General features: G+C 43.1%; 8 protein-coding genes and 1 pseudogene across 12 annotated transcripts; 3 read left to right on the top strand and 6 right to left on the bottom strand.

The window, feature by feature from the left end:
• Positions 1-12,720: 12,720 nt before the first annotated feature.
• On the top strand, positions 12,721-16,708 carry LOC4348562 (probable methionine--tRNA ligase). Its single transcript, NM_001403964.1, has 13 exons — positions 12,721-13,198; positions 13,614-13,767; positions 13,901-14,056; positions 14,143-14,373; positions 14,468-14,611; positions 14,756-14,846; positions 15,038-15,144; positions 15,254-15,368; positions 15,553-15,671; positions 15,779-15,844; positions 15,941-16,069; positions 16,159-16,302; positions 16,384-16,708. The coding sequence occupies exons 1-13, from the start codon at positions 12,942-12,944 to the stop codon at positions 16,486-16,488; spliced, it is 1,818 nt and encodes a 605-aa protein (NP_001390893.1). The 5' UTR covers positions 12,721-12,941; the 3' UTR covers positions 16,489-16,708.
• A 466-nt stretch (positions 16,709-17,174) lies between these two features.
• LOC4348563 (glutelin type-A 2-like) lies at positions 17,175-19,338 on the bottom strand. Its single transcript, NM_001403966.1, has 4 exons — positions 18,975-19,338; positions 18,611-18,885; positions 18,028-18,507; positions 17,175-17,944 (listed from the first exon to the last, which is right to left on the bottom strand). Exons 1-4 carry the CDS (start codon positions 19,303-19,305, stop codon positions 17,531-17,533), a joined length of 1,500 nt encoding a protein of 499 aa, NP_001390895.1. The 5' UTR covers positions 19,306-19,338; the 3' UTR covers positions 17,175-17,530.
• Positions 19,339-20,970: 1,632 nt separating this feature from the next.
• Positions 20,971-23,816, bottom strand: LOC9272050 (pentatricopeptide repeat-containing protein At2g22410, mitochondrial). Its single transcript, XM_026020606.2, has 2 exons — positions 21,503-23,816; positions 20,971-21,111 (listed from the first exon to the last, which is right to left on the bottom strand). Exon 1 carries the CDS (start codon positions 23,740-23,742, stop codon positions 21,787-21,789), a length of 1,956 nt encoding a protein of 651 aa, XP_025876391.1. The 5' UTR covers positions 23,743-23,816; the 3' UTR covers positions 20,971-21,111; positions 21,503-21,786.
• Positions 23,817-43,646: 19,830 nt separating this feature from the next.
• Positions 43,647-45,922, bottom strand: LOC4348564 (tyrosine decarboxylase 1). The gene is made up of 2 exons (XM_015758328.3): positions 44,358-45,922; positions 43,647-44,118 (listed from the first exon to the last, which is right to left on the bottom strand). The coding sequence occupies exons 1-2, from the start codon at positions 45,860-45,862 to the stop codon at positions 44,076-44,078; spliced, it is 1,548 nt and encodes a 515-aa protein (XP_015613814.1). The 5' UTR covers positions 45,863-45,922; the 3' UTR covers positions 43,647-44,075.
• An 11,651-nt stretch (positions 45,923-57,573) lies between these two features.
• On the bottom strand, positions 57,574-62,464 carry LOC4348566 (phenylalanine--tRNA ligase alpha subunit, cytoplasmic). Its single transcript, XM_015757237.3, has 18 exons — positions 62,145-62,464; positions 61,932-62,054; positions 61,730-61,828; positions 61,411-61,467; positions 61,059-61,114; positions 60,869-60,961; positions 60,451-60,541; positions 60,334-60,371; positions 60,221-60,259; positions 60,012-60,088; positions 59,860-59,944; positions 59,695-59,794; positions 59,437-59,533; positions 59,256-59,327; positions 58,607-58,673; positions 58,383-58,508; positions 58,114-58,168; positions 57,574-58,034 (listed from the first exon to the last, which is right to left on the bottom strand). The coding sequence occupies exons 1-18, from the start codon at positions 62,295-62,297 to the stop codon at positions 57,981-57,983; spliced, it is 1,482 nt and encodes a 493-aa protein (XP_015612723.1). The 5' UTR covers positions 62,298-62,464; the 3' UTR covers positions 57,574-57,980.
• Positions 62,465-63,463: 999 nt separating this feature from the next.
• Positions 63,464-71,884, top strand: LOC107275261 (uncharacterized). 5 transcript variants are annotated; one of them, XM_026020775.2, is made up of 15 exons: positions 63,464-63,737; positions 64,406-64,507; positions 65,540-65,624; positions 66,211-66,359; positions 66,441-66,700; positions 67,146-67,299; positions 67,880-67,989; positions 68,069-68,156; positions 68,764-69,075; positions 69,155-69,229; positions 69,351-69,892; positions 70,269-70,377; positions 70,798-70,845; positions 71,046-71,225; positions 71,576-71,884. In XM_026020775.2, the coding sequence occupies exons 4-15, from the start codon at positions 66,219-66,221 to the stop codon at positions 71,735-71,737; spliced, it is 2,181 nt and encodes a 726-aa protein (XP_025876560.1). In that variant the 5' UTR covers positions 63,464-63,737; positions 64,406-64,507; positions 65,540-65,624; positions 66,211-66,218; the 3' UTR covers positions 71,738-71,884. The 5 variants fall into 5 exon arrangements, with proteins under 5 accessions (XP_025876560.1, XP_015614486.1, XP_025876561.1 ...); XM_015759000.3 differs by lacking the exon at positions 70,798-70,845; XM_026020776.2 differs by lacking the exon at positions 64,406-64,507.
• A 1,037-nt stretch (positions 71,885-72,921) lies between these two features.
• Positions 72,922-73,390, bottom strand: LOC4348568 (uncharacterized). Its single transcript, XM_015757916.3, has one exon. It carries the CDS (start codon positions 73,330-73,332, stop codon positions 73,090-73,092), a length of 243 nt encoding a protein of 80 aa, XP_015613402.1. The 5' UTR covers positions 73,333-73,390; the 3' UTR covers positions 72,922-73,089.
• Positions 73,391-78,695: 5,305 nt separating this feature from the next.
• LOC4348569 (uncharacterized) lies at positions 78,696-81,552 on the top strand (annotated as a pseudogene).
• A 20,508-nt stretch (positions 81,553-102,060) lies between these two features.
• On the bottom strand, positions 102,061-103,568 carry LOC136353540 (uncharacterized). Its single transcript, XM_066304547.1, has 5 exons — positions 103,458-103,568; positions 103,046-103,381; positions 102,728-102,841; positions 102,491-102,646; positions 102,061-102,405 (listed from the first exon to the last, which is right to left on the bottom strand). The coding sequence occupies exons 1-5, from the start codon at positions 103,566-103,568 to the stop codon at positions 102,061-102,063; spliced, it is 1,062 nt and encodes a 353-aa protein (XP_066160644.1).
• Positions 103,569-104,534: the final 966 nt, after the last annotated feature.

Genomic DNA, 104,534 nt, shown 5'->3' on the forward strand with positions numbered 1-104,534 from the left:
TAAACCAACCCTGCTGTTATATTGATGTAACCATATCCAATGCATGTATATACTACACCCTACTTAAAAAAATTGCATTATTGGTAATACTTCACATTGTCTGTTGGAAGTCATTTTCTAAAAAAAGCCTGGCGCTGTGTCTTAGACTTTGGTTTTTAAGCTACAGTGCATTGTGCCCTATGTGTTCTCAAGTGTTCCTAAGTCTACGTGGCACCTGAGGCCAGCAAATTTTGTGACGCATTGCTAATGCCCAGGTGTATCTTCGTCTATACGGTGACTACCGACTGTGACTAAGTATCGATATGTATATGCATGTGGCTGCAATAATATAGTGCATAAATTAATGCTCCACTCATACAAAAGGAAAATGACCAGGACTTGACCCCACAAAAGCCACATGTTTACACACCAGCTAGCTCATCCTACTGCTCCTACTATCTCAAAATATAAAAATCAACATTTAAAACTTTAACTAATAATTAATCTAAAAATATTATGTTTTTAGTATCATGCTTGTAATATCATTAGAGTTTTCTTTAAAGAATTTTATATGATGTTGATTTTATAGTTCTGGATAACATTAGAAAGTTAATAGTTAAATTAGGGGTTAGCTAAAAAGCTTTTACAAGTTTTTTTTAAAAAAAAACTTTCAAATCTAACTATAGTATATAATTTCATTAGAATTACACTATAATAATATTAATAACTTGTATATATGTATAAAATAATATATTTAACTTTATATCTAATTTATATAGAGATAGCAAGTGGTTATAGTGTAGTTACACTATAGTTCCAATAGTTACAATGTAGTTATAGTTATAGTTATAGTTATAACTATAGTATAACTAAAATGTTAGCATATAAGTAGGATGTAACTGAATAAATCTGTCTTAAACATGTGTGATGGTGGAACTAGCTTGGGAAAAGAGGGTTTAGATCTGATAGGAAAATATCTCGGCACAAATCTTAACGTGGAATCAACGGCTAAAAAATTGAAAACTGTCGACAGCTGGCTAACAAAACCGTATATATAATATGAAACAGATTTACCCTTTCGCGGTTCTGTAAAACAAACTAACCCTTTCGATTACTGGATGGTTAAGGCAGACAAAAATAATGAAAAAAAAAAGACATGTCGCAGATGCATGAACCTATATATCTGGCCGCATCTATCTTGGACTATGCACGTATCTGTTAATTAGATTTTTTAATAAGGTCCCGCTTGTGTTGCTAGGAAGTCAAGTCATATAGTATATACAAGTATACTGCAGTTTTGTACAAAGCATCGATCAGCATTGGTTAATTATATGGTTCACCGGCCGGCCTTGTAATTAATAATTAAAACTCAATCAATCATACGTTAATATACCACCTCGTTTTGCGTAAAAAAACTTAATCTTCATCTTCATCTTTATCTTCAGAAGAAAAAGAACACCACCGATTTAGTTTTATTACATTTTGCTATAAACTTAGTCAAACTTAGATAAGTTTGACTATGAAAAAAGTTAAATTGTAGGATCGAATCACAAGAACTAAGCCAACCAGAGGGGAGGGGGGTGAATGGTTGATATACCCAAAAACCGAAAACTTTTAGCGGAAATAAAAGTTACCCTCGAAATCGACGGAAGTCGGTCTGACCGAGATTAATCTGCCGGTCTGACCGAAGCGTAGCTGCCGGCCTGACCAGTGTTGATCTTCCGGTTGGACCGCCCTGGAAGCCCTGCCGCGCCTGTTGTCGCCGCAGGTCTAACCGCAGGTCACCCGCCGGTCTGACCGCCGCAATGCCGCTGGTCTGACCGCCGGTGTGTCGCCGGTTAGACCGCCTAAACTCGGTGAAACACAAATCGAAGAACTCTTAAAGTGGATGACGACTTTATTGATTCTCTCTGTGTTTACAAAGTGCACCAACAGCACTCCTTACAAAAATTTCGACTAAACTCGAAACCCTAACTCAAAACTCAACTCAATTGCTCTCAAAAGCGATACCGGGAAGCCTCACGCTCCCCCTCTTTTTATACCCGAGGTAGGCAGCCTAAAGACACGGACCAAACTCATACTAGGAGTCCTAAACACCTTAGGAAACCCTCTAGTACAAGAAAGAAACTTTACATAACCAATCGTACCAAATTTGAACTCCTTCCAAATTCGACTCCGCATCCCATATGCACACAATAACTCCATCGTATGCCATATGGAATCTCCATCAACCACGTGCATCAACTCTAGCCTAAGTATCCCACATGATCTTTGACCACTACGGACGTCGTCTTATCCCCAAGTCGACTCCCGGTCCATCACCGCAAATACTCTCCCGAGGCATCGAGTCACCTACACATGAAATAAACAAAGAAACCATATTCCGAGACCAAGCTATCTCCAACTTGACTCATTAGTAGCAAACAACAGTATTACATACGTATAGTATTCATCTAGAAGTCATAATCATGAAATAATCACGGATATCCAAACAAACAACCCGAAACCGAAACCGACACAGTGTCGGTTTGTCAGACCGCGGGCTGGACGGTCCGACCGCTCGATCACCGCCAGTCTGACCGGCTACCAGAGCCCGGTCTGACCGGTCACATGAAATAATGAATCCTGCAATCACCTGTAAATCCAATCATCTCCAAAACCAATTTGTGAATAAATTCCAAATAACAAAACCAGTAATTTCCAATGCCCAATTGTTCTTCACAGAATAATAATCAAAAAACAGCTTTGATTTACAATCTCCCCCTTGATGAACACATTGGCAAACCCATCAGAAATGTTTTGGTGTTTGGAAAAATAAAAACAAAAGTGGTAAAAAGCACACTTCGTTCAAACGTACACATCGTGCTCAAAAATCTAAAAGAAAACTTCTCCCCCTTTTTAAAAGAAAGAAATTCCCAATTGAACCAAAAACATGCTCTTCTCAACAACTCTCCAAAAATTCACCTTGCTTCTCCAAAAATCCAAAATTTTTCACATTACTTCTCCCCTTTTTGACAATGATTTCATCAAGCATAGGAATTATGTTCATTAATGTTCAAGAGCTTAGCATACATATAGCATATCATGTCATGTGTTGCAATAACAAGAAGATAAACCCATCTATAATATAACAAGCATGCATTAAAGTATAACCATGAACCAAAGATTTTACAATTAAGCTTGAATCAACAATCAAAATTCATGAGTTCATACGATTTATAATGCAACATCTTAACAAGCACATAGGTTGAAGAATAAACACTAAACACATATACATATTGCATTTATCACTCTTTCTCAAATAACCTTTAGCACAAAATAACCAAGAGAATTTTTTCAATTTTTTCTTTTCTTGAGCCTTTTTGCTCATATTTTTCTCTTTTATTCCGAGTACGTCCCTGTCGTCGAGACTATTTCCAGGGATTCGGCACCCATTATTTTGCTCACATCGAATACATTCTTGTCGTCAAGACTGTTTCCAAAGATTCGGTATTCAATTTTTTCATATTTTGTATTCTCTTTTTCACAATGAGCAATTAAAGCTATTGGAGGAATAACAATTCAATAAAGCATATATATAGAGCATTTATAAATCAAAGCATATGCTAGCATCAACATTACATATTTTCTTAATTCAAGTATAGAATTTAAGTATCATGCATCATCTCCCTTAAAAGCAAAATCTAAATCTCATGGAAAGACTAGAATAGATACAAGCTATGCTAGAGACAAATAAACCTTTAAAGTATTGCTAGCATGCACAAGAAAATACCATATGCATAAACAAAGCTCTCTTTTATCAATTTTTTCATTGTCATATTATTACTTGATAAAACCATGAGGTACAAACTCCCCCTCAAACCATGCCAAACGGATGAATTATGCCCAATTCACCACGAAGAAAAGCAAATCGATTAGAATCCAAAAGTTTAGTGAAAATATCAGCAATTTGCAACTTTGTGTCCAAAAACTGCAATTCAACATCTCCCTTCTCAACATGATCTCTCAAAAAGTGAAAATGAATATCAATGTGCTTTGTGCGTGAGTGTTGAACAGGATTTTTAGCAATGTTAATAGCACTAGTATTATCACAAGAGAGGTACTTTCTCAAAAGTAAGACCATAATCTTTCAAAGTAGATAAAAGCCAAAGAATCTGTGAACAACAACTAGCAGCAGCACCATATTCAGATTCAGCAGTTGATTGAGCAACACTAGATTGTTTCCTAGAAGACCATGCAATCAATGATGTACTAAGAAAATGACATGTTCCACTAGTACTCTTCCTATCAATTCTACAACCACCAAAATCAGCATCGGAATATCCACTTAAGCATATAGAAGATGAAGTAGAATACCAAATTCCAAACTCAAGTGTATGATTCAAATACCTCATTATTCGCTTGACCGCTTGACGATGTGAAGCACGAGGAGAAGCTTGAAAACGTGCACACAAACATACAACAAATTGTATGTCTGGCCTAGAAGCATATTCCTTTTGATCAACAGCTTCACCATCTTCATCAGGATCCAACACAGCTGTAGAACCAATTGGTGTTGAAATTGGCTTGCAATTCTCCATCTTGAACCGTTCCAAAAGATCCTTCGTATACTTGGTTTGATGCACAAAAGTACCTTGAGGTGTTTGCTTAATTTGCAATCCCAAAAAGTATGATAACTCACCCATCATGCTCATCTCAAATTCCCTGCGCATATTCTCAGCAAAATCTACAACCAAAGCGTGAGTCGAATAACCAAAGATGATATCATCCACATAAATCTGAACGAAAAGTTGATTATCACCATGCTTAAGAACAAAAAGTGTTTTGTCAACCTTTCCCATTGTAAAACCTTTCGCAAGCAAAAAGTTCTTAAGCCTATCATACCATGCCATAGGAGCTTGTTTCAAACCATACAAAGCTTTAGACAATTTAAAAACATGGTTGGGAAAATCAGAATTTTCAAATCCTGGTGGTTGTTTGACATAAACTTCCTCATGTATAAAACCATTTAGAAAAGCACTTTTCACATCCATTTGATACAATTTAAAACCTTTTGAAGCAGCAAAAGCCAACAAAAGTCTAATTGCCTCAATTCTAGCAACAGGAGCAAAAGTTTCATCAAAATACAAACCCTCAACTTGAGTAAAACCTTGAGCAACAAGTCTAGCTTTATTTCTCACAATCAAACCATCCTCATTTTGTTTATTTTTGAAAACCCACTTGGTTCCAATAATATTATGTCCAGAAGGTGGTTCAACTAAAGTCCAATCTTTGTTTCTCTCAAAATTTTCAAGTTCTTCATGCATGGCGTTAATCCACGATTCATCAGTTAATGCATGTGACACATCTTTGGGTTCAAAAAGAAGCAACAAATGCAGAATTTGCATAAACATCATGAGTCGTTACCTTAGACTTTGTAGTCCGCTCACCTATATTACCAATGATTTGTTCCGGTGAATGTCGTCGTTGAATGTGCAAAGGAGCCGCGACTTCTGAAGTTGATCCACGTTATGTATCATTACTAGTCGAAGTTGTAGTTTCCGGAGGACCATCTCGAACAGCATCAACAGAACCCTTAGCCGACGACCCTGGCCGATCTGACCGTACGTCCTGCGCCGGTCTGACCGGCCTGCCGCCCAGTCTAACCGGCCGAGCCGACCTCGTCGTCGTCGTTGTCGTCACTCTCCTCTTCAAAAATACGACCATCCTCCCCCTGAACCTGTGACAGTGTACCTGCAATATCGGGTCTAGTACCTGGACTAGCCTCATCAAAGGAAACTTCACAAGTCTCAACGATTTTGTTAGTCTCCAAAATAAGTACACGATAGCCACGAGTATGTGCGGGGTAACCAAGAAACAATCCATCGGTAGAACGTGCCTCAAACTTATCCAAATTTCCAGATTTCAAGACAAAGCACTTGCAACCAAAAACACGCAAATGTGAAACTTTAGGTTGATGTCCAAATCGAAGTTCATAAGAAGTTTTTCCAAGTTTTGATCTCAAGAAAACCCGATTTGAAATATAACAAGCAGTGTTAATAGCCTCAGCCCAAAATTTTCTAGGAGTTTTATATTCATCCAACATCGTTCTAGCCATCTCAACCAAAACATGATTTTTCCTTTCAACAACACCGTTTTGTTGAGGAACACGAGGAGAAGAAAATTCATGTTCAAGACCTCTTTCATTGCAAAATTGTTCAAATGAAGTATTTTTAAATTCACCACCATTATCACTTCAAATTCTTTTCAAAGAACCAGGAAATTCAACCTCCAATTGAAGAAACAAACCACGAAAGTGTTGAAAAGCTTCGTCCTTAGTTGCCATAAAAAAAACCCAAGAATATCGAGAAAAATCGTCAACAATAACCAACACATACCACTTTCCTCCAACAGATTGCACTCTAGCTGGACCAACAATGTCCATATGTAATAGCTGTCCCGGTGCATCCGTCATCACAGAAACAATAGGAGTATGTGAAGAAGCAACCATCTTAGCATGACGACACGGTGTACAAATCAAATCAAGATCTTTCTTAAGTTTAGGCAAACCACGAACAAGATCCAAACCACTTAGCCTAGTGAGATGATCAAAACCAACATGTCCAAGTCTACGATGCCAAAACATCACATCATTATAAAATTTAGCAACCAAACATGTTATCACAGGTGAAACATGATTTTCAAAATCAGCTTTAAACACTCTTCCATAACGAGAAATATTCAACATAGAATCACCACAAGAATCAAAAACTTTACTTCCAGTTTTCTTAAAGTGAACCTCAAAATTTTCATCAACAATTTGTAAAACTGAAAGCAAATTGTACTTTAAATCCTCAACCAAAGCTACATTCTTCAATTCAAATTTTTCATTTACCTTAACCAAACTTGTAGCGAGAACAGCACTTGTAGAAGCATCACCAAAGATAATCGATTCAGTCTTGGACGCCTTTTTTAGTGAGGAGAACCAATTTTTATCACCGGTCATATGCCGCGAACAACCGGAATCCACGATCCACACGTTCTCCTTCCTTGCCACCAAAGCCTACACACAAGCAGAAGTCGAAGCCTCAGTAATTAGTTAGATGATAATAAAAATTTAGGAATCCAGTACTGAGACACACGACCAGATCCAATAGTCATATATCCACGTGCAAAATCAATTTTAGAATTTTCAGAAAAATTCCTCTGAGGCCGGTTTGACCGAGGTACAGTGGCCGATCTGACCGGGGGCCGGTCTGACCGCCTCTGTACCGCCGGTCTGACCGGTGCCCGGTCTGATCGCCGCTTAGTAGCCGGTCTGACCGGTCGCCGGTCTGACCGCGGGACCCACTGCGGTCTGACCGGTTTCCTCGAGGGAAAACCCGATTTTTGCCACTTTGATTTTGCAAAAGCAATCTCTCTCTCCTTTTTCTGTTTATAAGCTAATCTGAAACAAAAACCAACAATATGTCCATCTTTGCCACAAAAAGAACAAATATATTTTTCATAATGATTAGACACATTGGTAGAATTAGAAGATTTAGCAATACAAGCAACACCAAGAGATTTTACATGCACAACATTGGATTTTGAAGAAGATGCACTCATAGTAGACATGATACCAGCAGATTTAAACACAGTTTTGTTAGTATCAGGTTTAACCAAAATCTCACCCCTTCTAGCACCAACACCTAACACAACAGGAGGATGTCTAGAATTATGAGCATAAGGATTAAAACCTAAACCACGATTATGTGTGCTAACCTTTGATTGATCCAAAATCATGTTGAGGTTCTTTTTACCATCAGAAAATCTTAGCAAAGAATTTTTCAAATAAGAAACCTCTTTTTTCAAATTAGCACAATTTTCACAATCTACCATCACACTTTTGCTTTTACGACATTTAGTGCAAGAAAGCACTTCATTGTTTTTTTACAACATCTTCCATGTACTCAACACAACCTAAAGCATCTTTCAATTTCAACTTATTCAAATTACATGTTGAGCAATCCAAAACATCATGAGGTTGTTTTAACTTTTTAGCAGAAATCATATTAAACATCAAACTAGCATGAAAAGCAATTTGATATTTTTGCAACAACTTTTTAGTTAAAAACAACTCATCCAAAGTGCGTGTGTGCAAAGCAAAACTACAAGCAAGAGAAGATCTATTTTTCAAATCATATGCAGCATTAATATCTCTAATTTTTGAAATCTCATTCATTAAAACCTCACAATTTTTGCAATTATCATCATTAGGAATAAGAGATTTTAATCTAGCAATTTCAGATTTAAGAGATTCATCGATAAATTCCTCTTTTCTATACATCTTCTCACACTTCTTATTCTTTTCACTCAAAATATTAATAGCTTCCTCAAAAGCACTTACCTCATTATCTTCATACTCTGTGTCAGATTCACCACGCGCCATGAAGCAAACATCGGAGATGTTCTTTCCCTTATCATCATCTCCACTCTCACCATCTACATCACTTAGTGGCTCGAAGGCGGCGCAAACTTGTTGAAAAGCCTTCCTGAGATTCTCCATCTTCCTCCCTTGGTATGAACCCTTCGGCTTGTTGTTGTTGTTCTTCTCACCATCTTTGTCTTCTCTTTTGCCTCTCCCAAGCTTAGGACAATGCGAACGAAGATGATCGATTGAACCACATTCAAAGCAACGATTTGGACCACCTCTTTTCCTGTTCCTGGCATTATTCATAGCTCGAGCAATTCTGTTAGCAACCAAAGCCAAATCCTCCTCCTCGATTTGTTCGAGTTGATCATCGGATGTGGCATTAAAAACAGCAAGAAACGAAGGCTTAGATGAAGAAGCATCAACATCTAAAGAAGAAGAAGAAGAAACCAAAGCACTCGACTTAGAATCAACTTTTCGAGAAAGAACATTCATCTCATGTGTTTTCAATTTTGTATAAAGTGAATCCAAAGTCAAAGTAGACATGTTAACATACTCCTGAATAAATGTAACTTTCATTTCCCAAATAGACATATCAAGACCATTCAAAAAGTGACGAGAAATCTCAGATTGTGGATAATTAGCATCATAAGACAGATCTAAGATCACTCAAAATTTTATTAAACCGAGAAAGATAGTCATCCAAAGCTTCTCCAGGTTTCATCTCAAATTTAATATACTCCTTTTTGAAGAGATCACGACGAAGTTCTTTAATGTTATTTGTTCCCTGATGAAAATTACTCAAAGCAATCCAAATCTCATGGGTAGTTTGAAGATGAGCAACACGATCATAATCCGAATGAGAAATCCCACTCAAAAGAATATTGCGAGCTTTGCAATTTTGTTCAAACTCTATTTTTAAAGCAGCAGTATTAATAACTTCAGGAATCACATAAGGATGAGAGACTTTTCTCCAAATATCATAATCTTCAGCCATAATATAAGATTGCATCCTACTACACCGATGAGGAAAATCCGTTCCATCGAAAACATGAGGCTTAGTTGAAAACCTAGCGGGAGTAGCCATGGCAAAAACTCTAAATCAATAAAAATCCAAAGAAGAAAACAAGGCTCTGATACCACTTGTAGGATCGAATCACAAGAACTAAGCCAACCAGAGGGGGTGAATGATTGATATACCCAAAAACCGAAAACTTTTAGCGGAAATAGAAGTTACCCTCGAAATCGACGGAAGTCGGTCTGACCGAGATTAATCTGCCGGTCTGACCGAAGCGTAGCCGCCGGTCTGACCGGTGTTGATCTTCTGGTTGGACTGCCCTGGAATCCCTGCCGCGCCTATTGTCGCCGCCGGTCTGACCGCAGGTCACCCGCCGGTCTGACCGCCGCAATGCCACCGGTCTGACCGCCGGTGTGTTGCCGGTTAGACCGCCTAAACTCGGTGAAATACAAATCGAAGAACTCTTAAAGTGGATGACGACTTTATTGATTCTCTCTGTGTTTACAAAGTGCACCAACAGCACTCCTTACAAAAATTTCAACTAAACTCGAAACCCTAACTCAAAACTCAACTCAATTGCTCTCAAAAGGGATACCGGAAAACCTCACGCTCCCCCTCTATTTATACCCGAGGTAGACAGCCTAAAGCCACGAACCAAACTCATACTAGGAGTCCTAAACACCTTAGGAAACCCTCTAGTACAAGAAAGAAACTTTACATAACCAATCGTACCAAATTTGAACTCCTTCCAAATTCGACTCCGCATCCCATACGCACACAATAACTCCATCGTATGCCATATGGAATCTCCATCAACCACGTGCATCAACTCTAGCCTAAGTATCCCGCATGATCTCTGACCACCACGGACATCGTCTTATCCCCAAGCCGACTCCCGATCCATCACCGCAAATACTCTCCCGAGGCATCGAGTCACCTACACATGAAATAAACAAAGAAACCATATTCCGAGACCAAGCTATCTCCAACTTGACTCATTAGTAGCAAACAATAGTATTACATACGTATAGTATTCATCTAGAAGTCATAATCATGAAATAATCACAGATATCCAAACAAACAACCCGAAACCGAAACCGACACAGTGTCGGCCGGTCAGACCGCGTTCTGGCCGGTCCGACTGCTCGATCACCGCCGGTCTGACCGGCTACCAGAGCCCGGTCTGACCGGTCACATGAAATAATGAATCCTGCAATCACCTGTAAATCCAATCATCTCCAAAACCACTTCGTAAATAAATTCCAAATAACAAAACCAGTAATCTCCAATGCCCAATTGTTCATCACAGAATAATAATAAAAAAACACCTTTGATTTTACATAAACGACTTAGGCCCTGTTTAGTTCCCAAACAAAAATTTTTCACCCTATCACATTAAATATTTGGACATATTCATGGAGTATTAATATAGACAAAAAAACTAATTACACAGATTCCATGTAAATTGCGAGTCGAATCTTTTAAGCCTAATTGCGTCATGATTTGACAATGTGGTGCTACAGTAAACATTTGTTAATGATGGATCAATTAGGCTTAACAAATTCACGTTGCAGTTTCCAGGTGTAATCTGTAATTTGTTTTGTTATTAATCTATGTTTAATACTTTAAATGTGTGTCCGTATATCCGATGTGATACGGTTAAAATTTTCGTTTGCGAACTAAACAGGCCCTTATAATATGAAACAGAGGGAGTACATATAAAGCCATTTGGATGGGCGTAGATTCTTATTGCTTACTTCCTTTATTCCTAAATTCTTCTATCACCAGACGCTATTTATATTTAAAACTTGACCAAATGAATTTTTATAAAATATACTTCCTCTGTCATTTTATGTTTAACGTTAGTTAGTTCAAACCGTCAAATATTTGTGGAAGAAGGTAGAATATATATAAAAAGTTAAAAGAAATTGTATTATCAAAGTGTGTTTTCACCCTAAACAGCATTAAACTTTTATCAAAGTGTGTTGCATCCTAAACATAAGCATTATGCTTTTATTCATTGTAGTCTAACCATTTAAAATGCTTTATATTAGTAGTCAAAGTTGAAACAACATCGATCGATAGTGATAGTATTTGGAACAGATGGAGTATGATCTCTGAAGCCCAAACCATCGTATCGGGTGACTTAATAGTGACAAATATTTTGGCTAGGCCGGCGTAAGGTAAGCCCAACGCAAACTAACAGCCTGAGCTTGTTAAGATGTCAAAGAGGAATAAGTTTGCTTTAGGTCCCTCGTCTTTGACGCCAAGTATGAATTCTGTGCTTGAACCGCAATATCAAATATAACGTCTCTTAACTTGCAATACCAGAGTGCGCCCAAGATCGCAGGGCGTGCCTGGTTTCGACTAATGTGGTGTTGAGTCAACGTGGGATCCACGTGGGCCCTGACCAGCTTGTTCCTTCTATCTCCTACTAACCCATCTTACCCTCGCATCACCAACTCTCCCCAACGTCTCTATCTCAGTCCCACACTCCCACATCTCTCCAGTGCAGCGGCTGATGGGGATCGGAGAAGGTCAGCGTCTGGTGGGAGAGGAGTTAGGTAGTGTGAGCAGTTTGGCGCAGGCCACGGGAGTGGGGAGCTAGTGCGATACAAGAAGGACGTCGTGCCGTACCGCGGAGCCTAACGGTAGCATGGAAGCACCGCGTGGGCTAGCTGTGAGGAGTCTGCGCCGTCATTTGAGCAACACTACCTCCGCCCAAGCCGCACGCAGCTATACGGGGTACTAAGCTCCAAGCTCCACTATCCGGCTGCTGTCATTGGCTTCTCGGCTCCAAGCTCTACTGCCGCCGCCCGGTTGAGCCAACGTCGCGAGGCCCCTCCATCTTCGCTTGCCACCACTTAGGTGAGAGTGGAATAAAAAAGGCAGAGAAAATAAAGATAAACAGAGAGGAAGGAGAAGAGAGATGAGGGATGTGCCAACATGTGGGATCTGCCAATGTTTAAATTTACATTTTTAACTGAAATGCCTTATAGGCGGTCACTTAGGACGAAACTACCATCAAAATCACATAGGGATTTAAATTGGTCCTGTTTAAATAGTTTGAGGTACTCCATATAACACGGTTCAATGACGGAATCTCGACTCGTTGTCAAGAAGATAGACCTAAAGTGAACTTTATTTCTCAAACAAGAAGGTGCGAATAAAGGCCCCCCATCTTTTAGCCCAATAACAACGGGGTCATCTTTTTTCTTAATGGGCCGTGCAAAGTTTCAGCCCATGATGCCCGTGGGCCCGGTAAACTCCCGTTTCCGTGCATGCCAAGAAGCCTCTCCCCCTATAAAAAAAAAACGCCCCCGACAAAGAGGGGGACCCAAACGAGTCACCTCTCGCACCACCACCGCGTCAGTATACAAACGGCGGCGACCAACCAAATTCCGGCGAGTCGTCGTCGTCGTCGCCGTCGTCGAGAGAGAGTCAAACCCCCCACACGCAAAGAGAGCGAAACCCCACCCCCCTCCTCTTCCTCATCCACCCCACGCACGCCTCGTCGCGGCCGCGCGAGGTGAGCTGGAGCGAACGGCGGCGATGGCGGCGGCGAAGGAGGCGGTGGTGCCGGTGGAGGGGCGGAGGAACGTGCTGGTGACGAGCGCGCTGCCGTACGTGAACAACGTGCCGCACCTGGGGAACATCATCGGCTGCGTGCTCTCCGCCGACGCCTTCGCGCGCTACTGCCGCCTCCGGGGGCACAACGTGCTCTACGTCTGCGGCACCGACGAGTACGGCACCGCCACCGAGACCAAGGCCATGGAGGAAGGCTGCTCCCCCAGGGAGATCTGCGACAAGTCAGCCTCTCTCTCTCTCCTGCTTGTTCTTGTTGAGGTTTTGGTTGCTCTTCTTCTTTTCAAGTGAACCACTCTGCTCCGATTATTTGATCGATTGAGCAAAATTGTGGCATGGCATGAATTTTCCCCTAAATTTTGAGGCGATTTCATATCGAATATTAGGAACAGACGAGTTGTGTAATTTTGTAATGGGGATCCAGTTCGGGTTAGGAACGAAGGGAATTGTCAGCTTCAGCTGTCTTATCCTTTTGGAAGCAAATTGTCAAATTGCGCAACTCTCAATTGGTCCAAGTCCCCAACGAAACAAAAATCTTCCTGTCCCACTAGTTAATCCTTTTTTAAAAAAATTTGGATTAGCGCTTACTAGTACAGCTTTAACAACTGAGTCCTCTCTCATGCCATGTGCGTAATGAAGGTACCATGCCATCCACAAGGAAGTGTACGAGTGGTTCGACATCAGCTTCGACATCTTCGGTAGAACATCGTCGCCGCAACAGACCGAGGTCTGCCAAGACATCTTCCTCAAGCTACTGGACAACAATTGGCTGTCAGAGAACACAATGCAGCAGGTAAAGTTATAGTGTCAGTGCAGGGATTATTACTTTATTGGCATCTTGTTTCAATAGAAGTTTTAATTTCCATTGTTTCTTCTGTGATGTTTTTTTGCTAACAAATGGTGATGGCTGTGCTTACCTGCTGCAGCTTTACTGCAATTCATGCCAAAGGTTCTTGGCTGACAGGCTTGTGGAGGGCTACTGCCCCACAGAGGGATGCAACTATGACTCTGCCAGGGGTGACCAATGCGAGAAGTGTGGAAAATTGCTGAATTCAACTGAGCTGGTTAATCCCAAGTGCAAGGCATGTCATGTCTGTTAACCTTTTTTCACTGCTACTACCCACAATGCATTTCTTTGATGTGCTGTGAATTTCTGAACTTTCTTCAGGTTTGCGGGAGCACGCCTTGTGTCCGCGACACGGATCACTTGTTCTTGGAGCTCCCTCTGCTGAGGGAGAAACTTGAGAAGTATATCGACGAGACTTCTTTGACTGGATCATGGAGCCAAAACGCTATTCATGCAACAAATGCTTGGTTGAAGGAAGGGTTGAAGCCTCGCTGCATTACCAGGGATCTGAAATGGGGTGTGCCTGTCCCACATGAGAAGTACAAAGACAAGGTTTGTCATCATTTGTTTGTGTTGGTGAATACGAAAAATTCTAAACTGTATATTGTTCAAGATCGTGTCAGTGATACTTGTGAATTGGTTTCAGGTGTTCTATGTCTGGTTTGATGCACCAATCGGGTACATCTCCATTACGGCGTGCTACACGCCTGAGTGGGAGAAATGGTGGAAGAATCCAGAAAATGTTGAATTGTATCAGTTCATGGGTAAAGACAATGTCCCATTCCATACGGTAAGAGTACATATTCTTTTGGCAACTTGAGCTTCCAAAGTGTCATTCAGTTTTTATTAGATTCTGTATGTCCAAATACACGGGCTTCATCAGGCCTTCTCTTTTCATGGAGATCATATTTCATGCATGTAACAAAATATTTAGGTCATGTTCCCCTCCACACTACTTGGAACTGGAGAAAATTGGACTCTGATGAAGACGATTAGTGTGACAGAGTATCTCAATTATGAATCAGGTAAGACGACTGTTTTTGTGGTTTACATTCCAAATAGGTTGTTTCTTACCTTTTCAGATTGGGTGCCTTGAATACTAAATTACTACGTATGTATTTTCAGTGAGCCTATGTGGACGTCTTCTTTATGTTAGGATTCTTTTTTTTCATGAACAGGAATTTGAGTACTAAATTATGTTTTTTTTCATGAACAGGAAAGTTCTCCAAAACAAAGGGCATTGGAGTGTTTGGGAATGATGCAAAATCCACAAATATTCCTCCTGAAGTGTGGCGATACTACTTGCTTACCAATCGTCCCGAGGCTAGTTTTTCAGAAAAAAAAAATCATAATATTTCGGTTATGCCTTTATGTAGGCATCTACATAACTACAATAAGAAATTTGTTTTGAACTGTTTTCTGTTAATTCCAGGCATCAGATACATTGTTCACTTGGACAGATTTGCAAGCCAAGTGTAACAACGAGCTGCTGAACAATTTAGGGAACTTCATCAATCGAGTACTAAGCTTTATCGCGAAACCAGAGGGTTAGTAAAACGAGGAAAATCTTAGTTCTGAACATGATACCTCTGTTTTAGTGCTCTGTTTCCTTAAGATTTCTCTAGTAGCATCCGCATTCACTTGTCCATTTTATTCTGATTAGCTCCTGCATGATCTGTCTAACAAGATGTTAAGAAATAAGAAGTTAAGATAGTTCAACTGCTGTTGCAGGAACTGGATATGGTTCTGTTGTACCTGATTCTCCTGATGTGGATTCCCATGCTCTGACTCAGTCATTGGCTGAGACTGTTGGTAAATTGATTGATCAGTACATCGATGCAATGGACAAGGTAATGCATTGATTTTAAGTTGTATTAACTGTACTACTCAATAAATCTGAATTTGAATTGCCTCTACGGATCTGAAGAATCGTGCTAACAACCATTTCCATTAACAGGTCAAAATAAAACAAGGGCTGAAGATTGCAATGGCCATTTCTAGCGAAGGAAATGCATACCTACAAGTAAGTCTTTATTCTTCTTTTCTTCCCTTATGCTCCTAATTGTACACTAAATATACTTTCGAGTGGAACTGTCTAAAATTTTCCATTAATATGCAGGAGAGTCAGTTTTGGAAGCTTTACAAACAAGATCCAGCCAGTTGCGCAACTGTGATGAAAACCTCAGTTGGAATTGTGTACCTCCTGGCATGTTTGCTGGAGCCTTTCATGCCAACATTCTCAAAAGATGTATGTCTCTTGCTTCGCCGTACAAGTTACTCGCATATTTGCACATATCTTTAATGAGAATCTAATATGTTCGTTGTTCTCTCACGCAGGTTCTGCAGCAGCTAAATCTAAGTCCAGAAGAGCACCTATCATTTTGTGATGAAAAAGGAGAGGTTGAGAAGGCCAAAAGACCTTGGGATCTCATACCATCAGGCCACAGGATAGGGAAACCTGCACCTTTGTTCAAGGGATTGGTGAGCTTATATGCATATTTGGGGACCATCTTTATCTGTTTTACTAACCTTCCTTTGCTTCATGCCTCCCACTATGTGCAGGAAAACGAAGCGGTGAAGGGCTTGAGAGAAAAATTTGCAGGCAGCCAAGCTGAAAGAAAATTGAGGACTCAAGTCGCCGCACAATTGGAAGCCACAAGCATATAGAAAATCTAACACTATTTCCCTTCAACTACTAGATGTTAAAACCGGGCTTAACAAAAGGAGCGTTTGTTTTCTTTATTTTGCCTTGAATAATAATTGTACAGTGTAGTGACTTGAGATTAATGATAATACATATTACTTGTAATTCCAAAACTCAAATGCTCAATTGATTTTAGTTTATTGTTGATTAATTATTGAGGCTTGCACATATGCCACTGTTCTGAAAATCTGTACTTGATGTTGTTTTTTGTCTACCGTTCTCTCCAATATCTTCAGAATTACTCGCCCACTTCAATAGATATTGTGAAATTACGCCAGAATTCGGAAGCTCACTTACAAGCCATATGCTGTAAAAAAGAAGTAAAGAACATACAAGCCATATGCTGGGACACCCAGTTCGTGGAATACCTATTCCATCTGACAAATTTGATCACTGGTGATTTTTGTAACCCTGCTTAGTTGACTGCCCTGAACTCTGAACCTTAATCTTCTAAGTACTCTGGTGCAAGCCTGAGACTTGACTGGTAGGGCACCTTCCTCGTATCCAGAAAATACTTTAATCGTGTCTAGAATTATATAAATTACTCAAAGTTTCTGATACATATCAGCTGCTATCAGTAGAATAAGAAAATTTGTGGAGCTGATGACAATGTATGATAAGAAACTTAGATGCCCATATTCTTCAAGATGGGGGGCCACGGCAAAGGAACTTTATGCCATTTGCTTGAGCAAGCTTCTTTTATTCATTCCTATCAAAATGTAGTAGAATAATATCAACAGAATCCAATTCTGGCAGGTGAGAACCTTTTTTTTCCATAAGATAAGGGAGGGTTGTCCATTCTCTGTTTTCTCATATTGATGAATCTCCAAGAGGATACCAACAGTACATTGGAACGGGAACACAAAAATAGAAAGACCATCTTGAGGGATGTCCTTAGCATTCAGAACTGATATTATAAGAAACTTTTACAGTACATAGCAGCAACGCAATTGCTTGCAATTTATTTATTTATTTATTTAGTTATTCTTTATCCGCATTGCCAACTTAAGAGGATTCCGCCACATTATAAACGTCTTGGTAGCTCTTGTATTGGAGGGGAGTGAATGCACCGAACTCATCTCCTCTGTTATGCTTGAGCCTCTGAGCCTCTTCTCTTGAGATGCGATATGCATTTGCTAGAACATCAGTTGGGAGAGCACGGAAGATGGAACTCTTTCCTGCAATGTGGCTTACCATAGAGTTAGGGTTTGTCTTGAATGCAATGTAAGCACATCCTTCTCTTTGTGCCTTCTTTACAACTACATAGTGTTGTGGTACAATAAGTAGCTGTCCACGACGAAGCTCTCCGTTGAACACCGTCTTTCCATTGTTGTTGACAACTTGAACCTGGGCTCGGCCTTGAGTAATATACACGATGCTGTGAGCGTTGATGTTCCAGAACGGTGAAAGGAGTGCATTCTGCAATAGAACAGATACACATCATTAAGCATATTGTGTGCATTAAAGCTTTTGCCAAGAAAAAAAATGTGCTGTTCATTTACCTGGTATAGATTTACTTTAACGGCGCTCATCTGTACAAGATTAAGAATGGGGAAATTCTGGCTGTTGAGATTTGTAACCCTTCCAGCTCTTGGGTTGTATGTATCAGCACGGTTAGGATTATCGATGTTTTGCCTTACCCTCATGGTGCAAAAGGTCTCATCCAAACCGTTAGGGCAGCCACTCCCATATTGACTTTGCTGATATCCTCCTTCTTGATAATGCTCTCTTGATTGCATTTGTCCTTGTTCCTGCTCTTGCAATGATGCATATGGTTGCAGCAAACTGAGCCCGCGTTCAACGCGGACAATTTCTCCTCTTTGGTCATTTTGACACTGGAGCTGCCTTGCAACTTGGTTGCTTATGCCAAAAGCCTCGCTAAGCAGTTCAGTGCTAAAGCCACTAAATATGTTTTGTGACCACTCCTCAACTTCACGCCTGTATGCTTGAGGGTTTCTCTTATTTCCAGCTAACAAGAAATCCTAACAATTGATTACGAGGTTAAATCATTGTCTAAGAAAAGTGGAATAAAAAGGTCAAAATAATAGTAAAATGTTTAGTTTTGGATAAGTTTTGCTTAATTACCCTCTGTCGAGGGTCAAGTTGATTAGCACCGTTGTTGATATCAGTGACATATATGGCAACAACCGGCACTTCACCATCATTGTAGCACCAATGAGCTACACCAGCAGGCAACGCGATAACATCTCCTTGTCTGAAACGGTGAATCTTTTGATGTTCATCCTTGAACTTATGGCTTTGGCTTTGACTTTCGGTCAATTGGGCTTGCCCTGATTGTTGGAACTGCTGCTGGTAGGTCTCAGGACAGCCTGGGAAAGTCGGCCCTGTTATACCTCTCCCTGAAAGTATGGCATGCATGTTAATTACAAGCAATGTAAATATCGCAGCCAATCATTAATTCATTATGCACTTAAATTGTTACACAAACCTTGGATGATATATACTAGAGATGCACCATTAGTGTAATGGGGTAGTAGTAGGCCTCTAGGTTCAATAACTCGGCGGACAACAGATACTCCGGTACATTGAAACAACTCATTAGAGACATCGAAGAACTCAGTTGTGCCAGCTTGAGACCTCACACTCCGAATTGGCTCAAATGCTTGCAACCTATCAAATCTACATCCTCTCGGACTTCCACGACGAGAACTCTGCCATTGACTAGTGCTCTGGCCTAATAGCTGCTGGGCTAGGGAGCCATCGCACAAGAGGAACAAGCAAACTGTGAAGAAAACTATGGGGCGATTTATGGATGCCATGTTGTTGTAGGACTAATGAACTGAATGCTTTTTGTGAGAAACAATGAGAAATCATCGTGCATTTATAGTGAGATAAAGGCTCTTGCATCTAAATGTTAAGATAGAGTTTGTTAATGTCCAGACATGAAGTGACTCATGATATATGAAGTGTGGTACACGAAAGGTGGATGAATAATGATGGACATACAGATATGTATAATTGACGCAGCATTGTGTTGTTCTTTCTCTCTTTCTTTTGCAATATGACATGGATAATGTAAAGCCCTCCTCTTTTTGACACGAAAGGCAAATGAATTTTTGTGAGTCATGCCTTGTCTTATAAGCTCTCCTCTTTTTGCAATATGACATATAGCTCTGGAGTTTTATGTACACATCATTTTGCTTTATCTTGCTTGAGTCTGTGATTTGTCATGTGTCACGCCTAATACTCATCAAACGTGACTTATGGGTTTATGTTCTAACATTTAGCTGAAGATACTTATGTAGATGAGTAGGAATGAATAGGTTGAGAGAGGCATGATATGATGCATGAGTTGCTATGTCATCGATGATATCTTATTTTGCATTATGTCAGTGGAGAATGCAAACTTTGCACATTGCTTAAGGGTTTCTTATCCGGGGTGAGAGAACTTTTGAGGCTCATCGAGGATACACGACTCATCAAAATGTTCTTTTTATTTCGTGGTCCCATAATGCTCACACATTACTCATGATATTGTTTCCTTTTCTAACACCACATCTTCTTTCATTACTTTTAGTTTTGTCTGTACTACAGAATACAACAAACTGCCTTGTGCATATTTTGGTGTTTTATTTGGGTTGCCTACACCATGATTAACTTCTTATTGCTGTGAGCAAAAACCAACACCCTACTGCTAACTAATTGTTTGAACTGCACGGCACCTTTCCAAAAGCTCCCTCTCCCTATGACCTTGTCAGTTGTTTTCCTGAACAGGTTGCTGTCATCTTAGCTTTTCCATGCAACAAATGCTTTACAAGAGGTGTGGACTGGTAGGTTGTAGCATTATTTGGCTGGGTTAAGGCTGTGTTCTTGAGTGCTGGTTCAAAACAATCTCTCTAGTACGAAAAACAGAGTGACTTATTAGCGCATGATTAATTAAGTATTAGCTATAACTTAAAAAATGGATTGATATGATTTTTTAAAAGCAACTTTCCTATACATTTTTTTTTGGCAAAAAACACAGAGTTTAACAGTTTGGGAAGCGTGCTCATGGAAATCAAGAGAGTAAACGAATGCAGCCTAAATATCATTGCAACACTATTGCTCATGATTGTTACTTAAAGGTAGCAGTGTAAGTCCAAAAAGTCTACATTATCCTGTATCTACAATTACTTCAATGGCCTTTGTACATAGAAAATATATACTTCTTTAGGAAAACATGCTCTTAAAAATTCACTATATATCAATTTCTCACTGTACAATATTTTTTTCAAATGATTTATAGGGCAAGTTATATAATCTGTTTTTTTCACACTCATCTGAGGCTACTAATAGAAAAGAAGGAAGTACAACACAAATGGAACATGTATACAATTCTACAGTTAATTCAAGTTCAACATATCAAATGACTTTCCATGGCATAAGCAATCAGGAAAAAACCAACCCAAGCAACCATAGTGGGTAAAATAACGTAAACAGGGAAGACTTTTACCTTATGCTGAAGAGGAGCATCGATAATGGTGAGTGGTGACCCAGAAGCAACTCTCATCAAACTCAAATCCAAGGCACTGAACACGCCACCACATTCACATCCAATACGACAACATCATGTATGATTTATAGGCCTGGACACAAACAACCTAGATAAATGTTTCCAAATATTGAGGGTGAAAAACAAAACAGAGGAATTCGGCCTGTGAAGACATAAACACAGGCAAGATTGGCTGCTCAGCAAAGGCCTCATAAGCATTTCATGTTGTTGATGGTTAGCACAGAGTCTCCATTCATATTGCAGCAGATTGGAAATCACATACATCATGATCCGAAATGCAGGCCAAAAACCAGAACAAAATGTAGAAGGGGATGAAGCAAGTAGTAGGACAGCATGGAATACCAAGGAGAGTACAGCAAGGACTACAGAGAGCTAATGGAGAAAACCTGAGGAGGGGGATGTGACTTTAAATGCAACGGAGGAGAAATGGAGGAGGCAAAACAGAGCATGAGAACCACACTTACCCAGGAAGTGCTCCGCACGTGAGGGTTGAGTAAAGAGCATACAAGAACTTTGCAATATGTAGTGGAACATATTGTTTCCATTGACATCAAGCTGCAAAAGAACGACCAGAAAATTCTCGGGGAATGCCTCAGATAGTAATCAACATGAAGTATACCCTTCTCAGAACATGGCCTGGCAAACCAGCACAAATCAGCATGATCGAGTTCCTGCATCTGTGAATTGTGCATCACAACTGCACATATCATCTTGCACAGCTCAGCCAGCTGTTCCAGCCAACAGAACACTACACCGCACCAGCCGCAGAAATGCTAAGCAAATCTGCAGTATGCTTTATTTGTAGGGTGATCTCATGCAAGCAGTCATAAATAGCATGACTATCCATATGTGACTTGTCCTTCACGATAAATTCATGAACCACACCATTCAACTCAATGCAGCTACACCCAGGAACTTTCTCCACTCCCAAATGTCTCATCATAGCCCTGACTTTGTCAGCCTTCTTCCTCATGTTCGCTTCTGCATACATATTAGCCAGTAGCACATAGATTCCACTATCACTAGGATCAATTTCTACCAATTTCATTGCTGCCTTTTCTCCAAGAGAGATATTACCTTGCATCCTACAAGCAAAGAAGATAGCACCCCAAACTACTGCATCAGGTTCCATAGGCATAGTGTTTACTAGCTGCTCTGCTTCGTCTAAATGGCCTGCCCTGCCTAGTAAGTCTATCATACATGAATAATGTTTCATTTTCCTCTCAAGATGATATTTTGTCTCCATCAGAGAGAAAAATTCCCGACCTTCTTTCACCAAACCAGCATGACAGCATGCTGAAAGAACACCTATAAACGTAATCTCATCTGGCTTCTGTCCAAGCTCTATCATTGTCCGGAAGTGCTCTATGGCCTCATTGGCATGTCCATGATTTGCTAGACCACATATCATTGCTGTCCATGTGAGTGCATTTTTCTCGGGAATTTCTTTGAAAATGTGGATAGCTTTCTCAATGTTTCCACACTTAGCGTACATGTCAATGAGAGATGTGCCAAGCGCAACACTAAATACAAGGCGATGTTTCTCAATGTACCGGTGAACCCACATCCCCATTTCTAATGCTCCGAGCTGCGAACAAGCAGTTAGAAGATTGACCATTGTGATCTCATCAGGCACCACACTTGCTTCCTGCATCTCATGAAACAAGGAAAGGGCCTCCTTGCACTGCTTACACTGCACATAACCGGTCATGAGTGCATTCCATGGGAACACATCCCTTTCAGGCATCTCATCAAACACTTTACGTGCATCGTCCATCAATCCGAACTTGGCAAACCCCACGATCATCGTCGTCCAAGAGACAACTGTCCTGTGCTCGATCCTCTCGAACACAGACTTTGCCATCTCTAAACTGCCACACTTGATGTACATATCCATCAGCGCATTCATCAGCCTCACAGTGCAACTCACTCCGTCACTATCCACGAACCCATGAAGCCGCCTCCCAAGCTCCAGGTCACGCATCTGCCCACACCCCGACACAGCCGCGATCATCGTGACCTCATCAGGCCTCACCACTGCATCCTCTGCCACCATCCTCCAGAACAGCTCCAGCGCCTCCGCTGGGTTCCCCCGCCGCACGTACCCTCCGATCAGCGTGTTCCACGACACCAAGTCCCTCACAGGACTTCGGTCGAACAGCCTGCGTGCGTCCTCCATGGGCCCGCGGATCGATAGGAAGTGCGTGGCCGCGTTCACCACGAAGACGTCGGAGTCGAGGCCGAGGCGGAGGACGTGCGCGAGGGCCGCGTCGCCGTATCCCCACTCCCGCAGGCGCGCGCAGGCCTTGAGCAGGAACGGGAACGTGAGGTGGTCGGGGCGCGCGGTCCCGGAGCGGAGGAGGGCGCGGTAGAGCGGGAGGCAGCGGCGGACGACGCCGTGGCCATGGCGGTCGCCGTCGTCGGAGAGGGAGAGTGCTCGGATGGCGGCGTTGTAGGCGGAGGCCGGGAGCGAGGAGAGGAGCGCGAGCGCGTGGCGGAGCGGGGAGGGCGGCGAGGTGCGGGCGTCCGTGGCGGTGGCGGTGGTGGAGAGCGCGTAGGCGGCGGCGAGGAGGGAGGAGAAGTCTTGAAGGAGGCCGGCGGCGAGGAGGTGGGCGTGGATCTGGAGGAGGCGGCGGAGCGGGGGCGGCGGGCGGCGCGCGGAGAGGAGGGCGAGGAGACGGGAAGACGGAGGCGGAGGCGGCATCGTTTGGGGAGGCGGGAGGAAGCGGAGGCGCGGGTGAGAGGTGAAACTGTGCAAGGCTTTGGAATGGCCCGCATGTCAGTGCCAGGTTGGGAATGGGCTGAATGTTTGGGCCTCCACACAGGGCGGAAGGAAAAAGTACACCGCAGGTCGCTCAATTTGTCATCGAGTTACAAAATCGTCCATCAACCACAAAACCGGATACATGACATCCCTCAATTTACAAAACTGTTCACTTTAGGTCATTCGGTAGCTTTGATCCCGGTTTTATCCGACGTGGCGGCTGAGTCAGCGTGGAACCCACGTGAACCCTACATATCAGTAATCCATGTCATCACCTCCCTCTTTCCCCTCATCTCCCTTCCTCCTCTCTTTCTCTCACTTTTATCCTCTTGGGCAGGCTGGCCAGTGATTGCAGGGGCAAGAAGCCGCCGCCGTGGAGCTTGGAGTGAAGCGAGGGGTACCAACCCTGGTGGTGCTAGCGGCGGAGACGAAGGGTGGTCTCTACTACCTCTCCAACCTCGACCAGAACATCGCCATCGTTGTGCAGACCGTCTACTACTTCACGGCAGCCGACGACGATGCCGCCACCGGTGATGCACTGAGGGAGCCGCTCCTGCATAGGTCGTTCCGGTTCACGTCCGAGCCCATCGTCCATGTCAAGGCGCTCGTCGCGGTCGACGGCGGTGGCAGTGGGCGCGCGCCCACGATGTTCGAGGCGCTCGCCGGGTTCGTGTGGAGTGTTGACGGTCGTTATAGACAAATTTCGACCACCAATATAACTAAAATAATGTCGGTGGTTGGGGCAGGCGGCGGCGGTTGCTGACCGGCTAAAGGAGGAAGAAGGGGCCAATAGGTGGGCCCCACCTATCGATGACCCGGAGAGAGGAGGGAGGGGGCGGGCCGGCCTAGCAAGGGGGCGGCGCGGGAGGCGAGTTGGGCTGATGTCCCAACAAAGGAAAAGGGGAAAAAGAAAAGAGGAAAAAGGAAAAATAATTTCCTGGGATTTATATATTGCAGTTTATTGCTTTTAATTAGTTAAAATTATTTCCATGGCTTTGAAAATTCCGTTAAAAATCTTGTTAATGCATTAGAGCATGGGGAACTCAAGAAAAATACTACCACACCGATTCCAATTATTAATTATGATTCAACTCTAGGTTAAATTAAACAATTTCTTCAAGCAATTTATTAAACGAATTTAAAGCTAGAAGGGGAAAACTTCAGGGCGTGACAGGCGTGGCGGTGGGATTCATACCGGTGGGCACTGGTGCCGCCGCCCTCTCCTTCTCCCACGTCGCCACCGCCGCATCGCCGGTCGTCGGACCTCCTCTCCCGCCTCACCCCAGCGACCTCCCCACCCGTCGGCTCGCCTGCCTAGAGGAGAAAAAGTGAGTGAGTGAGTGAGAGAAAGAGAGAGAGAGGGGGGAGGAGGAGGAGGAAGGGAGAGGAGGGGAAAGAGAGAGGTGATGACATGGCGTACTGACATGTGAGGCCCACGTGGGTCCCACGCTGACTCAGCCGCCACGTCATACAAAACCGCAGTCAAAACCACCGAAGGACCTAAAGTGAACGGTTTTGTAAGTTGAGGGATCCGGTTTTGTGGTTGGGGGACAATTTTGTAACTCGATGACAAGTTGAGAGACCTTTGGTGTACTTTTTTCCAAGGCGGAAAGGGCATCACTCGTGTGTATATAGATGATAAATGGGTTTGTGGGTCATCTAAAGTGATGTATATCCTATGTGGCAACCTAGTTGGCAATGTAATTGGCCCATCCTTCATTCCCTATATGGCTATATCCCTATTGTTACTCTTCAATACACATCCCCTTCTCTTCCCCAAATTAGATTGTCCATGTCTTCTGCTCAAGTGCCATCTCCATGATATGCCTAGAACCATAGCCTATGTCTCCTTTGCCTCCCAATGATCCCGTCTTCCAAACATGTAATTTCATTGGTGTTGCCTTGCTATCATGGTTGCTCCGCTACACCCCCTCCTTCACCTCCTTCATTGGTCATCTGTGCCTCTTGCTATAGCTTCCTTTGCTAACACCATCTTACCAACTAAGGAGGATTACGTGTCAAGGAGAGAGAGAGAGAGAGCGCGCGAAGAGGAGGACACTACTTCTAAGGGAGAGGAGAGTGAAAGACAGGTCACCAATATCAAGGAAGGAGGGTGAACATAGAAGATGAACTAAAAATAAGGTTAAAAGACACTAACGCCTGACGAAGCCATGCACCAAATCATACCTTCCTATAAAGTTGATACTCACTAACTCCTAAAGCTCAACATGCAAGTGTGTTACATCATCACACACTAGCAATTATTATCTACAGTATTTTAAATATCATGCAAAAATGACATATCATTTACAATGTTATATTTTTACTTTTTAGAATTCAATGTGTAAGCAATGTTAAATCATTGTCTCTACATTATTTTTATATTATTTAAACATATACATCTACTATTTTTATAAAGTATAACATGCATTTATTCACATATCCCGCAGTAAAACGTAGGGTATCAACTGGTTAAAGAATGATGAGAGCATACAAATTAAAATGGAGGGCGTAGAGAGCCAATTGACAGTTGGGCCACCACTACATAGGACTAAATCCGGATTTGTTTATTACCATGTTAGTTGGTTGATGGTATGTAGGATAACTAAACCAGTATAAAACCTACTCATTTAACAAAATTATTGTCTGGTTTGAAGATTTGATGGTGTAAAATATCTCTGTTACTAGTTAAGAGGGTAAATCAGACCAACTTCAGAAAGAGAGAGAGAGGGTAAATTGGACCACGACAATACTAGATCTAACTTTTTACTATGTAGAAAGCTAGATGTTCATTTGTTGACTTTGGCCTATATAAAAAGCAACTCTGTGCCTCGCTACAAGGCTACAACTGCAAATTAATGTGTTGATACTTTCTTAGCTTTTTCTTAGATACTCCATCCGTCTATAAATATAAATAAGCATTCTTTTTTTTATAGAGGTTAAGTTACAAGAAAATTGCAGTAATCTTAGGTTTTTTTTACAATAATGCCACTCACTAAATACGCTAAAGGAAGTTGAACCATCGAACTAGGAAGAGAGAGGAACTAGGAAGAGAGAGGTCCACAGTTAATGAGAGGTGGAAAGGTAAAAACAGTAAAAGTTAACGAAGCTTGTTAGAGCAAGTTTAACAGTATAGCCCACTACTAGCTCTAATTCATCTATAGCTGATCTAATAGCCAATTTATATAATAGTTGTTTACTATACTATGAATATATGGTCCCACCTGTCATACACACATTATGTCTTGGAGTCCGTGCTGCAGTTGGCTATAGATCTATAGCCCGCTGCTCTTCTCTCTCATCTTTTATCTCATTAAAATATGTTTATATCTGGCTAATAGTCTTCTATTGTACCTGCTCTAAGACATTTTTTCCCCTTGTCCACTTGTTGTGCAATTATTAAATAATTAAAGCGACGCCTGTCACTAATAATAAATCTATAATTCATCGTCTTGCAAACTGATAAACCCTGAGCTCCACTTGATACGCTCACGGTTCTAATTGGTCCATTCTTTCGGTGAGTTGATGATAATTAACTACGATTTGAGAGAAACGTTGACGATCCGACATCAACCATACAAAACGTTATTGTATTGCGCCTTAGCAATTGATACACCTCTCCGTGAATTACTGATCTTGCAAATGCAAATCAACCTTATTCCTGCAAGCAAATCAAAAAAACAAGCAAGAACAAGATAAAATCAATCCGATTTTGCAAATATGAATTGAATACAAATGATAAGTTGGGGTTCCAAAGACAAACAGACGAGTGATCACTAGAACGGGATCGCTTATCTGTGACGGGCTGAAAGCATCATCACTATCGGGTAAGGCCCCCGTCACTGGGCAAAGGTCACTGATGTGAGGAAAAATCTCAATCGGGCAAAAGCCTGTCACGGATGGATGTTATCTCAATCGGGCCGAAAACAAAGCCCGTCACAGATGAGTATGACCAGTCAAACCAGCGTAATAAGGAGCCCGTCACGGATAACTAATCTCAATCGGGCACACCACTAAGCCCGTCACGGATGAGTAGTCATCTCCATCGGGCATTTAGCCAGAGCCCGTCACCGATAGGTTTGACCCCACGTGTTGAGTCAAACTAGTCCCGGTTCGGACGACTTATCTCTATCGGGTGTATTCTAAAAGCCCGTCAGGGATGACTAATCTCTAACGGGCAGGACTCTATAGCCCGTCACGGATGAGTTATCTCTTTCGGGCATTAGCTAAATGCCCGTCAGGGATGAATTTAGAACCAAAAAAAATAAAATTTGTCTTTTTGGCTAGCCTCAGGCCTTTGCTAGCCATGCCCGCTGCAAAAATGACAGAAGCATATATATACATAGTCCCATTCCCAGCATCAATTCACATATTCCATCATAGCCATTTCATATAGACCCATTCCCAGCATCACATCAGTCAATTCACATTCATATTCCATCACAGCACAGCCAATTCACAAAATCAAACACATATACATTCACATCCACAACCCATTCACATATATGTCATTCACATCCATTTTTCTCTCCAAACCGCCGACATGCATCAAAACCTGCAAAAATAAGTTATAAATTGGAACAATTTTATATGTAACTAGAAATGCAAGTATATACAGAGACGAGCTACCTAGGACTTTACTCTAAAGAATATAATTGTATTACAAAGAATATTTACAAAAATCAAATGTTTGTCGCATATGCATTGCGAATGTTCTGCCATTACGAGACGAGCTACCTAGGACTTCACTCTAAACATCCCTTTCGGTGACAAGATATCATCTAGTATGAATTGTGCTATCTCCTCTCTAATGATTTCGAAGTTGATTTCCGGAATCCTTGAAATAAATTCCTGCATGTTCGGCACCAAGTTAGTCTACATACTTGTAAATTTGTCGTCCTATGTGTGTATAAACAATTGAATTACACACCTCAGGGTCGAGCAAAGTCACCTTTTCTGCGAAGCTCCTCATGTTATGGTAGACATGGAACCCACACTGGTCGCCAACTTGTTGACGTATTGGGAAGTCTTTCTTGTGACCGAGTTTGGGATGCCTATCCTTATGCTTCCCATCTCTTGCCACGTATTGGTCCCAAGCCTCGTTCAAGGCAGATTCGATGGCCGACCAATCGTATATTTCTGGCTTGATATTGGAGTTAAGGTAGTGTACCAAACTCCACTTCGGCGTTATTACCAGAAGAATCCAATGTCGCCTGCGAAATTATTAAATTGCCAGTTACATACTACAATTGTACGCGTTGAGTATTTGAGTATAAGTACGGTACACGCTTACTGTTGATTGTAGGCGCACATAATGAAGTCCTTGTCTTGACGGGCAAATAAGCAGTCCTTGATATATGCCACCATGTTTGCTCGATCGTTTTTCAGCGTTGTCTCGTTGACGACAGCTGGATCGAGTAAGGCAACATGGGGTGCTTTACAATGGACATGCTTCCAGGTTAACCTACGAGCAAGACAAGAGTCAGGGTAAGTGTAATTTATGGACAATCACTACCATATCGCATACCAAGAAATACTTACAAGAAGTAGCACTTAAGGAGGTTGGTGTCGATCGCTCGCACCCTGTAGAGGTCCCATAGATCTTTGAAGTCTACGGCGATGAAGGCAGTAGGCCCGAGGAACAGCTGACCCTCGTGCTGGCCCAACATGGAGGTCTCTCTATTCTTCCTCCTTGCGTTGGACTTCTCCATGTAGTACCCGTGCAACTCCTTGCATGCAGGGCCCATCTTGAATAAGGCATCGTCTCCGACCAATGGCATGCCCAATGTGAATTTTGCTGGAGGCTTTGGAGGAGCTACTGGCGCCTTGCCAAGATCAAGCTTCTTTGGGGCTAATGGCACCTTTATTTTTCCTCTCCCCGTTCCAGCAGCTTTTCTGCGTGTGTCAAGCTTGGGTGGAGAAGATTTCGCCCTCTTGCTCCTTTTGGCAGGAGGGGGGAGGTGAGGCCTGCTGTCAACCTCCATACCATCGTCCCCAAAATCAGTATCATACTGTAATTGGAGATCTTCATCTCTTTGTTCAACGGCAGGAGGGAGAGATACAACAGTTTGATGGGGACGCGTCAGTGGCGGACGAGAACTTGGCGCTGGCCTTGGAGTTATATTGATCTCAATGCTATGCTTGGGCCATTGAATAAAGGTCCCACGTGCAGCCCCAAGGGTCAGAATCTCGTCATTAGGTGGGTGTGGGATAGTGTAGCCAACCCAATCGGGCTTCACTAAGTCCACCTGAACTTTGGCATTGCCGGCTTGCAGCTGCGCCCCATGCACTCGGGTCTCCTGGGTAGGCTTGAATGCTTGACCCTCTGCGGCAGGAATTGCAAATCCTGGTGTCACCCTAACGACTAGGGTACACGATGTGGGTTCCTGCTATTGATTCATTAGTGTCCTTAGTATATGTTGCAATGTATTGTGGTGCTAATATAATATATGCGTTATTAAGTTGTTTTTACCGTTATGTGGTTCACCGCGGCGGGGCCTTCAGGCTGTTCTGCCGGAGCCTCAGTTGATGCGCAGCTGTTACGCCTCCTCTGCGTGGGGCTCACTTGTACTACGGGACCGGGAGTGGCATCGGTCGACCTATCCCTGATGCGTGCCTCCATCCGAGCCTCCATACCTAACAGCTCGGCAGTGAGCTCTTCTCTAAGCTCTTCTTTAAGCTCCTCCCGAAGTTGGGTCTTAATGCATGTAGCTTTCTGCGCCTTGGAAAGCTTGTGCTTCTTGTACTGCCACGCATATTGGGGAAACCCAAACTTCCATGGAACATTGGAGCCAATGCCCCTTGTTCATCCACGCTGTTCTTCGTTTCCTAACGCTTTCGTGAGGATGTCATCCTCGCGTTTTTGTGAGCAGACCTCTTGGGAGGCCTTTCTCTCAGCATTCAGTTCAACCTGGGGTACAGTTAGGACGCGTTAGACAAAGAACAAGATACAACATAATGAAACTTATTCTATGTGTTCAACTTACGATTTTCTGGTACATCGCTTGATCTTCGGGATTTGGGAACGAAAGAGTTCCGTCACTATTCTTCTTCACCCTTGCCCTTGCCCAGTTCCTTGCCCGTTGGACCGGGATATCAGCAAGCACTTGCGGGGTGTTAGATTCCACTGCAGCTTCATCCTCCTTGTCCCATTCTACCTGTTTCCCCGCGTAGCCTCCGGTGCCAAGCCGGTGCGGGTGAAGGTTCCTTGCCTGCAGATCACGGTAGGTCTGGCTTTTTTCCTGAGACTCTTTCGTTGATTTGGCAGCATGGAACTCATCCCACACGGGTTGGGTGATGAATGGGTATTTCCCAAATGGTTCTGGCTGGGCGGGGTTGAGGACGTACTCCGTGACCAGCGTTGTCTTGAAATTTTTCCAACAATTCCCCATCTTGCAGATAGCCTACCGCTTCAGTCCTGCCTCGGCCTCTGTAGGGTATCGGAAGCTTTCCTTGAACTGCCTCCAGGCCTCTTCTCTTTCTTCTTGAGGGACCAGATCGATGTGGTCCTTCAGAATAGTGAAGTTCCGCCTCCCTAGGACTCCGCATATCGTAGGGAACTTTTTGACAGCTTTCGTCGGAGCCGTCGGATATCCAACATCGTCCACCTCTGTTATGGTGTAGACTTTCTTAGGAATCTTATTCTGGGTCCTAGGATTCCGGCTCGATGTAGTCCCAGTAGTGGTCGTCGACATCGGTTCGCCTTGCTGCGACATGTCCTATGTCACTGTTGTACGGGGAGAAAGTACTTTTTAAACACAAAATTGCATCTACACACATTCTCTTATGGTTTGATATACCTCTATCTCCTACCTGCGTTCGCCTCGTCGACGGAACCATAGCATCCATGCTCAATAGGGCCGGAGCAGCCGGGAACTCGACCTCGACATCAGTATCCCACTCGAACTTGCTATCAATGTCACTAACATAAGATAGTGGCAACGGTAGCAAGTTATAGTGGGATATGGATGTCGAGGTCGAGATCCCGTCTGCTCCGGCCCTAAGAAATATGGATGCTACATATCTGCTGACGAGGCGGATGCAGATAGAACACACAGGCAACCAAAACCCTTCCTATCCAAGATCCCTAACGTTATCATCAGCAAACTCCTAGATTTGTATAAATGTTGTATTTGAACGATATGTTCTGTTTACCAATTTGTCTTGGTCGGTACCGTGCAGGCAGTAACCCGACCAAACCAGATTTGGCAACCAGGACAGTTCGTATTCTCCTAAATGCCATAATTTCAGTAACTTCATTTAATAACAGATTTCTATGCATATACATCCCATTTCCCTCAAAATGACCCAAAACAGCCCATACTACACAAGTCACATACTCCCTCTGTCCCAAAAAAAAGACAAACCCTGGTTTCCGTGCCCAACGTTTGACCGTCCGTCTTATTTGAAAAAAATTAAAAAGACAAGTCACGCATAAAATATTAATCATGTTTTATCATCTAACAACAATGAAAATACGAATTATAAAAAAATTTCACATAAGATGGACAGTCAAAGTTGGACACGGAAACCCAGGGTTTGCCTTTTTTTAGGACGGAGGGAGTATATATTATTTTTTTACCTAAAAAAACACAAGTCATGACATATAATAAGTTTGGCCTCAGTTTTGCTCAGAAATTATGCTTCAATTATCATCATTTGCAACTGCCCCCACCCCCAAAAGAAATTAAGAACAAGTGTAGAGGGTCTGTCCTTATGCAAAAAAGAAACAGCCATATAAAAACAGCCATAATACTTCAATCATCACAACCCACGTCAATTCATCCATCCCATTGGACCAAAAATATCCCAAAAATTTTGCAAAGAACCATATAAGAACAAGTCTAGAGGGTCTGTCCTTATGCAAAAAAAAAACAGCCATATAAAATGATCCCATACTGCCACTCCCCCCCCCCCCCAAATAAAATGAACAAGTGTAGATGGTCTGTTCTTATTGAAAAAACCCAAAAATCACAAGTGTATATGGTCTGTTCTTATGCATTAAAAACCCACATTTAAACCTAAACAAGAACAAGAGTGAGGCCGGCCCAAAAATGCATCCATTTTGCAAAACATCCCATACTGCCACTACCCCCCAAATAAAATGAACAAGTGTACATACAAAACAGCCATAAAAAACATAACAAAACTCACATTTCCTCCAAAATAATTCAACCATCACAGCCCACATCAATTCATCCATCCCATTGGACCCAAAATATCCCAAAAATTTTGCAAACAACTATATAAGAACAACTGTAGAGGGTCTGTCCTTATGCAGTAAAAAAACAGCCATAGAAAAACAGCCATAAAAAACATACCAAAACTCACATTTCCCCCAAAATAATTCAACCATCACAGCCCGCATCAATTCATCCATCCCATTGGACCCAAAATATCCCAAAAATGGTATGTTCTTGAGCAATCATCACTGGCCATTCATCCATCATAGCCCACAATATTTCATCATCACAGCCCACATCTAAACAATTTTCATCACATCCCATTCTCCCCCAAATTCACAAATTCATCCATCACAGCCATATAAAAATTTATCAGTAGCTAACACATATAGAAATGCACAAGTCATCACAGCCATATAAAAATGCACAAGTCATCACAGCCATATAAAAATTCATCACTAGCTAACACATATAAAAATGCACAAGTCATCACTAGCTAACACAAAAATTCATCACTAGCACAAGTCATCATATGTAGACATTAGCATCTAAACATTGAATCAACAAATAATCGCACTATCACATTATCGAATTTAAACATTATCATTGAATCATAGAATCATCACATATAACATGTACACAGCAAATCATCACATTATGCATCATCATCGGTGAGGAGTACCTACCTTGCACGGTGGCGAGCTCGGTGAGGAGGTTGACGTGGGCTCGGGGACGGCGGTCTTGGGCGGCACCGGGCTCGGGGACGGCATGGAGGAAGGTGCCGGGCTCGGGGACGGTGGTCTTGGGCGGCGCCGGGCTCGGGGACGGCGTGGAGGGAGGCGGTGGCCGTCGGGGAGGCTGGATCTTGAGCGGCCCCGGAGGAGGTAGCGGCGTGGAGGAGGTCGATGCGGCGGCTAGGACGAGGTCGACGGCTGCCGGGCGTAGATCTGGAGAGGAGGATGTGAGGTGGCCGTGGTCGGTGAGGCCGGATCTTCGAGGGAGGAGGAGGCGACAGCGTTGAGGATGAGGAGGCGGCGGCGGTCGGTGAAACGGCCGCGGCGTCGGTCTTGAGGACTAGGCGGAGAGGAAGCCGGCGGTGGCGGTCTTGGGCATGGAGGACACGGACTTGGAGAGGAGGCCGGCTGCGGCGACGGTCTTGGGCACGGAGAAGGCAGTGGATCTGAGAGAGTGAGAGTGTGAGAGAGTGAGAGGTGGCGTCGGCAGTGGATAAGGACCCGTGGATGAGGATTGACTAAGTAAACCCTAGTCAATCATCATCTCTATCGGGCAGACTACTATGCCCCATGCAGATGACACTCATCCGTGACGGGCGTTAGTACTCTACCCGATACGGATGATACCTATCCGTGACGGGCATTAGAACTAAGCCCAATAGAGATGGAATAATCTCTATCGGGCATAGTACTAAAGCCCGTCACAGATGACTTATTAAAATATCTTTAAGTTATAAAAATCATTTATAATTATCTTCTACCCGATTTAAAATTGCTATTACATTTGATTTATCACATATAATTAACAAATGTCTTATTTACATAGTTTAAAATTCCTATTAATTTTTTAAATTCATATAATTGACAATTGCCTTTCTCACATATAGTTTAAAATTCATATTACTTTTTTTAAATTCATATAATTAACAATTGGCTATCTCACATATAGTTTAAAATAACAAGTATAATTTTTTAAAACCACATAATTAACAAATCCATTTCTTCAAAGAGTTTTAACTGGAATGGCATGAAACATATGCAATTCATTCATTAAGGCTCCAATACAAATTAAATACATCATTCACGGTGATATGCCTTCCGAATGGTCTGAACGAACGTAAGCCACTTCGTCTTCAGGATCATCGTCAAGGTCGATCTGAGGTCTGACATGAAGATTCTTGTTGTATTCTTCTTCATCTACGACGTTGTCCACCCCCACAATTTTTCGCTTGCCATCCCTAACAACGTGCATCTTCTTGTTTGCGGGGTCTTTTATGTAGAAAATCTGTTCGACCTGCTTCGCTAGTACGAATGGTTCGTCTGCGTATCCAACCTTGGCCAGGTCCACTAATGTGAAGCCTTCCTTGTCGACCTTGACACTTGTGCGGATATTCACCCAACTGCAACGAAACAAAGGGACTTTGAAGTTCAGATAGTTCAGCTCCCATATCTGCTCTATGCGGCCATAGTATGTGCTCGATCCTGCCTGATCCTGATATGCATCTATACGGACTCTACTGTTTTGCACTATGCTTTTCTCATCTAGTGTGACGGTGTAAAATGTGTATCCATTGATATCGTACCCTTGCCATGTGTCAACATCCCAAGATGGACCCCTTGCCAACCTTTGTAATATCTCACTTGGGCCATCGGTCAACCGTGCTACACGATTCTTGAACCATTTGTTGAAGCGAGCACCATGTTCTCTGTTGATCCAAATATCTGATCGACCAATATTGTCATGTCGGACCTTCGCTAAATGCTCCTCAAAGTATGGGGTTACTTCAGCCATATGTTGCAGCACTGCGAAATGAGCCTGCGCGTAGGAAGCTTGATCGGGAACAATTCTTTTTCTGGCAGTTGTGCCGACACCTGCCAACCTTCCTTCGTGGCGAGATGTAGGAACTCCGATAGGATCAGTCTCGGCCATGTAATCGATACAAAACTCAATGGCTTCCTCGGTCGTGTAACCTTCAATGATGCTCCCCTCTGGTTTTGCTCTGTTCCGAACGTAGGACTTCAGAATTCCCATGTACCTCTCGAATGGCCACATTTCTCTCATAAAAGCTGGCCCACATATTTTTGTTTGCTTCACTAGGTGAACAGTGAGATGAACCATGATATCGAAGAAAGCTAGTGGAAAATATCCAAGTGACACAGGGTACTGACAATATCGGCCTACAACCCATCTAGGTCTTCTGGATCTATAATCTTCTGACCGATTTGATTGAAGAAGGCACAAAGCCGTTGGATCGTGTGACGGACTTGTGGTGGTAGAATGCCTCTTATAGCAACTGGCAAGATCTGTGTGATTAGCACGTGGCAATCGTGAGACTTCATTCCAACCAGCTTAAGATCCTCCAATTTAACGTACTTACTTATTCTCGCGCAATAGCCCGAAGGAACTTTAATATCTGCCAGACATGATAGCATTGCGATCTTCTCATCCTTCGACAATGTGTGGCAAGCTGGTGGGAGGTACACTCTTCCTGTCTTCTCATATGTAACAGGCTGAAGTTAACTGCGAATGTTCATCTCCTGTAGATCGAGACGCGCATTCAACCCGTCCTTTGTCTTGCCAGGCATATTCAACAATAGCCCCAGCAAGCTATCGCACACATTCTTCTCTACATGCATCAGATCAATGCAATGACGGACCTCAAGATCTTCCCAATAAGGTAGCCGCCAAAATATGGATTTTTTCTTCCACATCCTCTTCTTGTCCTCCTTGCTACGTTTTCTTTTCTTCCCAAACTCATTAGTAATGTCCTTCACCATGTTGTGTACCTGATCTCCGGACAAATCCGCAGGGGCAGACCCAAGTTCTTTCTTACCATTGAAAATTTTCTTCTTTCTTCTAAAGGCATGCCGTAGGGGGAGCCATCTCCTATGACCCATGTAAACCATCTTTTTTTATTTCTTCAGCCACCTACTACGTGTATGTTCCATACAGTCAGAGCATGCCTTCTTTCCTTTCACGGTTTGTCCAGAAAGATTACCCAGCGCGGGATAATCATTAATGGTGCAGAATAATAGAACTCGTAGTGTGAAGTTCTCCTGACCATATGCATCCCAAGTTTCCACACCCTCTTTCCACAGAATCTCAAGGTCATCAATAACAGGCTCCAAGAACACATCGATGTCATTGACGGGTTGTCTCGAACCTTGGATTAACAAGCACAACATAATATATTTCCTTTTGAAGCACAACCATGGTGGGAGGTTAAAGTTCGCAATGAGAACTGGCCAAGTGCTGTGAGAACTGCTCATGTCTCCGAAAGGATTCATGCCATCCGTACACAAACATATCCTCATGTTTCTGGGGTTGGCAGCAAAGTCTTTGTGCTTTCGATCGATATTCCTCCATTGAATCGAATCCGCAGGGTGTCTTAGCAAACCGTCATTCCTTCTCTCTGTGGCATGCCAACGTACTAACTTTGCTTCATTGGGGTTGGCAAATATTCTCTTGAAACGATCAATGATTGGTAGATACCACACAACCTTCGCCGGACCACCCCGCTTTGACTTCTTTCCCTCGCCCACGCTCTTCTTTCGCTTGTATCGAGAAGCCTTGCAGACAGGACAAGCATCTAAGTCCGCGTATTGCTTGTGGTACAATATGCAATCGTTTGGACACGTGTGAATTCTCCGGACCTCTAACCCTAGGGGACACAGAACCTGTTTTGCTTCATATGTCGTCTCGGGAAATGTGTTCTCCTGAGGAAGCATGTCCTTCAGTATTCCCAAAAGTTCTGTAAAACTCTTGTCTGACCATCCACTACTAGCCTTCAACTTCATTAGGTCTAATGTTGCTGATAATTTGGTGTGCTTTGGCTTGCATCCTGCGTATAGAGGAGTCTCCTAGTCACTAACCAACTTGCTGAACTTCATGGAATCTCTCTCGTTCATAGCTAGGTCATCAACGTCACGTAACATGTCTTGCAGCATATCAGGGTCCACATCAACCATTTCACTACCCAATGGAGATGGGACAAACATGTCATGCTCTTCTTCATCTCCTTCATCATGATTGTCTGCACCACTTCCGTCTGCAGTTGCACCATCAATACCCAGATCTTGCTCTCCATGCATCACCCAACATGTGTATCTCTCCATGAATCCCCAGCGTATCAAGTGAGCGTGTACTTCCTTTTCATCTTCCCACAAAATCTCATTCCTGCAATCGCTACATGGACAACACATGTACTTGTCGTTTCTTCTTATCCTATCCTCCTCTGCGGCTTTCATAAAACTTAATACGCCATCTCTATACTCCTTGTACTAACGCCTCAAGCCAGTCGTGTACATCCAACTTCGATCCATCGCTGAACAATGAACAAAATATTAGTTAACATCTCATAACATAAGTACTACTAAATTAATAGGAAATGTTTAGTGCCCTTTTACTTACTTTTATGATTTTCCTGTTTTTGTTTGCAAAAAAATTACAAAAATTCGCCCCCTTCAACCTCCCACCAAAATAGTGAACAGTGGGATAAACTACAGACAATGGACTGCTGGAGTATATATAGTGTGCAAAGTATATCTCAATCGGGCCAAAAAAATATCATCTCTAACGGACGCACACTAATCTCTAACGGGCACAAATAGAAGCCCGACACCTATAAGAGTCATCGGTGATGGGCATTAAGGCCATCTCAATCGGGCCTTCTTTGGAGCCCGTCACCTATGACACTCATCTGTGACGGGCTCAGTATTTAGGCCTGATTGAGATAGTGGAGGTCATCTCAATCGGGCCTAACTTCGAGCCCGTCACAGATGAATGTCATCGGTGACGGGCTATAGGAATATGCACCCCGACGAGTACATCTACAACGGCAAAAATTTAGGCCTGATTGAGATGACTTCGTTCTGACGGCCCACGTTGTCCAGGCATGTGATGGGCCATCACAGATGAGAGGATCTGTACTAGTGGATCTAACCGACACGCGTGCTACAAGCAAGTTGCGATGGCTAAACTTTAATCTAAACAAAACCCTAGAAACCCTAAAGGGGTACCTAGCTATTTAAGGAGGTGGGAGGACGACCGAGGGGTCTCAGGGTCATGCTCCACCAGGTTGGGGCACACCCCACATCGGTCCAGTTGGGCCGTGGTTCCAAACGAAGTTACAAGCCCAAAGGCTTATGATAGGTAGCACAACACCTTGTTTTTTTAATTACGGATGACTAACATGGAATTTGGTGATGAGACTGGATCCGTTGGAAAGAGGAATTTGAGAGCTTTTTATCAAGTACCCATGGACCGGAAACAAAGATCGTATGCACATTTGGTGGCCGTTTGAAGTAAACACGGCTGCAGATAGCCGAATTGGATTCCAGAACTTATGTGGCTTGTCTCACGATTTTGCTATGATGTGAGCAACGGTTCTATCTATAGCAGCTACGATCACATCACAAACCAAGAGTACCCAAAACCATTTGTTGAACTTAAATATATATATAGTGTGTGCGACAGTGCGAGTGAGTTGCTCAACAGTAAGTCAAGCATTTCTTTACCTCTTCCTATAAACCGAATAAACTAGCTAGTCCTATATACTACCTCTGTTTTTTAATAGATGACGCCGTTGACTTTTTCTCACATGTTTGACCATTCGTCTTATTCAAAAAAATTACGTAATTATAATTTATTTTGTTATGAGTTGTTTTATCACTCATAGTACTTTGAGTGTGATTTATATCTTATACATTTGCATAAAATTTTTGAATAAGACGAATTGTCAAACACGTAAGAAAAAGTCAACGGCGTCATCTATTAAAAAACGGAGGGAGTATATATGTTGCCACTTGCAAATTAAGGTTGACTTCTATCACACGAATATATAGATTATAAATAAACATATATAGGGGGAGCAATAGAACTACATGAGATGACAGTTTCACCATCCATCGGAATTCGGCCTGATCAAAGCTTTTACACACCTGACGAAGCTAAGGGCATGTACAACGGTCTTCATTAGTGGTCTCTCTCTATTGCCATGCAAGTAAATTTAATGACATGAAAGAAAGAGAAAGAAGTATGGTTGTTATGCATGACAATGGTTTAGAGTCGACTCTTAGCATTTATTAGAGCAAATTTTGTTGCATTGTAGTGAAAAAAAAGGAAAGAATAGTAAGAAAAAGTATTTGGATACATTAATGATTAGAGACCATATCATCTCTAACTATTGTAGGATGCTAGTCTCTAAATAATATAGAGCTCATATCTGACTCTATCTTTGTACATACCCTAATCGGAATTCGGGAAAAAAAAAACCAAACCTGATCGAGCCGACATGGCCGCCAGCCACCTCACCTGCGCGCGACAGCTAGCTCCGCCGCAGCTAGCGTACGTCGCGCCGCGCCGCCCTACACGTGTACTGGCCAGTTGACCGCCGGAGTGCTACTACGTTCGCATGCATCAATATTCGCGCTCCATCATCGTTATTCCGCGCGCGTGTAGGCCTCCCGCCGCAGCAAAACCTACGAACTTCGCGAGCGCGGCGGATTAACTAACTTCGCTCTCCCAGCTGTCCGTACACGTGGCCGAGCGCGGAGAGACGAGATCGAGCTCACCAATCTCCACGCACGCGCGTACTACGTACTCCTATATTACGTCGTCCACCTCGATCCTTGGCCATGCATGATGCATCAACCAGATGCTCGCGCGCGTCGAGAGATGCATCCATGGAAGCTTCCTACTTTTGGCAAACCCTAGCTGAAGTAGCTAGACCTTCCATACGAAACGAATTTAGAATTAGATGTGACACATCCTATTACAGTGAATATAGATAAAAATATGTTCAAATTCATTGTATTAGAATATGTCACATCTAATATATAAGGTTGGTTTTTTTTTTATGAAACGGCTCGAGTAGATGCTTCAGCTGCTGATCGCCAGCAGCAGCTAGCTAGCCGGCTATATATACATAGAGGATGTGTCTCATGCCCTACCACCCCACAGTTGAAATCATAGCTAGCTAGCTCGAGTTAATTAGCCATTAACAACAGCTTACACCGTTGTTAATCCTAACTAGCTAGAGCTAGCAAGCACAAATCGATCTGTGCTAATTACTGTGTACACATAATTATACATTTATACTTATCGATCGATCATGAAGCAGTCATCATCAGGGCTTGCCGCCATGGTCGTCACCCTCGCCGCTGTCACGGCGCTGCTGGTGGCACCGGCGGTGGTGGCGGCGACGGCGACGCCGCCGGCGGGGTACACGACGGCGGAGGACGTGAGCAGCGACTTCATCAAGCAGGTGGGGAAGTTCGCGGTGACGGTGTATAAGCTCGCCAGGGGGGTGTCCCTGTACTACGTCAGCACGTCGCAGTGCTGGTCCAAGCCCGCCGGCGGCGGCGCCGACGACTACTGGATGGTGCTCACGGCGACCAACGGCGCCGGCGCCGCCGGCAGCTACGTCGCCACCATCTGGGGCATCCCCGGGTCCGAGTCCAAGACGTGGAAGCTCCTCAGCTTCAACGCCACCTCCTGATCGATCTGATCGACGATCAATTAATAAACTTATTATTAGTTCCAAATTTGATTTTAATTTGGAGGTTGGGTAGTGACAGGGATCGATCAGCAGTGTCGCGTCGAAATTTCAGATATGTGCGTGTGGTACTGGATAATTAATTTGCAGGTTTGTGATGTTTAGCACTCCCTCCATCCTATAATATAAGAGATTTTGGGTGGATGTGACACATCCTAGTGCAATGAATTTAGACAAATCGTCTATCCAAATTCATTCTAGCATGTGTCACATCCACCCAAAGTCACTTATATTATGGGACAGTGGGAGTATTTAATTTTTATTGCTGTATTGCGGTTTTGTATCTCTAAATTGTTTCGACAAATAAGTATTTATATTAGTATTATTATCAATGAATAAATGAGACATCACCTTCTGTAGTTAACTATGGAATCCTATGTCATTTTACACAGCGCATGATGCCGGCATAATGTCATCTTCTGTAAATACTTCTAAGTATTTACAGTTGTTACTACATATAAAAGAAAATCAAATTTGATTTTTTTTAAGTTTGAGTAATAGGGGACTGTGTTGCATGCATCGTATCAAAATTTAGGCTTCGGACCACGTGAGCTCTTTCCCATTATTACAAGCATATTCTTTTTTTCCGCATGTAGAAATAAAATCCCAAGGCCTATAAAAATCACTTTTTATAGTTATTCACGGAATGAATTTTAATTTCTCAAGTGGATATCCTCTCATTTACCTTTTTCTTTCAAGTTCAATGCAAATATTTAGTTGTGAAAAATTCTGGGAAAAAAATGTACTTCTATTAAAATTTATTGGTCCACCAAAAATCAAGCTAGGTTAAATTCGACCTATATATTAGGGAAAAAATAAATTCAGGTATAAACATTACACAATTATTCATACGTTGAATTTGACATTTTGTTATCTCGATGTATGAGTTGATCAGTTTGGATATAAGCTCTATAAATGTGTTGGATGAGTGTTGTCAAAGTTTTTTAGAATTTCATAACCGTTTGAACAGTTTTAAAACGTACAAACGGACATCCCTCAAGTGAATCAAAATAGTTTTCCAGTTATCCACATGATTGCACGATTGTGCTAACACATGCCTCACTTGCTCGATCCAATTATCCTCACTGTACGTACTAGTGGGCAACCTGCTAGTCCGTATAAATTAAAAGCCCACATGCTATGCTCACTATACTAGTAGAAGAATACATAAGTATAGCTAAACAACTGTGATTAAACAGGCTTTAAAACCTAGTAGCTTGTACCACAATGTACTGCTGATACATTATAATATTTTGCATGCTTTCCATGTGCCTTTAATTTGCAATTTCGTGCCAACCATATATATATATGGCCGTTCCAGGCTTCCAGCGACGGTCCTCCTAGGATTATGGGTTCTTTGAAATTATGTCACCGTCGTCGCTTCTCAAAGAATTATCACAGCAAATCAAGTAATATAAACCACATGGTATGAGGTGATGAGGTGGAAGATAGAAGTTAAGAGAGAATGATCCACCCCTCGTGCAAGGGGGATCGATGAGGATCCGGCCTATACCATAATAATGACACTACCAATACAATCACTAATATATGGGTCTTATCATATGTCCTATTGCCCCACGTGTCAGTACCTATAATGATAGTATAATTATGGTATAGGATGTGAATTCATGTAGGGCAACATCCACACAATCTCCAAGAAAAATGAAGATGGTGTGGGAGTGAACTAATATTTGAGTTTGTGTATTGCATATGATATATTGTACTTTTTATCTCTTAATTAATTTTTAGATGACATGCATGGTTTTAAATTAGAGGTGGCATTCACCTTCACTATAAAACTTGCTCTCAGATAAGTTGGCATGAGTCGCATGACATAAGCAGCAGGTGTGCAGCAAATTAACTCCAATAACTTACTATCGATCTCAGAAAAGTAGAATATGGTTACTTTGTGATATCTCAGAAAAGTTCCCATTTTTTTCACAAATATTTATGTTTTTTAAAAAATGTTTCTTTCAGTTTCTTTCAATAACTATAAAAAATTTCCAACATTTTCTCAAAAATTTCTTTCAATATATAATCCAATAATCATCTCTTTAATTTTTTTAAGGACCGCATGAAAAAACAGGGACCTATATTTATGACATCACATTTTTAACCAAAGGACTTACATTCAAATCGATTTTACACGACAAATTTCAAAACATGCACTATAATTATATTGTAAGTTTCAATGTAATATTTTTATAATACACAATGTGTGTATGCAATTAGCACTAAAAGTAATTAATTTTTTTACATGAACTAGAAGTAATTAATTGTCCACTTAAAAGAGGAGATCAGAGAGATACAAATATACTTACATATATAGGAGAGAGGGCAATCACATAGAGTAAGAAAAAAAATAAATGAAATTAGGTAAACAACTTGGCACCATATTTTTAGCGAACCTGAAAATTGTACAGTACCCAAATAATTAAGAAGCCAGATTAATTACTTCAGTTATTACTACTACTACTTCCTCCGTCGCATAATACTTGTCTTTTTGGCATTCAAAATTTATCCCAAAATAATTGACACTTGCAAATAGTACTTGTCTCATCAACCACTTCCAATTCAAATTTCTTCCCATCATACCTCCAACCACCATTCTACTTCTAACTATATAATATTGTATTAAGGGTATTATAGTTTTTTCTTCTAATCTTAGCATATGCTAAACAACCTAGAATGACAAGTATTTTGGGACGGAGACAGTACTACTTTGCAGTTTTGCACCACTAATACATATGACCCACAAAACCAACCAGACACTGGACAGTAGTGCACACGTGCTAGCTAAGCTACCAGGGAAGTGGATTTTCATCCTCGTTTTTACGTGTCCCCCTGAAAGTTATCAAAACAATTTAAAAACAATTAATATGATATATCAATATAAAATATTTCATTTTACAAACATATAAATTAAAATTTATCATATATATTAGAAACGAAAATAACAAATTCAGTCAAATTTGTTATTTTTGTTTCTACTTGTGTAAATTGAATTTAAATTTTGTTTGTGAAACGACATGTTATCATGCCAAGTTTTTTTAAAAAATTTTGAAAATAGTTTCCCAAGCTACCGGCGCTGCAGCAGCTGCTCCGCCGTGCGCTGCACCAGCTCCCACGCGTCGCCGACATGCCTCATCTCCGTCATGGCGCCGCCGACGGCGAGCCGGATCACGAACTTGCCCTCCACCACGAAGTGCGTCATGAACGCCCGCCCGCTCGCGTTCACCGCCGCCAGGAGCTCGCGGTTCATCGCGTCGCCGCCGCCGCCGCCGCCGCGGAGGCGGAAGCACACGAGGGAGAACCTCCTCTTCGCCACCACCTCGAACCGCTCGTCGGCGCTCACCGCGCGCTCGAACCACTCGGCCATGGCGACGTGGCGCCGGATGTGCGCGCGCATGCCCGCAGCGCCGTACCGCCGCAGCACGAACCAGAGCTTCATGGCGCGGAACCGCCGCGACAGCGAGATCTGCCAGTCCTTGTAGTCGATGGCGCCGGCGCCGGCGGCGGCCTGGGGCTTCCCGCCGCCGGCGTTCTTGAGGTACTCCGGGTCGGTGGACAGCGCGGCGGTGAGCGCGGCGGGGCTCGCCACCCAGAGGCAGCAGCAGTCCATGTTGGTGAGGAACCACTTGTGCGGGTTCATGCTCACCGAGTCGGCGAGCTCGGCGCCGTCGAGGTAGCCCTGGTACTCCGGGCAGATCGCCGCGCTGCCGGCGTACGCGGCGTCGACGTGGAGCCACATGCCGTGGCGGCGCGCCACCTCGCCGAGCTCGCGGACGGGGTCGACGGCGCCGATCCCCGTGGTGCCCACAGTGGCGCACAGGTACAGCGGGACCAGCCCGCGCGCCACGTCGCCCTCCACCGCGGCGCGCACGGCGGCGCCCGTCAGCGCGTACCCCGACGCCGCCGCCGTCGGGACGACGCGGAAGTTCGCCGGCGTGATGCCGACCAGCCGCGCGCCCTTCTGGAACGTGGCGTGCGTCTGGTCGGAGGCGTACACCACCAGCTTCACGATGCCCTCGTGCCCAATCCTCCCCAGCGCGCGGTCCCGCGCGGCGGCGAGCGTGCACACCACGGCCTCGCAGGTGCTCCCCTGCAGAACACCACCGCCACCGCCGCCGCCGCCGCCGCCGGAGCCGGAGAAGAGGAAGCGATCAGGCAAGCCCACCAGCCTAGCCATCCAGTCCACCACGACGGCCTCCAGCTCCACGGCAGCCGGCGACGCAACCCACATGAACGGCACGACGTTGAGCCCCACGGAGAGCATCTCGCCGGCGAACCCGGCGGCGCTGGCGTTCATCGGGAAGTAGGCGAAGAAGCTGGGGCTCTGCCAGTGCGTGAGCCCCGGGAGCACGTCGCGGCGCACGTCAGCGAGGATCCGCTCCGCCGGCTCCCCGAACTCCGGCGCGGCCTCCGGGAGGAGCCTGCGGAGGCGGCCAGGCTCGAGGTCGGCGGCGCGGACGGGGTACTTGTCGACGTCGCGGTAGTAGCCGGCGAGGAAGTCGACGACGGCGGAGGAGTCGGCGGCGAAGGTGTCCGGGTCCAGTGGCTGGAGCGCGTCGAGTGGCAAGCTACCCATGGCAAGGTCACGTAGCTTGGGCGAGAGTGAGAGACAGCTCAAATGTTTTGTGTGGATTTTGTACTTGAGCAAGACGCGCGGGTTCGGGAGCTTTATATAGCGCCAAAATTTGCTACTACGAGCCATAATTCAATCAGCACCACTAATTGGGAACACATGCCCTGAAAGAATCATACACGCTTCCTCCGGTTTTTAATTACTCAGTTTCGTATTAATTATAAGCGTTTGACTTTTTTCTAATCAAATTTAGTTAAATTTAACCAAATTTATAAATAAAATTAGCATCTAAAATATTGTCATTATTACGGATAAATCATACATCCTATCGCACGACTTATGGAATATACTGGTATGGTATACCTTCACGTGCACAGTTTGTTTCTGTATGCGTTGTAGGAATTCTTCATGAATAATTACGGAAAATATCCCTATGGTTCGGATGATTAACTAAGTCCTACTTGGTGTGGATAGAGTTTCTATTATATCGTATGAGATCCGATGTCTTCGAGTCTTACTTGGAAACCAAGGTGGTCCACGGTATAAAAGGGACCCCCTGGGAGGGGTGCAAGACATCGAATCTGATGATGATTCCATACTCACCTTTATTTTTGTCCGTCATCCGAGTTAGACACATATAAAACCCGGATCAGACAATTGGACTGACCCAGACACGACAGTATCATATACAAAATTCATGGGTTCGTGAAATACGGCAGTACCATAGACACGTATAAAACCCAGATCAGACAATTGGACTGACCTAGATACAGCAGTACCATATACAAAATTGAAGATGATGGATCACACAATTGGACTGACCCAGATACGGCAATACCATATATAAAATTGAAGATGATTCCGTACTCACCTTAATTTTTGTCCATCATCCGAGTTAGACACGTATAAAACATAGATTAGACAATTGGACCGACCCAAACACGACAGTACCCTATACAAAATTCATGGGTTCGTGGAATACGGTATTACCATAGACACATATAAAACCTAGATCAGATAATTGGATCGACCTATATACGGCAGTACCATATACAAAACTGAAGATGATGGATCAGACAATGGTCCGTGGTACTACTGTAAAATCAAAGGTGTTTTTGATTATTATTTTGTGATAAACAATTGGCATCGGAGATTATTGGTTTTGATATTTGGAATTTATTTACGAAGTGGTTTTGGAGATGATTGGATTTACAGGTGAGTAAGAGGTGTTGTTATTTTATGTGACCGGTCAGACCGGGCATGGGTTGCCGGTCAGACCGGCGTGTATCGCGCGGTCAGACCGGCGCAGCCCGCGGTCTGACCGGCCGACTCTGTTTCGGTTTCGGTTTCGGGTTGTTTGTTTGGATATCCATGATTGTTTCATGATTATGGCTTCTAGATGGATACTATGCGTATGTAATACTATTGTTTGCTAACAATGATTCAAGTTGGAGATAGCTTGGTCTCGGAATATGGTTTCTTTGTTTATTTCATGTGTAGGTGACTTGATGCCTCGGGAGAGTATTTGCGGTGATGGACCGGGAGTCGGCTTGGGGATAAGAGACGACGTCCATGGTAGTCAGAGATCATGCGGGATACTAAGGCTAGAGTTCAATACACGTGGTTGGTGAAGATTCTATATGTATTTCACCGGGTTTCGGCGGTCTAACCGGCGGCGCACCGGCGGTCAGACCAGCGGCATCGCGGCAGTCAGACCGGTGGGGACACGGCGGTGACAGGCAGGCGACAGCAGGTGATATCAGCGGTTCGACCAGAGTTTGATCTCGGTCAGACCGACGTTCTTCAGGTGGTCAGACCGGCAATACAACTTCGGTCAAACCGTAATCCGTCGAATTTGAGGGTAAACTTTTATTTCCGCTAAAAGTTTTCGGTTTTTAGGTATACTAACAATTCACCCCCTCTCTGGTTGGCTTAGTTGTTGTCGATCCTACAACTACCACAATACATATCGTTGGGCCAAAGTTGCCATTTAAAGATCGTGTCGATGTCTAAACTTTCGTGTTTCCGTAGCTGAAAAGAGGGCACGATTTAATTAACGAGAACTGATTAGCAAAAGTGAATTACTTCTTACCAAGAAAGAACCAATTAAGTAGATCACGATCCCGCCGACCGACCAGCCCACGAGAAAATGACAGACAGTTGAGACGTACGTGTCCAGCGTTTACATTACTTTAATTTTCCTAAGTTTGTCCTAAGTCTCAAACACTTTAATATTTGACTATTAATTCTACTAACTTATATAGTGTAGTATCATAAAATTTATATTTTGATTCACTTTTAGAAATACTTCTATAACATATAATTCACATGTTATTAAACTATATACCGATTTTTAAAATTTAATGACTAAAAGTAGATACATTTAATTTAAAATAAACCTAAAATAATTTGAAACCGATCGACAAAATACATGATTCAGTCCGAGAGAACATCACGTGTTGGGTACATGGGACAATATTCTAAGAAACCAGTCATGTGTCTGAAGGAGATTAATTAATGTGATTTAATTTGGTTTGTCATTTGGTATTGTGTTGTATTATATTAAGGCCATATGATCTCCAGTTGGATGAACAAATCAAACAAAAAAATGATAAGAAAACAGAATGAGGACGTAGGTTCGTTCGAACACAACATTGTAGGAGTCGAACCAAACCTAGCTAAAGAATTGCTTGGTCTGAAGACGTCTAAAAACCGACGAGAATGAAAATAAAATGTACGAAGAAGAAATTATCTTTTCTTATTTAACAATTAATTGGAACTCACCAACCGAAACTGATTCATTTAACTATGTATCTATTATATACTAAAAGTCCATTAAACTTTCTACAAACGCTCCTAAACCGTCACATGGCATCCTATAAACGCTCCTAAGTCGTCAAGTGGCACTACAATTTAGAGAAATTTAGAATAAATCTCTAGCCATTGATTTTCATTAAATTAGGTGGACCCATCATTTACCACCATTAGATTTATCTAAAAGAATTGTCTAACCCCCAAACCGGGTCCGCATGGGCCTGTACATTTTCTTTTGAGGATAGTACGTACGTACTTCCACCCCTTCTTCCCTCAATTTCTTCATATTTTTGCACACATTTATTCTCCTATTATCATACTTTATTAGTTAGAAAAATACCACAAATTTTTAATACGCCATTGACAATAAAGTTTAACTGGCCTACTTACCGATAAAACTATAAGTTTAACTGGCCTACTTACCGATAAAACTATGGTTCACGCTCATCTTAAGAAGCACGACTATATCACGGGACCTATAAATAAGGCATTAGAGAAAACTCTTTAGCGGATATAGTCGGCTTCACCCGATCGTTAGAGGAGTATTCATATACAAGTTTAATTGTTTTATCATATTAATTGGTAGAAGCGGTATTTTAAAATATTTATAATCTCAAAGAGGAAGAACAATAAGCGTACTTCCACTATTTTTAACATAAAACTTATATATGGTGGTAAATAGGAGTGATACTTTAATTATGTTAGCCCTATTTGGTCTAAATAATCCCCGTATGGTCCAAATAGAATAGAACAGATCCAACATGTTAATTCATATGATGACATAACTATTAGCGATGATGGCCTCCACTGGGGTCAACTTAACTTAGCCATATGCTCCATGATTGATGCCCTTTAGGGAAGGATAAAGAGAAAATGGAAGTGATCAAAATAGTTTTTTAGACATAGTTTGTTTATGGTGTTGATCATTACTACTTAAATTTTTATGATATAGATATAATACTCTCTTTTGAAAATGAGTGAGGTTAATTATTTGACATTATTTTAAAAAAATATAGCTAAACAAACATACCACCATGATAATGCCACGTGTACCCTGTAAATGCTCCGAAGATGCCACGTGGCACTATGATAAATTAAAGAAATTATTAAAAATTCTGAGAAAAAAACATCTAACCATTGATTTTCATTCAATCTGGTGGACCCAATATTTTTAACCATTAGGGCAGTGTTTAGTTCCCTTCAAACTTTCAACAATTCCATCACATCGAATGTTTGAATACATGCATGGAGTATTAAATGTGGACGAAAACAACCAATTGCACAATTTGCATGTAAATTACGAGACGAATCTTTTGAGCCTAATTACGCCATGATTTGATAATGTGATGCTATAGTAAACATTTGCTAATGATGAATTAATTAGGCTTAATAAATTCGTCTCGCAGTTTACAGGCAGAATCTATAATTTATTATATTGTTAGTCTACGTTTAATACGTCAACTAAACACGGCCTAGATCAATATATATATATATATATATATATATATATAAAATCCTCCAATCCCTACCAGGACTGTACGTCGAATCGTTGGTACGTACGTACTTATCTGTGTGGACAGCCCCTACGCCTCCTCTCTTTCTCTTTCTCTTTTCTCTGTTCTCTCTCTTATTTCTTATTCATATTTTTATGCAATATTAGTTAGAAAGCACAAGAGATGAGCACATTCTTAAGCCGTCACATGAACATCCTACAAACGCTAATAAATCGTCACGTGGCGCTCAAATAAGTTAGAGAAAATCCTACAAATTCTAAGAAAAAAGAAAAATATTTTATTACTAATTTTTATTTAAATCGGTGGATAAGTTAATTTTAACCATTAGATCATTAGAAATAATGGTGTGGGCCATGTACATCGATCTAAAAGAGATCGGTTTTATAGCTACGTTCATATAAGAAAACATTGGATAGCAGTCTAAAAAAGTTGAGATTCTTTTTTCTCTCTGAAACTAAAAAAGAAATACTATAATTCAATTAAATTTCATAGAAACGGTATCAAGCTGTCACGTTGACATTCTACAAACGCTTCTAAATCGTCACGTGATATCTAAAAAATAGAAAAAACCCTATATATCTAAAAAAATTTCTTATCATCAGTTCTATTCAAATCGATGAACCTATTAATTTTATCCATTAAATATATATAAATTAATGGTGTAGGCCATGCAACATAAAGGAAATGAGATCGGTTATAGCTTCCTTGGTACACATAGAGTAGAAGACAATGGATCATAATCTGAAAAATCGAGATTCATTTTTCTTTCTAGAACTGAAAAAAAATTAAGACTCCTGATCAGTCACAATTTTGCCCTCATCGACATTAATCGGGAGAACGTCAATGTGATAGGGCAAATTAGCTTGGGAGTATAGTGTGTATGACAGATGGACGAGCTTAAAAACTTTATCTACCAATTATTTTAGAAACTTAAAAGTTAAAAACTATTTAGTATTTAAAGTACCATGATTGTATAAATGGCTAATTCTTTCAAACAAAAAAGATAAAATAGGGTAAGCATTGTAGGCTTCATATATAGGATTATGCAATATAAATATAATCACTAAAATCCCAAGCATGTTAGCTAAAATAAAATCACAAAGTATCGTTTACATAATGTAAAATCCTAATATTTAAATCATGACAACAATCATACCACACTACATAATAATCACACATGCGGAGTTATTTTTGGCCATGAAATTATATTCCTGCTAAGCTACGTGGAGTCTCACATACTCTGCACGAAACAATAAGCTATCTCCCGCATTGCGAAATCAATTTAGACCTGAGAAGGTTTTTTTCATTTGAAATACATATAGTGTCATATGCACCCAAGACATCCATTAATAAACAATGAGACTATCCAGCATATAGAGAAATAAAAGCAGGCGTATCTCAGTAAAGGATATAATAAGTTGTAAAATATGTAGCCAATTTGCTGTATACCAAAAGGAACACCAAAAGCAACTATCAAGTTCTATTGATTGTTGGCAAACACACGACTTGCATGTAAATGCTTCTAAGGTGTCGATGGAAAATCAATAGCATTTCTTATAACAGTATGATTAGAAATTTCCTACTTAATTTTTATTTTAAGACTCGTATTGACTACGTAATTTACGTACAAGAAGCACTATCTAAGATATGCATATTTGATCAATTAAAAAAATAGCATGATGGTAAAAAACTATATATTTATGAGCAATTAAAGTTTCTCGAGATTTTTAAAGAAAAACAAATAAACAATGAACATTCAATTATTTTAATTTATACTTATTTTGTTAGACATGTTTTCGAAATGAAAAAAAAGCATGCCCGCGCGTATGCGCGGGCTACCTTCCTAGTTACTTAAATAGTAAGAATATATTCTCTCCATCCTAAAATAAGCCTATTCTACACAAACCAATAAAAAAAACTACTCCCCGCTTTATCAAATATCAATACAATTATTATTCACTTTATTTACTTTCATATATTCCTTACTATCACAAATTCCAATACAATGATTAATTCCTTAAAAATAAACTTATTTTGGGGATAAACGGGAGAAGTAAAAACATAAATTTATTTCGGAACGGAGGGAGAATACCTAATAAGTCATATGGTACCAACAATTCTATATATGTAATATAGCCACCAACTAATCATACTTATTAGGAGTAGCAATTAAGGTGATCCTCCTACTGATACCATGATAATAGTTAATTAACTTAATAACACCCGAGATCATGGTTTAGTGCTTAATTATAGCGAGCGACCACGACATATAGAATTTAAACTTCGAATGGTACAAGTTGTTCCATATATCTATCCTACACGTGGAAAATGTGAAATATAAACATCTTTCGTAAAAACCAAAACATTTCCCCTTCAACTAGCTACATCTTTCATACGTACGTACGACTCGTAGCGATCGTGTGGCCCAAGGCTAAGCCATTTATCAGAAATTTATATAAAAAGTCCACTTTACTCCACTAAACTTACACATTTTCTTCATCATGCAACTAAAGATATATAAACCATTTAATTCTCTCACAACATTTGTTTCACTACTACGGAATTGGTTCTTGCGAACGAGACCCCTAGAAGCTCCAAGCAGACCATAACGATGCCCGCATACAATAATCATTTTTTAGGGAAAATAATCAATTTCCTATGATGGGTCAAGGCCTACTTGCGAAAACTTATTTTCGCATGCGGGCGTTTTAAAAGACTCGCATACGAAAATAGTATGTTTTCGCAAGTGGACCTTATAGGAGACGCATACGAAAATGAGTTTTCGCAGTCAGAAGTTTCTCTCTACCGCGAAGTGCGTCTACGAAAATGCCCCCCCTCTCTCCCACTCTTTTTTCCTCCACATCCTCTCTCTCTCTCTCTCTTCCACTTCTCCCCTCCACTCCTGTCCTGCCTCTCTCTCCCACCCACTCCCTCTCCTACCTTCCACAACTGGTGACAGTGGTTGGCGGCAGTCTCGTGTGACGACAGGAGCAGCGGCGGTCTCAAGCACCGGCAGGAGCAGTGATGGCAATGACTGGAGGGGCGGATCCGGCAGCTACTTCCCCTCCTGCGTGGATCCCGCCTTTTTGCCTCCCTTGCACATGGATCCGGCGATGGGAGGGGTGGATCCGGCGACTTCGAGCGATGACGATGATGACGGCGGCCCAACAGCTTCGAGCGACGACGACGGCGGTAGATCTGACGCGACTACGGTGGCGTCTTCGGCTTGATGATGTCAGCAGTGAATCCGAGCATGATGGTGGTGGCGGATTCTAGGGTTTTTGGATTTTTGGATCTAGGGTTTCTAGATTTTTGGGTTTTGGAGTTTTTTTTTAACCAAAAATATTTTTGCAGACGAATGGCTTAAGCACCCACTTGTCGCAAGCAGTTGCGCTATTCGTATGTTTATTTTTATAGACACCTATTAACGCCAAAATTTGGTATGGTTGTTTAGTGAATTTGGTTAAGGAAAGAAACCTATTGGTAGATGGAAATTCATATGGATAAGGCTGAATTCAAAGAGGAATCATGGAGACCATGGTAAGACAGTTTCATTTTGTTAGTATATCTCTTAAATAGACATGATTAGTTATTTTCCTTTCCTTGTTAAGAAATTTAATCCTGTGTTTGATATGGACTTGTGCAAACCCGAGTATATAAATATGTATACCAATACAATTACTTTCGACGCATCGCTACCTTTTATTCCGGCGAGTTCTTAGTTTTGAGTAGGGTTGTATTGGTTTCGATCTCCGGCAAGAAATTAAGTCTCGTCAACTTCGCTTGTATCGGCGTGGCTATAACTTTCTCGGTTTGGTTCGATATTCTATTCAAGTTAATGCAAGTGTTTCTTATCATATAAATATATATATATATATATATATATATATATATATATATATATATATATATATATATATATATATATATATATATATATATATATATATATATATATATATATATATATATATTGGTTCTATCTTTAATTGCATCACTGTTTAGAGTCGAATCGGCTTAGTTAGGACTTAATCATATTGATGTTTTAGATAGATTTATAATATCCATCACATTTGTGTAGATCTATCAGCTAATTTGTTTTTTCTTATTATCTTCGATCTTATAATATCTCGGTTAGGTCCGATCTATTATATTGTTGCTAAAAATTTTAATTCTAGTAAGCTGATAGGTTTTTATGCAACGTTCATCGGAGTTATAGTTGATGAGTTATCATTATTGTGAGCTTCAGTTATCATATATATCGGTTGGTTAGCTGATATACATTTTAATTTACTTACATCGTATCTCCAACCGATATATGCTTCAACAATCGGACTTACATTTATCACATTATATCAGGTTTGGCCGGTTGGTTCACATTATATTATCTCATTGCATCTTCTAAGTAACATTAGCTCATATTAAAAATTTTATAATCTTTAGTTAAATCTATTTTTATCATCTTTAATCGTATATTATCTCAGTTCGGTCCTATCTATCAAGATTGTCTTTAGTAAAGAACGGTTTGTTGATGATTATGCATAGTTTAGTTCTAACCAATGATAGCATAAATCTAATTGTTCATTTGATTATTTCAATATACATTGGATCTATAGCCGATTGATCAAGACCATATGGACATCAGCTGGCCTCGCTACATTACATCGGCCTATTGGCCGATCGGCTCCTTGATCTTATATAAGATCTATCTATCTTGTTAGTTGCAGGATCAAACTAACTGGCACGCTCTGAACCCGATTGATAGGATCTACACTGGAGCTAAGAAAATATCCTAGGCCTTCGTGTGAACAACGAATTTCGCATCAACAACACCTCGGTGCAGCCAAACTGCCCAGCCGCCTGCGAAAACCGATTTTGACCGCTTGTGAAAATCGATTATGTAGTAGTGTTTGATTAATTCTGTTCCTCTGATATATTTTCAAAATATTTCTTGCTATATATGTGCATGCATATACAAAATATTTTGTCAAAACTTTGTCTAATGAAACAAAATACGGTATATATTTTTGAGCGGATGGAGTACATTGTTACAACACAAAATATAACTACACATCTATCCAACTAGGTGGAATTCAGTCCCAACTGCTAGTTAGGAGATTCTCCTCCATGTCTTCACATGTGCCCCCCCCCCCCTTCACCCAACGATGACCCTCGAACCTCCATAGAGGAATGACACTTGACTGCTAGAAAGGATGAACCAGGAACTCGTCGGCCATTGTGGTTGTCATCGCCTCGAGGTGCTTCCTGTCGTGCTTGTCACCATCATCGGCTGGATCCGTGACCGATCCACGCCGCTGCTAGCCCTATCTGCGCCCAATCCGTACTCCTGCCGAGCTTCAAGTCCCATCCACACGTCCTGCCTCTGAGCTCACCTAATCTACGCCGCTCCGAGACAATCTACACTGTGGTGGAATGACAAGGCCGACGATAGTTGAAGGGGATCGTCGTTCAGCACTGGAGAGCTCGACGCCTCGCTGTAGAGAGAGAGAGAGAAAGAGAGAGTGGGGGGATGGAGAGGAAAAAAAAGAGGGGAAGGGAGAGGCTGACAGGTTGGCCTGGGTAATAGTTAAGTGTACACGTGTAAGTTTTTTTGTTGTTATGATAATAAGTATGGGCTAAAATAAGAAAAACAATATTGAGTGGTTTGCAATTTGTAGGAACAAAATCTTTAGAATATCTCATCCTATATGGCGCACATGTTTGGCATGACGGTGTGTTCCCCATTGCTCATGCCCTGATAACGATGAGACGGCAGACAATACAAATTTCAAGCACCAAATTCATTTTGTATGGCGCACCTTTTTGGCACACAACAATACAAAATTCATCCTATATGGCGCACCTTTTTGGCATGACGTTGTGTTCCCCGTTGCTCATGCCCTAATCAATGATGACGGTGAGGTGCACAATGAGGAGACGAAGATGACGGCGAGTGTGACTCGATCATGCCGGGAAATGAAAACAGTGGGGTGTATATTGTGCCAACATGTCCCTCTCTGCCCGAAAATGAAAGGCAACACGAAAAAGGTGATCTTGACGCCATATATGGTTTCACCTATGATCGCCGAAGCCGAGGAAGATATATGCCTCACAAACCAATTGAGGGGCCGGCTGAGAGGAAGTATCTCATGATATCCAGAGAACATGCATGGAGGTGATGATCCAATTGAACGAGTGATGTATGGTGCTTTAACCTGAGACCTCTTATGATCAATGACATTGTCTAGCTAGAGTGGGTCCGATGCATATTTGGCGGTTGCTAAGCTAGCTACTGGCTAATATTATACAGTGTACGGTGTCCATGTGTTATAAACATGTGCAATGTGTGCATGAGCTTGTGGCCATGACTCTCTTGAGACCGATGGATCCACTGTTTTCATACTACACATAGAAATAGATCGTATCATATACATATATCCCAAATGGTGGCATGATATATTGGACAAATAAGATTTTCACAAAATTATCCCTGTTAGCATATACTTTCCCTCCGTATTTTAATGTATGACATTATTGACTTTTCGACCAACGTTTGACCATTCGTTTTATTTATTCTTTTGTGCAAATATAAAAATATTTATGTTATGCTTAAAGAATATTTGTTGATAAATCAAATCACAGTAAAATAAGTGAAAATAACATAAAGTTTTTTGAAAGACAAATGGTCAAAAAATCAACGGCATCCTACATTCATTGAATTGATCTCATATACTCCCTCCGTACTCTTAAAGTAAGTCGTTTTGGACAGCGACGCGGTCTCTGAAACACAACTTTAACTTTTTGTTGCTATAAAAAATATTTATTAAAAAGTGATATATGTATACTTTTATGAAAGTATTTTTCAAGACAAATCTATTCATATATTTTTTATATTTTCAAACTCAACAACTTGAGAGTTATTCATGATTTATATTTCTAAGGTTTGACTTAAATATTGTCCTAAACAACTTTCTTTACGAGTACGGAGGAAGTACCTAGCTAGCATATGTTTATATAGTACATGTACAAATAGAGCTCAAATAATAGCGTTATGGTTTCATACGCTACAGTTTGAGATAAAGTTTCATCAGTTTCTATTTTAATAAAAAAAGGTTTTTCTAGATAATGAATAAAAAGAGGTTTTAGAAAGAAAAAAATAGTTGAAAGTGCCATCGATCGAGGTCGCCCTCACACCAATAATGCATTGCACGGATGACATAAAAGCTCGCGTAGCTCATGGTCCTCGCCTCGACAGCAACCTCTAAGTATGACTATTCCGAGTTATATACGCGTACTACGTACGACAAAGAGATCTCCTCGATCGATCGGCGGCGACATATAATAATCTGTTTTGCAGTATTAATTATATGCTACTGATGAAGGAGGTGAGGTGTGAAAGGCATCAGCTTCAGCAGATATTATTAATCTTAGATCAGTATCATAACTATTACATCCTGTTTGATGACACTTCTCAACAACAGTTTTTGGAGCGCCAAGTTTGTCAAAGAAAAGAAAACAATGGTCCATATTTTGATTCAAGCAACCGCAGCGGCAGATGACCACTTCATACATTGGATGTGCTCAATTAAAATGTATCAAAGTATTCGAATATGGACACACACAAAAATTGGCTGGTAGTCTCATATCACTCAAAACTGTAATACAAAAACCTCTGCTAAATGCACATGTATTGGTGTTTCAAGGTAAGCCAGAAATGATCTCTTCACGTTCAACCACTGATCAACTAAACAAATCTTGTTACTTAATCACTTCCAACCAACTTTTGCAAGGTTTTACTGCAGTCCCAAGCGGCAGAGAGGGTTGCTCTTGATGAGGTTGAAATCAACCTGGAAAAAAACAAATCAGAAAATGAGAACAAAAGATCATGTTAACGGGAGAAAGCTCTGCATATTAGTAGCACAATACCTTTGGTCCAAAGAGGTCTCGAATGTTGTCGATGCCGTAAAGAATCATTGTTGGCCTAGTCAAAACAGTATAGTCAGAACAAATTTCTTAAAATTGTTAGTCCAGCCAAAAATAAGGATTGCATACACTTCAATTAGTATAAGATTTGTTTTATTGTTACTGTTTATGAAAAAAACAAGAATTCCAAAGAGAGGATTTTGACAATAGGCCAAAATTAACAGGTAAATGTAAATAAGAAAAACCTCACTTCGAGCTTATCTCAATTATACCTTTCTAGTGAAAGACCCCATGCAATAACATTAACACCCTCTGGCAGTCCCATGGGAAGTAACATTTCAGGTCTGAACATGCCAGAGTTACCAACTTCCACCCATTTCTTCAAACCTTCATGGTAACTGAAAAAAGAAACACAAGAATGGTTTATAAACACATTGTGAAAAAAAGTTCATTCATGAACTAGAAGAATCATGAAGCCAGCAATCAAAGCTGTCACCTGAAAATTTCCATGCTCGGCTCGGTGTATGGATTGTAGGCAGGCTTGAAACGCAGCTTTGACATGCCTAAAAGGCAGACAAATTTTCCAATTTAAAAAGGACTGCTGAATTTAGAAAGGACAAGAGAGAATATAGGCATATAAAGGAAGTTCAATTGTATAGCATGTGAATGACTGAATGCCTAGAGTTGTGTAAAAGTAGGCAACATACATAATGAAATACAGTATTTATCTTGGCAATACACAATCTAAATAGAGATGATGCAATAGGCAAAAAAATATAATGGTTCTCTTGTGTTCCCATGTATAAAGCACAGCATCATTTATCATTAACCAGCAGAGTCTGCATTAGTGCGTGGTTTTACACCAGAAATGTAGCATTATTCAGATCAATACAAGCACCCATGAACAAGGCATCACTCAAGCAACAGTTATCACCATGGTGGCAAATCAACAGCAAATTTTCGAAGACTTGTGTACAAATGCACTATATGGCTCCGCCCTCTTAGTAGTGTTTAGACACGGCCTAAATTAGTCATCTTACTGAATGTGCACCCGTGGGTTAATTTGTTGAATAGGAAGTTCTTGTATATTATTTAAAAAACTTAACCAAGATACATCATTATTATGACAGTTGAAGTTTGAGCACCTAGACTCGAGAAGAAATCCTCCAATACACCAATCAGATCACCCAGCGTCAAACCATAATCACAAATGAGACCTGAAAGAAGGAACTGTAAGTAGCTTCCTCACTGTGTCCACATGATATCCAAGATATGGACCAGATTTCAATCAACAGAACAAAACATAGGCAAGAAACAAGAACACACCTTCAATCTGGTGGAATTCCGCAAGATGAGTCCGGTCCACAGCTTCATTGCGGAAAACACGATCAATGGAGTAGTACCTCTTAGGGGCAAAAGGTTTCTGAAAGTTCATGGTAATTATTGAAGAAAATAAACCTCATGAATCATTCAAGAGAACATAAAAACAAATTGATATCACAATCACTGGTATAATTAAACTAAGATTATAAAACTTAATGTAGAACTATAAACTGAAAAAGGACCATCTGTCAGTTACTTTACCTCTTGTGCTAGCTTGTATAGCATCCTTGTTGAAACTGCTGTAGTGTGGGTACGAAGCAGGTTTTTCTCTGCTTCATCCCGTTTCCAGTCATAGCCATATCTGCAAAAGGCTATATTGTATTATAAATTTTTTCGTTAGGCTGCACAATATACACCAGAGCATACCCCTTGGAGCCATAACCACCACGTTGATGAACTTCCTTTACTTTCTCAAGATAATCTTCAGGCAATTGTTTTGTAGCGGCAGGGGCTGCAGAACTTGAACAATTAATATAGTGTACATACAGCTTTGATCTTAAGACTGACAGGACCTTTACCTTCAAGAAAAAATGTATCGTGTGAATCCCGAGCAGGATGCTGTTGGGGCTGGAACAGTGCATCGAAGTTCCAGAAGCTAACAAAGAAATAGCAATCGCTTTTAATATTATTTTATTTACACATCATTATCAACTGGAACAACCAGACCACTTCAGAGTACGGAGAGTGTACTATGCCCATTTTGTGGAGCATAAACATTATAACACACCTGCTCTCAACGTAATTGTTAGTTGGCATCTCAGTGAACCTGTTTCATAGATACAATGAATTAATTAATTTTCCCATACTAAGTGAAAGTAACGAAAAACTATTTTACTGTACCCCATCTGAAGAAAGATGTTCTGGATTTCCTCTCGCACCTGAATCAAACACCATTAGTTTCAAGTTATATTTAGCTATCAGAAATGCTATACAAAGAGCTGGAGCTACAAAAACCACCTCCAACAAAGGTTGCACATAACCAATGGCAATAGGTTGTCCCTGGGCTCCAAAGTTATAGTCTTTGAATTCAAGATCCTTCCAATCACCACTTCAAGACAGAAAATACAATTCGAAATGAAATTTCCAAAAGTTGTGAAGACGAAGCATACAAAACATTCCATATGCATATGAATATTCAAAGACAAACAATTCACAGCAATATCATACATGAAATAGTTCAATACTGATGCAAGAAAACTTTGATAGGATGAAGTAACAGACTAACAGCTAATGATCAGGTAATCCAAAAGGCAATCTGGAGCGGTTGGTTTCTATTTAGATGGGTGTTCATGATATGTCAGAGTTAGATCATATAATCAACCAGCAACATGTCCTGCACAATTTAAGGAACCATCTTGAGAAGTGGCACAAATACCTTCTGAGATGCTCTTGTGTCACATCAGTTGCCAGTTTTTTCCTCTTCGCGACAAACTGGGGTCCTTTCTTTAGGGCATACCAAATTGATTTCCTGTAGGACATTAAAGGAGATGTAAACATTAGTTAAATAATTGCAATATACAGCACAAAAAAAAATGATTGTGCTTGTTCAAATAAGAGGCACTTACTCTTTTGTGATAAGCTTTCTTCTTTTCAAATCATCAATCACCTTGTCAGAAAGAACCTACATAAAAAAGTTTTATTCTTAAAAGGATGCACACTAAAATGCGTATCAGATTAACACACAATATTTTGTGGAACAGTGGAGGTAAATGGGCTCCTATGCACCGATAAAAACCAGTCAACGATCTTAGGCACCTAAGAATTGTTTGTGATATTTATAATGAAAACTGTGTGATGGATAATGAGCAACAAGCAACATCGAAACCATTCATATTATGCCAATACACAATTCAGTGAATGTTTCCAATGAAAATGCAAATTGTGAGATGAAACATAAGAGTGACGAGCAACACAAACCTCTCCACTCTCTAGACTTTTCAGTTGCTCTTGCAAGTCATCCTTGATGGTGTTAACCTTAATAAGGAGCAAAACGTCAGTTATCATGCCCACAGATATATAAAAGAACAGGAGCACACTTAAAATGCATTCCCAACAGACCTAGAGTAAACACGGATCTACAACTGCATATCAAAATAGTTAGGTTCAGCCGATTTCTACCTCTGTGGCAAAGAACTGACAAATTGGCAAAATTGGAACGCATTTCACCCAAAGAACAATAACAATAAGAAGGACAAATCTCCCAATCGAGCTGCACATTGAGCTCAGCTTAAATTACCTTTCTCAACACCAAGTCCTTATTCCCTTTCTCAAAACCAATCCACTTGTTCTTCGCAGCCGTCTTCATGCCGATGTCAAAGACAGATCCCAATTTCTCCTAAAATGGGCACGAATACAAGCGTCAGCATTGTACCAAAGCTAGTCAATCCAGCTAAACATAAAAAAAAATCCTAGGAAAAAAAAAACAGAATATATCTCACCCTGAGCACGTCCTTGGAGGCACCCTCCGGTGGGATTGCAGCGACGAGCTGCGCTTCGGGGGAGCCACCCGCGACGTACCCCTTAGCTTCATCGGTTAGCACCCACGTCTCCTTGGTGATGTCCTGCGGGGCAGATAGCTCGTTAGGGTTCGGGAGGCCCGGGGATAAATTCGGAGATGGAGATGAGAGGGGAGGGGAGGGGAGGAGGAGTACCGTGGTGTCGACAATGCGGAAAGCCGAGAGGCTCTTGATGACGGCCTCGAGCTCGTCGTGGGTGACGCGGAGGGAGGAGGCGTAGGAGCGGGAGTCCGGCACCTCGCCGCCGGAGTTGAGGTGGGCGAGGAGGCAGGCCTCCACATCCGCCATGGCGGCGAGAGGGGAGAGCTGCCTGGGAGTGGACTACTGGGCTTGGGCTTGACGGAGGCGGCGGCGCTCGGCGACGGGGACGGCGCGAGGGGGAGTCGGCGGCGGCGGCTAGGGTTTGAGGGTGGTGTGTGTGGGTTAGTTGACGTTGTTTTGCGAAAAAGCCCCTCGTCTTTCACATTTTGCAGCGCAGTCCTTATACCCGTTTGATTCAACTTCGGATTATTTTAATAAGGTAAAACACTTACTACAATATATTATTATAATTTATAAGCTAGATTTACTATAATATAGTAATCCACTCTAAGACATTATTTTTAATTATTGAGTAGCTAACAACTAACAAACAGCTGCTCCCTCCATTCCAAAATATAAGACATAACCATCCCTAACCCACAGACCAAGAAATAATTATTATCATCTTATAGGTGGATCATCCTAATAAATACAATGCATGCATCCAATAAAATTAAAGAGCTTGAGAGTGTATGATTTAAAAAAGTAATAATTTATTGAAGAAGTGGTCATAGTTAATTGCCTACATACATACATGTCTTATATTATAGAACATCTAAAAAAATAGTTGTGCCTTATATTATAGCATGGAGGGAGTAATAATCTAGAGAAACAAACAGCCAACAATTTATTCTATGTCAGCTTATCATAATCTTGCTTATAGTAATATGACTTAATAATCTAGATTACAATAAATTTTAAATGGAAACAAACAGGCCGTAGAGCAAGTTTAATAGTATAGCCAAATCCTACCTCCAAATCATCTATAGCTAATTCATTCAATAGTTACTTACTATACTATTAATATAATATGGTCATATCTATCATACACACATTACATTTTGAAGTCCGTCCTGCAGCTGGCCTGCTGCTCTTCTCTTTTATCTTTTATCTCTTTAAAAATATGTTTATAGCTGGCTAATATTCTTATACGTGCACTATTTCTATCCAACGTGGAATCGCCCGGCAGCCACACAGTCCGCCCGCCACCCTTAAAATCCGACCTTGGGCTGGCCCAACTATTTGGGCCTCTCAACCGCTCATCCGTCCATTCGGCCCAATAGCTGTGTGGGCCGTGTACTGGGCCGATGACCTTACGCCGAGCCCGGCCCATTGGAGCCCTAAACTAGACGGCTCGCCGGCTCGCCGCAGCCAAACCATCCGATTCCCCAAACCTCTCCTCCTCGTCGTGGACCTGCCGGTGGCGACGCCGACGAGCTCCCCTCCCCACCGCCGCCGATCCGAGAGCCTCCACGTCCCCCTTGCCGGCGCGGCTCGAGCCCGGGAGCGGAGGAGGGCAAGCGTCCCCGGCGGCGTCCTCTGGTATGGTGGCGTGGTGATCCGGCCGGAGGAGCCTGGATGAAGGAGAGGAACCCGGCGGTTGCATCCTCCGCGCTGGCCCGGATCCTCGCCGCCTGCGCGTCCCAGGTGCCGCTCCTCTCGCTCGCCTCTCGGTCTCTGTGCCGTGATTAGGGCGATTACATCCTCTCTCTCTCTCTCTCTCTCTCTCTCTCTCTTCCCCATCGAATCCATGGATGTTAGTTGCTGCGCTGGTGGATTCCGGTGGAGTTGTGCGGTTTCCCCGCGGTGGATGCGGGGGTTTGGTTTGACCTGGATTGGGAACGGGGGTAGCAGATGCCAATTCATTGTAATTGGTGTCCGTTCATGAGTTCATCCCTAGTTGCAAGCTAGGAGTAGTTCACTTCATATGTAATTTGATGCCACTAGTGTGTCGTGAACTTTTGTTCTTGCTCATTAGAAGACCTGCGTGTAAGGGAGCAGTTTAGTCATGGTTGTAGTTGTTTGGAGACCTGCGTGTGACAGCAAGTAGCCCAATGCCTACCTAAAAAGCGGGAAGAATTCCGAAGGATTTTGCACCTTTGTGAACGAAGTCAGAACATCATTTGCAATCCACAGCACTATTTTTTTTTAAAAAAAATTCAATTGCATTAATTGTGAAAACATTTCAAAATGCTAGCTCCATCTAGCCTGGTGAAGCTGATAGGATAATCAATGATTATATTCTTACGAGCCGCTCTTGTTTTTCTATGACGTGAGTGTTCTGTTTCTATTTTTTTTCTTGCTATGTAATGCAGGCAAAAGATTATGGGAGGTGCATAGCAGAAAAGGTCCCTGAGATTGAACAAAATATGTGTGCTAAGGAGTTTCTAGCACTCAGATCATGCATGCAGACTGTGGTAATTTTTTTGTCATTAAGCAAACAGGGTGATCCCATAAAATCATGCTATTACATCCATATACTTAAGTAACCAATTTAATTAAATGCAAAGGGCCAAATAACTGTCCTTATGTTGGTAACTGGAGTTTGTGTTGCTATTACATCCGTATACGGCGCAGATGTCCAGTTCGGTATATATTGTAGCTTTTGTTGCAGCAGGAGGTAGTGCAATAGGGGCTCTAGTTGGTAAAATATACTATGGGCAGTTATTTGGTAATTATTGGCGTCAATACTGAAGTTGTTAGGGTGCATGATAGGTTGCTACTTTTCCATCAAAAGAACGAAATAAAATACACTTCTCCAGACTCATCTTTTCTCTCCCCTCTGGAGATCTGTCCCTACTCTCTATTCTATTTCTAGTTTTCTACCCAAACAAACTAAGGTCCGTGTCTGCCCCCCAAAGTTGCATCTTCCTCCCATCTAGAAATTGACCCTGTTTTCCTCGATTCTGTTTCTATCCAATGGATTATGACAGAGTAAATATGATGGAGAAAGAGGCTTGAATGCATGGATTAAAGGATCAGGGAACTGGGAGAATGATAGATAGAGACTAGGGAAAATACGACTTTAGATGGGATATATATTCATTTCATCCTTTGCATCAACCGCATGCAATTTGTCTTCCTTTTAGAGTCTAGTCCCTAACAACTTAATGAAAATGATTGATCTAATAGAGTTATGCTTTCAACAGACAGATTATCATGCATTGCACCTAAGACCTAATAAAATGATAGCGTCTATAAACACCTCCTGAATTGTTGCAGCTGTTGTGGTCCTGGCAATGCAGTTGCTGCATTGTGGACATTGAGGCCATAATACTATGAAACATACATAATGGATAAATCTGCATTGTTTTGTAACTTAACGACTCTTTGCCATCTTTAATTTTTATATGTTATTTCATGTCTCAAAACCGAATTAATTTTAGCCTAACTTTAATGATGTTGTGATTTATACCCTCTCTCTCTCTCTCTCTCATGTATCCTGAAAGGTCAAGCGCAAGGCTTGAAGTTCTGGAGTTAAAGCTTTCGGAATTTGATATTTGTTGCTTTCAGTGTCTTCATTGCTGTTCTCAGGTTAGAATATGGATCTTTATTTTGTAATCACAACTTCATAAGCGGTGCTTTACTATCGTATAGTTGGAAAAAGGGTCAAGTCTGCTTTTAGCCCTTGAACTCTTTCTTGAAGTCCATTTTTCACACTGAATTCGAAAACCAGATGTTGTAAACTCTCACCTTTCAAAACCAGGCAAATAGCACCCTGGGCCACATTCTATAGTGGTATTCATTGCTATGGCAGCGGCTTCCAGTAGTATAGACTTGTATTATGCCTGTTTTGGTGACATGACGCCACCCAGTTGGGTCTACCTAATAGGAATTTATATTAGTGAAAGCCATGTCAATGAAAAGCATTGTGGGGGAAGTTTGGGAGTGTTAATTGCTTGGTTTTGAAAATTGAGGGTGGGAAATAACTGTTTTTTGAGTTTAGGGTGAAAATTGGACTCCAACAAGAGTATGGCAAAAATTGGACTCTACCCTATAAAAAGAACTGCACGAGTGCACAGCATGCTGAAAGCAGTGCCTTTTCTGCCATCATGTAATGGAAGCTCTATATCAAATAAACAACCTATCTGATCTGTTTTGAGTAAATGAATAATGCTAGGCAATCAGATGCAAGGAGGTTTGGGTAGCCCTGGTGCTCTGTCTCATGCTTATGTACAACATCCTCCTCTACGATGTGACATACCAGACATACGTGGGCTGTTTTATGATGATGCTAATAAGTTCCTTATCGCTCCAACTGCTGATCGGGTATATGAACATCCAATTAGTAGACTTTTTTTTCTCTTTTTATATAATTATTAACTTAAGAGGTATGTCCCATCATTACAGATATTATACTGGAAGATAGTTCCATCTACTCCAGCTGGACCTCCGAACTCTGATCCTGTAAATGATGGACCTGTTTTATCAGTTCGATATTCCCTGGATCTGAAAGCCATAGGGATACAACGATCCAATCATGAGGTTGAATTTATAAATAGGGAAACAGGACAAACCTGTAATAAAAAGTGCAGAGCTGATTCTGAAACTATACTTGGCTTTTTTTGGACAGACTGCCCCACTTGTGATGTCATAATAATAAAAACAAGGTACTACCTCTGTTATTTTTTACTTGGTGCTTAGGGCATCGACACAGTCTCCAGTTGTACATGTTTGATCCTTACTTTTTCTAATCATATATCTTGTAAAAAATATAACCACATGAAAGTGTTTCACATAATAAATCTATTAATGCCATTTTCACATACCAAATCTTAACATTTTTGTACATATTAATGATTTAATATTTTGAGGTTTGACTACGCACATTCTAAAACGTCATCTATTTTGGAATGGAGAGATATGGAATGTGTTGCTGCTGCATTATCAATAGCACTAACTTGTCATATAGGGTCACTTGTACTATGTGCTGGCTATTAATAGGCTGATAACTTTAGGAAATTGAACTGTATTTGCTGCTTTAGTCCTGTACTTCTGTGTAAAAGATCGCAGTCATGTTCTTCAGTTCATTTACAATGTGGGTTTCTATTGCAGTGGCCTGGATCTGTTTGCTTATGAACCTCAATCAAATGCTCTTCACTTGGTAGACTCAAAGAAGATCAATGTGAGCTGGTATTTTTACACTCATGAAAGTAGGTTGATTCTTCTTGCTTCAGGAATGCAATGCACACTATTTACTGGATATCAGGTAATGGCACCCATTCTAGACAACCTGCCCCTATAAAGGAATAAATTTTTATTTTTTATAACCAGAGCAGAAAGCCCTAGCTCCATATTCTCATTGAACATACAAACAAATAATCAAACTGAAGAACTACTGCTTTTCTTTAAAGCAAGCTTCTGCTTTTGAACTTCTTTCCCATCTTTCTATCTAACTTACTTTCTTCATGCAATTTATGCTAGTTATTTACTAACTACTGTATATCTGAAAATATTTTGGATAAAGTATTGGAGAAAAGCAAAAGTACATATGCCAATAAATATATGGGATATTATTTTATCCATGAAACGGGTTTTCTTATTGTGAATCTTGGCTGAATTTTTCTGCAGGAAAGATTTTTGTGCGTGTGTTAGCAACAATTCTTGAAGAATTTTCCTTGATCTTGACAGAAACATCTACTCTACATATAGATAATTTACTAGGGTTGAACATTTGTATATAGAGTAAAAACAAGACTATCTGTTCTAATCAATATTTATTTAACATTCAAACAAAGAAAATGTTTTTGTATTTAGTTGCCTGCTAAATTTTACTCTTTTTCTGTCAGTTTTCTGCTGGTGGGATTGTCAAATTGCCTAAGTTTGAGATGACAATGACTAAAAGTGAAGCAAACAACAAACCTGTTCTAGCTGCTGATGATGTTCATACCGTAACAGTGTATAACCTTTTCTTCCTTATCTTCTTTTCAGACAAATTTTCACTGAAACATCCTATAATGTTTTCTCAAATATTGCAGCTATGGTAGGATTTATTGCTTGCAGCTTGACAGAGTTAGTATGACATTGAACTTGTATCGTTTCTACCGTGATGCTGTTGTACAACAGGTCTGAACTCTGGACTATAAGCCAAGTTCCCTATGCACCCATCTTCTTTGTGATATATTATGATGGCTATGCATGTAGAATTGAAAAAAAAAAGAAATTCAATGCTGCAAATTTTGCCGGTACTACCATTATTCTAGGCTATTTTTGTGAAGCTGCCTGCAATAGAAGTATCAAATTTGCATGCTATACATCCCATGCTGTTTTTAGTCTTTTTTTCTTCTCTTCCTTGAAAATTGGAGAATTGCTGGCAATTCGACATATTGGACCTGCCTAGTTTCCAGGAAATTTAGGGAATAAACGTAGTGCTACTGTTATATACAATAACATGGATTCTAACTGGGTTTATGCTTTTCTCACAAAAGTTGATAGAAGAGGTTAATGCTTAAGCACACCATGTTTTGCTGAAACTGATGCCTGCATTAAGTTTTACTGAGTTCCTGTCACTTAGTCATAAGAAAACAGCGTCCCAAGAATTTCCAAAACTTACACCCAATTTTCCAGTGGCACTAGCCATCAAACAGGAACTAATCTATTTTGGCCATCTAGCATCCTTCTTTTTCTGCAACAAAGTAATCCTAATCCCCTAACTCATGACTTGTCATCTCAGGGTACTCTGCCAACTTATTCAAGTAGAATTGCAGTTAGTGCGGTTGACAACATAATCATGGTTCACCAAATAGATGCAAAGGTTGTCATACTATATGATGTTTTTATGGACTCTTATGCACCAATTTCTGCACCACTCCCGCTGCTTGTGAGGGGGCTGCCTAGCAATAATAAGCAATCAGCTCAACCTCCAGATAGCCAATCTAGTGCATATGGTGGGACTCTCTATGGAGAAGGTTGGAGCTTTCTCATTCCTGACCTCGTCTGTGATGTTGAGAACGGGCTCTTATGGAAACTTCATTTAGACCTAGAGGTAAGAGATTGCTAATGGACAATTCCTTGATGCCTTAGTTTATAATTTTTTGCCCTGACATGCATAACTGGAATTTTAGGCTATTGCCGCTAGTACATCTGATGCTCCTTTGATTCTGGAATTCCTTCAGAGACGAAAGTCTGACCCTAGCATGGTAATTTTTATTGCTTTTCATATATGATACAATAGTTTAGTTTTTGCCAATTACAGTTACTATACAAATCTTTTGGTACTTTACTTCTGTAGAATCCGTACCAACTCTTATTATGATTCAGGTTAAGACTCTAAGCCTTGCTATAGTCCGGACTATCATCCTGGAGAGGAGACCAATTACTATGGTTGCAAAGGCAATGGATGTTGTTCTTGATTCCTATTCTCGTCTGATGAAAATGGGAGGTGGTCTTCCTGCAGTTAGGAGAACATCTGAGCAAAACCAACAGCCCGGTGTTCAGCCCGGTGTGAACCCAGATTCAGCAAGTGGGGATGGAAATAGACCTGTGCAGTCAAATTCAGAAGTTGAGCATGGAATTGCTAACCTGGCAGAACATGTAGATAGGACACTGTTAAATACATCATCTGATTCTGATGATATTATCGATGCATCAGGAGCATCTGATGCTCCTGACAGAAAACCACAAGTTTTGGGGCAGGATAGCAGACCATTGGCTTCTGGTACATCAACGCAGCATGGATCACATGTTGCTAGTGTGGCAGTTTCACCAAGTGAAATGTTTGAGTCTGTGTTTGTACTTGTTGAAGACGAAATGATGGCTGATCCTGCGTATCTTATTTCTATCATCATGGAGTTTCTACGAAGGTATTTCTTGTTGATTTAGTGTCGTATATAACTAGCTAGTAACCATTAAACTTTGTGGAATATTTGCTGTAGTTAAATTTCTATTCGTGGTAACTTGATCCATTGTTTATACTTTATAGCATGAAAAGTACACCACTATAAAGAATGACCACATCAGTGTCATCACTAGCATCTTATAGGATTCGATCAGTAGACTGTTTTAATGACAGTAGACATGTATTGGGCAACTGTAGCCACGAGCGACCTTCCTCTTTTATTTTATTCACATTAGTGCATCATTTATGGTGGGTGCTCTTAAGATTTTTATGCAACACTTCCTTTCTTTCCACAAGGATAATACAAGACAAATAACAAAAGCTTAATTTGCATTTTGCAGTGTCTCAAGAGCTGGGTTGAAGGCTCCTCCTAACCTTTTTGTGATGATGACAACACTGCTGGCCCGCAGCAACCGTTATCCTGAAATAGCCTTGTTTGTATCCAACAAGGTCAGTATGTTACTATGGTGTTCTCACCTCATTGTAAATGTTCAGGATAACGTTCATAAAATTGTTTGTGAACAATGCTATAAGCTGAGGGTCAACATACTTAACAAATGACTGATGCACAAAGTTGAAAATGTGGTGGAAATATTCTTAGCAATTTGCGTTGCAAGATACACAAAAAGAAAAGAGGTGGTGTTATTGTTCGCAATTTCATTTAAAAATTTGTGTACGTCTTCAAGAGATAGTCTTTGGCTCTTTGCATTGCAATCTTATATACTTTCTTTCTGCTACTTACTTTTGTTCAATCTGTTCACACCTGAACTTTGTCTGATGGAAGAACTCTTAGATCTGACTTTGTAGTATAAGCCTGAACTAACTAATCATGGTTGTCTAACTGACACCCCCTTTTGGTCCCTGCGACAGATTAAATTCAGCGTGGGCACCGGATTTCCGCTAACCTCGATTACTAAGGTTTTTGAGTTTTGATGCCACCGGTGGCTTACCAAAAGCTTTCCCACCAAAATCTTTTTGCATCTATTCCCAAAATTAGTTGTCACCACAACATATACCATGCAAGACAGTTCTAGATAACAACATTTCACACTCCGATGTTACAAGCTACACTCCAGCTATTAATGCTTATATTTTTGTTCATTTACCAATTCCTTCAGATCCTAGAACCCTCCAAGGAACTTGCGATGCAACTCATGGAATTAGGTCAACAACACTCTCCGACAAGGAAGCTGGGCGTGGACATGCTGAGAGAGCGGGGCTTGCACCATGACTACGTCACTGCGTTACTGCAAGACGGATACCACCTGGAGGCTCTTCGCTACGCTAGAAAATACAAGGTACTCTTTTGCCAACTGGCGCACACGTTTCTCCCATCTTGCTCCAAATTTATAAAATCACTATATCATCATGTTCGTATTTCCTATGCATTGCAAGTTTGCAACTCGTAAAAAGTGAAGTTATTTACTCTCTGAATTTCCGTTGCTCACTTCATACTAGTAAAGTGGTTGCACTGGTGATACATTTTTTTAGGATAATGGAAATGACTTACAAAATCGACTATCTCTGCCGATATTATAGGCACACAACTACTGTAATGGCAATACACAAAGGCATGGAAAGCTTGCATTGCATAAGAAACGTTGTCACATCCCATTCTTTAACTAACTAGACATGGTGACTGTTCCAGGTAATAACTGTGCAGCCTGTCCTGTTCTTGGAGAAAGCTGTGGCCATAAACAGCGCGCAGAACCTCGCCGCCATGCTGAGCTTCTTCTCCGAGTTCACGCCGACCTTCAAGACGACGTCGGACTACGGCAGATACCGGCATATCTTGTCTGAGATGATCTGAACAAATTTCAGTAGACAGGGTGAACTGCCTGAAACGATTTGGCACGTTTTATGCAAATCCCGTACAGAAGAAACTTGATACGAGGAATGGTGTAAAGTTCAGACGATTTAAGTATAATTGAACAAATGGAACGAGGTTGCTCAGTGAGACAGTGAGGATTGTGATGAACGAATTCGAGTTTCTGCGAGCCTTTCGACACTACGACCGAACAGAACTGCTGGGAAATCCATGACTTGCAATGTGGTGGGTCTTTTTTCTGAAAGCTTATCGTATTTATTGTGGAAATTCTGAAAACTCTTCATGTGAAATTCCTCACTTGGATGGGGTATGAGATCAAGTGTCCCTGGCATGTAGGTCCAAGCCAAGTATGCAGAAGAGGTCACTGTCGGATGGGGTGAGGAGTGGGGAATGTTTAATTTAGGTGTTTTTTTTCTTTTTTTGCAGGGTTTTTTTTCTTTTTATAAAGACTCTCATTTATTGCCTATATTTACTAATAAGATAAAACGGTTTATTAGAAAAAAAAATAGTTTGTAGTTAACACTTTTATATTCTTAACGACTTAAAAGCCATAAAAGGAATAAATATTTTTAAAAACAACTTCTAAGTTTGAAAATTTAATCTTAGTTTCGGATTTGGTTTATTAGGGTAACCGATAACCAAAAAATTCTAGATTCTGCTATAAAGAATTACATATGAAATGTCTCTGAGCACCTTTTCCTACTCGTCCTCCTGTATGATTTAGCATGTCGTATCTGAAACGAAACAAAAGTTTCTTGGCATCGGCGTCGTTCTTCCCTGGGATTAGAATTCTTGCAATAAAAAAATGTACTCATAGATTGATTGAATGGAACAATGGTGCTCAGATGCAAATCCTTTGGACAAAGCTTGGTTGCGGGTGACTTGACCGCATCGATGGGTTAATGGAAACTTAGTTTTCCCTCAAAAAAAAGTGTGAAATCATCTTGCTAGACGATGGGGACTATTTGGGATGAAACTGAAGGGTCTGTAGTGTTTATAAACGTGAAAATTTTATCGCGTTCACAGCCAAAACTTTGGATGTTTTTCAGTGAAATTTCGATAAAATTTTAAGATTCCTTTCTCCTCTCTCTCATCAACCACGTTGATGACTGATGAACTGAGTGATAAAAAAGTCGCCATGGTGATGAACAGAGTGAACAAACTACTGGAGAAAAAGTTGCGATTTCTTCACAAAGTCGATATATGTACACATCACATACTGGTAAAGAGGAAAAGAAAAAACAAAATCAAATCCTCCAAATTGGATATGGCCTGCTTCACCAAATCACTTCCCAACAAAGGAAAAAAGAAGAAGAAGAAGAAACAAAGAAAGATCAAGCGGAGAAGAAGCCATCGACGGCGGCGAGCCCCTGCGCGGCGGCGGGCTCCTTCAGCGCCGCCACCCTCGTCCTCACCGCCGCCGCCGCCCAAGAACCCCACTCCCCCGCCCGCGAAGCCGCCGCCGCATCCCCGGCGGGCACCTCCTCGCTGATCCGGCCCTGCTGCTGCCTCTGCTGCTTCAACTTCTTGGTCATCTTCTCGAACTCCTCCACCACCAGCAGCGCGATGTCCGCCATTGCTGCTCCTCCCCTTTCAAACTTTCACCTTGTCTTCAAAATTCTCTCTTGCTTCGGTGGGGTCTCGAATGATCGAAATGGCTCGCTTAAATACGGTGGCGGATGGATGGATCGCGAGCTGGGGGTCCCTTTTGGATAAGTCTGACACGCTTGGATTGGAATTGGGTTCTCTTTCCGGGTTGTTTGCTGTGTGCTCTGCTGCTGATGCTCGCCGTAGTATCGTCCGTTCGAACAGTGAGTGGTATCTGCTGGAAGAGCATCCTCTCACCTGCTTCCATCTGACTTTGAGTCACTGACAGGTGGGCTCATTGGATAGAGGGCCCACATGTCAGCGAGGGAAGTAATGTTGAGAGGGCTCAATACTGGTGCGATAACTGGGTGTTGGGATATTTGGGTCGGTGGTGACGTGGCTGCGCTGTTTGGGACACGTGTCCGGAGCTCTGTGGACTGACGGTTAAGCATTGATCAGGCTTTAAAAAAAATATCCTTTTTCGAATTTTTTATTTTTATTTTTTTTCTCAAAATCTAAGGTTATATTTGTAGTTTTTATGTGTTAAATTAAATTGTTCATCGGAAGGTAAGGAGTCGTATTAATATTTATTGGTTGCATACACGCATATACTATTTCCTTAGTTTTATCACATGATAAATGAGTTAAAAAAATTTTGTCTTGGTAACAAAAGAAATATTTCTTAAATTTTTAAATAGAGGGAGCATTGCAGACACATATACTTGTTTGTTTGAGGATCCGGATGAAAACCAGTGAAAATCCATAAAATCGAACCTAACATGCTTTTAAAATTTATTTTATTCTTCCCCCACAAATAACATTTATATTTTTTGATATAGAGTATAAATGAAAAATAACAAAGTTATTTATATATGAGTTATTGAGCTTCAAAATGGCATTTTAGAATGCTAACATACGCTTGTGATTGTGTGACTAGATAGAAAACATTTCTAGTAGATTTTATCATAAACATCTAAAACTTACTCTACATTTTAAACACAAGGAAATAGATCGATCTAAGAGGTTAATTATTTGACAAGAAATCTAATAGTTTTTTTACATAATCAAAAAGTACAAGATTGAGTTATTTTCTTCATTTTCCCAACTCACCATCTCATTTTTCACGCGCATGCTTTTAAACTACTACACGGTGTATTTTTTTCAAAAATTTTCTATACGGAAGTTGCTTTAAAAAAATCATATTAACATATTTTTCAAGTTATCTTTAGTTAATACATAATTAATTATATATTAATAAACCACCACGTTTTCCGGGTGGTCATAAAACGTAGCCAAAGTAAGGGCAAACTACCATCACCTACTTGTATTAGTTCAAGCCACATGCATTGTCTAAGTTGAAGGAGCATACTGATCATTCCAACTTAAGATTAACAAGTTGATGACATGACTTGAGTATAGAAGATTTCCGAAAGTTATTGGTTAAATTTAATTTAATTTGTTGTTTTAAGTCCTGTAGTAGGTCACACCGACGGTTTTATTATTATTATTATTATTATTATTATTATTATTATTATTATTATTATTATTTGAGGACGTCTCACCATGTGCATATATATGCTTGCTACTTCAATCTGACTCATCGGTGAGTAAGCATATACAATTATACATGCCCATACTGTATTAGCATTAGCGGTGTAGTGTGTTAGGCTCTGTTTGTTTCAGTTTAAGATTATTGTAATCTAAATTATTAAATCAAATTAGTTTAAGCTAGATTGTAATAAGCTGACATAAAATAAACTAGAAGTTATTTGTTTCTCTAGATTATTAGAGGCATGTAAGGGTAGTGAGTCTTTAGCCACTCAATAATCTAGAAAAAGCTCCTCCAAATCTACTTGTTTCAGTAGATTATAATAATCTATCATAATAATCTACTTGTTTGTTTCAGTTTACTCCTAATAATCTAGATTATAATAATCCAAGCTGAATCAAATAGGGCCTTAGTCTGCAACATTTATGGGGAAATTATGCAAAGTCGTTGCATGAGCAGTTAAGAAATGACGACTAATGCAGGCCAAAAAGTCTTATCCTTAATTTTATCATCTTTCTTGGTGCCCAAGGGTTAGGAATTTGTTAATGTGATATACATATAGTATATGATTCATGCTCATCCTTCGGAGATTAATTATTAATTAGTGACAAGACCAACGAGTGGACTAAAGTTTGGGGTACATTATTTTTTAGACGTAAAGACTAGTAGTCCAGTTTCGCGGAAGATTCAGCTTTGTTATAGTTAAGGGAGCCACGCAAGCTGAGTCAATAATCAAAACACGTGAGTTTCGTCAGCCTTGAGTTTTAGCTTCATATATAGTGAGATTTAGGTTATGTTCGGGGGATTTTCTGATAGCGGTAACAAGTCATAAAATTTTTAGGCCACATAAACAATTTATTATATATATATATATATATATATATATATATATATATATATATATATATATATATATATATATATATATATATATATATATATATATATATATATATATATATATATATATATATATATATATATATATATTAAAAATTGTAGTCATAGAATCGAAGAAAAATATATAAGAACCGAAAAGTTGGGTTCTCCATGTTCTTACGAGGTGGTAGATTGGACACAGTAACCTCTTCTATGATTGGAGCCGTTTATTTTTTTTCTTTCTTAAAAATTGATTTTTAATAAGGAAAATGAATCACATCCCTAAATTTGTAGTCATTTTTCCTGTCCTGAACTTGTGGGGGAAAAAAATTGAACTGGCTGGACAAATTAATGGAGGGAACGTAACAGTGACTTGAGTCACTCGTTTTCTTTCTTTCTTTTTGTTTGAAACCATATATACTTGAGTCACTCGTTTTCATCAGCACAGAAGAAAATAGCGTGTGATGATGTTGTAGAGTTCTGGAAACACACTGCTAGCTATTCTCTATCGATCGATCGATCGATAGTGCCATGGAAAAAGATAAGTGAAATGTAGCTTTCACCCAAAAGGATATATGCTCTGCCCCTTGTCTCCATCTCAATTATTTCCCCCCATAATTCAGTGGACATGGCTCATTGGATGCTTCTGCAATGCACAGTGGAAATGAGGTATTACTCTATTAGCAGCTATTAGCAGCAAGAGTACTATACCATTTGAGTAATTTTTTCATTCTTGAGGAAGGTAATCGGAAGGCATCACGCTTTCTATATAAAATTTGATATGTAACAAAATTTGTATCGTAAAGTTTTAGTACCTCGAGATATTATTTTGAAAACCATAAAATTTCTCATATCACTTATAAATACTTTGGTACCGGCAATGCTTGCCAATCGAAATTGATTGATTGGTGTCTTGCCGAGAGAGGCTTCAATTCTTAGACGATCTTGCTTGCCTAGAATCCATGGAAGGAACGAAACGCTCACATCCTGAACAACTTACTCCATTTTCTTTTCTATAGAATCTGGTTGCACGGCTGGCCCTATATTTTAGAGGTTCTAGACATTCTTCATGACATGATCTTAAGATTTATACTTTCATATATACTTTTATAAACCATGTATCGTCTAAATTAGCACAAATAAATATTAATAACATGATAGACATCTAAAATACCCTCCACTGTTCAAGAAGGTCGGCATGCGTCGAGCAAGGAATTTCTAGTGCTTGGATCAGACATGGCCCAGCTCTGCCCAAGCCCAGCCCGGCCCGGCCCATTACCAACCCTATACCAAAAATGGCAAAATCACCCGCAAAGATGCTAAGAATCAGGAGCCATCCGATGGGCTCATCGGACGGCCCAGAATAGCTCCAATTCAAATTCGGAAAGCCAATCGTCTTCCTTCTCTCTCCACAACTCAAACCCCCAAAAAAACCCCACTCCTTTCCCCCAACCACCATGCTCTCCCTCTCCCCGGCGGCGGCGCCGCCGCCGCCGCCGGCAGCGGCAGCGGCGGAGGCCTCGTGGGAGTGCGATCCCTGCGCCTGCGCCGCCACCGCGGGGTCCCCCTGCGGTTCCTGCGGCGCGCCGCCGCCGTGGGCCTGCGCCCGGTGCACGCTCCTCAACCCAAGCGGCTCCGGCGTCTGCTCCGCCTGCGAGGCCGCGCGCCCCGTGGAGGTCGACGCCGAAAACGACGGCGACGATCCCGCTTCCTCGCCCCCTCCTCCGAGGGCGAGGAAGAAGCGGGTGCGCGAGGCGTGCGCCGACGAGGAGGAGGAGGAGGAGGGCGAGGGGGCAGATGGGGCGGGTTCGCCGCGTCCCTCCGACGCCGCCGCCGCCAAGAAAAGTACATTTGATTTGAGGGCTTTGTGTTGCTACGAATCGATCTCCGGAATCACAAGATTCGCAGCCTTTTTTTTCCCTCTTCGCTGTGTCCAGAATCGATTACCCCTGCTGTTGCTTTCGATTTGGGGTCGATTAATTTGTATAGATTTAATTGGAGGATACGATACACCCGAGTACGAGAGATTCTAACTCTTTCTGAATCTACTGATTCCTCTTTGCAACAGCAGAATAAATGTGATCTGAAACGGGTAGTAATGTTAATGGCGACTGCAAAATTGCTATTAATTCTTTACCTCTTCTGCATGGCCACGCTGCATAATTGCGGTACATATGATGAGCTAATTTAATTACAAGTTTGTGATCTTGCACGTGCAATGCACCTCACAATTGAGATGGATAGGACGCAGCATGGAAGGAGTGGAGGGGACGGGAATACATGGAATGATTTAATTTTGGTTTTGGTATATATTAGTAGTTGAATTAACTGTAACTTATAGGGTACAAGATATATAAATAAAGGAGAGATGGCTACTTAATGCTTTGGAGGCCATTTTACAGTCTATCCAACCGATTGGAGTGTTCTGCACAAATTTTTTGGTGTATACACTTAGAGAAAGTACATTTTCTCTGTTTTATATCAATCCTTCCAGTCGTTATTTACTTGTCTTTTAGATCATCAGAGTCTTCAACACGAATGTTAAGTCATTTGTTTTTTAAATTCTTCTTTGTGACAAATCTATTGATATCATTTTTACATGCCAAATCTTAATACTTTTGCATATATTAGTGATTTAAGACTTCCTTTGACTGTACGCATCCTAAAACGACATCTACTTGTTAATGGAGGGTGCAGTATTGATGGATGTATGATGAGACAAATACTTTGTTTGCTCTATGTGATCTGAATTTAATATTCTCTTGATACAGAATACTATTCACCTGGTTCATTCTGTCATTTGTTTTCTACTAAATTGCCATAAGCATGCAATATTTTTCTTTCGGTGCTTCTTCCTATTAATTGTTTGAGCAATTGTGTAAGATCTAGTTGATATGCAAATTGCTCGGGTATTTTGCATCTATATCTTGGAGTTGCCGCAGTTCTCATATGACCAAATCTGGTAGTTAATTTTACATATGTGTGTGATTATGTTATCTATCTAGATAATTAGAAGTTTATTTTTCCTTCAAAGCTGTACTTTTATTCTTCTTCTTCGCTATGGCCACACTAAAATACAAATCTTGTCATGCAGAAAAATTTGAGAATAATTTAAACAAGAAGACCTTCAAAATCATGACATACAATGTCTGGATCAGAGAGGATATTGAACTGCACAGAAGGCTGGGCGCTCTTGGAGATCTTATTCAACTTCACAACCCAGACTTCATATGCTTCCAGGTACAGAATTCAAACTGTGCATTATCCCTTTCCTCTTTCTTAATGGGCCTTGTATCAATGTTGAACTGTAGGAGGTTACACCTTACATATATCAGCTTATGGAAAAATCGGACTGTGGTGGCAAGAATATAAATGCCTGTTGTCACATGAGATGGCTATGCGGAAGTCACATTTCTGCATGCAGGTAACGCTTCTCTTAAACTTCAAGTACCATATGTGTTGAAGCTTCTGGAAGTTACAGAACTCTTTGGTCTCTCTCTCTCTCTCTCTCTCTCTCTCTCTCTCTCTCTCTCTACTTTCAGCAGCCAGCAATATCCATTTTTTATCATGAATATAATATATGCAATGGCAGCAGAAATTATGGATGATGATGCAAGCTCTTTCACACTTGTATCGTTTCCCATATTGTCAGGTCTAAACGTCTCACAAGGTCAGCGTTAATATGATAGTCGCAGTTGAATTGTCAGGAGTTCAATTGCAAGTTTTGCATTAGTTTACTTCTTTTTAGATAAAGTGCATTAGTTATCTAAGTGCCACCTCAATTTATCTTTCTTTCTTTCTTTTTTCCTGAACGCGAAAAAGCCTTACGCATTGATATATTAGCAAGGAAAAAAAAAAGAGTTTTTACAACTACAGCCCGCTGAAGCTGGTCATGGGGGGGTTAGAGGTGAGACGGGGGAGAGCACACTAGGCTAACTAAGAAACACAACTGGGCTCCGGAACAGGGTTTGCAATTTTGGTGGTTGCCTAAAATTTGAAAATTTCGTGATTTTCAGGTTCTTTTGACCAAAATTGTTTGAATTTTTAACATATTTTTTTACTGAGTTTGAACAAAATTTGACCAAAGTTATAAATATTTGACAAAAAACCGAAAATTTTGGGGAGATTTGTGCTTGCCGGTGGGGGCCAAAATTACTGAAATTTCAAACCATGGTCCGGAAAACAACAAGGGAATAAGGGAGAGAGCCTTTGTCTATATGCCAAGGAGAGCTCCTAGGGGACTAGGCTTTGCTGCAATCCAAAGTTGCCCTTCCTGTACGATGTGATCGACCACTGTGTCCACCATGGAAAGTACCCCCTCAAAGACATGAGCGTTCCTTTCCAACCACAGGTGCCAGGTAACAAGGAGAACGAGAAAATCGAACCCCTTCCTGTTGTGGTTCTACACCCTCCTGCGAGAGGACTCCCACCAAATCTTGAAGCGAAGCTTGCTGGCAGGGTGAGAATGAGGCCAGGCCAATCTTGGACAGCAGCTTGTGCCAAACTTGTCGCGCGAAGATGTACTCCACCGAGATACGGTGAGCCGTTTCCAGTTCCTACGCACACATAGGGCAAATGGTGTGACTGTCCATCCCACGGCTGCACATTTGATCGGCCGTCTAACAGTACCGCCGAAGCGCAAGCGAGAGGAAAAGCTTGCACTTCACTGGACCAGTGCTACCCCATAGGAACTCGGCGCAGGGGAAGTTGTATCTCAAGCGACCGAAACCACTATCCTGCCATTTTAGAAAAAACGTGAGTTATTCTGCCATATGATCATCTAGACCTGGTGTTACATGGCTTACTACTGTTAAGGCGCACAACAATGAAGTACTTTTCACATTGCTAACACTAACACATTTCATCAAAAGAAACTAAGAAAGAACCACGAGCAAGTTATCAACCTGGCTTTTATGAACAGAGGAGTTTTATATATCTGGGACCATGAATTTATTATCTTTTTCTGCTTAGAGCCTCAACCTTTTCTGTTCAAAAGCATTACTGACTGTCCCTAATTTCGGTTGCAACAGTTTTTTTCTTCTAGACTTCTTTCACTAATCTGATTCAATTGCAAACAAATGCAGATGAGCAAATTACCGGTGAGCGAATCGAACCCCATCCCATTTTCGAAATCAATAATGAAGAGGGAGCTATGCGTAGCGGTCGTCAAAACGGGAGAGATCCATTTGGCTGTGGGCACAAGTCACCTAGAGAGCCCCTGCCCTCTACCTCCTCTGTGGGATCTGAAGTACAGCGAGAAGCGAGTAGCTCAGGCAAAGCAGTCTCTGGAGATTCTTGGACAATTGCGCAATGCAATCTTCTGCGGCGACATGAACTGGGAAGACAAAGTAGATGGTCCATTCCCTCTACCTGACGGCTGGATTGATGCTTGGGTGGAGCTGAAGCCAGGTGACAATGGTTGGACCTATGATACGAAAGCCAATGCCATGCTGTCAGCCAACTTCAAGCAGCAGAAGAGGCCAGACCAGTTCGTGTGCAAGTTGTCGGATTTCAAGATCGACGACATTGAGATGATCGGAAAAGAGGCGATTCCGGGTGTCGTGTACTACAAGGAGAAGATAGTTCGTAAGGAGTTTCATAAGTTGGAACTGCCTGTCCTACCCAGCAAACATTTTGGGCTTGTTCTGACAATTACTCTTCAGGACGACATTTTGTGATCACAAATTCAGTGGTCCTGCATTTGCGTGATCGATGGCTCTATGTGTTGTAGCATACCAATAGTTCCATGGATCAATAAATAGTGCGGAAATATGAACTGAAATAGTTGCTATTGTTAGGGCTATGTTCATCAGGGTAACCTGAATTTTGTGGAGTGTAGTGATGGTGGCACCTCAGTGCAGCTAAGTAGAAACTGGAGAAGATATTATTTTACTATTGGAAAAAGTACGAATTAACCCACCCCACCCCCCACCCCAAAAAAAAAACTATCACGGTCGATCGAATTATCCCTCAGAACCGCAAAACCGGACATCCTTTACCCCCGAACTATGTAAATCGGACAAATAACCCCCTGGCTCAATCCGCAGTGGTTTTGGTCCTACGTGGCAATCCAGTCAGAAATTTCTTTTTTTTTAAAAAAAAATCAATGGGCCAAACATGTCATTTCACCCTCTCTACCTCTCTCTATCCTATCTCTTTCCCAAATCCCCCCTCTCTTCTCCCTCCCCTCAGCTCCATCGCTCACTGGTGGCGGCGACGAAGAGGGGCCGAGGACGGCAACAGCCGAGGACAGAGCCGGCTGGGTGCAGCGGAGGGGAGCCAAGGACGGCGGTGGGCGGGGGCGAACGCCGCGCGGACGACGCGCTCCGCCTCTGCCTCCACCGTCGGTCACCGCCTCTGCCTCCACTATTGGTCGCTCGAGCTCGTTGCCTCCATCGTGACCACTCGAGCTCGCTCTGCCGCTGGCGGCGGCCTCCCGAGCTCACTCCACCTCCGCCTCCACCGCCGGCCACCCGAGCTCATACCATCTCCGCTGTCAGCTTGTCGAGCTCGCTCCGCATCCACCTCCATCGTGGGTCACTCGAGCTACTAGTCAAGCAGTGCCATGGTGGTTGAGGGCGGCAACGGTGAGAAGGAGGCTAGGGACGAGGATGGCACATGGGAGATTGGGGGTGGGGATTGTGCGGTGGAGATTGGGAGCGAGGGCGGCGAACATGCAGAGGACACCGGTGGATCTGGTGAGCATGAGAGAAAGGGGGAGAGGGATCAAGAACTTTGCTTCACCGTTGCAAGCTCCAACCTCGACCTCAACTCCATCACTCACTGGCGGCGGCGAGCCGAGGACGGCAGTGGGTGGGAGCGGAGGCCGCGTGGACGACGCGATCCGCCTCCGCCTCCACCGTCGATCGCTCGAGCTCGTCGCCCCCACCGCGACCACCTGAGCTTGCTCCACTACCGCCGGTGGCTTCCCGAGCGAGTTCTGCCTCCGCCTCCACCTCCACCGCTGGCCACTCGAGCTCGCTCTGTCTTGCCGCCTGCCCGAGCGAGGTCCACCTCTGTCGTCGGCCACCTGAGAGAGAGAGCGCGCACGCAAGGGGTACTAGGAGGGATATGTATGACATGTGGGCCTAGAGAAATTTTTTATTTTCTTTGCTGACTGGATTGCCACGTTGGCGCCACGTGTACAAGTTCAAGTGTAAACCTCTAAGAACAATGCTCAGGGGGGTTATTTATCCGGTATAAATACTTGAGGGTGTAAAATATCTGGTTTTGTGGTTTGGGGGGGGGGGTAATTCGATCGACCGTGATAGTTCAGGGGGTAAATCGTACTTGTTCTTTTACTATTCAGGAAGAATTCGTATCTGGAAAATAGCAACATGTTCTTTGCTGTGTGTAGCCATGCATAAGGGGGACTAATAACAAGAAAAAAGAACTTGCCCAATCTCCAAATTAGCCTATAGTGACCATATGAAGTCATGTGTTGCTCTAGAGAGTATATATATGATAATAAAAAGGAAAAAAGTACGAATTACCTCCACCCCGAACTATCGTGGTTGACCGAATTACCCCCCCCCCCCCGAACCCGAAAAACCAGACATCGCTCACCCTGAACCTCTCGACTCAAGCCAAAGCAGTTTTGTCCTACGTGGTGTACGCGTGGTAGGTCCAATCAGCATTTTTTTTAAATGGTGGGGCCCACCTGTCGTTCTCTCACACCTCCTCTTTTTCCTCTTCCCCTCTCTCTTGGTGGAGCCCTCTTTGTCATCCCCCTCTTCCCCCCCTCTCTCTCTCGGGTGTCGTCGGGCGTAAGCACGGGTTGAGCAGCAGCGGGCGGTCAGCGCGCACGGCGGCGCGGTGGGCGACGACACGGGATGTGGAGGCGAGAGCCCTCTTTGTCCTCTTCCCCCGCTCTCTCTCGCTCTCGGGCGTCATCGGGTGCAGGTTGAGAGACGGCGGGCTGTTGTCACGCGGAGGCGGGTGGTGGGCAACGGCGTGGGGGTGGGCAATGGCGCGGGACGTGGAGGCGGTAGCGGAGAACTCTAGGAGGGAGCCGGAGTGGTGGGCCCTACCTCCATCTCCTCCCCTCTCCTCCCCCTTTGTTGCGCTCGTCATCATGGTGCTGGCGGCCACCACAGTGGTCACCGTCCTGGAGTGCACCGTCGGTGGGTGTCCTATGGCAGAGTGCACCAAGTGGGACGCCAAGGGTCGACGGATGCTCGTGTCAAATTTCTTTGGTGCCAGTGTGTCCGAGCTTTACGCGCGTCGGGGCGGTGGGGAAGGAGGAGGAGGAGCGGGTTGTATCTGGCGTGTCCGAGCTCCGACGCCGTCGGAAGGGTCGCACTACGGCTCACTATCGACGTGCTGAGGGGGCGGCTGCTCGTTGTCTATGCCGACCAGATGCCGCGGTTCGGGTTCTCCGCCGTGGCCGCCCACAACTCCGGCTCCTCCCGGAGTTCGCCGCTCCCGTCTCCGTTTCCAGTGCCGGCGTACACGTGGCAAGTTCAATCAGCATTTTCTCTTTTTTAATGGTGGGCCCACCTTTCATATTCTCTCACCTCCTCTTTCTCCTCTTCCCCTCTCTCTCTCCCTTTCTCTCACCTGAACGCCCGCTGTCGCGCGGCCTGTGCCCACGCCTGAGAGAGGGGAAGAGGAGAAAGAGGAGGTGAGAGAGTATGACATGTAGGCCCCACCATTAAAAAACAGAAAATGCTGATTGGACCTGCCACGTGCACGCCACGTAGGACAAAACCGCTCTAGATTGGATTGAGGGGGGGAGGGGTAATTCGTCCGGTATTGAAAGTTTAGGGTAAGCGATGTCTGGTTTTTGGGTTCACGGGTGTTAACGACCAAATTTGGTAACATCTGTGTCAGGAAAGAAGATTTGATCAAAGCGAAGTCGGAGGCGGAGATCGAGTTCAGAAACAGAGCAGGAATCGGCTGGAGTCCAGATCGGCTACGATTAGGATCGGCTGGGTCTGAGTCGGGCTAAGTAAGCCGATACAGCCGGTTCCGACAATATGACTTGTACACGACATCGGGTTCAAGTTAATGTACCTCAAGATGATTGCCACGCACGGATAGAGTCCTGGGAAGGCAATTGTATCTATTAATTAGGATATCTTATGTAAATTCCTTATAGATAAATACGGGCAAAAGTCTGCTGCAAAGACTTATGGTATCTTAGAGTTTGTTAGAGATAATAGTCGTGTCCGGTATGGGCATATCTTGTAATTCTCGGGTATAAATAGACCCTGAGCCCTATGTAATTAACAACATACACGTTCAATACAATCTCGGCGCATCGCCACCTTTTTGCTTTAGTTTTATTTTGACGAGTTCTTGCTTTCGGGTTGTGCTGCATCGGTTTCGATCTTCAACAAGAGGTAAAACTTGTTATGATGAATTATGTTCTCGGGATTAGTGCTTCCATCTTTATGATACTCTAATCTTGTCTATGTAATTCGTCAAGTTATCATATATCTTACATAATATTCGACAATATTGTCATCTAACCTACAATCGGCTAACATCTGTTAACAGAAGGCAGCCGATTTGGTTAAATAGCGACGTTGACCTAGATTATATAAGATATCTACCACTATGAAACTTCCAGCGGCTTGATTGTCTAGATATTGTTCTTCTTTTCATACTTAATGCTGCATCAGTTGAGTTTGATCTATTAAGTCATGCTTAGAATATCAATCTCTAGCCTGTACTTTGGTTGCCGATTAGGGTAGTATCGGAGTTTCAGCCGATCTTATCTGATTTAACCATATTCGCTCTATATGTTTCACTGACATGTTAAATCCGCCCTCTGTGTCAAGATATCGTTGCAATCTAAATATATTAAGCTTCTGTTTAATACATTATACATGTTTTAATATCTTGATGTAGAGTAGTATCGGAGTATTAGCCGATACACGCTAGATCTATCTGATCGGTTATGCTATAGACATATATAATGCTGTTATTAATATATATTTCGATCTAAGTAATTTATACTGTCTCGGCATGATGACCGACCTATCCCAATCACTTGATTTAAGTATATATTAATATAAGAACTATATATCGTTAATATCTACAGCCGATCGAATAGATTTAGTTCCTTACTATTTATTTATAATCGTTGATCGATTCATATGACATCAGCTCAAAGATAAATGATGTGTCATTGGCACCTAGCCGATCGGCTATCATTTATAGATTTAATTGCGGTTTCTTTGCTTCTATTTCTTGTTGATTACAGGATCAAATCAACTGGCACGCTCATACATTCGAAGGCGAGCTTTGGACCTGCACTGAAGTTAAGTAGATCTCCCAGGCCTCGTGTTTTCTGTCAACACGCTTTTGGCACGCCCAGTGGGACATGTAAGAAGTTAGACGTCAGTTCTTCCTCATGGCCGAGAAACAACCACCACCACTATCTAGCCCAGGTTCCGTTAAAGGCAAGGCGTTGAAGCAGGGATTGACTGACATCATTGATGACCACGTCATGCCGATCGATCCAGAGAAATTCACGCCTGAGCAGAAGGCGGAGTTTGAAGCAACCCTGCAATAGGCACGGGATCAGTTCCTGAACTCATTTATGCAGACCCGCAAGGGGATACTTGTTCAGAAGTATAAAATAAAAGTGGTTGCTGATAGTCCTGGGACCGGTTCTTCTAAAGATGGAGAAGTGAAACAAGCTCCAGGCGGCTCGACTCAGCCGAGTACTAAAGGTGCTACCAACGGCTCCTCGAGCGATCAAGGCGACAATTCTCAAGGAGTTCATGGCGTTCAAGGTGATGACGCCCAGGAGCCACAAGGAGGAAATCTTAACCAGAATAGTGAACTAGCACAAGATTTTTTCAATAACTTCCAAGATCGGGTTGATTACGCTGTGCATCATGCTTTGATCAATCAGTCCGGGGTATTAGTCAATACGTTGTCAAACATGATGAAGACAATAGCCGATGGTTCGGTAGCTGAGCATCAGGCTGCAGGCCCAGTTTACTTGCAAGGAGGTGTCTTCCCAAATTATCAATCTTTGATCACCGATGTTCAGCCATCTGTTCAAGCAGTTCCCTCCGTTGCATCCACAACTCAGCCGACGGCGCCAGCGTCGACTCCTTTGCCTGCTACACTAGCTATGATGCTAGGACAGCTAGTGAACCCTTGGTTGTTAACAAGGGATCAGCCACAGCATGGCGGGCAGGCTACGAATCGGCTAACCTGTAACGCCCCGATTTTCGTTCGGGATTAAAAATCATTTAATGATGCATTTCCTAGAAATTGAATAAAAAGTTAAGCAATTTAATCAAGTGAAATAATGGGAGAATTAAAATTTTCCCTTAAAAATCATTGGCCGGGAATATTTTGTAATATTCTTTGTGCCCTAATGTACTCTCCGGAATTTTCCGTGAATTTTCGGAGCTCGAGAAATAGTTTTAAAGTCACGAAGATCATTTAACCAATTAAAATAAAAAGAAAACAAATAAAAACCTCCCTCCTCTCTTTGGGCCCCTTTCGGCCCAATTCCCCCCCTCTCTCCCTCTCGGGCCGGCCTTCTCCCTCGGCCCGCTCGGCTCTCTCTCTCCCTCAAGTCTGCTTTGCCTCCCCGTCAACCCGAGGCCCCACCTGTCATCTTCTCCCCCAACCGTCTCCTCCTCTCTCCTTCCCCCCGAGCCGCCGACAGGTGGGCCCCACCTGTCAGGGCCATCCCTAACCTCCGGCTCCCTCAGCCGAAACCGCCGCCACGGCCTCCCCACGTCGCCGCCGATTCCGCCTCCTCCTCCACCCGCGCGCTCGCCCCGACCGCGGGACCGCGTCACCCCACCTCCTCCACTCTCCTCCCCCACTTTTCCCCCCCTCCAAAACCGGCGCCGAACCACCCCACTCGCCCACGTCGCCGGGGCCTCTTCCCCCTTCAAATCCGCCTCTCCCGGCCACGTTCTCCCCCTCCGGGACCTATATAAACGACTCACGTGCCTCCCTTCATCCGTTTTCCCCTCTCCCCGAGCACCCCGCGCCCCCTAGACACCTCCCCACCGTGCTCCCTCTAGCCGCCGCTCGCCGGCGATCTGCAGCCGCCCGCCACCGCCGCTCCCGTCGCTGCCGCGCTGCGCCGCAGCCACCTATAGCATCACAGCGCCCCACCGCACCCCGGCATTCACTCCATCTCCCTCCTCCACCGCCGGAACCACCCTCCCATCGCGAGGCCGAGCCACTACCGCCACACACCGCCTTCAGCCGGCCGTTGCCGCCGCGTTAGTCGTCGCTGCACCTCGCCGCTTGCGCCGTCGGCAACGCCGTGCCAAGCTCTACCCCGGCCTCCGCTCCGTTTTCCCAAATCGCCACCGTAACCACCCCTCCCCCGTCAACCCGAGCCACCACCACCACTGGCCGACTCCAGCCGCGTCGCCCCGCTGCTACAGTCATTGCCGACCCACGCCGTTGCCTCCCTCGGCTCCACAAGGACGAGGAGAACCTCGGCCATCTCTTCCCATCGCCGGAAACTCACTGGACGTCCAGATTCCCGTGCGCCGGTGAGCCCTTCCTCCCTTCCCTTCCTCTCCAGCCGGCCATGTCGCCGCTCCGTCCTCCCTAACACCTCCCCTCCCATCCTAGGGTGCAGCTGCCGCTCATCCGCCTCTTCCCGAGCGCCGCCCGTCGTCGGAGCGTCGTTGTTTCCGTCCGTCCCGAGCTCTGCCGTCACCGCCTCGCGTTGCCATCTCGCCGCCGGCCACCTCCTTCCGTCGTATGCTACTCGGTGAGCTCCCCCTCCCTTTTCTCGCCGCACTCCGCCGCTCCCCGGTCGGCCGGTCGGCGAGCCGGCTCGCGCCCGCCTGAGGCCGCCCGATTCACCTCGAGTGAATCTGGGCCGTCCACGTGGCCGTTCGGCGCCGCCCGCGTCGGTGCCGTCGTGGCGCCACGTCGGCGCCACCTCTGCCGCATGTCCGCCGTGGCCGCCACGTGGCCGTCCACGTGGTGCGCCCGCGCCTGTGCCGCGGTGGACCGAGTCCACCGTGGGCCGCCCCCTTGGCTCGCTGACGTGTGGGGCCCGCCTGTCGGCGCCGGCCCTTTGCTGACGTCAGCACTTGTCATTTCCTTTGAGAAATTAATTATTAATTGCGCAATAATTCGGTTTAATTCTAGAAATTCATTTAAATGGCTCAAAATTTCTAAAATCCATATCTAATTCATTCGAACTCCGAATTGAGCCATTCAACTTGCATAATTCATCTAAAATTGAGCTCTACATGTTTGTTTAGTTTTTATGTCCTGTTTCCTTGGTTTTTATTAGAGTTTTTTCTCGTTTTGCGTGCCAGCGTGTAGTTTCCGTCGTTTCGGAAGTCCGCGGTCGCGAGGAAAAGAGTTCGGAAGATCAAAGTGAAGAAGCAAGGCAAGTCACACATTCCCCTTGAGCATGTTGATCCCAATTTACAAATGTTTTACTGTTTGCAAACAAATATGCATGTTTTGCTAATTACATGGGGTCAGGGTTTTACCTATCTGCTCGCTTGTGCCATGTTTACTTGATATCTGTTCTTTGTCAACCTTGGGTAATGAATCGACTAGCTCATGTTACTTATGTGACCTAGCTAGAACTATATGCTTAGCCATGCTTAATTACCACTAGCTCAGTTGATGGGATAACTGCAGTATTAGACCTTTTTAGTATCAGAGTGAGCTGCGTGCTCGAGACACCTGGCCATGCTTCATGGTCGTAATTATCCAACTAAAATGCGACTGAATGGTGGGCTGTGGGTGCATGGTTTTGCTGGTCGCACCCATGGCAGTTAAGGACCGGTTCGCGGGATGCCCTGGAAGAACTTATCGTACTTACCACAAGCCAGCGTGGGCAACGGCTGGGCTTGTAGTGTAGCTTTTCTCTAGCCGACGTACCCAGGCGAGGGTGGGCGTGATGGAGTTGGGTCGGCCGGGGTGTCCGGTTGATCGGCTTCCGGATTCACCGCGGCACGAAAGGGGGGCTGCCCGTTGCCTGCTGGGGACGGGGGCGAACCCTAAGGTGTGGTGCGATCGGTTAGAGGGGGTTATGCGAAGGGTCCTGTCACGGCCTCTTTCCGGTATGTCGTGGTGGCATGTCGGCGCACGGGAACGTGTCGTGGGGCTGTGTCTTGTGGGTACAGTTGTACACCTCTGATCAGAGTAAAACTATTCGAATAGCCGTGCCCGCGGTTATGGGCGGTCGATCAGATTCACCGTGATTAGTCTCACACTTAATAAATCGACCTAATACACTGTAGTTTAGGTGGGTTGGTTGGGCCTGTTCAACGTGGTGTAGCGTTGATCAGTGGAGATTTAATGTTACTTTAATTACTCAACAGTTTTACTGTTTTGCTCAATAAAATGTTTTACAACCGCCTTTATGCAAATAGCCACAAACCGTCCTTGTGTTCCCCTTGCACGTCTGCATCGTTGGTGTGGCTTGCTGAGTACGGTGGTTGTACTCAGTCTTGCTATTATTCCCCCTTTTCAGAAGTGTAGTGCTTCTGAGCTGAAGACGAAGTTAGAGGACCAAGGCTCAGACCCCAGTTGAGTTTTGCCTGTGGAGTGGAGCTGAAGCCCCGCTAGGATCGCCTTTTTCCGCTGCTGCTGTTTTCGTTTCGGTGCGAGGACTAAGTGCCTCTTTTGTAAGTATTTTACGCTTTATTTACGTTTGGAACTGTATATTACTTGTCGTTTTGTGTACCCTGGCTGGTCCTGGACAGGGATTTAATACACAAAATAGTCTGGAAATTTGGGCTAAATTTCTGGGCGTGACAAAGTGGTATCAGAGCCAACTTGACTGTAGGTTGAGCCAAATGGTCAAACCCTAAGGACAAGTTTTCTGAAAACCCTACTTGCAAATTGTCTCCTCTCGCCCTTCGGCATTTCTTTGTGAAACGGTTTTTCAAAATTCTCCTCCCAATCTCTCCAATTCTTTTAGTTGTCAAACCTAGAGGACCAGCTGTCAGCTTCATGTCTGTTCGGAAGTCAAGTCAATTCGAGCCTCAAGCTTCGTGCAAGGAGCGAGAAGATCAGTTCAGAGTCGTCGTTCTGCGAAGATCAAGTGGAGTTTTCTCGGAGATGACCTAAACCCAATCTTTCCCAGAAGAGTAGTTCCGTTAGCTTTCTAGATTGTGTGTTGTTTGCTTGTGTGTAGGGGTATGGTTTGCATCATTGGTGGGGATGCGACCATACTAGGTTGTTTGCTTAAGCAACTTGAAGAATAAAAGTCTACTCACAACATATCAGTAGGCAAGTGGTTTAGTACCTTATCTTTAGCAACCCCTCTCTTCCACCTCTCTTCCGTCCTGGCAGCGGATGGTCAGTGTCAGAGATAAGATCAATTAAAGTCACCAATCAATGGTTCAGTTGAAAGCTACAAGGTATCCCAGTGCCAGAAGAACCCTGCTCGTGATCAACATTTGGTGTCCAAGATTAGATGATGGATGTATTGATGCGGGAGATGCAAAGCTCGATGCAAGGTCAAGTGTAGCGGAAAGAACTCCAGCAGTAGTGTGTTGCAGTCAAGAGTCAGTGTGTCCATGAGCTAAATGAGAGTCACTTTTATGTGGAATTTCCTATCATCAACTAAGGCTTAAGTTCCAAATCTTGTCGGGATGAAAGTGCATCGCCATTGCTTCAATTTGATGGACCGATGAAGTTTCAGTCTTCAAAGTCAGGGCATCTGTAAATCCGAGAAATGTTGGTCATTTTTTTCAAGGACAACAGTTCAAAGGTTCTCAGTCAGGCGAAAGTAAGACTACCCACTGTAAGGGGGTAGGTCTCAGAGATGAGTTTTGGTTTACCTCGTCGGCATTTCACTTGAATGTTCAACCCAGTGCAGCAATTTGGTTAGTAATTAAAGGAGTCCGTTGCGAGCCACTAGCAGAGTCTCCCAATCTCAAGTCAACAGGTTCAATTCTAATGTACACCCTTGAGGCCAGGTCAACAGTTCAGCTTAGAGAAGTAGCATCGAGGATGGTTGCAGTTCAGACGAAAGACAGGTCAAGCAGGTTTTCCTGGAATTACTTGTTATTTGAATTGGGACCAGTCGAAGCGGACATAGGGTAAATGATTTATAAATGCCAGATTCCATTTTCATCCTCTTATAGCCAGCGTGGTGAATTCTCAGGTTACCAAAATTGCTAACCTCAACAGTTCAGTCCAAACTAAGTAAGTTTCAGGAGCATCCGCAGTCCTAGACTGGGTCAGTTCAAGCAGAACCAGTCGGTCCAGTTTTGGCAAAGCAAAGGAACAGAAAGGTCGAATCCAGCCAGTTCAATCGTGCAGGTTTGATCAACCAGTCAATCAATCAGTTCGAAGCAGAATGTGGCAGTTCAAGGTGCAGATCAGTCAGACCGCCCATCAGCACCGGCTTTCTTTCTAGCCATCCCAGAATCTCGGGACGAGATTCCTGTAAGGGGGGTAGATTTGTAACGCCCCGATTTTCATTCGGGATTAAAAATCATTTAATGATGCATTTCCTAGAAATTGAATAAAAAGTTAAGCAATTTAATCAAGTGAAATAATGGGAGAATTAAAATTTTCCCTTAAAAATCATTGGCCGGGAATATTTTGTAATATTCTTTGTGCCCTAATGTACTCTCCGGAATTTTCCGTGAATTTTCGGAGCTCGAGAAATAGTTTTAAAGTCACGAAGATCATTTAACCAATTAAAATAAAAAGAAAACAAATAAAAACCTCCCTCCTCTCTTTGGGCCCCTTTCGGCCCAATTCCCCCCCCCCTCTCTCCCTCTCGGGCCGGCCTTCTCCCTCGGCCCGCTCGGCTCTCTCTCTCCCTCAAGTCTGCTTTGCCTCCCCGTCAACCCGAGGCCCCACCTGTCATCTTCTCCCCCAACCGTCTCCTCCTCTCTCCTTCCCCCCGAGCCGCCGACAGGTGGGCCCCACCTGTCAGGGCCATCCCTAACCTCCGGCTCCCTCAGCCGAAACCGCCGCCACGGCCTCCCCACGTCGCCGCCGATTCCGCCTCCTCCTCCACCCGCGCGCTCGCCCCGACCGCGGGACCGCGTCACCCCACCTCCTCCACTCTCCTCCCCCACTTTTCCCCCCCTCCAAAACCGGCACCGAACCACCCCACTCGCCCACGTCGCCGGCGCCTCTTCCCCCTTCAAATCCGCCTCTCCCGGCCACGTTCTCCCCCTCCGGGACCTATATAAACGACTCACGTGCCTCCCTTCATCCGTTTTCCCCTCTCCCCGAGCACCCCGCGCCCCCTAGACACCTCCCCACCGTGCTCCCTCTAGCCGCCGCTCGCCGGCGATCTCCAGCCGCCCGCCACCGCCGCTCCCGTCGCTGCCGCGCTGCGCCGCAGCCACCTATAGCATCACAGCGCCCCACCGCACCCCGGCATTCACTCCATCTCCCTCCTCCACCGCCGGAACCACCCTCCCATCGCGAGGCCGAGCCACTACCGCCACACACCGCCTTCAGCCGGCCGTTGCCGCCGCGTTAGTCGTCGCTGCACCTCGCCGCTTGCGCCGTCGGCAACGCCGTGCCAAGCTCTACCCCGGCCTCCGCTCCGTTTTCCCAAATCGCCACCGTAACCACCCCTCCCCCGTCAACCCGAGCCACCACCACCACTGGCCGACTCCAGCCGCGTCGCCCCGCTGCTACAGTCATTGCCGACCCACGCCGTTGCCTCCCTCGGCGCCACAAGGACGAGGAGAACCTCGGCCATCTCTTCCCATCGCCGGAAACTCACTGGACGTCCAGATTCCCGTGCGCCGGTGAGCCCTTCCTCCCTTCCCTTCCTCTCCAGCCGGCCATGTCGCCGCTCCGTCCTCCCTAACACCTCCCCTCCCATCCTAGGGTGCAGCTGCCGCTCATCCGCCTCTTCCCGAGCGCCGCCCGTCGTCGGAGCGTCGTTGTTTCCGTCCGTCCCGAGCTCTGCCGTCACCGCCTCGCGTTGCCATCTCGCCGCCGGCCACCTCCTTCCGTCGTATGCTACTCGGTGAGCTCCCCCTCCCTTTTCCCGCCGCACTCCGCCGCTCCCCGGTCGGCCGGTCGGCGAGCCGGCTCGCGCCCGCCTGAGGCCGCCCGATTCACCTCGAGTGAATCTGGGCCATCCACGTGGCCGTTCGGCGCCGCCCGCGTCGGTGCCCTCGTGGCGCCACGTCGGCGCCACCTCTGCCGCATGTCCGCCGTGGCCGCCACGTGGCCGTCCACGTGGTGCGCCCGCGCCTGTGCCGCGGTGGACCGAGTCCACCGTGGGCCGCCCCCTTGGCTCGCTGACGTGTGGGGCCCGCCTGTCGGCGCCGGCCCTTTGCTGACGTCAGCACTTGTCATTTCCTTTGAGAAATTAATTATTAATTGCGCAATAATTCGGTTTAATTCTAGAAATTCATTTAAATGGCTCAAAATTTCTAAAATCCATATCTAATTCATTCGAACTCCGAATTGAGCCATTCAACTTGCAAAATTCATCTAAAATTGAGCTCTACATGTTTGTTTAGTTTTTATGTCCTGTTTCCTTGGTTTTTATTAGAGTTTTTTCTCGTTTTGCATGCCAGCGTGTAGTTTCCGTCGTTTCGGAAGTCCGCGGTCGCGAGGAAAAGAGTTCGGAAGATCAAAGTGAAGAAGCAAGGCAAGTCACACATTCCCCTTGAGCATGTTGATCCCAATTTACAAATGTTTTACTGTTTGCAAACAAATATGCATGTTTTGCTAATTACATGGGGTCAGGGTTTTACCTATCTGCTCGCTTGTGCCATGTTTACTTGATATCTGTTCTTTGTCAACCTTGGGTAATGAATCGACTAGCTCATGTTACTTATGTGACCTAGCTAGAACTATATGCTTAGCCATGCTTAATTACCACTAGCTCAGTTGATGGGATAACTGCAGTATTAGACCTTTTTAGTATCAGAGTGAGCTGCGTGCTCGAGACACCTGGCCATGCTTCATGGTCGTAATTATCCAACTAAAATGCGACTGAATGGTGGGCTGTGGGTGCATGGTTTTGCTGGTCGCACCCATGGCAGTTAAGGACCGGTTCGCGGGATGCCCTGGAAGAACTTATCGTACTTACCACAAGCCAGCGTGGGCAACGGCTGGGCTTGTAGTGTAGCTTTTCTCTAGCCGACGTACCCAGGCGAGGGTGGGCGTGATGGAGTTGGGTCGGCCGGGGTGTCCGGTTGATCGGCTTCCGGATTCACCGCGGCACGAAAGGGGGGCTGCCCGTTGCCTGCTGGGGACGGGGGCGAACCCTAAGGTGTGGTGCGATCGGTTAGAGGGGGTTATGCGAAGGGTCCTGTCACGGCCTCTTTCCGGTATGTCGTGGTGGCATGTCGGCGCACGGGAACGTGTCGTGGGGCTGTGTCTTGTGGGTACAGTTGTACACCTCTGATCAGAGTAAAACTATTCGAATAGCCGTGCCCGCGGTTATGGGCGGTCGACCAGATTCACCGTGATTAGTCTCACACTTAATAAATCGACCTAATACACTGTAGTTTAGGTGGGTTGGTTGGGCCTGTTCAACGTGGTGTAGCGTTGATCAGTGGAGATTTAATGTTACTTTAATTACTCAACAGTTTTACTGTTTTGCTCAATAAAATGTTTTACAACCGCCTTTATGCAAATAGCCACAAACCGTCCTTGTGTTCCCCTTGCACGTCTGCATCGTTGGTGTGGCTTGCTGAGTACGGTGGTTGTACTCAGTCTTGCTATTATTCCCCCTTTTCAGAAGTGTAGTGCTTCTGAGCTGAAGATGAAGTTAGAGGACCAAGGCTCAGACCCCAGTTGAGTTTTGCCTGTGGAGTGGAGCTGAAGCCCCGCTAGGATCGCCTTTTTCCGCTGCTGCTGTTTTCGTTTCGGTGCGAGGACTAAGTGCCTCTTTTGTAAGTATTTTACGCTTTATTTACGTTTGGAACTGTATATTACTTGTCGTTTTGTGTACCCTGGCTAGTCCTGGACAAGGATTTAATACACAAAATAGTCTGAAAATTTGGGCTAAATTTCTGGGCGTGACATAACCCAAGATCAAGTCGCTGCCATGTTTCTGCCACCTCCACCTATTTTTGATCCAGTGCAGCAGCAGCCGATTCAGCAGACACCACCAATCCAGCCGATTGTACAATCAATCCAACAACAGGTCGTACAACCAGCTCAGCAGACGCCACCAAGGCAGCAGCCTCAGCAGCCGATCCAACAGACTCCGTTAAGACAGCAGGTCGTTCAGCCGATTCAGCACCCGGGGTCGGTGAATGCATCGGCCGGGTTCGCAGTACCTGGTGGTCAGCCTGTACAGCAGTTTGTAAATCAGGTCATCCCAGAACATTTGGTTCACCATGCACAGCCGGATGGTACAGTGATGCCTCAGATGGTTCCTGAGCACTTGGTGCGCAACATCCAGCCGAATCTTCATAATTACCAAGGGGGTAACTTGAGCTATCAATATCAGCCCCCTTCCCTGCAAGCCCAATATCAGCTAGGGGGATTGGCTCAGCCCCAGTTCGCATCTCAGTATGGTCAGTTCGAGTCTATGCAACAACAGCCACAAGGAGCAGCTCAGCAACGACCGTGGGCCGACGTGATTGCCGATGTAATGAGAGAACAATTTGGGCTTAAACCAAAAGAGACTGGAAGCTTGTATCGGCAGCCTTATCCTGAGTGGTTTGAAAGAGTCCCTCTCCCCAATCGGTTTAAAGTTCCAGATTTCTCCAAGTTTTCGGGACAAGAGGGCGTGTCGACTTATGAGCACATCAGCCGATTCCTTGCTCAGTGCCATGAAGCATCGGCTGTAGACGCTTTGAAAGTTAGGTTATTCCGGTTATCTCTGTCTGGATCAGCTTTTACTTGGTTTTCTTCTTTGCCATATGGGTCGATCAATAGTTGGGCCGATTTGGAGAAGCAATTTCACAGCTATTTCTACAGTGGGGTTCATGAGATGAAGTTGTCCGACTTGACAGCGATCAAGCAGCGGCATGATGAACCCGTGCACGAGTATATTCAGAGGTTTAGGGAGATGAGGAACAAATGCTTTAGCTTGAGTTTAACTAATGCTCAGTTAGCCGATTTGGCCTTCCAGGGTATGATTCCTCCAATCAGGGAGAAATTCTCGTCCGAAGACTTTGATAGCTTATCGCATCTGATACAGAAGGTAACCTTGCATGAGCGTAGGTTGGCGGAAGTCAGGAGAAGCTCTAAGAAAATCATGTTTGTCCATACATGTATGGATCGGATGACGAGGAAGATGATTCTGAAATAGCTGCAGCCGAATGGGTGAGGAGCAAAAAGGTCATACCATGCCAATGGGTAAAAAGTCCTGGAAAAGAGGAAAAGTATGATTTTGATATCACCAAGGCTGACAAGATTTTTGATTTACTACTCTGAGAAAAGCAAATTCAGCTTCCTGCTGGTCATACGATCCCATCGGCTGAGGAATTAGGTAAGAAGAGATATTGCAAATAGCATAATTCTGGATCTCATTCTACTAACGATTGCAAGGTTTTTAGATAGCAAATCCAGGTTGCCATTGAGGGGGGCAAGATTAGGTTTGACGATTCCAAAAAGCCGATGAAGGTCGATGGTAATCCTTTTCCTGTTAATATGGTGCATACAGCTAGTCAAGCAGCCGATAGGGTCCGTGCAACAGGTTTTCAAGTGAATTCGGCTAGGATTATCAACAAGTATCAGTGGAAGTATGACAAGCAGCAGGAGAAGCATTATGAAGAATACGACGATGGTTTTGATCCTCATTAGGGTTGTGAGTTCTTCAGATTCTGCTGGAACGAAGGGATGAGGTTGCCATCCATTGAAAACTGCCCTGGGTGTAGTGATTTCATCGAGAGCTCGAGCCGGTCATATAGTAGAGGTAATCGGCTAAGGCAGGCAAGACTTCCTGTTCATCAGAGATTGGGTCCGATGAATCAAGATTGTGGCCAAGAGGATGAGGTAATCAGGAAGAATCAATGGTGTCCTTCTGGTATTTTCACGAAGAATCAGAAAAGAAGGGTCCAGAGATTGAGGAACAGGGAGCGTTTTCAGGAGGTTGAAGAGGAAATCAACCATCGACTGAGGAAACCAAAGCCAAGACAGGAGTGGTGTGTCAAGAATCAGGTTCCTATAGCCGATGATGCTGCAACCGATGAGGCGAAGATGTTGGCAAGGATCGGCTAAGTTGGTTCTGTCACCAGAACAGGCAATATTTGAGAAACCAGAGGGGACGGAGAATCGACACCTTAAACCATTGTATATAAACGGCTACGTCAATGGGAAGACGATGTCTAAGATGATGGTCGATGGTGGGGCCGCGGTGAATTTGATGCCTTATGCTACGTTTAGGAAGCTGGGTAGGAACACCGAGGCTCTCATCAAGACAAATATGGTGCTCAAAGACTTTGGTGGTAATCCATCGGAAACCAGAGGTGTTCTAAATGTGGAGCTGACAGTCGGCAGCAAGACTATTCCTACCACGTTTTTTGTTATCAATGGGAATGGTTCGTACAGCTTGTTGCTTGGAAGGGATTGGATTCATGCCAATTGTTGCATTCCTTCGACCATGCACCAATGCTTGATTCAATGGCAAGGCGACAAGACAGAGATCGTGCCAGCCGACAGGTCAGTCAATGTTGCCAGTGCCGATTTAGCCCTTTGGGAGATGGATGGCCTTGATTGTTTATCTGGAAAAGTCTGGGATGGAGATTTTCTAAAAGTGTCCGATTCTGATATACAGCCAATTGAAGATGGAGAACCCATGCTATTACTTTGAGGGCGTCGTGGAGGGTTCAAATGTCTACGCCAAGGATACAGTAGATGATCTCGATGACAAGCAAGGTCAAGATTTCATGTCGGCCGATGAGTTGGAAGAAATAGACATAGGTCCAGGCGATCGGCCAAGGCCGACATTTATTAGAAAAAATTTGTCTCCAGAGTTTAGAACCAAGCTGATAGAACTCCTAAAAGAGTTTAGAGATTGCTTCGCTTGGGAGTATTATGAGATGCCCGGACTCAGCCGATCGATTGTTGAACATCGACTACCTATCAAGCCAGGGGTTAGACCATGCCAGCAACCTCCGAGGAGATGTAAAGCCAATATGCTTGAACCTGTTAAAGCTGAGATCAAACGGTTGTATGATGCCGGTTTTATTCGTCCCTGCCGATATGCTGAATGAGTTTCTAGCATAGTTCCAGTTATTAAAAAGAATGGCAAGGTCAGGGTGTGCATTGATTTTCGAGATCTGAATAAAGCTACACCAAAGGACGAATATCCAATGCCAGTGGCCGATCAGCTGGTTGATGCCGCATCAGGGAACAAAATTTTGAGTTTTGTGGATGGGAACGCAGGATATAATCAGATCTTTATGGCTGAGGAAGATATCCATAAGATGGCTTTTAGATGCCCTAGTGCAATCGGCTTATTTGAATGGGTCGTCATGACTTTTGGTTTAAAGAGTGCTGGAGCAACATATCAAAGAGCCATGAATTATATATATCATGATTTAATCGGCTGGCTGGTTGAAGTTTATATTGACAATGTGGTTGTCAAATCTAAAGAAGTGGAGGACCACATAGCCGATTTAAGGAAAGTTTTCGAGAGAACCAGGAAATATGGCTTGAAGATGAATCCGACAAAATGTGCTTTTGGTGTGTCGGCCGGCCAGTTTTTGGGATTTCTTGTTCATGAAAGGGGGATCGAGGTAACCCAAAGGAGCGTTAATGCGATCAAGAAGATTCAGCCCCCGGAAAATAAGACAGAGCTACAAGAGATGATCGGCAAGATAAATTTTGTTAGAAGGTTTATTTCTAATTTGTCTGGAAGGTTGGAACCTTTTACACCCTTATTGAGGTTAAAAGCCAATCAGCAGTTTACTTGGGGGGCAGAGCAGCAAAAGGCTTTGGATAATATTAAGGAGTATCTCAGCTCTCCTCCTGTTTTGATTCCTCCACAGAAAGGAATACCGTTTAGGTTATATTTATCGGCTGGTGAGAAGTCAATCGGCTCGGTTTTGATTCAAGAATTGGAAGGGAAGGAACGAGTTGTATTTTATCTCAGTCGACGGCTCTTGGATGCTGAGACTCAGTATTCTCCTGTGGAGAAGTTATGCTTGTGTCTGTATTTTTCGTGTACAAGGTTGAGGCATTATCTATTATCTAATGAGTGTACTGTTATATGCAAAGCCGACGTAGTCAGGTACATGCTATTGGCTCCAATATTAAAGAGAAGAGTTGGGAAGTGGATATTTTCCTTGACTGAGTTTGATCTTCGGTATGAATCACCGAAAGCGATTAAGGGACAAGCTATAGCCGATTTTATTGTAGAGCATCGTGATGATTCAATCGGCTCGGTTGAGATAGTGCCATGGACTTTATTCTTTGACGGATCGGTATGTACTCATGGTTGTGGCATCAGCTTAGTTATAATTTCCCCTAGGGCGGCATGTTTCGAGTTTGCTTATACTATTAAACCATATGCGACCAATAATCAAGCTGAGTATGAAGCGGTGCTCAAGGGGTTGCAATTACTCAAGGAAGTTGAAGCCGATACATTGAAATCATGGGGGATTCTTTGCTAGTAATCAGTCAATTGGCAGGAGAATATGAATGCAAGAACGATACGTTGATAGTTTATAATGAGAAGTGCTTGGAACTAATGAAAGAGTTTCGGCTGGTTACTTTAAAGCATGTATCTCAAGAAAAAAAATCTTGAAGCTAATGATTTAGCTCAAGGGGCGTTGGGGTATAAGCCAATGATCAAAGATGTTAAAGTTGAAATTGCAGCGATATCAGCCGATGATTGGAGGTACGATGTGCATTAGTATTTGAGTAATCCATCTCAGTCGGCTTCTAGGAAATTAAGATATAAGGCATTAAAGTATATACTGTTGGATGACGAGCTTTATTATCGGACGATTGATGGAGTATTACTTAAGTGCTTGAGTGCCGATCAGGCTAAGGTTGCAATTAGCGAAGTTCATGAGGGGATCTGTGGTACTCATCAATCGGCTCACAAGATGAAGTGGTTGCTTCGGCGTGCAGGATACTTTTGGCCGACAATGCTGGAGGATTGTTTCAGATATTATAAGGGGTGTCAGGATTGTCAGAAGTTTGGAGCAATTCAGCGAGCACCGGCGTCGGCTATGAATCCTATTATTAAGCCATGGCCGTTCAGAGGTTGGGGAATTGATATGATCGGTATGATCAATCCACCATCGAGTAAAGGACATAAATTTATATTGGTGGCAACTGATTATTTCACCAAGTGGGTCGAGGCGATTCCTTTGAAGAAAGTTGATTCTGGGGATGCTATTCAATTTGTTCAGGAGCATATAATCTACCGATTTGGTCTTCCTCAAACTATTACTACAGATCAGGGTTCAATCTTTGTGTCTGATGAGTTTGTTCAGTTTGCCGATAGTGTGGGTATCAAGTTGTTGAATTCTTCACCTTATTATGCACAAGCTAATGGGCAAGCCGAGGCGTCTAATAAAAGTTTGATCAAATTGATTAAGCGGAAAATTTATGATTATCCTTGGCAATGACATACTCGGTTGGCTGAAGTATTGTGGTCTTATAAGATGGCTTGTCATGTATCGATTCAAGTTCCTTCTTACAAACTTGTTTATGGACATGAGGCTGTTTTGCCATGGGAAGTTAGAATCGGCTCTCGACGGACGGAGTTACAAAACGATTTAACAGCCGATGAGTATTACAACCTTATGGCCGATGAGAGGGAGGATCTGGTTCAGTCGCGATTGCGAGCCCTTGCAAAGGTTACCAAGGATAAGGAACGCGTTGCTCGGCATTATAATAAGAAAGTGGTACCTAAAGATTTTTCGGAAGGTGAACTTGTATGGAAGTTGATTTTGCTGATTGGTACTCGTGATAATAAATTCGGCAAATGGTCGCCGAATTAGGAAGGACCGTTCCAGATTTATAAGGTTGTGTCTAAGGGAGCATATATGTTGCAAGGGCTTGATGGCGAAGTCTATGGGCGAGCGCTCAATGGCAAATATTTGAAGAAATATTACCCAAGTGTTTGGGTTAACACATGATCGGCTCGTGTTGCCGATGCATGACAGCCGATGTGTTTACATCGCCTTGAGATGGCCGATATGGTTATATCGCCCTTAGTTGTTTTTCATGGTGTAATCGGTTGTGGTTTGCCGATGTACAATGGCCGATATTGTTATATCGCCCTTAGTTGTTATATAATTTTATCAATGCTCTTGACATTGTAAAACTAGGGGGGCACATATATATCAAAATGCAGTGCAAAATTTTTTAGCATATTTCAAAGTCATATTAATCGGCACAAAGGATTGTTAAGACAGTAAAGTGTTAGCCGATTACAAAAATTCTAAGTTTTATTACACAACAATTATTGAGATAAGTATCGCTGGATGGCCGATATAGCCTTCTGCCTAATCTGCTCTACTTCTTCTATGGCTTGGGCATCCTGAGCGTTGGTTCCAGGGATAACTTTCAGAGACTTGGTCAGATCAGCAACATGCTTGATAGCCGATTTGAGTCTTGCTTTCTGTTCTTCAATAGACTTTGGGAGATCGGCTAGTTTTTTGTGTTCCATGTCCAGCTCAGCGTTGCATTCTTCAAGTTGTGCTAAGAGTTCAATCTTGCGAGCCTCGAGCCGATCAATATTAGACTTGATTGGGCCTTCAGATAGTTGATCTTTCCAGTTTGAATTGGTGTTGCTCAAAGTAAACGGCTGGGGTAAGAATATCGGCTAACTCATCTGGGATTAGAGCCTGAATCTCATGTAGCCGAGCCCTGATTGAGCCACAATCAACCACCAAGCTATCCAGTGATGATGCTTCTAGCCGATCCAAGATACTTTCCAGAGTTTTCTTTACATCATCAGATAAAGGGGCTAAGGCTTTGCTTGTGGTATCTTCTTCTCCTTCATCAAGGTAGTCTCCAATGTCGAAAGAGAAAAGATCGGCTAAGACCTGCAGCAATGATTTAGAAGCAGTTAGAGGTTAAACAGGCATAGCCGATCTGAATGCTTGTTGAGACAAAGAAAAACTTACTGGGATAGCAGGAGCAGCTGGTTGTTCTTCCTCCTCGATGTGATGACTCCCCACAGCTGAAGGGGTCTGGTCACTTGACGATTGTTGTGCAGGAGGAGAAGGAGGAGGGGAAGGCTAAAAGGAAACAAGTGTTAGTCAGAATCAGCTGGAAATTAACCAATGAAAGTTAAAACTATCTTACCGGTGGAGCTGGCTTAGATGTTGTTGCAGCCGATTTCTTCTTCACCGTAGTGTTCTTTTTCTGCAATTACAAGACCTGGGAGTGATCGGCTATAAGACAAAATAGTTATCTGATGATGTTCTTTCAGTATCGCTTACTTCGGCTGTGGCCTGATCAACTTCATCTTCAAATATCTCTTCATCCAGAGCTTGTTCAATGGATGGATCTAGGGTAGGCAGATCATCGGCTGGCTTGGTTTTCTTTGTCTTCTTCTTCTTAGTTGGGGCTGTGATGCTTACAGCCGATGATCTGGTTTTCCTCTTTTTGCCGGTATCGGCTGGTTCCCTGATGAGCCCTTGAAGAAGAGCTGAGGTCTTGGGGGCATCATATCCAATAACCGGAGGAGATAGCCCACCTCCGTTAGGAATTAAACCTGGGGCATATTGGATATCCTTACCACTGTTGCTTTGACGGGGAGGAGAGGATTCTGTTGTCTACAAATCAAAAGGAGGATTAGTTGAGATTAATCGGCCAAACAGCTATTTAAATCAAGTGGAGTTAAAGACTTACTTGAGGGACAACATCTGGGAAGAGGTCTGTCATATACATTGAAGCTGCTTGGTGGAATAAATGCAGCTTCCATTCACCCCACCATCTGTCAAAGTTTTTACTTCTGAACATTGCCAGTTCTATGTTGTCAATACTGCCCAGAGGGGGTCCTTTGTAACGCCCCGATTTTCGTTCGGGTTTAAAAATCATTTAATAATGCATTTCTTAAAAATCATTATATTAAAAGTTAAAGCAATTTATTCGAGTGAATTAATGGGAGAATTAAAATTTTCCCTTAAAAATCATTGGCCGGGAATATTTTGCAATATTCTTTGTGCCCTAAAATACTCTCTGAAATTTCCCGTGAATTTTCGGAGCTTAAGAAATAATTTTAATAGCACAAATTTCATTTAATCAATTAAAATAAAAAGAAAACAAATAAAATTTCCCCTCTTTGTCTTTGGGCCGCTTTTGGCCCAAGATCTTTTCCCCCTCCTTGGCCCACTCGCCCCTCTCCTTCCCTTCTCCCTCTCAGGCCGACCCCTCCCTTCTCGGCCCGATCAATTTCCCCTCGCGCAAAGTCTAAATAACCCCCTGGCTCTCCTCCCTCTCTCCCTCCCCGACAGGTGGGCCCGACGACCCCACCTGTCAGGTCCTTCCTCTACCTTCGGCCTCCAAAGCCGAAACCACCATTGCTGCCATTGCTGCCATTGCCGCCCACGTCGCCGCCGATTCCGGCTCCTCCCGCTCACGCCCTCGCGCCCAAACCGCATAAAATCGGTTTCCCTCCACCTCCTCCACAAAATCCCCCACTTTTCCCCAATTTTTGGCGCCAAATCAATCCCCACTTCGCCCACGATGTCGCCCACGTCGCCGGCCGTTGCCGCTTCAAATCCGTCACGTCCGGCCACGATTTCTCCTCCCCGAGCCTATAAAAAGCACCCTCGTGCTCTCCTCTTCCATTTCCCTCTCCTCCCCGAGCTCCTCGTTTCCTCTCCCGTGCTCCCCGCGCGAGCCCGCGCTCCGCCGCTTTCCGGCGAGCTCTGGCTGGATGCCGCCGTCGCCGTAGCCACCGCCGCGCTGCGCCGCTTACACCGC

This window comes from Oryza sativa, chromosome 10, assembly GCF_034140825.1.
Source record: "Oryza sativa Japonica Group chromosome 10, ASM3414082v1".
Lineage (NCBI taxonomy): Eukaryota > Viridiplantae > Streptophyta > Magnoliopsida > Poales > Poaceae > Oryza > Oryza sativa.

What these genes read in the sequence shown, in the direction of transcription:
- LOC4348562 (NM_001403964.1), top strand. Translation starts at nt 12,942, where the DNA reads ATGGCGGCGGCGAAGGAGGCGGTGGTGCCGGTGGAGGGGCGGAGGAAC. An exon ending in CCCAGGGAGATCTGCGACAA is followed by an intron (nt 13,199 to 13,613) that starts GTCAGCCTCTCT and finishes TGCGTAATGAAG; the next exon opens with GTACCATGCCATCCACAAGG. An exon ending in ACATCGATGCAATGGACAAG is followed by an intron (nt 15,672 to 15,778) that starts GTAATGCATTGA and finishes TTCCATTAACAG; the next exon opens with GTCAAAATAAAACAAGGGCT.
- LOC4348563 (NM_001403966.1), bottom strand. Translation starts at nt 19,305, where the DNA reads ATGGCATCCATAAATCGCCCCATAGTTTTCTTCACAGTTTGCTTGTTC. An exon ending in TCTAGTATATATCATCCAAG is followed by an intron (nt 18,886 to 18,974) that starts GTTTGTGTAACA and finishes CCATACTTTCAG; the next exon opens with GGAGAGGTATAACAGGGCCG. An exon ending in TTAAAGTAAATCTATACCAG is followed by an intron (nt 17,945 to 18,027) that starts GTAAATGAACAG and finishes GTTCTATTGCAG; the next exon opens with AATGCACTCCTTTCACCGTT.
- LOC9272050 (XM_026020606.2), bottom strand. Translation starts at nt 23,742, where the DNA reads ATGCCGCCTCCGCCTCCGTCTTCCCGTCTCCTCGCCCTCCTCTCCGCG.
- LOC4348564 (XM_015758328.3), bottom strand. Translation starts at nt 45,862, where the DNA reads ATGGGTAGCTTGCCACTCGACGCGCTCCAGCCACTGGACCCGGACACC. An exon ending in GAGCAGCTGCTGCAGCGCCG is followed by an intron (nt 44,119 to 44,357) that starts GTAGCTTGGGAA and finishes GATAACTTTCAG; the next exon opens with GGGGACACGTAAAAACGAGG.
- LOC4348566 (XM_015757237.3), bottom strand. Translation starts at nt 62,297, where the DNA reads ATGGCGGATGTGGAGGCCTGCCTCCTCGCCCACCTCAACTCCGGCGGC. An exon ending in CGATACATTTTTTCTTGAAG is followed by an intron (nt 59,945 to 60,011) that starts GTAAAGGTCCTG and finishes CAAGTTCTGCAG; the next exon opens with CCCCTGCCGCTACAAAACAA. An exon ending in TATACAAGCTAGCACAAGAG is followed by an intron (nt 59,534 to 59,694) that starts GTAAAGTAACTG and finishes ATGAACTTTCAG; the next exon opens with AAACCTTTTGCCCCTAAGAG.
- LOC107275261 (XM_026020775.2), top strand. Translation starts at nt 66,219, where the DNA reads ATGCAAGGAGGTTTGGGTAGCCCTGGTGCTCTGTCTCATGCTTATGTA. An exon ending in GTCATAATAATAAAAACAAG is followed by an intron (nt 66,701 to 67,145) that starts GTACTACCTCTG and finishes TTTCTATTGCAG; the next exon opens with TGGCCTGGATCTGTTTGCTT. An exon ending in ATCATGGAGTTTCTACGAAG is followed by an intron (nt 69,893 to 70,268) that starts GTATTTCTTGTT and finishes TGCATTTTGCAG; the next exon opens with TGTCTCAAGAGCTGGGTTGA.
- LOC4348568 (XM_015757916.3), bottom strand. Translation starts at nt 73,332, where the DNA reads ATGGCGGACATCGCGCTGCTGGTGGTGGAGGAGTTCGAGAAGATGACC.
- LOC136353540 (XM_066304547.1), bottom strand. Translation starts at nt 103,568, where the DNA reads ATGTTCAGAAGTAAAAACTTTGACAGATGGTGGGGTGAATGGAAGCTG. An exon ending in CAGCTGCTCCTGCTATCCCA is followed by an intron (nt 102,647 to 102,727) that starts GTAAGTTTTTCT and finishes TCATTGCTGCAG; the next exon opens with GTCTTAGCCGATCTTTTCTC. An exon ending in CATCATCACTGGATAGCTTG is followed by an intron (nt 102,406 to 102,490) that starts GTGGTTGATTGT and finishes TTCTTACCCCAG; the next exon opens with CCGTTTACTTTGAGCAACAC.